Source organism: Eubalaena glacialis, chromosome 7 (assembly GCF_028564815.1).
Source record: "Eubalaena glacialis isolate mEubGla1 chromosome 7, mEubGla1.1.hap2.+ XY, whole genome shotgun sequence".
Classification (NCBI taxonomy): Eukaryota; Metazoa; Chordata; class Mammalia; order Artiodactyla; family Balaenidae; genus Eubalaena; species Eubalaena glacialis.
This window is the reverse complement of record NC_083722.1, coordinates 110,111,241-110,250,608: the sequence shown is the minus strand read 5'-3', so window position 1 is coordinate 110,250,608 and position 139,368 is coordinate 110,111,241. Positions and strand designations below refer to the sequence as shown.

The 139,368-nt window shown below is 57.0% G+C and overlaps 2 protein-coding genes across 5 annotated transcripts in view; both read left to right on the top strand.

The window, feature by feature from the left end:
• HDAC11 (histone deacetylase 11) overlaps positions 1-8,511 on the top strand; it is a 14,698-nt gene extending 6,187 nt beyond the window's left edge. For both annotated transcript variants that reach the window (XM_061197331.1, XM_061197330.1), the window contains 7 exons: positions 2,628-2,744; positions 3,726-3,768; positions 4,025-4,101; positions 5,144-5,206; positions 5,450-5,546; positions 6,404-6,582; positions 6,786-8,511. In XM_061197331.1, the coding sequence (XP_061053314.1) occupies positions 2,628-2,744; positions 3,726-3,768; positions 4,025-4,101; positions 5,144-5,206; positions 5,450-5,546; positions 6,404-6,582; positions 6,786-7,001 (792 nt within the window). In that variant the 3' untranslated portion in view covers positions 7,002-8,511. The remainder of the gene's footprint in view (positions 1-2,627; positions 2,745-3,725; positions 3,769-4,024; positions 4,102-5,143; positions 5,207-5,449; positions 5,547-6,403; positions 6,583-6,785) is intronic.
• A 30,960-nt stretch (positions 8,512-39,471) lies between these two features.
• On the top strand, positions 39,472-114,121 carry FBLN2 (fibulin 2). Of its 3 annotated transcripts, XM_061197327.1 has the most exons (18): positions 39,472-39,581; positions 64,464-65,788; positions 91,312-91,423; positions 92,763-92,892; positions 95,139-95,319; positions 96,157-96,366; positions 96,955-97,068; positions 97,585-97,686; positions 99,638-99,778; positions 103,766-103,900; positions 105,739-105,876; positions 106,380-106,523; positions 106,635-106,763; positions 107,144-107,269; positions 109,411-109,527; positions 110,183-110,311; positions 111,176-111,299; positions 113,284-114,121. In XM_061197327.1, exons 2-18 carry the CDS (start codon positions 64,519-64,521, stop codon positions 113,639-113,641), a joined length of 3,660 nt encoding a protein of 1,219 aa, XP_061053310.1. In that variant the 5' UTR covers positions 39,472-39,581; positions 64,464-64,518; the 3' UTR covers positions 113,642-114,121. The 3 variants fall into 3 exon arrangements, with proteins under 3 accessions (XP_061053310.1, XP_061053311.1, XP_061053312.1); XM_061197328.1 differs by lacking the exon at positions 107,144-107,269; XM_061197329.1 differs by lacking the exon at positions 99,638-99,778 and having other exon boundaries at positions 39,473-39,581.
• Positions 114,122-139,368: the final 25,247 nt, after the last annotated feature.

Below are 139,368 nucleotides of genomic sequence, written 5' to 3'. Positions count from 1 at the left end.
CCTGATGTTTGCCAGATGATGTCCATTCAGGGAAACAAGTGTTTATTGAGTGCCTGCTGTGTGCAAGGCCCAGAGTCGGCCCCACTGAGGGTGGGGTTTGGGTCGGCCCAGGGCCAGGCTCCTGCCTTGTGCTGACCCTGTGACAGTTTGCCGTGGGGCGCCGGGTGGTGGGACGCAGACCCGACATGTAGTCCCTGTGTACCCTGCGCTGGGCAGTGCTCGGGACACCTTTATGTAGCGAGTGGTTAGAGCACCAGGCTCTGCTCTGGGTGCAGGGTGACGGCAGAACAGAAAAGACTGAGTCCCTCTCTTGATGGGACGGAGTTGGTGTGTTAAAAGGCGCTCAGTGCCTTGCGGAAAGGGCAGAGGGAAAGGGGGTGGGGAGGACCGCCCTTCAAAATAGGAGGCCGGGGGTCTCACTGCCATGTGACCGTGGACTGAGGGCCCTGAGGGAGTGGGCTCGGTGGGCGTCTGGGGGGTAGGGCATTCTGAGCAGAAGTATCAGCGAGTGCAAAGGCCCTGAGGCAGGAGTGTCTCCAGTGTGTTCCAGTAGCAGCGAGGAAGAAGCGACTGGATCGGAGGGATGGGAGGGAGACGGTAAGAGGTGGGGTCGGAAAATGATCAGGGCCAGACCACGGAGGGCCTGTGGTCGCTGTGGCTTTGCTCTGAAGGAGGTGGGAGCCCAGGAGTGTTTCAAGCAGTGGGACGTGATCTGACCTAGGTTTTAACAGGATTGCTTGGCAGCTGTGATGGGAATGGTTGAGACCAGTCTGTCAGAACAAAAGCAGGGAGCCTGGGGGGGAGCAGGTGGTGACAATGATCCTGGTGAGAGAGCCCGGCCTCTCAGATGAGGCTGGAAGCAGCTGTGGCCTGGGGGGGACGTGGCAGAACTTGGGATTTATTATGAAGTTGGAACAATAGGATTTTCTTTTGTTCAGATTGGGTGTGGGGTCTGCAAGCCAAGGAAGCCAAGGATGTCCCAGAAATTGTGGCTGGAGCCCCAGGGAGTCTGGGCACAACTTGGGCCTCGTTGTTGCCCTCACGGCGCCCGGCGTCTGTGGGAGAAGAGACACAGGCCCCCGTGTGTGCCACGGAGCACCCGGGGGGCGAGTCTCAGAGAGTCCCAGGGAAATGGGATGCCCGGGCTTACAGGATCAGCTTCTCCATTTCTGCAGAGAAAAAAAAAAGGCCATTGGGATTTTGGCAGGGATTGTGCATCTGTAGATGAATTAGGAGAGAACTGACATCTTCACAATGTTAGGTCTTCCAGCCATGAACAAAAGATGTCTTTCCACTTATTTAGATCTTCTTTAAGTTCTTTCCGTGGCGTTTTGTAGTTTTCCGTGTATGAGTCTTATACCTCCTTGGTAAATTTATTCTTTTTGAAGATGTAAATGAAATTGCTTTCTTAATTTCTGTCTGGGGCTATGGCTTCCTTTTCTTTCATTCTCTGTCCCCTGCTGGCTTGCTGAGGGTGGGAGCGGGGCAGCGACTCGGTATTTTCCTTCAGGGGCTCGTTGCTCACTTACTCGTAGCGAACAGTGGTTCCCTGCCTCACGTGTGCCGGACCGGTGCTGCGTGATGGGCTTGGCGGGACAGACGGGTGGAGCTGGCCGTCTTCCCCTCTCTGGGTCTGCCCCCTACCACACACGCATACACATGAATGCATGTGCATATGCACACCTATGCACGCGTGCGTGAACACACACACACACAGACACACACACACACACACACACGGGTCTTGCATCTGTCCAGCCAGACCATGTTCTCCCTCTCCCCAGCAAGGCTGTCCCATTGCATATCAACGCCTCCCCGCTAGGCTGCTATGTGTCCGTGAGGCCAGGAGTAGTGCCATCTTGGGACCTGCAGCCTAGCACGCGCTTGGTAAATATCTACCAAGTGCCGGGGCCCCTCCAGGGCTCTGCTTGGGGTCAGTGGAGAGCAGGTCCTGGACCTCGGGCGTTCCCAGGCAGGCAGGAGATGGTCTAGGAACGGGGTGCATGGATGCTTGCCCAGGGCTCGGGAGGTTATAGGGAAGGCTGTGTCCTTATCTTGGTGCAGACGCATTCTGGGTGCCCCAGACCCTCCTGCCTCAGCAGTGGAGGATGAGGACATCCAGCCCCATTTGAAGGGATGACTGATTCCCAGTGGCTGGAGAGGCTGCGCTGTGCCTGGGGAGCAGGAGCCCTGGGCGTCCAGTCCTGGCTCTGTCAGTGACTCCCTGTGACCTTGGAAAGAAAGATCCTCCCCCCAGCCCCCCGCCTCTCCGGGGCCTCGGTGCCCCTCTGTGCAGTGGGCGGGCTGGGCCAGTTCTGGGTGGGCTCTGTGGTGACCTGGAGTCCCCTGCAGCTCTCCTTCTGAGCACAAGAGGGCAGCCGAGGGCCTTGGAGCACGAGGACCGAGGGCTGACTAAGCTTTAAGGAGAGTGCGGTTGTGAGCATCTCTGTACTGAGCCCAAAGCTCAGCCACGGTGGGAGCTCCCATTTCTCACCCAAGGAGCTGCGCTCGCCCGGAGTCCCCCCACCTGCCACCCCGAAGCTGGCCCAGGGGGAATCTGCTTCCCCGCTGCTGCCTCTGGGCTCACCGGGCAGAGGGAGGCCAATGGCCCGCATCTCTTTCCACAGTGGTCCTTTGCTGTCGCAACCATCACAGAAATCCCCCCTGTCATCTTCCTGCCCAACTTCCTGGTACAGAGGAAGGTGCTGAAGCCCCTCCGGACCCAGACGGGAGGAACCATAATGGTAGGTGGGGAGCTGGCGGGGGGAGCAGCGGCTGGGCTGGGCCCTCCACCCCAGGCTCCTTCCCACCCTGGGTCTTTGCCCACCCTGGGCTCTCCATCTAGAATGCCTTGTGCTGCTGAGTAGTTGAGCAAAATCCTAAATATTCCTCAAGGCAGCAACAAGAACTCTTTCTTCCAAAGCCTCTCCTGTCTGGCTGGGACATTAGAATTCACTGTTCTGCCCCCAAGACCACCTGTTAGAGTTACCGTATTTGCTGGTGTATAAGATGTATCCTCACCCCCCAGAGAGTATGTCCTAAAATTGTGACTCCGAGCTACTCAAATTTCAGATGTAAACAAACCCCTATGTCAGCGATGGATGGTGCCCCTCCCCCCCATCGTGGGTGTGCCAATCAGAAACACTTGCAGCAAAACTGGGTTTCACATTCTGTGTGTAGTTTTCCCTAAAATTAGCCACAGACTGCTGAGTTGATTGGAGGTAGAGGAGCTGAAATGATTTAAATGTACAATGATCTAACCCAGACATGGATCAATACCTGTTGACCCCTATAGTTTTCTTTTTAGCTTTGCAAATTTGTGCATTTTGAAAGTTTATTAGAATATTACTGCCCACCCCAAAATTATGATTTCCTACAGGATTTCAGTATTAAGGCGACAGTATTTCCAGGAACAAAAATTTGTCCATTTTCCCTTTAAAAGCTGCCTGAGCATCCTTGTCAGCTCACGTTCCATCCTAAGAACTGAACTTTGATTTCCTCCAGTTTCCTCACCAAATTGCACAGGGGCTTACGCACTGCATGTCTCATAAGCCAGCCACTTCGGGGTTTGCTGGGGGTGGGTGAGTGCTTCCTGTATCCCACCTCCCAGCTCATCCCCACCTTGGAGCTGGCTGGAAATGGTGTTTATGGGGTGAGTGATTCAATGAATATGTAAGTGAAGGAATTGGCCGCCCGCACCCCTCATCCTGTGCTTGTTTCCAAAGGCGGGGAAGCTGGCCATGGAGCGAGGCTGGGCCATCAACATAGGTGAGTGCCCCGTGGCCTGGCCTGGGTCCTGGGGGCAGCAGCTCTGGTGCCACTGTGGACAGGGGTGGCCATGATGGCAAAGCTGCCTCCTGACCCAGGGATGGTGACGTGCCCAGGCGGGGTCAGCTGACTTAGGCAACCTGGAGTCCGGAGCCGTCCCTGGGAGCTGAGCGGGGAGGGGGCACCGGGAGGAAGGTGGGAGGGGGGTGTCTGGGCCTCGAGCCTGGCCCTGGCAACACCTCGGCTGTCCTCGCAGGCGGCGGCTTCCACCACTGCTCCAGCGACCGGGGCGGGGGCTTCTGCGCCTACGCAGACATCACGCTCGCCATCAAGGTGTGCCCGAGAGCATGTGGGGGGGTCGCCTCCGAGAGCCTCCCTAGAATCCCCCAATCTGGTGTGCTCACCCCGCATTGTAGAGAAGGGAGCTGAGGCCCAGAAGGGGCGGGAGCTCGCCCGGGTCCCTCAGCCGGGCTGGGACCCAAACCCAGATCTGACACTTGCTTTTTCGTGTTGCCTGAGATGGTCCAGAGGTGACAGCCTTCAACAGTGGCAGGGGACCGGAGGGGAACAACTTCCACGTCAATATTAAATTATGAGAAGAGTGAGGCCGAGATAGAAATAATGACCCTGATGGTGGTGACAACGGCTGGCATTTACCGCGGGCCCAGCCCTGTGGCCGCCTCCGTCCTCCAGGGCTCGCCCCTGCATCCTCACGTTTTACAGATGAGGAGACGGGGAAACGGGCCCAGAGGGGCGAGGGCACAGCCGGAAGGGGCAGAGCCGGCAGCGGTCTCCACCTCTGTCAGACCGCAGTGCTGCCTCAGCACCCGCGCCTGGCCTCGTGCTGGGGGTCGCCATGGGCCCCGTGGCTCCTGTCCCCACGGGGCACGGGGACTAATGGGGAGGAGGGACAAGTCAGCAGACCCTGGTCATTCGGAGAGGGGGACGCAAGGAGACCTTCTTGGAGGGTGGGGGAGGGGAAGGAGGGCTTCTCAGAGGAGGAGGCTTTAGGGCTGGGCCTTGTAGGAAGGCAGAGATGGCAGAATGAAGTTCCAGGCACAGCCTTGGGGGGGTTCCCCGCTCTGCACCACACGCATTTCCCCAGGAATCCTGAGCTGTCGCTGAGGGCCAGCCCTCTTAACGTCCTCACCTCTGGCCCTTCAGGGCACAGCACGTGCCCCTCCAGGGAGCCTTCCCTGAATACGCACACAGGCTTCTACGGAGCCACACAGCTCCCCAGGGCTCTGCCCGGTGGCCTGTTCTCCCATCAGCATGTACAGGCTTCGGCCCACCCCCTCGCTAACTGGGAGCCCCTGCAGGGCTGTGTCCTCTGGCCTGTGTGGTCCTTACCTCTCCCCTCTCCCGCCCTGGGCAGTTTCTGTTTGAGCGAGTGGAGGGTGTCTCCAGAGCCACCATCGTTGATCTCGATGCCCATCAGGTGAGTGCCTGGTGGGGCCTGGGGTCCCACAGGCCCGCCCCCCAGGCCACCTCCCCGCACCCCCTAGCTGCCTCTGATGCGCAACACCATGCTGTGGGCTCCCCTCCCCCAGGAACATTCCCCGAGCCCCAGGCTGGGCCTCTGCCGCCCGCACCCAGGCACGTGGGGTGTTTCCTGGGGTGTGGTTGGGGGTGCCTTGCCCAGGGCACCTGCCTGTGAGTGGCTTCCGTGTGTTCCCCACAGGGCAACGGGCACGAGCGGGACTTCATGGGCGACAAGCGCGTGTACATCATGGACGTCTACAACCGCCACATCTACCCCGGGGACCGCTTTGCCAAGCGTAAGCTGCCCTGTCCCTCAGCCCCAGGGCCTCTTGCTTGGATGGGGCTCTCTCCGGGGCATTTCCTACATGCTGGGGCCTGCAGAGGTCCGTTCATTTATTTATCCTCAGCATCCCTGTGAGGGGGAGACTGACGAGGAAACGGAGACCTAAAAAGGTCACTTGACCCACCCAAGACCACATAAACCTGCCCAATAAACACTGTGAGTCCTTCTATTGGGGTAACCACCAGAAGACTAAAGTAGACTTTTCTCTTAGGTATGCAGCTGTCTGGTCAAAAACAGGGAAGGACAAAAAAGAAAAAAGAAGGAAAAATACATAAATAGAAAATATAAAATAAGACGGCAGAAATCAGTTAAAATATAATAGTTACTAAGTAAATGCAGGTGGATTAAACTCATTAATTAAAAGGCAGAGACTCTCAGATGAGCTTTGGAAACACAGGGACCTGCCCACCCTGTGGGAAGGGGACATTTATGCAGTAAGTGCCGGCGGGTCTGCTGTGGGTACATCAGCCACTTTGCGGCCCCAGGGACCCGTTTCTGAACTGAATGTCAAATGTTCTGGATTTGGACCTGAGGGCACATGGGGTGTCCGTGCATCCAGGCAAGGGCTTACGGAGACAGTGGGCTCAGACATCCGACATGGGTCCCTGAATCCCCAGGGCAGTGTTTCATCTGTGATCCCCCTTCTTTCCTTTGGGTCCCCCTTGCAGCTCGTGTGCTCTTTTTAGCTTAGTTTTGGGTGAATGAGAGGTCGAGCACTGGGGAGTCAGATGGGGAAATGGGCCGTCCTCGCCCTCCCCAGCCTCAGTTTCCCATCTCTGCACATTGGGGCTATTGCTGTCTCCCTCGCAGAGGCCATCAGGCGGAAGGTGGAGCTGGAGTGGGGCACGGAGGATGATGAGTACCTGAGGAAGGTGGAGAGGAACCTGGAGAAAGCCCTCCAGGAGCATCAGCCCGACGTGGTGGTGTACAACGCAGGCACTGACGTCCTTGAGGGGGACCGCCTCGGGGGGCTGTCCATCAGTCCGCAGGTACCTCCTGACCCTGGGGCAGGGGAGGGTCCAGGGACACAGCAGCAGCAGGGAAGGTGGGCAGCACTGGTGCTTCTCTTGAAGCCAGAGGGGAAGGGCAAAAGCAGCAGCAGTCTGGAACAGGGATAGACCTGCAGCAGGAGTTTCCGGTACCCTGAGGATCTGGGCCTGCCTGAGCCAGCCTTCCCCATCCCCCACACCAGGGTGTCGTGAAGCGGGATGAGCTGGTGTTCCGGATGGTCCGAGGCCACCAGGTGCCCATCCTCATGGTGACCTCGGGCGGGTACCAGAAGCGTACAGCCCGCATCATTGCCGACTCCATCCTTAATTTGTATGGCCAGGGGCTCATCGGGCCCCAGTCAGCCAACGTCTCAGCACAGAACTCAGACACACCCCTGCTGTCCCTGGAGGTGCCCTGACCACACTGCCCTCTGAGTGGCTCCCTGCCTGCCGCCCACCCACCCGCCCGCCCACCTGCCCCTCAGTGCTTCTCCTTTTCCAAGTGAGGGGGGGGGAACCTCGCGCGCAACTGCACTCTCCCCACTGGGTGTCGCGGTCTCCGGGCCCTTCTGTGGGTGGGGGCAGAGGGCAGGGCCTGAGTCCCAGCAAGACCCACACGGTCACGGTCACGGCCTGACCAGGCCCTGAGGAGGCGGCAGTTCTCCCAGGAGGGAGGAGGGCAGTTGAAGCTCCCAGGTGCAGGGCGGGCCCCCAGGGGTGTGGTGTTCTGGTTTTCAAAACAGTGTGACCGTTTCGGACCAAGGAAGCTTCCATCTCTTCCACAGTTGGGCCCCCTCCCTCCTCTTCTGCACCCTCTCTTCCTCCCTTCAGGGGTGGGAGACCTGAGAGGGGGCTGGAGCCAGGCCTCTGGGGTCCCTGGATTCCCAGCCAGCAGGCAGGGGCCCTGGTCCTGGATGTGAGGGGGCGGCAGGGAAGGGGATGCAGGTGGGTTTTCCCATCTGGCTTCTCCTTCAATAAAGCGAGGGCTGGACCTGCTGTCCCAGAGCCCCTCCCTGGTGGGGAGGGGAGGGGAGGCCTGAGGAGCCCCAGACCTGCTTCAGCAGCATCTTGCCCGTCCAGGGAGAGCACCGGCTTTGGGGGAAAGAACACTTGGCTCAGGGACAGGCCTTAGCTCTGGAGGCTTGAGGGACAGAGGAAGGTGAGGCCTGGACCAGGCAATTGGGGAGGGACAGGTGGCCAAGCTGGGTCCCGCAGGCCCCGAGGCCCAGGTGGGGACTGAGGCGCTGGCGAGGCCAGGCTGGCATTGCTGGAGGGGAGCAGAGGGTCTCCATCCTGGCCTGCAGGTTGTACGGGTAGGGGGCTGGGGCGGGGCCCTGGCGGGGGCTACAGCCTCCGCTGGGCTCATCCAAAATGCCAGCCCCTGACGTGCTCTGCCCAGGTGGGCCTTGACCTTGTCGTCAGCTCTACTCTGAAGGGGATGCTCAGGACCCCCCAGGAAGCTGGGGGTTGGGGGGAGCGTCCACTGCTCCATTGCCTGGGTGTGTTCTTAGTGGTCAAAGCGGGTGGGGAGGGAAAGAGGGCCGTCCCTGATCAACCCCCCCACGGGACTTGTGCTCATTGCCATCTGGGGGTCTCCTGAATTCTCCCACCTTCTCCCTCACACCCCCCTCGCCGCTCCCTCTGCTGGAGGGGGCGGGGCAGGAGGGGTTCCAAGATCACCAAGTGTCAAAGACGCTGAACTCCTGGCCCGAGGCACTAATTACGGCTTGGACGCCCCACCCGCCCCGCCCCCGCCCCGCCCCCGGCCCCGCCCCCGCCCCGCCCCTGCCCTTGGTCTCTGCATCGGACTCGAGGCACCTAACTCCCCTTCACCTCCGACACAGCCTGCAGCCTTGGGGGGCAGGTGGCGACGGGCTTGTCCCCACGGAGCCTCTGCTCCAGAGAACCATAAAGGCTCTTTTGATCCGACCTGGCTGCCGTGTGTTTTTTTTTATTTTAATTAATTAATTTTATTTTTGGCTGCGTTGGGTCTTCGTTGCTGCGCGTGGGCTTTCTCTACTTGCAGCGAGCGAGGGCTACTCTTCATTGCGGTGCACGGGCTTCTCATTGCGGTGGCTTCTCTTGTTGCGGATCACGGGCTGTAGACGTGCGGGCTTCAGTAGTTGTGGCACGCGGGCTCAGTAGTTGTGGCTCGTGGACTCTAGAGTGCAGGCTCAGTAGTTGTGGCTCGTGGGCTCTAGACCGCAGGCTCAGTAGTTGTGGCGCACGGGCTTAGTTGCTCCGCAGCATGTGGGATCTTCCCGGACCAGGGCTCGAACCCGTGTTCCCTGCATTGGCAGGTGGATTCTTAACCACTGCGCCACCAGGGAAGCCTTGCCGTGTGTTCTTGAGATGAAGAATCCATACCTCCTAAGGATTAAAGGAAATAAAGATCGAAAGTTCACACAGCAAGAGACCTGGCGTGGGGTAGCTGCCTGATAAACGCTAGTGTTTTAGTCCATGCACAGAGTCCCATGGAGAAGGTCATTATTCCCATTTTACAGATGAGGGCGCTGAGACTCGGCGAGGAGTTTGCTTCAGGCCACACGTCTCGTGGATGGTAGAGCCAAGTTTGACCTCAGCTCTGCCAGGTTCCAAAGTATGTGTTCTCAGCTGCCTCAGGTTTGGCAAGGGTGAAGGGGGGGTGGGTGCTCTCCAGACAGAGAGGGGTTCAGGGGCGGGGAAGGGTGGGGATGGGAGGGCAGGCTGGGCTGGGTTCTGCCCAGTGTAGGAGGCAGCTGGGGGCCCTGGCGGGGTGGTGGGTGTGTGTGTGGGGGGGTCTTCCAGCCCTGGGCTGGGAGCACAGGTGGGGATGGGCTGGGTGGGGGCAGGGTTGGGGCAGGTGGGGAGCAGGACCTTGTCCTCAGCCTGGCAGGGTGACCAGGGCACCCCCAGGGTTAGTGGCACAGCCTGGGTGGGGAATGGGCCGTTCCACGAGGGTCAGTGCCGGGGCAAGGGCAGGAGATGAAGACATCGGGGTGGTGGGCGGGTGTCCAGGTGGGCCCTGTGCTAGGTGTGAGGGGGGTGAAGGCTGGCACGGCCCCGTCGTCTCTGTTTTCCAGAGGCAGACACCGAGGTACAGGGGGTTGGTTCCTTGCTCAGAGCACACAGCTGGGAGTGGAGGAGCAGGATTCCAACCAAGGTCTTGGTTCCAGAACCCGCAGCTCTTTCCTCCTCTGTAATATGGGCCTTTAAGGATACCGTAGTCACCTGGAGGGTGGGCCCAGGAGTAAACACCTAGGACGCGGCGAGTGCCCAGGGCGTGTTAGCAATGAGGGTGATTCTCCTGTAGGGCAGAGAGAAGAGGCAAGGCGAGTTCCGGTGAGGTGTTCAGGATCTGTTCTTAAGGTCTGTGCACTTTGTTCTCTTTGCAAATTATTCTCCAAGTTATCAAAACCCAGGGCGCACACTCCAAGCCCTGGCCGTCCAGGCGGGTGCTGCAGCCCAGGGTGAGACTGGGGCCAGGCTGGGAGCTCTGCGGTCAGACACATGCTCCGGGGAGAACCTCCAAAAAGGAGCCCACGTGGGCCAGCCCGATCCTGGCGGGTGTGGGGTTTCTGCAACAGGCAGCTCCAGAGCCTCCTGAACGTCTGAGCTCAGATGAGGCCCCTTCCCCCCACCATGTGCTGGGGAGCATGCTGGGGAGTGGGCAGACCTGGGACCCCAAGCCCGCCACGTGGGGAGCCCTGCAGGGCCTGGGCCTGGGTGTGGGGCCTTGGGCAAGTGACAGCCTCTCAGAGCCTCCTTCCTCAGCCCTCCTGGCGGGTCACATCCTGAGCCTGCAAGGCTGAGCAGGGGTGTCGGGTGACCCTGGAGGCAGCTCAGAACCTGGCACCGCGTGAGTGCTGTGTGATCGCGGCCGTCCCCCTCCTCCTCCAGACCCCGCACCGTGCCTGGCGGGAGCCTGCTAGGCCTAGGGGAAGGGGGTGCCCTCGCGGAGTCATAGCCCTATTCTCTGCCGGGGGGCCGGTGGCAGGCTGTCAGGCAGCACTGGGGCAGCAGTGTCCCCCCACCTACCCCCTCCTGAGGCTGGTGGGGGCAGAGGCAGGAACGAATGTACCCAGCCTGATGCCTGGGGCATAAACAAAGGCGGGGGCGTTGCCAGGGCTCCCCAGCCTAGCAGGACTCCTGGGCAGAGCTGAAGGAGACGTAGGACGCCTCCCTGGCTCCTCGGCCAAATGCTTGGGGTTTAGGGCGAGGAAATCCTCCAAGGCCGCCTGCCCTTGAGTTGGTTTCATTTAGCTCAGCCAACACTGGCTGGGGACGCTCCTCTCTGAGCCCAGGGCCAACACGGGGAAGCTCGGTGCCACCCTGGGAGCGATGTTGTCCCGTGATTGTTAGCCAGGCTGCAGGGGGCAGTGGTTAATCCATGCCTCACTGGACTGGCCTTGAGTCCTACCTCCTGCCGTTTCTAGCTGGGTGACTTTACCTCTCTGTGCCTTAATATACTCATCTGTAAAGTGGGATGATACCCCAAATGGGGATGACTGTCATGAGAATTAAATGAGTTAATATTTCTAAAGTGCTTAGAGCAGTCCCAGCATGGAGCATACACTCAGTACAAGTTACCCATCATCGTCATCATTACCATTTTACAGATGATGAGATCGAGACTCAGAGACGTCAAGTGACTTGCCCAAGGTCACACAGGCAATGGAAAAGCCAGGGAAGGGACCCAAGGCCACCTGACTGTAGAACGAGTGCCCTTTTCCCACAACCAGACCTTCTGGGAAAGGTTTGGAATGAGAGTATCTTGGGGGGCATGGCGTCCCCCTACCCACCTGGACCTCTCAGCCGTTCCCTGGTTCACACCCTTACCAGCAATCCTGGGAGAGGCAGGTGTCAGACCCCGATGTCCAGATGAGACGGGACCCCAAAGGGAAGGCAGCCCTCCTGGGTCCTGCAGTGTGGTGTCAGGGCCAGGCTGAGGTACATGTGACGGTTTTAAGTGGCTGTCTGCTCAGGTGGCTTCCGCGTCCTGCCCCGGGGCCGCCTGTTCACCTCTCGTGCAGATGGCACCCGGAGGCCACCTCGTGCATGGCAGCTGGACAGTGGGTGGGGCGCACTGCAGGAGAGGGAAGGCTGTCCTCGCGGAGGGCCCGCTGGGATCCTGGCTCGGTGCTGGTGGTCACCACCGTCAATTTATCAATGGGGAAAGTGAGGCCCAGGGAGGGCTATTAAGGAGCCTGACACCCGTGGCGGCCAACTGGTACCAGAGCCCGGCCTCCTGGCTTCCTCCCATGGGGGGGGCCAAGCATCGCTTCCGCCACCACCCCGGGCGTTTTCCTCTGCACCCCTTGTTGCCACCAGGGTCAAGGCACGGTTGACAGGGCAAGTGGGAGTCCTGAGCTCTGCCGGGACGGCGGGGGGCCTCTGGAGAAAGGACGTGGACTTTGGGGTTGGCCAGCCTTGGTTTGAACCTGCTCTGCCACTGGCCTGCGAGTGACCCTGGGCAGGTGTGTCCCCGCTCGGAAGCTGGCCCTCCCTCTGCAGAGGCCTGTGTGAGGTGACGGAAGTGGGCTGGCCTATACTTTCTGGGTCACTTGAGGGCAGAATTAGGGTCCAGAGGGTGAGTGTGGGATGCATCCTTCTGGCTTGCTCCTCACCCTCTTGCTACACAGACAGAAACGGAGACCCGGAGAGACGGGGACCTCGCTGCATGTGGGAGCTCACCCATCGGGAGGCGGTGTACATGGTGGTCGGATCCTGGCTTTTCCGCCACCTGTGCGGCCCTGAGGAAGGCTGTCACCTCCTTGAGCCCTGATCTTCCCCCCATAAGGTGCCCTGGCATCAGCAGGTGCTTAGTTAACATTAGCTAATGATGTCATTCAGGTGGGAACGAGGCAGGATGTTCTCAGAGCCAGGGCATCCGAAGATCATCTCATGGCCGGGACACAATGCAGCTTCTGGGTTCACGGCACGATTCTTGCACAGGCGTGTTTTCAACCGCTTTGTTCTCAACACAACTGTGTCTGTGGAGGAGGAAAGGGGCGCAGGGAGGGTGGGTCTCCAGCCGGATACGGCCCCTGCCCACCCCAGAGCCTGGGCCCAGCATGCTGCAGGTACCCCACCTTTGGGTGCCCCATGGCCATGACCTCCCCTCCCAGGGGGTGTGCTAGCGAGGGCTGGTCGGGGATCCAGCTAGGCGGCTGCTGGGACTTCCCACCCCTTTCTGACTCTGAGCGTGAGATTCTCGGCAGGTTCCCTGGCCTTGGAGGTGCGGGGAAGGGTCACATCCGAGGGGCGCTCCCGTGGGGCCGGGAGGAGTGGGCAGGGCCCAGCCAGAGACTCCTCCCTGCGGGGACCCCCGAGCCAGTGCTTGCAGCCCGCCGGTCGTCGTGGTAACCGATACCCAGGCGGCCAGACGGAGTTATGGTGTGTGGCTGGGAGGCTATTTTGTCTAATATGTTAAAAGGCCTTTGGAAATTCCTGGAGCCCATCTGGTCCTAGTTACACCACAATATTGCTGTCTCTTCAGCTCGCAGACAAGGCAACACTTTTATTTCTCCTTTCGGAGCTCAGGAATGTGCCGAAAACACAGGCCGGCAAACGCCCATCTGGTTCCCGAGGTCCTCAATCACGTGAGGACCCATCATCCTTTTAAAGGCTGCGGCTCCTTCCCCAGGAGTCCTGAGATGCCTTGGAGGGGGGTGCCTGGCTGGGTGATGTGCCCCCGGCCTCTGTGCTTCCTCGCCCGTGCAGCAGAGACAGGAGCTCCTGGAGGGGGGCACACTAGCCTGGCATGTGGTGGGTACCTAGTCAGCACCGGTTTCCCAATCAGCTCCATGAACCTGAGAAAGTTCCTTAACCCATCCAAGCGCCAGTAGCCTCTGTCGAACGGGGTCTGCAGCTCTGAGGGATGTCGATACTCATTCCTGACTCACCTGGCACCTCCGCCCACCCACAGCCATCCCCAGAACCAGAGGAGAAACAAATGCAGAGCCTCCGCATCTAAAACATCCGCGTGGAGTCCAGGCCGGGCCACTCGTGCTCTTCTTCCCGGGGTGCTGGTCCCTGTGGGTCCGTCGGGGCTCCTGCTGCGGCAGCGTCCGGAGGCTGGTGTGGCCGCGCGGCGCCCTCTCTCACACACGGCCCTCCCGCCTGGCCTGGCTCACGCTTAGCTGCTGCCCCGGACAATTGTTTAGAGCCGCTGGCACCCTCCTCCCTTCCTGGAGGAACTCCCACCCCTCAGTCCCAGCCTGTAACAGGCACGGTCCCCTGCCCACCCTCAGCCCAGCCCCCGCTGCCCCAAGAGTAGAATGTGATTCAAGGTCAATCATCCTAGAGGGCTGCGCCTCCCCGCCCTCAGAACTTGGATGTGTCCACGGACTTGCTTCATGAACTCTGAGCTCAGTGGCTTGTGTGTCTCCCGGGGGGAAGCTTTCCCAGCCAGTGGGCGAGTCTCCAAGTGCCTCCCCTTGGCTGCAGCAATGGCGCGAGCACATTCTGAGCCGTGGCATCTGTTAGTCTGGGTTTCTGAAAGCCCCCCGGTGAGCAGAGCCCCCAGGCAGACGGGGGCAGACATTCAGTGTGAGCGAGAAATGAACTGAGGTTTTACATGGCGTGTTGCACAGCACAACCTTGACGGTTCCGACTGATACCCGTCCCCTTCCCCTAACCATGGGGATGGTTCAGGGATGCAGTGTGACTCAAGCTGGACCAGAGTCTTTACCTAGATTTTTAAATTTGGGGGCAGGAAGGGAAGGGACCTTGTCTCACGAGTTACAGAGCAGCCCTGCTTCAATCACAAAGATAAAGCCTGTCTAAGGTACAAGAGAGTGAAATGGAGGGAGAAAAAGACAAAACATGATGGAGAAAGAGGGAATCCTGGTGGCGTCAAGACAGGGCTGCCATGGACAGCTGTGCAAGTTGTGCACTGCACAACTCTGAAGTGTCCTGTTCCCACGGTAATCAGGGTAGATGTGTGTATTTATCAGGACAGTTTTCCAGCAGGTGGGAGTAGAGTGTCTCAAGGAAGTGGAACCGTGCTGTACTTGGCACAGAACTGTTGTCCAGGATGGCAGCCTTGCAGTGTCATGTCCCCAAGTTCAGTCCTGGAGTCACCAGAGCATCTGGAGCTCGAGCAGGACTTGGTGGCATTTGTTCTCGTGATGAACTCCCTTTGTCATTAAGAGTCTTTGTCCAGTCGTTGACCAATAAGATGCATCAAGTTGTTAGCCGCTTTCCAAGCAAACCCTAGGTGCTTCTAGAAGTAATAGTCCAACAATAAGAGAGGAGACAGAACAATCATTAAAAGCAGACACAAGAACAGCATCAACAAAATATCAGTTTGGGGCCTTTTGTGTGGGCGTGAGTAACCATCCCTCTCTCCACAAGCACCCAGTTTCTTGCTCTGCTGTGCTGAGGCCTGAACACGGTTGGCGTGGTCGTTTTTCTTTAGGAGCACAGAGGAGACATTGTGTGGGCTTCACTTCCTCTTGGATGGTTAAGTATAACTGTGTTGTTGCTTAAAAGGATAGACCAAAATTATCTGGAGAGGGCACATGTGTGTGTGGCTTAAGCTAGATAAATAATGTATCATTGTGAAAGGATGGTGTTGGCCGAGGTCCAGCCCCCCAGCTGTCCCCTGCACTGGAGGGTCTGCCCAGCGGCCAGCGCCCTGACCCCACTCTGCCCGGCTCAGGAGAGCTCACGACTCGAAATGCCGGGAGTTTCCAGGAAAGGTTTGGGGAAGGCTGGGGGCTCTGACGTCGGACCATCTGGGGTGGCATCTTGGCGTGGCCTTTTCCAGCTAGATGACTCCAGGCAAGCGCTCCCCGCTTCGGAGCCGCAGTTGCCACTTCTCAAGAGACGGGAAGCTGACACCCACCTGCCGGTTCATCGAGAGGGCCAGGTGGGCATGGGAGCACCCTGGCACCTAGAGGGTGCTCAGCGCACAGACTGGCACAGGGCATGGTGGCAAGTCGCTTCACTGCTTGGAGCCTCGGTTTCCTTATCCGTCAAATGCAACTTCGCAGGGTGTGAGGAGCAATCGGGCCCTTTCTGTTTCCATTCTCTGTGCTCCCTGCCGGACAGTAAGCGGTCAGGGATGGGGTCTGCCCCCCAGCACCATCCCCAGAACAGGGCCAGCTGACACGTAGTAGGTGCTCCATAAGCACTCCATCTGTGTTCCGGTGGCGAGGGCAACTGGCTGGTGCCCGTCAGGGTGGTCTGCGCCCTGCAGGCTGGGGGTGTGGACAGGCCAGGAGCAGTCTCTGCCAGGCAAGCCTAGAGACCACCTCCCCATCCCACGTCTGCGGGGGGAGCCCAACACCCCCTCTGAATCCTGAGCAAGCGCCCCATCACTTGCCCATCCCCAGCCCCTGCCCAGGCCCTTCCCAGGTCTCTCCGTCAGGGCAGCTTGGCATCTGTGGGACATGGAGGAGGGAGCCCTGGGCCCCTCCGGCAGCCCCGGGCCAACACCACAATTGTTTTTCCACCTGGAGCTTCCAAGGAGCTGCTGGCAGCCAAGGTGGGGGGCTCAGGGTGAGATGCTGGTGGGCGTGGGAGGAGCCAAGCTTCACCCTCTCCATCCACAGGGGTAAAGTGGATGGTGCTGGTTGGCACTTTCCTTTGACCTTGGGTGAGTGACTTAACCTCCCTGGTCTCAATTTCATCCGTAAAATGGGGATAACATCAGTGCCTACCTCTCAGCCTTGCTGTCGGCCCACGCAAAGCACTTAGAATAATGGCTGGCACAGAATGAATACTCCAGAAATGCGTTGCCTTGATTATTATGATTGTAAGTCATCATTCTTGCAGGTTCTAGTTTTACGGTGAAGCAGTTCTGTCCGGCCTCGAGCCTCAGTGGACCTGGTGCGTAGGGAAGCTGTGAGCCAGTAGACACGGGGTAGGTGGAAGCCCCTTCCCCCCTCCTGCTCCCCTTCCCCTTCTGTCTTCCTTCTTCCTTCTTTTAGCCTGGGAGCTGCCCCGAGAGGCAGGGGACAGCTCTGTTGGCCGTAGAAACGGTGGACCTATGGCCCCGGATATTGCCATGTCCCGTCCCCCTTTGTGCAGAATTAAAAACTGAGGCTGCGGTGGGGACAGGGCCGCCGCCGAGCAGATGTGAGGTCCAGCATAGCTGAGGTGTGGTCAGTCAGGTCCCTTGGGCCCGGCTGTGAGAACAAGCTGTCCCTACCCGCCTGGCCACCATCCCTCGCTGTTGTTTGGAGGAGACGGCAGTCATCAGCCCCCGGCGGCCCCCTGTCCCTTGGCTCCCCCGGCTCCTTGGCCTGGGACAGCCCCTGGCTGACAGAGTCGTGCCCTGGGTGGCCAGCGGTAGGCCTGGTGCTCTCTGGCCCTCCATTCCCTGCTTCCATCCGAAAACTAGGGGATGGAGCTGTCGGTCTCCGCGTGCCCTTCCCACTCCAGGCCTGGGGGACAGCGGACGGGGGCGCAGCGGGGCGGGGCGCGGCCCCGGGGGGCCACCTCCTGGTGGCATGTGAGAGGCAGAAATGGCCGTTGCCCTTTTAGGGAAGAAGATGCCCAGGTGCGCATCCGGGGGTGGGGACACCTCCCCCAGAGTCCCTGCCTGCCCTCCTCCTCCACCCCCTCCTCCCACCCTGACCCGTCTGGGTCTGGGCTGAGCCGCAGCTCCTGGGCTGTGGAAGGACCATGTAGCCCAGAATGGGACCGGGGCCCTCGGGAAGCGGAGGGGAGGGGAGATTTATAACATTGGCCTGGGGAGCTTGTCCCGGGCCAGATGGATCCTGGGGACGGGCTGGGCCCACGTGGGGCCTTGTTACTGTCTGCTGGAACCAGCAGGGGCAGCAGGGCCCAGCCTTCGGGGCAGCAGGAAAATGGAGGCAGGAGCCCAGTTATAGGACCTGATGAACATGACCCAGCAGGGAGACAGCTACTAAGTGGGCACTCAGGCCCCAGGGTTATGGTCAGGGCAGGGCCCACAGCCCTACCTGCTGATGGGAGAGAGGCTGCTGTCCCCTCCCTCCCTGGTCAGGAAGGCCCGGGCCCCAGGCAGGGAGAGGCCGGCTTGAGGAGCGTTGAGGAGACAGGGTCCTGGTGCTAATCCTGCCTGGGCTGCTTCCCGGCCGTGTGACCTTGGCCAGGGCCCTTCTCCTCTCTGAGTCCCCACTCCTCTTCCACAAAGCGGGGAAGTAATGCCCCCAACGTGTGCAACTTGGCCCTCGTGTGTACCAACAGCCCGCGAGCAATTGGTGCTCTGTGCCTCTGGCCACCTCTATCCCGCTTCCCTGTCCGGGGGGCTGAGGATGCAGGTGTGGGTAGCGTGGGCACCGGCTCTGGTTCCCAAGGCCCTGGGAACCTCCAGGCCAGCCCTCGGCTGCCTCTCCCGGACGACACCAGCCCAGAGACAGATCCTCTGCCCGTGGGAACTTGGGTCCATCCCAGGAACGGGAGGGCAGGGGTCTGCCAAGCTCTCTCGGGCCTGGGACAGAGAGTGGGCACTGCCCGCCAGGTCCAGCGCCAGGGGCTGCCGGCCAGGGTCTAGAGCAAACAGCGGTGCTCCCCACTGAGGGCTGGAAAGGGGAGCCGGGGAAGCCTGCAGGCTGTGAGCAAATATCTCCCCAAAGGATGCTTGGAACAGGGCTGACTCGGGGAGCTCCCTGTGGCAGCTGGACACGTGGCCTGGGGGGGCGGGAAGGGGAGCAGCTGCTGAGAGTGAGGGGAGGACGTCTAGCCGGGCTTGGCAGATGGGGTGCGGAGCCAGGGAGCCGGGACCAGGCTTCCAGGCCTGGGGCCAGGACTCCTGGGGTCAGATCTCTGTCCCTGGGAGGGCTGGCAGGGCCCAGCGGGCCCAGCCTGTGTGGCCCCGCAGAGCAGCTGCAGACCTCAGCATGCCTATGAGTGTGTTGCAAGAAGGTGGCCCTTCAGCAGACACCGCAGGCATGCTCAGGCTTGGGGGGGGGGCACGGCTCCCCATGCCCCGGTGTCCTAGCATCACTAGACACAGCAGCCCTGGTCGTCCTCAGAGCTGGTGCTTCCCTTCCCCAAGGCTGGTCCCGGAGGGGCAGCCTCCTTGGTGGGGAAGCTGGATCACGGTGCCCCCACTGAACTTGACCTCGAGTCCCTTCCCCCCTCACCCATGACTCCAGGCCTTGGGGTGGGCTGGGGGTGACCTTTCTCTGACGCCCTGACCCCAGTGTGCTGGGGTCCTTCCCCAGGGTCCTGCACCAGGGCTGGACCGTTTAGAAAACCCTGTGAAGACTTAGGCACCACCAGAGGGAAGTGAGTCCCCAGAGTGAGACCACGGTGGTCACCGTGTGTGACCAAAGGGATGCCCGGCTGCCCCCGCAGATACCCGCAGGCTCAGGCTGAGGCTGGCTCCCTCCTGCAGGTGCGTCTTCACCCCACGCCCCGGGGCGCTGCGGAAGGCCCGTCGCACCTGACCCGCAGCTCCCCTCCCCACCCCGGGCAGCGCCAGGCTGAGACAGGGCGGCCCTCCCTCCGCAGGACCCCAGGGAGGAGGTCTCTGAGGAGTGTGCCCCCTTCGCAGCCGGAGTACCCCAGAGATGTGGGGAGATCTCCCTGACCCTTCTGGGCCTCTGTTTCCCCAAGTCCAGCTCCAGCCAGGCTGTCCTTGGATGGATGGTGGGGATTCCGAGGTCAGGGGCAGGGAAAGATGAGGCAGGGGACGGTGGCCAGCTGCCCAGGTGGGGACAGTGCTGGGCCCCCCTCAGGGAGGCCCCCGCCCTCTGAGCATTCCGTCCTGCCCAGACGGCTCCACAGGGAAGGTATCCACCCAGAGATAACGCTGCCTGAGCCCAGCCAAAATCTTTAATGGGGGAAGCTGGCAGCGTGACCAGGGACACCTGGGCGGCCACCAGTTGGACGATCCCCTAGCAGACCCGGTGCCGGCACCCCTTCCTGACAGCCCCACAGGACCCTGGGCTGTGGTGGCCTCGGGGTGAGGGCAGACTCGTCCTGGAGTCGGAAACTCAGGGAGCCTCGCGGTGGGCACCTGGGGTGGTTGTTATACCGTGCTCTCTACTTCTGCTGGAAATTTGAGGTAGTAAAAAGTCATGAAGCAAATTCCTAAAGAATAGCAAAGTGCTTTGTCCATTGTGGTGTGAAATTTCTCACTTTGAATCTTCAGCCCCGGACTATTTTATTTATGACAATGTAGGGAAGTATTCTGCCTTCACATGGGTGTAGACGGGCACTATGGTTTACAGTTTCATGCAAATAAATGTGTGCCCCAAAGTGGAAACAGCTCAAATGTCCATCCATGGATGAATGCTTACACTAAACGTGGTCTGTCCACACAGCGGAATGTTATTTGGCCATAACAAGGCCCAGAGCGCTGGCCCCTGTTACACTGTGGCCGGACCTGGAATGGCATATGGGAATACGCCAGTATTAAACAATGAAGTGTTTTGTATTGAAAATTGTAAAAAAAAAAAAAAAAAAAAATCATGGTTTCAGAGTCAGTGTGCCTGTAGCCCCAAGTGTGAGATGTCTTCTCTGAGCCTCAGTTTCCTCGCCTATAAAATGTGGGTAATAGCGCTTTCTCACTGGGTGCTTGTGAAGTGATTGGGGCAGTGTGAGCCTGTTAGTGAGAGCTGCCCGGCCCCCCTGCAGCCCCACCCTGAGTTCTGGGCCCTGCTGGCTTGAGACAGCAAGAGGGGGCTCTGCTCTGGGACGCCTGGGTCCCCTCCTGCCTCCTTCTTGTACAGCTGCGTGCCCTTGGGTGGTTGTGCCTCTGGAAAGTCAGTTTACCTGTCTGTGAAATGGGAATGAAGCCAGCAAGGCTCTCCTCTTCTTCCTCATGTCACGTCCTCGGGGAGGCCCTCCCTAGCTTCTGTTTTAAAAACAGCAACCCGTCTGTCCTTGTCCTTCTTCCCTGATGGATTTTCTTTTTACCTACCACTTTTGGACGTTTTACCTATTTATTTGTTCATGTATTCTTTTTTACTGTCTCTCTCCTCTCTCTGTGTCTGGCTCCATGAGGGTCTAGAACAGTGCCTGGCAGTCTGCTTAGTAAATATCTCAGGGGTGTTGAATGAACCCCGTGTACTGTTGGCTAATACAGGAAGCCGGCATATTCCCGCCTCAGGGCCTTTGCACGTGCATTCTTTCCCTAAATATGCACGCAGCTTACTCCATCATTTTGTTTGGTTTTTTGCTTAAATGTTACCTTCTCAGAGGAACCTGACTCCCTGCTAAATATTCACCCTCCAGCAGGTGCCAGCTCTTCCTGCATTTCTCCTACTGCCCGAGTCACCATCGGACACACTGTCCTGTCCAGTGGTCTCTTCCACTAAGCCGTCAGCTCCATGATAGCGGAGAATCTGACTTGTCGATTGCTGGGTCCCCAGTGCCTGGAGCAGTGACGGGCACAGAGTCAGTGCTCAGGAAGTATGTGTTGAATTAATATTACTTATTTCCTAGGGGGGTGTGTTATACATGTATGGAAACCCATAGAAAAATGTCTGAATGTCTATGCAGCAGAGTCGTGGCCATGGGTCCCTCTGGGCAGTGAGGAGAAGCCGTGATGGTCAATCCTGCGTCTTAAGGAGACATCAGCCTCCTCTGTGGTATGTTAGGGAGCACTGCCTAAGTGCCAGGCACTGGTGGAGGGGCTAAGAGTCCATGCTAACGCAGAGGTTCTCAAAGTGTGGTCCGCACAGCCCTGGCCATCCCCACGACTCTCTTAGAAGATCCACAAGGTCAAAACTACCTTCCTAATAATCCTAAGATATTATTTACCCTTTTCTCTTGCTGATATTTGCACTGATGATGCAAAAGATGGCGGGTCCAGCATGGATCAGGGCCACAGCACAGCTGCAGTAGTGGTCTTTGCTCTTCACCACCGTGCCCTTGCGCTATGTCCTTGTGAAAGCGAGGACGTAACTAACTGTATTGCTCTTGAGTACGCATCTTTTTCCTATTCTGTGTGAAGACATGGGAAGCACACAGAAAGCATCCCCAAGTATGATGGTTGTCTCAGGGAAAAGCACGTGTATGACTATTTGAGTTGCCAGCTCAACCACTTGCCTTTTTATGGAAAGGAAAACTGAAAGAAAAACACGGGTTATTCAGACTTGGGCATCTGACAGACATATTCTTGAAAGTGAAGTGAGCTGTCACTTCAAGGGAAGCAGCTGACAGTAATCGTTGCCAGTGATAAAATTTGAGCTAGAAAATTAGAATATGGGAAAACTTACATGTGCACTAGAAACCAAAACTTTAAGCCTTTTCTGATGAGATAGGCAGCATTATCAACAAATGTGAAGTTTAGTAGCTAGTGAATGAAATATGTAAACATTAGGAAGACCAGGAAACCTGTATTTCTCAAATGACCAATGCAGGTTGTTATTAATACAAAATCTTGTGTAAATAAAAGACCCATTCAAAGTGCAAGGTAGACCAATGGATTTTTGTGTAACCAAGTATGAAAAGTTCATTCATATGTTTTCAGATTCCATGTAGCAACTGAAGTTTAAGAAATTACCATTTGTTGAGTTTTGGTGTGAAAGCAAAGACAATTATTCACAGCAATCTGAAAAGGCTATTAGAATACTCCTCCCTTTGCTGACTACATTATCTGTGTGAGATCAGGTATTCCTCACGTTGTCCAACCAGAATCACATGTCACAGTAAACTGAATGCAGAAACAGATAACAGAACCCAGCTATCTTCAATTAAGCCAAACATTAAAGAGATTTGCAAAAGTGCAAAACAATGCCACTTTTCTTATTAATTTCTTTTGTTTTGCAAAATGGAGCTCTTTTTCATAAAAATATGTTATTTCTTGTTTTTTAAAAATAAATATTTTAGCAATTTTTCCATTTTAGTTTCTAATCCAGTAAATATCAGTGTTTATAATCCCATAAACATAAGCTCTTTGAGGTTTTCAATAATTGTTAAGAGTGTTAAGGAGAGGGTTGCCAGATAAAATGCAAGTATGTCCAATATTTGAGACGCACTTATGCTAAAAAAGTTGCTTGTCATTTATCTGAAATTCAAATTGAACTGGGCATTCTGTATTTTTATTTCTGTACTAAACCTGGCAACCCTAGTAAAGGATCCAGAGAGGAAACTATTTGAGGCCCACTGGGTTACACACCTGTAGGTGTTACACCGGGTAAGAATGCAGAGAGAGAGGGAGAGCCCGCTTGCTCAGCGTGACCAGGGCCACGGTGACACCAGGGCCCAGATACAGGGCTCCACGGACGCCAGGGCCCGGGGTCCAGGCGGGCTGGGGGGTGGGAGACACAGTGAGGAGCAGGGGACACATGGGGACAACGGGGACTCCCACTGCCCTGAGATCTGTTTCGGGAGTTAGAACATCTCTTTGTCCGGGAAGTGGGGCTCAGACTTGTGCAGCTGGTGTGTGGCCATCAGGAGCGGCCCCCTTGGGTGTGACACCAAAGCCCACATTTGACCTTTCTAGCATTTTCCGCAGCTGCAACACAAGGGCTGGCCTGCACAGGGACTGGCGGTGGTAGATGCTAGGCAGGAAACCTCCTTCCTCCCTGGCCTCAGGGAAGGCTGAGATGGGGGGCCAGGGGCCAGGGCAGCAGAACAAAGGCCTTTTGTGTGTAGGAGGGATTCTGGCCGGCCCCCATCTGCACGTGGGATTAGGGTCATCAGTCTGGCAGAGCAGGCATGGGTTGACCCAGGCTGCCTGCTGGGCGCGGCATCCCTGCTGGTATGGGGCTTGGCTGCTGGGTCACGTCTCTGCAGCGGTGGGCTCGCGGCCATCTGGGCTGGGAAAACGAGAGCCAGAGAGAGAGAGCCTGACAAGTATCTTTCTGGGGTAACAGGGCAGAGCCGGAAATGTCCGCATCCTCAGAGATTCCCCCCTGGGCCAGCTCTGCCACTACTCAGATCAGAGGCCTGGTGGTCGCTCCAGGTGGGACACAGTCAGGGTGAGGACCCTGTTGATCTGATGCCCACCGGGTGGGCCCAGCAAACAAGACAAAGGCTCCAGCCACAGGGCCCGCGTGGTGGCCCCAGGGCAAGGCCTGGGGAGCAGGACCCTTTCTCACAGCTGACGACTTCCCGGGGCCGTGTGGACCGGGGGGAACAGCCCCCCATGCCCCTGACAGCGAACATGGGGGCCTCGCCTGTACATGATTTGAATCAATAATAAAGGCAGTCTGCTTTTTATTATCACCATGCGCCAAAACGTCGAAAAAGAGGTCAAGGATAAAATACTTCACTGTGCTCAACCATTGCTGTGATACGGTTGTTTTAATAACATAGATGCGTGCTTCAGATGTGCGAATGTTGACGACGTATCTTTTCATAAGCATTATGTCCTATGTGGAATTTAATTGAAGTCCCCGTGATCCAGTCGCCCCAGCACCTGTGGATTCAGCTCTAGTCATGTGTTTGGAGGGTGAATTGGTGACGGCTCAGAGTACTCAGGTCACTTACGGTGCATTTGGTGTCTCTACTGCCTGTGGTGCCACCTACTCCTGTGTTTAAGCAGTGATTGGAAATAATCGGTGACTGCACAGTGAGTATAAAGATGGAAAAGCAGAACTTGAGTTACTTTTGTTCTTTCTATGTGACCACATGGAGCTTTTACTTGGGTTTAAAATCTAAAAACAGTGGGGGAAAAAATGCAAACTCAGAGAAATGCTTTCCCTTGGTGGGTGCATGTTTTTGTCGAGACATAAATATTGCCATTTCATGATTAAAAGTGGGGTCTTGAACAGATATCTGCACATCCATGTTCACAGCAGTAGTCTTCACAATAGCCAAAGGTGGACTGGCTTGGACACCCCAGGGTTGATTCATTTATTCATATGAATGGATAAACAAAATGTGGTCTGTACATATAATGGAATATTATTTGGGCATAAAAAGGAAGAAATTCTGGCACCTGCTGCAACATGGATGACCCTTGAGGACATTATGCTCAGTGAAGTAAGCCAGACACAAAAGGACAAATAGTGTATGATTCCACTTATATGAGGCCCCTAGAGCAGTCAAATCCATAGAGACAGAAAGGAGGATGGGGGGGTGTATGTGTGTGTGGGCCAGGGAGTGGGGGAGGGAGAGTTAGTGTTTAATGGGGACAGAGTTTCAGTTTGAGAAGAAAGTTCTGGAGATGGATGGTGGTGATGGCTGCACCACAATGTGAATGTACTTAATGCCACTGAACTGTACTCTTAACAATAGTTTAGATGGTAAATTCTATGTTATGTGTATTTTACTACAATTATGTGTTATGTATAAATGACTACGATTTAAAGACGGTGGCCGTGATATTCACATGGGGAGGGGAAAGGCAGGCCAGGGAGGCTGGCATGGTGGCACCAGGGCCAGTGCTGACTGTTCCCAAAGCCCCGGGGCAGCTAGCTCTGCACCAAGGCAAGGGCTCTGCACGGCCCACGGGGTATTTAGTCCACCAGGTGGGGACCCAGTGCTGTTGTACGACGTCAGCACAGCGATGGGCCCGGCCCGGGAGGTGCTGAGGGACGCTGTCTGGAAGAGCAATCGGTGTTGAGATGAGACTGGACACTAGGCATGGGCTCGTCCAGCCCTGCCTTCAGTCTTCTGCAGAAGTGGAATTGATATATTTACACACTTTATCAGGTTACTCGCCACCCCAGTCTGTGCGAAGACGTTGACTTCATTAAGCACTTTTTCCTGTACCCATTGAGACGATGGAAAGGCCTTTTGCGTCTCTGGTGACCCGGCCCACCTGCCCTCCAGGTGAAGCCAGGCTCCCGAATGGGCCGTGCTTGCACGTGATGCCTTCCCTCTGTAGAGGCGGCTGGATTTGGTTTGTTCATCTTTGTTCAGGATTTTTGCATCTGTGTCTCTGGATGAGACTGGCCTGTGCTTGTCCTTCCTTGTACTTGGGGGAGTCTTCTATTTCTCAGCTCCCCCTGCCCCGCTATGCTCTCACCACCTCAGCCGTCTAAGCTGGACGGGGCCCCAAGACCGAGGGCCAGGTCTTCATTGGGGGTGCAGCTTCCTGGGTCTGCGTAGACCTGAGCCCATCTGTACAGCCTGGGGGGGTTCTGGGGGGGGGTCCTGATGTGTGAGACTGGTGGCCGCTGGCAAAGTCATCAAGCGGGCGGAGACCCCCTTAGTCTGTGTGGCAGGTGGGGGCCTGACTTGGTGGATGGGGGGCTCCTGCAGCTGGGCCGCAGCCTGGTGCCCCGTGAAGCCCCCGTCTCTTCCTTCACAAGGCCCAGCTTCCTAATTCACTGCCACCGGTTCACTGAGCAGCCTGCACTCCTGGGGGGACAAAGCAGAAGGTTCTTTTCCTTCCATCCGTGCTGCCCCCAGCTCTGCTGGCCGGCTGTTCCATGATCTCTACCTCCGGCAGATCCCAGAGGGCTCAGCTAGGGAAAGTCGGGTTCCAGCCACTGCAAATCTCCTCCCCTTTTTCCCCTCCCGGGTTGGATGTGGTCTGTGGCCCGGGACATGGTGGGAGGGTGCGGCCGGCCTTCCACTGCTCCCCGCCCTCCTCTGCATCCAGCCTGCGGAGGTGGGGGGTTGCAGGGAGGAGGCCGGCGTCCAAGTCTGCTGTCCTCTCTCTGCTGGTCTCTGTAGCCTCCTGGGCTGCACTGAGCGGCTGTCAGTGTCCCCAGTGTGGCCTCCATCCCCACCATCACATTCACGGCACATGTGATTCTTCCAAAAGCGGTTAGGGAGAGGCCTCCTCTGCGGAGAGCCCTGACCTGGGGCACCTGGGCCCAGCTGGACTCTTTCCTATCTGCTCGGTTCCTGCCCCAGCGGGGCCCCCTGCTGCTGTAGTCCCCCCATTGCCAGGCGTCCCTCTAGGGTGGGAAACAGACAAGACAGCCCACGCCAGGCCCCTTTATAGTGGTGACCGTCGGGCACCAGCGGACAGTCCCTGCAGCCGCTCTCTGCCCTCCTCTCCCCTGCACACACAGGCGCGGGATACAGGGCCGCCGGGCCTCTGCAGGACGTGACATCCAAACTGAGAGTGAGGGGCCTGTGTCCTTGCACATCCACCTGATCTCCCGGAGATTTGGCTTCTGGGGGAGGGGAAGTTCGGCTTATGTCCTGTAAGAACAGTGCACAGCCCTGATGGTTGTTGAATGCCCCCCCAGCGCCCCAGGTCCTCCTGGTCGGCTACAGATTCAGATGGGTGGCTGGGGCGTGAGGGGTTCCTGGGGGGATGGCTGGAGCTGCAGGCTTCTGACTCTCTTTACAACGTGGGCTTTGGGACTTCCCTGGGGGTCCAGTGGTTAGGACTCAGAGCTCTCACTGCCGAGGGCCTGGGTGCGATCCCTGGTCGGGGAAGGAAGATCCCACAAGCCGTGTGGTGCAGCGCCCCCCAGAAAAGAAAATATGTAAGAAAACCATAACCTGAAACTCTCATAGAATGTGGGCTTCGGGGGGCTTCTTTGTCCTTAGCTTTGGGTCCTGGCCACTAGTTCCTGGAAAAGCAAAAGTCTCTCTCAACACCCTGGGCTACTGACAGGCTCAGATAAGGCGGTGACTCAGCCCCGACCCCACAGGGTGTCCTGATTAGATCTGAGGCTGCCTTCCCTCCTCTAGATCCCCAGATAGGGATAATCCCTCCATCACTCCCTCTTGCTCTGACATCTAAGGACACAAGGAGCAAGGATTCGGGTACAAGTAGTGACCCCAGAAAGCACAGTGAGGGTGGAGGCAAGAGAAGGAGGAAAGTCACCAGCAGGGGGCGTGTTCATTAGCGAGTCACCACCGGGGCAACTGGGGCCCAAGCCAGCTGGGGACCCTGAAGGGCCTGTGCAGTGCACCCCTCAGAACTGCCCTGGCGGGGGCCGAGGAAACCAGGCGTTTGCCCAGCCATCCTGCCCCTCGCTGGCCGAGGTTAACTCCGTGTCACTCGGGTGGCCCTGCACACGTGGGCCAGGTGCACCCCTGCGACCAGAAGCCATGTGTGCGCAGGGCTGACCACGGGGGCTGCGGTGGCCTCCCACATGGGCTGAAGGGCGGCGGGCAGGGCATGGACGTTGTCTGCCACTGGACCACTCTGCTACCCTCTGGAGACGTAATCAAAACACACATAAACAGACCTGGGGGGACATCACAGCTCACCGCAGTCCCGTCTTTGGGTAACTTCTCATGCCCCCGGCATAAGTGTGTGCGTGCTGGATGTTCACAGATCACCCAGCCTCATGCAACTGGCCCCCAGATCAAGAATCAGAAACTGAGCAGACCCCCGAAAGTCCCCTCTGTGCCCCCTCCCAGTCCCAACCACCCTGAGGGTACCCGCTCCCAACTTCTAGCCACACAGATTAGCTTTGCCTGTTGCAGAAGTTGGTAAAAACCGGCCGCCTCTGTGCGTGATCGTTCGCGCCTGACTTCTTGGGCTGAGTTAGTGAGCGATGTCCGTGTTGTCGTGCGTGCCCGGGAATTGTTCGTTTTCACTGCGATACCATCTGCAGCTGTGTGGACACACCCTGACTCGCTTGTCCATCCCCTCTGTGGTGGGCATTCGAGTGACTTCCAGTTTGGGGAACTACGGGCAGTGCTGCTGGGGATCTTCTTGTCGGGCTGCTGGAGGACGCCCGCTCACCTCCTCTGGAGGAGAGTTTCCGGGTTATCCAAGTTCAAGTGTTCAGCTTTAGCCAATTCTAGCAAACAGTTTTCTGAGATGATCGTACTGTGTGAAGCTCCCAGCAGCGGCGGACACGAATTCCAGCTGCTGTTCCTCCCTGCCCACACTGGAGACTTCCATCCTCTTCCTTCCACAGACCTAGTGGGCGTGGGGCTCGTTCGCACGCACCGTGCCCTTCTGCTCCCCCACGAGCCTCTAGCACACTTCACAGATGACAGGACAGAGGCCCAGAGAGGGAGTCCCTTGCCCCATGTCACACAGCGTGCGGGAGGCGGGATGGGACTTGAGCCAGGCTCTCCGCGGGAGGCCTTCTGCTGGCAGGCGGCGGGTGGAGGGGACGTGGGTGGATGCTCCGCAGATTTCCTGACACCAAGTGGTGAGTGGGACTGAGATGCGCTCCTCCCCTTGAAGCTGTGCAGCAGGCCGGGTGACGACAGCCGCCCCTGCCTGTCCTCTGATCTGCCGAGGGGAGGCTGTGCTGCACCCCGTCTTCTCAGGGCAGGGTCAGGGGAGGTTGGGTGGAGGACGCCCCCACCCTGGCTGCTGAGAGCACTGGAGGGCACCATGCTGTGACCCCGGGCAGGGAGCCTCTGGGCAGTGCAGCGACGCTCGGTCCAGCCTCTGCCCCTGCTGGCAGAGTCTGAGGGCCCGTGACCGTGACCTCCAAGCCTCTCAAGTTCCTCATCTGTTAAACGGGACTGGTGGCGACGCCTGCCTGGAGGGCTGGTGTGAGCCTTGCATGAGCCAAGGGAGGAACATGTCTCGGGCCCACGGGAGACTCAGATGGCAGGGCCTGGAGGCTGAGAGGGATGCTGGGATGCTGCCTGCCCGCCACCCCCTTCTCCCACATGTTGGCATGTGGCTTTGTTCAGCTGCAGCCAAGCTGTTGAAAGAGTCCAGAACACGGCCCCTTTGTTCGGTCCCACATCTGCCCACTCCCTTGGCCTGAAATGGTGGGTCAGACCTCAGGCTGGCCACCCAGGGCATGATCTCTGATGGGAAGAAGGCCAGGGCTCCCCTCTGTGAGACGGGGAAACAGAGAGGGCTTAGTCCGGCAGGACCAGAACCCAGCTCCCGGACTCCCAGTCCAGTGCTCTCCCCTCCCCCACCCTAACGTCGGCTCCTAGTGGTCCCTGGGTCCCTCCCAGGGTCTGTGTCGGGGCCGCCACTTTTCTTAAACAAGCCCATGCTGCCCCTGTCCATCCCCGTCTTCCACAGAGAGTTGTGTTGATCTGGCTCTGTGCAGCCACATTCCCACTTACGAGGAACGTAAGTGTGAGCGAAACAGTCATACTCTTGACCGTCAGGGAGTTTGCAGTCCAGTGGCAAAGACTGATGAGGCTGCTGACAATTATGGCACAGGAGCAGTGCCCGGAGACAGAGCACACAGGCACTGTGGCCCCACAGTCTGGGTTGGGGTGGGGAGAAGCCAGGAGGGCTCCCTGGAGGAAGTGATGTTTCAGCTGAGACCTGAAGGCTGAGAAAGAAGCAGGCAGGCAAGGATGTGGGGCCAGTGGGGAGAGGGAGGGTGTTTCTGGCAGGTGCCACAGCACGAGCAGGAGCTGGGAGGTTGTAGAGAGCAGGGTGTGGGCAAGCAAGTGGAAGAAGCCCCGTAGGCGTGGAGGGGAAGGGACACTGTGAGAGGAGAATCAGAAACACTCTGCTTCTATTGAGGGTAGACGCAGATCAGAGCCCAACCACTGTAGGGCCTTGCCGGCCTGGCCTCCGGGCGTGGGCTTTGCTCCATGGCCCCTGGGAAGCCACAGAAGGGCTTAAAGGCAGGGAGTCACATGGCCAGACTGTGCTTTAGAAATCAGTGATTGCCAAGAAGAAAACAATATCTTCGGGGGCAAAAGACATGAGCAGAAATTTCACTGAAGAGGAAATGCAGATGGCTGGCAAACACACATCAAGACGCTCATCCTCAGTAGTAACAAGGGACATGTAAATTAAAACCACACTGAGATACCATTTCACACCTACTACATGGGCTAACGTTAACAGGGTTGGCATGGAGGTACAGCATCAGCAGCAGCTGGCGGGAGTGCATGTTGGTACAAACACGCGGAAACAGCAGTTTGGCTTGAGCTGGTGAACTTGAAAATGTGCACACCCGTGACCCAGTGCTGCCTCTCCTGGACCCTGGCCCTAGAGGACTAGGACAAATGTCACGGGAAGACTGGTGCGAGAGCAGTCAGATTAGCATCACTTGTAATAGGGAAAATCAGACAGCAGCCTAAATATCGATAGACAGGAGATTCACCCAGTGTGTTAGGGGCAGTGGAATATTACACAGCACTGAAAGGAAATGCAGACCAGCTGCAGACTGACATGGGTGCGCTCATCAATGCAAATAGGAACATTTACAGGGTGTTTGTTTAGGTCAAGTTCAAATACAGCCCAAACGACATAACAGTTTAGGGATGTACCCAGAGGTAGTCACCCTTTTAAGGAAAACTGGGGAGATGCTGCAACTGGGGAGGGGCCTGGGAGAGGACTTCTGGATCTGGAAGGCCCTGTCTTTCACAATCACCCCTTCTGGCATTTTCACAAAATGGGAATCAGCCACTGGGCTCATGTCACATTCTCTCCTGCTGGCTTAACATTTTTGCAATGGGTGTAACCTGCTTGTTTTATCATTAGTCACCAGCCACAGGCGACAGCATTCCTATCAGGCCCACGTTGCTTCCACGGTGGTGCCGTGGCCTCTGGTACCCAGCCCAGCAGGAGTCAATGACTGTGTGCGATCCGGGAATCTCTGGGCTCTCATTGGCTGGACTGGCTCAGGGCTTCCTCGGCTGAGAGCCAATCACTGATGAGCTTGATGAAGTCCCCTTATGTCTGTTGGGGCTTTTACAGAGAACATGCTTTAAGAATGTGTGCTGTTATCTGACAGTATCTGAGTTGAAAGTAGAAAAAATCAACTTCAAATCCAAGAATGCAAATTTACCCGCCCTGTCGGGGCCATTCATGGATTCCTCTCCAGCATCTGGCAATGGACCCCAGTTTCCAATTAGAGGTTCACCACCCCCAGCCAGGCTTTTGGGAGAGCATATGACCTGGGCTGAGCCAATCAGCACAGCCCATTCCTCTGGCTGCAGTGATTGGTCCAGGCCTGAGCATCTGACTTAAACCCCTCCAACTGGAGAGAACCTTATGACCAGTGGAGTATTGCTTCATTTTGTCTGGACTTGAAGGGTTGTGAGCCAGAGCTGCTGGGAATTTTGGTCACCAGGAGAGGTGCTTTTGGTGGAAAATGGAGGAGGGGGGAGGAGAGCTCAGAGACAAGGGGGGAGAAACTTGTTCCTGGAGACATTTGAGTACCTGGATCCAGCTATGCTTGAAGTCCTCCCTTTTTTGGCTTACGCCTCTTTGAGTCAAGTGTTCTGTGCCTTGCAGCAGGAAGTCCAGACCGGCACCCCTCCCCAGCTCATCAGTGACACCTCCCGAGCCAGAAACCCAGGAGTCACCCCTGCCCCTCTCTCTCCCCGGCTCCCAGCACCACACCAGCCTGTGTGGTCTCTCTCCTCAGTATCTGTCCAGTCCTACCACGTCCTCATGTCACCACCCTCACCCGAACTCCATCATCTCCCACCTGGACTCTAGTACCAGCCTCCTCAGCACTTCCCACTAAAATCCTCCAGCAGCTCCCCACAGCTCTCAGGATAAACACCGAATGCTTCCGATAGCCCACCGGGCCTCGTCAAATCCTGTCCTTCCACAGCCCTTCCTTCAAAGGAGTCCTCAGCTTTGTGTGCTCAGCCGGCAGCCGAGGGGCACTGCGGTCCGTGTGTATGGGCGGTTCAGTAGTCACCCGAAATAACTACTTCCAGCCTGGATCACTTCGCCTGAGGTCTAAAGGTTGGAACGTGGAAGGTGAAACTTCTCTCTAGGCTGCACAGAGAGCCCTGGGGTGCTGAGCTCAGCCTCTGGCCCAGCCTTGGGAGAGGGACAGGCTGAGTGGGCCACAGGGTGCTGGCCTTGGTCGGTGTGGAAAATAGTCGCCTTGGGGCTCTGACTGAGGGGGAGCAGGGAGGTCTGCAGTTACCAGAGGGCAGGGCCGGAACCCAAGAAGGAGTCGCCTCTCTGTGCGAGGAAGACTTTTCTCTCCACACCTAATAGCCCAGTTTCTGGCTCCTTCTTCCAGGTTCAGCTGGGGCAGGAGGATCCAGGCTCGTCCACTCAGGGAAGGGTGTTCTGGGCCCTGTCCCCTGGCATCGCTATGGCCAAGTGCGGCCCAGGGGTCTCAGAGTTGGATCAGGAAACACAGAGCCTGCTGGGCCGTGGCTGCGGACTGGGAGGCCTAGACTGAAGGGCTTGGGACCCTGGGGTGGGAGTGGGCACGGGGCTCACACAAGCTGCCTGGTGGGACAGAGACAGCCTGGATTTGGACCCAAGCTCAGCTCTGAGTCTTAGCGGTGTGGTGGAGAGGGCTGCAAGAGACATGGTCGTACCAGAGCTTCATAAAGTGTATGACACCATGACTATTTTAGTTACTGTCTTTACCAATATTCCAGAAAGCTTCAGCCAGGACGAGGGGGCCCCCAGCCACTTTGCTGCTGGGGGGATACTGGGTCTTGCTGGAGTGATCCTGCATTTGTAGCCACTGTGCTCCGTTGCTGGCTGGGGGGCAGCTCAGATGGAGGGGGTGGGTAGTCACCCGCTCTGCTTGGAGCGGGAGATCTGAGTGATGCGTTCCCATGGCTGCCACGAGCATCATTACCCTAAACTCCTTGGCACCCAAGGACTGGTTGGGTGGAGCCCTGTCAGGTAACTGGAGGTCATTTGGAGCCTCAGAGGCCAAGGTTCATTATTTAGAGATGTGTTTCCCCTCCCCACATTCCTAGAAGGGGAGGCTTCCAGGAATTACCGGAAATTCCTGTCCCTCAGCAAGGCATTGTGCTAAGGGTCCAGCCACCAGCTCTGTGGACCCGGGTAGCCAGAGGACTTGGGGTTAGATTAAAGGGTAACAATGAATGAAGGATGGATGAATGAATGAACAAAAAAAGAGCTGGAAGAAAACATAGGTAGCTTACTACGTCTATCTTAGAATGGAGAAAGCCTTTCTAAGCACAAAGGAAAATACTGGAAAGTTTTTCTACATCAAACTTTACAAGTTCTACATGTAAAAAAAATATATATATACAGAAACAAAGTTAAAACAGAGGTGTCTGCTGTATGTACTTGGCAGACAAAGGGCCAGTACTACTACTATACACAGAAGTCTTAAAAATTATTAAGATGAACGCCTCAAGAATGAAAGTGAATGAAGGACATGTACATGGAGTTCTCAGAAGACACACAAATGGCTGGTAAACATTTACAAAGGCAATCAGCTTCAAACAACGGGACAACATCTTCCCCTGGCAGACATATCACAAGCATTTACAAATGTACACGCCCTTCGCCCTTGCAACTTCTGTGAGGTGGACAAATGTCCCAAAATACAGATTCAAGAATATTCTTCAAATCATTTTTCATGATAAAAAAATTGGAAATGATCAGTGGAGGATCAGATCAACTGTGGTTATAGCAGATAGTGGAATACTGGGCAGCTCTTGACAGTGATTGTGTAGATACATGTTTTGTTGTAGAAAATGGCCACAATATATCACATAAAAATGCAGCAGAAAAAGTGTTCATTAGAGTTTGATCGTGGGTATACATATATACATTCATTCGTGCAACTACTTATATGTATAAAACAAAAGGGGTTGGAAGAGGTTCTCTTGTGAAGGTGGATTTGCTGGTGTTGAATGTTTTATTATGTGTGTTTCCTAACTTGTTTATTAAAATCAGAGTCAGCCTCTCCCATTTCACAGATGGGAAAACTGAGGCTTGGAGTGAGCAAGAAACCTGCTGGGACCAGGCCTCCCGTCTCTGGGCTGCTCCAGTAGGGAAACGGCTCTGAGACCCTTCAGCCTAGTTTTCCAGTCCGCTAGGGAGGTCCCAGCCCCTGAACGGAGTGCCCCTGGCCTCCTTGCTCTCCCCCCCTGCCAGGAGAGCTGGCCTGATTGCAAGGCTGGGCCAAGTCTTGCTAGGGTGGCCAGAACTTTTCAGAAGTGCCAGAAATTTCATCACACCAGGCGGAGGGATGGGCGGGGGTGAGTCACGAATGAGCTAGGCCACAGGAGGTAGGGGCTGACCATTCCCAGATGGGAGGCGTTAGGCTGGGCAGCTTTCCTGGAATGAGCAGACAGCTTGGGAAAGTGTGAGTGAGAGAAAAATTGTAATGGCTTCCCCCACCTCTTCTCTCTGCATACCCAACTCCACGTGCATCAGCCCCTCCAGCCACTCTGCCAGGGGGGTGCCCGGTCCCTGTTCATACCCTGGGGATGGGGAACCCACTGCCTGACTGCAAGGTGCTTCCCTCCTGCCTCGGGAAGGGCAGAGAGAGCGTGTGAACTCGAGTCAGACTGCTCTGGGCTGGGGCCCTAGCTATGCCACCGAGCCTCAGTTTCTTTGTCTGTGAGATGGGGGTAATAATATCTAGTCCCTCTAGGATTGTTTTGCGGATCGAATGAATTAATCAGTGTAGGGTGCCTATTAAAGTGTATGATGAACAGATATGAGTTTATTTTTCATTTATTTAAGGCAGAGCATCCTTGGGGATCATAAAAAACTGATCCCTGATGGCTCAGGGATCCAAAGCGATCCTGATGGCTAACTAACCCAGTGTCCAAAGTGGGCCTGGGAAATGCCGGTAGGTAATGTCGCCACAGTGAAACTCAGGCTATTAGCCAAGGCTCTTGGGTGCAAGTAATAAAAGCCCAATTTAGATTGGCTGAAGCCCCAAAGGGAATTTAGTGGCCCCTGGAACTGAAAGGGGTGGGCTGGCTTCAGGCCTTACAGACTCACAGCTTACTGCATTTGAGAGCTCATTTCTCTTTTAGGTGAAGGTCCGGGCCAGGTACAGTGGCTCCATGATGCTCAGGGATGCCTTCCACCCAAGTGTGACTTCCACCTGGTAGTCGAGGCGGTGCTGCAGCTCCGTGCCTACCCCAGGCCGTCGCTTCAGCCAGCAGGAAGGAGAAAGGGAGGGAGGGGCCACACCACTTTTGCTCCCATTCAATGGCCTCAAATTTTCACTGTCCTACCTGGGTGCCGGAGAGGCTGGGAATGTAGTCTTTAGCCAGGCAGCCGTGGGTCTGTGTCAAGTTTCTATAGGTCTGTTTCTTACATGAAGAGTGGGGGATGGCTGGTCATGTCTGCCCCAGGTGGCCCAGCATCCACAGGGGATGGGAAGGCCAGGAGGTGGGGAAGTTTTCAGTGCACGATCAGCTTTTCATTGGGTTGAAGAGTAGGAGGCCCGGGCTACGGACAGGAGTGTGCGTGGGGTGGGCGAAGAGGCTGGAGAGGTGTGTGGAGTCCAGACCAGAGAGGACCTGAATTGCGTTCCCAGGACTGCCTGTGTGCCCACAGATCTGAGCTCCATTCACGCCACCTGCCAGCTGCTGCCCTCGGCCACCCCTTGGGCCTGGGGTGTGTCTACTGCAGCCCACACCTGGGGGCAGGGCCAGCACAGACCCTGGGACTCAGGGCCGTCTGAGCAGGGGATGCCGGGGCCTGGCACGAGGCATCGTGGGCTCCAGGTGGGAGGGACACAATTGGAAGAAGGGTAGAGGGAGGCTGTGCTTTCCACACTTGGCAGCATCTGCAGGCAACTGGGGCTTAAAAAGTACTGATGCTCAGCTGCATCCTCCGGAGACTCAGCTTGACCTGTTCTGGAGTCGGGTGTAGACGCCCCCGGGTGATTCTAGAGGATGGACTTGTCCTACAGCTGAAGTCTGGGTGGTGCTGCCCTGGTGCTTGTTGGGCAGAAGTCTGACAGGCAGTGCCACCCCTGGGTGAGGAGCGCCTCTGTCTGAAAATCACTGCCCATCCACTCTGAATATCTGTCCCGTAGTTATGGAATATTCTCGAGTCTGGCTGGGCCCAGACACTCACCTTCCGTGCTGCCCAGTCATGGTGGCTACATGGGATGCTGAATGTGTGGCCAGAGTGATGATGGAGCCGGCCCAGTGCAGAGCTCACCCCTGGACAAAGGGGGGCCCCTTGGCCCCCAGAAGCAGCAGTAGGCCAAGTCCTGGCAGGGAGGTCAGGCCCACCATTCAAGGAGCTAGCTGCCCCCATGCTGCCGGCACCCAGGTGTGCAGGGAGATGGGGGCACCATGCTGGCTCAAGTTGGTCTAGGTCGTGTGCCGTTAGGAACAACAGACATTTAACTGAGGGCTCATCACCTGCCAGACCTGCTCTAAGCATCTCCAAAACAATCATAGGAGACAGGAAATATTTTATAGACGAGTCCACTGAGGGCAGAGGGCTAAAGCCACTGTGAACATCACACAGGGGCACGTGGCTTTAAACCAACCATTTGGCTACAGAGCCCATGCGTCTAAACCCTACGCTACTGTCGTGTGGGTTATTATTATTGTCACTCTCATTTCTCAGATGCCAGAAGAGGCACAGTGACCTCCTCCTGGCTACCCAGCGAGGATGCAGACCCAGGAAGCCCGGCGGGCCTCCTCCGCTCCACCTGGGCTGGCCGGGGGTGCAGGTGGGCCCCGCACCCGCCAGCCCTGGCGCCTCGATGCCCGGGAGGCTGCCGAGATGTCACCGATGTAACCCGGCTGCCTACTCTGAGCATTCTGTCTTGGCCTTATCGGCCCGGAACTCCCTCCAACCGCGTCTTGGCCGGGCCCGGGCCCCAAATTCCTGGTGGGTGATGTGCACTCCATCTGCGATAGCAGCTCTGGCAGGGCTCCGAGGGGGCGGCTGCCTTGGTGCATCTCCAGCTCAGATAACAGGGAAGTATCTCCACTTTCTCTCCTGGAAAGCTGGCCAGGCCTTGGGGGCGGGCTGGAAGGTGAGGCCAAATCTCGGCCCGGACACCTGGGGCAGGAAGGGAGCGCACTGGAGGGCAGAGAGTTGCCCAGGCTCACGTGAGGCAAGGCCTGGTGCCTTCCACAAGTCATGACAGAAGGAAGGATTCAATCTGCCACTCACTCACTCATCAGCTGCTTACTGAGCTCGCCCCTGGGGCCAAGCCCCGTTCAAAGTACTCTTGGATTTCAGTTCAGTTCATCTTCCCAACAATCCCACCAGATTGGCCCTGATGTCATTCAGCTCATTTTACAGTTGAGGCAATCAAGACCCAGAGAAGTCAAGCAACTTGCCCAAGGTCACACAGCTGGTGGGTGGTGGTGGAGTTCTTACCAGGCTATCTTACCTACAGTCACTTATAAATGAATTTTAAAAAGGCCGCTAGTGACAAGTACTCTGACGAGTAGAGAGGGGAGAGAGTGACCGAGGGAGGGGCAGTTGCTATCTCTGCTGGGGTCTCAGGGAGGGCTCTCTGGGGTGGTGACATTGCACCTGTATCTAATCAAGGATGAGCCAGCCATGGGGACCTGGGGGAAGGGCATGCCAGGCAGAGGGAACAGCAAGTGCAGAGGCCCCGAGGGAGAACAAGCTCCAGTGGGGAAAAGGGCCCGGAGAGGAAGGGCCTGGCACGGTTACACAGAAAGCCGGGGTAGCCTGGCCCCAGGCTCTCAGTGCAGGCTTTGCCCCTCCGTCTCATCGTGGCTCCTCCGCGGCCAGCCCTGTCTGAGCCCCTGGGCACTTTCTGGCTTCACCGCCTCCCAGCTGTGTGACCCCAGGCAGGTGGCTTCCCCTCTCTTTGCTTTTGCTCTTCGCTGCCTCACCCCAGTCCTGGGCTCCGGAGGCCCCTGGCATGGGGGTGGGGCACACTCTGGGCCCACGGCTGCTGCTCTGATGTGAGGTGGCAGCCGCTGGGCCATGTGTCTCCTGGCAGGGATGGAAGGGGCTCCCAGAGGTCCTGGGCTAGGCCTCAGGTCCTGGAGAATGTGGCCCCAGGACTGCGGGAGACACAGAGACTAAGGACAGAGTCGGAGGGAAATCCAGAGACCAAGGACAGAGTAAGACAGAGAGACAGACTGCCGTTAAAACTGAGATGGAGACCCAGAGGGAGACACAGAGCAGGAGAGACAGGGTGAGTGAAGAGTGAGACGCTCCAGAGAGACAGGGAGACATGGGCCATCTGAAGCGGACACCGAGAGCTACAGAGAGACGTCGATTCACAGCAGCAAAGAGAGATCAAGATGGAGTGGCTAAGAGATAACAAGAGAAAAAGTTGTGAGTGCTCTAAATGCCCCTGAATTGTACACTTTCAATGATGAATTTTACACTATGTGAATTTTACTACATTAAGAAGACAGAGACAGAAGGTGGCGAAGAGAGAGACAGGAGGTGGCAAAGAGAGAGACAGAGATGGAAGGACAGAGTCCTGGGATCCCGACTCTCTTGGGACCCTAAGATGGTGGTGGGGAAGGGACCAGCGTGTGGGTCCCTGTGCCAGAGTCCAGGCCTGCAGGACCCAGTGGGTTTGGGGCCAGTCCCCCTTTCACCGGGTCTGCTCTGGTGCCAAATGTTTGCCCTGGTCTGGCAGTGCCTGATTTTGCTTGTGTGGGTTTTGGGATGGGGTTTTGAGCCCTTGGCCTGCAGAAAGCATCTGGGAGGTAGCCTGTTCCCTGTAGGTCCTCTTACCAGGCACAGGCTTCAAGGCTGCCAAACCTGGTGAGTGGGGACCCGACGATGACCCATCCTGCCTCTGCTCTGGGGGTGAGAGTTACGGTACTTAACGTTTTGAGCTGAGAGCCTGGACTGTTCACTGCCTGTTGGGCCCTGTGCTGAGGGCACAACATGGGGTTCTCCATGGCTCCCCACCAACAGCCCAGGGTTAATCTGCCCAAGAGATGAGGAGGCTGGGCTCAGAGAGGTCAAGGGCCTTGGTTGAGGTCACACAGTGGCCACAGGCAGATGTGGAGGTTAAGGAAAGGACAAACCTAGGCTGGAGGCTGGGACCCGGTGCCAGCAGGCCGGGGTTGCGGGGGAGGGGTGTGGGAGCCCCCCGGGCAGGCAGCAAGGGGATGGGAGGCGGCCAAGCTGGGCTTCCCTCCGGCCAGTGTTACTCCTAAGCCCCTCAGGCCCTCCCAACGTGGCCGGGGTGGCCGGGCCCATCTTCCCGGCGGGGACACTGAGGCCCAGGCTGGCTGAGGTTCCGGGCCAAAGACCGCTGAGGGCAGCAGGGCGGGGGCTGGGACTCCGCGTTCAGACGGGGCGACGAGAGGGTGCGGCGAGGGGGGCGCGCCACGGGGGCGCGGGGCTCGGGGCGCACGCGCGGCGCGGCCACGTCCGGCCCCGGGTGCGCGGCTGGGCGAGGAGCGTCGGCGCCAGCTCGGCCCCCTCCCCGGCCGCGGCTGAGACCCCGCCCCGGAGGTGGAGGGGGCAGGGCGGGCAGGGGGCCCGGCGCCGGCTCAGCCCGCCCCTCGACCCGCCCCGCCCCGCCTCGCGCCGCCCCGCGCCGCCGCGGGACTCCCGAGCTCTAGACGCGCCGACGGCGGGGCGGACGGACTAGCGGACAGACGCGCCCGCGGCGGGACGAGCGGAGCGCAGCGCGGTGAGTGCACGCGGACCTCGGCCCGCGCCGCGGGCTCCACGCCCCCGGGCCGGCCGAGGGGACGGCGCCCCGGCCGGCAGATGCGACACCCTGGCCGGCGCCCGGCGGGGCACGAGGTGGCGGAGGGCCCCCACCCGCCTGGGTCCCGCCGCCCACTCCCTCTTTCGCGCCCCCCGCCCCACGGCAAGTCCCGAGCCCGGGTCACCGTCCCGGGAGGGAACTGGGCCCTCGGTCGGGCACCGCCGCCGCCGCGCGCTCTCCTCCCCCTCGCGTCCGCCCATCGCAGGCGGCAGAAGTTCCTCAGGCTCCGCGGGGCGGCCCCGCGTCTCCGTCCCGCATCCCCCCTCCAGACCCTTTCGCTCTCACGCACGCCCGGCCCCTCACACTCATCTCTCACACGTCGCTGTTGCGCACGCAGGCTTCACACACACGTGCCTGGCACACGGGCGTCTCCCAGGCACGCACGCCTCTATCAGCCCGCCGTCTATGAAACGCGTGTGCCTCGTTAACACACACGCGTGTCTGTCACACACACACATATGTCTCACATGTGTCACACACGTGTCTCTCACATCACTGGGGCGGCAGACAGACCCCCTCCCCCCCCCCACCGTGAATCTTGCACACAGAGTCGTACACGCCAACAACTTAAGAGTCCAGCGGACCCCGGCCCTCCCCCCTGGGCGGGCACAGTCCTCCGTGCCGTCCTGAGCCGGGTGGGCCCCGAGTCGGGCTGGGGGAGGCTCTGGGCTGAGGCTCCCTTAGGGTGTGGGGAGCACAGGCAGGGGGGTCAGTAGGCAGGGGTGGGCCCGACTTCGGGGACCTCCCCATTCCTCCTCACCCCCTGCCCCCCTGCATCCTCTCCCCCTTCCCACTCTCCCTGCAGGGGTGCCCTCCCTCCGTTTGCTGTCACAAGGTCTCACCCCACTTCGGTTTGTGACCACCACTTGGGCGGGTCCGAGCCAGCAGGTGTCGCAGTGACAGGCCAGAAATGGAAAGAAAATTTGGGTGGTGGTCATCATCCAGAGCCCCTTGAGTAAGGGTGCCGGTCCAGGGCCCTGCCCAGGCAAGCCCTGATGCCTGGTCCTGGCACGTGTTTGTGGCCGAATCACTGGGGCTCTGAGCCTCACCTTCCCCACGTGCAAATGGGGGTGACGATCCCCGCCAGGAGGAAGGGAGGGCCTGGGAACTACTGCCCCCCCCCCCTCCCCTCTTGCGTCCAGTGCCCGCCCGTGTTAAGAGGAGTGGGCAGGGGAGGGATGAAGTCAAAGGCTGTTACCTCCTGCAGGCGCAAACTTGCCAGCCCCTACCGCAGCTGGCTGTGCATGTTTTGTTTGGCTCTTACCGTGTTATTATTTTTAAAAAGTTAATTAGCTGCCAGCATTTACAAATTGGCAGCTTTCACATAAAAGTCCGGATTTCCGTCTTCTGAAAAATCACAAGGTCTGGAGCTCAGGGCCCACATCCCTGTGAGGTGCCCTTGGCTAGTGGTGCTTTTCTGCTGCCCCTGGGCTGGGGCAGGAGACCATTTGGCCACATTTCCCACCCGGCCTGCGTAGACCTCTGTGTTGGCTGTGCCTGCTGTGTAAACTGGGCTGTTTTTGCAGCAGTGCCCACTCCAAAGTGGACCTAGGGTAGTCTCCTCGCGCATGGCTGGGGAAGCCTTGAGTGAGCCTTGTATGGCCTTAGTGGTGGGAGCCATGAGGGGACCTGGACCACGGGGCCTCTTTGTGACAGTGGCCGGCACTTTCTGCTGGGCTCTGGGGCTGGGGGCTGGGGTCCCTGTGGGAGGGAGGCAGGGATCTCAGAGCCAGGCCTCGTCCTTCACTTTTCTCCCCAGATCCCATCCATGATCCTGCAAGGTCGCAGTCTTACCCCTTTTGAAAGATGGGGAGACTGAGGCCCAGGAAGGGTCTCCCAGCAAACAAAGGGCGCAGCTGGGATTTCAACCTAGGTTTTTCTGACTCTAAAACCAAGCTCTTTGCCAGCCTTTCAGTGAGTCCACGAGGGGAGGGACTTGGTCTCATTGACCCTGGGCAAATTCCCCAAACCACGTTCACACCTGACAGGCAGTAGGTGCTTAATAAACGCTTGTGGAAGGACTGAGAGCAGTGAAGCTGCCTTCTCAGCAAGGGTCAAGGTGGAGCTCAATTCAGGGCCTAAGGTGACAGTCTTACATGACCTAGAGGACCACTACGGTTCCATTTGATCGGCCCGAAAGCCCAGCACACTTTCCTGCTCTGCTTTCGAGTGACTGTGACCCCAAGACCACTGTGGTGAAGACCCCAGGTCCCTGCAGGGCCTCAGGAGGACCACGGTGTGTCCTGTTGGGCGTCAGAATTCTGTGTTTGCCTTGCACGTGGGGCTGTGGGTGGGAGCATTTTTTCCTTCACTCCCTGGCTGGCCTTGGTGGAGGAGGTGCTCTGCAGGGTGGGACTCGGGCCGAGGGACAGGCCCAGCTCCCGCTCGTGCTCCTTGGTGGCCTCTTGCTGGGTGGCGTGGGGTGGGGCAGCTGCTGAATTATTTTAAGTCCTGGTTCCTGTGACTCTCTGCTCTCTGTTTACCACGTGTATGCGGCTAAATTCATGGGATCTGACTGTCCCTGTGATGTGTGGCCTCCTGGAAGTTTGTTGACTGACTGAACGAGGACCAACCCTATCGGCGGCACACGGGACTTGGGGATGGTGGGCAGCCCCTGGCCTCACCCGTGTACCTCCTGGAGGTTTTCGTTTCTGCTGGGGAGGAAGGTGCTGGGCCTGGCCGCACAGGTGGTGCAGAGGGCCTCTCCCTCCGTCAGTGAGCCTCAGTCTTCCCTTCTGTGAAGTGGGTGCTGTCTGACTGCTTTCTGGGGCTCACAGTACTGACGTGGGTGTTGGGGATAGGAGCCGGGGGTCTGTTGCCTAGGAGGTAGGTGGTGTATCCCCTCTCTGGCTTCTTGAGCTCTGAGCACCCGCCTCCCCACCAACTGAAGGCCCTGCCCTGGGATGTAGTTCCAGCTCGAAGTGGGCAACCCAATCCAGGCGGGAGGGCAGGGCCCTCTGGGAAGGGGATCTCTGAGCTGAGATGGGAGGGTGTGGGCAGAGGGTACAGCTGGTGCAAAGAAAGGACTTACGGTGGGGCCTGGCTTGGTGTGTGCGAGGGACAGGAAGGGAGGGGGCTGGAGCGGGTGGGGGAGGGGAGGGGGGAGGAGGAGAGGGGCGGGGCAGGACATTTGAAAGCTAAGAGAAGTTTCTCTCCAGGGAGCAATGAGATCTGATTCCCATTTTAAGACAGCCTCCCTAGCTGCAAGATCTAGAGGTTGTGGGCCTCCGCGGTGAGGATGTTGGCAGGAGTGTGGAGGCCCTGTCCCGGGCCCTGTGCCGGAGGGCAGGTCTCACCCTTGAGAAGCCACAGGTAGGTGGGGAAGCAGGGCTGTGGACAGACACTTGAGATCCAGGGTGATATGTGCTGGTCAGATAGATGTTGGTGCAGCCATACAGTGGGATATTATGCAGCTGTAAAAAATGAGGAGGCTCTGATCTTCAGGATCTGTTGAGAGAGGAGAACAAGGTGCTCAATGGTATGTAAAACACGCTGCCTCTTGTCCAATAAGACGTAAATCCACATTTGCTTATAGGCTCATAGGCAAGCACTGAGAGGAAGCACTGGGGCAAGTTGCAGTGGTTACCTGCGGTTACCTGGAGGGCGTGTGCAGGTGGGGACAAGGGTACAAGGTGAGGCGACACTCCCGTTGTGTGCCTTCTTGTATTTTCTGGATTTTGAGCCGTACCACTATATTGCCTGTTCAAATATTACATTAAATTCAAAAGCAGTTGGGCAGTTGGTGGGTGACTGTTCATTTGTGAGTTTTAAGTGCAGTGTTTAAGGATGGGTTTTAAGTTCCCTTTACCGACCTTGTTGTCGAACAGACTGACTTCTTCCTGGCGTGGTATACAAAGGTTTCCACTGTGATTAAAATTAGATGGGAACAAAGTCACATTTTGCAAAGTTTGGCAATCGGACAAAAGAAAAAATGCCCCCTTTTTGTCTTCCCCCTTTTCCTGTGGGCGTTTCCTTCTGCTGATTTGACTGCTGGCTTTTCCTGGGGTGGGCACCACAGCACTTAGCATCCCATCCTCAGCCTGTTTCCACAGTCTGCCTGCCAGCCGGACCAGAGCTTAGCGACAGATCCAGACCCCCGGGGGTCTGTGCAGGTGGCAGCTGGGCACAGGGAAGTCCCCGCTTTGGACGCCTGCCAGGCTCAGATCCCACCTCTGCCACTCACAGGCCATGCTTCCTTCGGGCCAGTGACCTTTTCTGAGCCTCAGTTTCCTCATCTGTCAAATGAGTGTCGTAACCCCTCTCTTAGGGTTGTTGGAAGGAGGAAGTAAGTGATACCTACAGGGTGCTGGTCACCGTTCTTGGGATAAAGCAATACCAATACGACCTCCACTGCCCCCACAGAGCTTGCTTTCTGTGGGGAGATGCAGACGGATGCTCACCGTAACGTCAGAGCTGGCCGTGCGCTCCTGGGCTAAAAAGCAGACGGAGCTGGCTGAGACCAGGGTGCGGGTGGGGCTGCTTTAGGTAGGGCGTCAGAGGAGGCCCGTGGAGTACGGACACTCAGGCAGAGGGCACAGCACGTGCAAATGACCTGGAGCAGCTGGAGGACAGGACCCCTGTGAGCAAGGAAGGTGGTCAGATCTGGGGGTACAGGAGGCCTTTCAGTTTTATCTTCGGTGTGGTGAGGATTCAGTTCGGGGAGGGGTGAGGTCTTCCTGGGATTTCCGGGCTCCCCCCACTCCCCACCCCAGCTGCTGGGAGGGGAGCAGGCTGGAGGGTGGCAGCAGCCTGGGGCCTCGATCCGGGCCTTGTGGGGCAGTGGGAGTGGAGTTGCAGCCTCCCTCCTCGAGGGTGGGCAACCCTGGGCAGGGGTTGTGTGGGAGCAGCTGGGAGAGGCTGGCTGGACTCGGGGTTCCTTCCACATCAGGGGCCTTGGGCCCTCTCCTTGCACACAGCACTCACAATAGCCTCTGGTGTGGGCCGGCCCATGGTCCCTCCCTGGCCATCCCCAGGGCCCCTGAGACCTATGTAGGCAGTTCTGAAATGCTTCAGTCACGGCTGTCCTGGAGGAGAGCACAGAGGCTCTGGGAGCCTAGGCATGGTCAGGGAGGGCTCCCTGGAGGGGGTGATACTGGCGCTGTGATGTGAAGGTTGAGGGGTGGACAGTGGAAGGATTGGAGGAGGCGGGAAGTAAGGCTGGCCTCGTGCACTGGACCAGATGTGGAGGACCTCATGTCCTGCCCTGAGGGTGGCAGATGGGCAGCCTCGGGGTGTTTCTGAGCAGGGGAGGGGCATGGCCAGAGTGCTGGAGGGGCCCTCTGGCAGCCCAGGTGTGGGGGTGGGGAGTGGAGGGGCAAGCTGGCAGGCAGGAGGCCTGAGCGGGTGACGGCAGGGAAACAGGCTCAGAGGGGTGGGCCTGGCGGCAGCTGCACAGCAAGTGAGGAGGAGGGGCTGGGCAGGAGCTAGGTCTGTCCACCTCGAGGTCCTGCCCCGGGCTGGCCGCCCCTGGATTACGGGGTACTGTGGCACGCACGCACCACTAATTCCTCTCCTTTGGGCCGGTCCCTTCCTGGGGCCCATCTGGGGTCAAGCCATGCGTCATTTTGCCCCATTGTCCTCAGGGTTGTTGGAATTTGGAAACATTGCAAAAACGCCTCTGTCTTCTCATATATGGAGATTATTGCAAAGAAAGTGCTGGTTTGGGGAAAGGTTATTTCCTTCCTCGAGGGTGGGGAGCCTGGCTTTTCGGCGGGGGGGGGGGGGGGGCTATAATGTGGGCGGCCACGGCGACCCCGCCCGGGTCAGTGTTGGTGAGGAAGTGGTGCCGCCTGCCTGCTGGGGGCGCGGGTGCGGCCGGGGGGGTGGGGGGAGCGTCGAGAGCCTCCGCATGGCCAAGAGGGTGGGGGCCGCAGGCACCCATGTGCCCGGGAGTGGATGGCCGCCTGCGGCCACGGGAGGCTTTTGTCTTCAAGCAGACCCTGCTGGCCTCAGGCCATCTCACCTCCCAGGGCCTCAGTTTCCTCATCTGCGCATTGGGGACAGTCCTCCTGGTTCTGCTGTCATTTGGTGCCCAGGAATGGCCTGAAGCGTGGGAAGAGGGTTCTGAGGGGCTGGGTGATGGTGGGGTGAGGACCCCACCAGGCCAGGGAAGCACCTGCCTGGGCCCAGATGATGGGGGCCTTGGCTTCTCCATCTGTAACATGGGCCTGGTGGTGGTGCCGGCCTAGGAGGGGCCTGTGGAAAGCCCCCAGCACGGCTCTTGGCACGTATGCAGTGCTTAGTTAACACGTGTTAGCTCGGTTCTGTCGAGGGTCATGCCCCCCTTCTCCGTGATCACTGAGATGCCATCGTCTGCATCAGGGCTGGCCCTGGGCCTTGCGCTCCGGGCTCACCCATTGTTGATAAGCCTCCCAGAGTTCTTCCTGCCTCAGCCTGGGTCTCTCATCCAGCTGTGTCTGTGATCACCAAGTGAGCTTTTGGCGCTGCAGAAAATTCTGTTCTTAGAGTCTCCCCACAATGGTCTTGACACACGTGCACAACCACACAGTACCCTCCTTGACCTGAAACACGCACAGGCGCCTGTAAACACGCACACGCACACATATGTTCTCTTTCAAGACCACCACGCTTCACTCTGGTTTCCACGTCAACTTTCCGAGTCCTCATGAGCTGAGAGATCAGCCATCCTCCTGGGGGTTCAGTGCTGGCCGAGCTCCTAGGTCCCTCATCTGATCCCCTGCATATCCTCAGAGCAGATGAATTCAAATGTTGTCCGAACATGGGCACTGCATAGGGGGTCTTGTGCCCTTTCTTGGCAAAAATAAAAAAGCCAGGGCATGTTGGCTTCCGCTTGTGCTCAAGTGATCGTTAGCACAATGCCATCACCCCACCTCCTGTGCCTTTACATTATAGTTAATAGATTTTAAAAAGTTCCTCCCCTGTTTTGCTTACACTTATACTAAAAGGAGGCCGTTTTTCACAACTGTAGATAGACTCAGGATCGCTCGCTCTAAATCAGCAATACCCGTGAGAACAAAGATGACAGCCCCAGTGCAGGACTGAATCCCAGCCCCTGCTGTTCCCTGCCTTTGTCGGCCTTAAGCCCGGTGCTCCTGCCCACTCTGTGCTGTGAAGGCAGGTTGGCAAGGGTCAGGGAGACGTTCGCTCCACACAGAGTTCTCTGCCATCCTGACTGCGTAAGAGGATAAAGGGGGATGATTACTCACCACGGGGCCGCTGGTACTTCTGCCTTCTCCCTGAGGTCTCACCTCACCCCGAGAGGTCATCTCTAGCCCGACTGGGGGAGGACCCTCTAGCTGGTCATTACACACCTTGCATCTTCTGGGGATCCCTTCCTGCTTTCTGGGCCCCCCTTGGCACGTTTCCTGCTGGCGGGGCCACGAGAGGAGACTGCTGTCCCTCCAACAGAGATGTCTTCTCTGAGACCAAGTTCCTGGTTCTCAGGCGGCAGCTGGTCCCCATTCCCACGTGGGGGCGGGGGTGTCCCCTACCCCCCAGCTCTGTGCCCTTCTGGCTGCCTGGGCAGAGCCCTGGAGGGTGAAGGTAGCTTAGCCCGGGCCGTCCTGCGGCCTGGGGTCCATGCTAGTGGGGGACAGGCTGGAGCTCAGGGCCAGGGCTCCAGTGCCGAGAAAAGGGGGCGATGGCGCCTGGCAGGGTGAGGCTGGGCCCAGTCCAGGGAGGAGGTGGGGAACTAGGCCTGCCCAGATGGCAGGGTGCCTTGTAAACTGTAAAGTTCGGCACCCAGCTGAGCAGTCATTAATGTTACTTTTTGCGGGTCACACCACTGACACCACAGTAATGGCCGGTCAGGCCCTACTTAGCCACGGGACCTAGCGTGGAGGAAAGTTTGCCCCAGTCCTCGTACCACCCCCGCACCTAACATGTTTTCTTTTCTTTTTTAAAATTTTATTTATTTATTTATTTATTTTTGGCTGCGTTGGGTCTTCGTTGCTGCGTGTGGGCTTTCTCTGGTTGCGGCGAGCGGGGGCTACTCTTCGTTGTGGTGCACGGGCTTGTCCTTGTGGTGGCTTCTCGTTGCGGAGCACAGGCTCTAGGCACGCGGGCTCCAGTAGTTGTGGCACGTGGGCTCAGTAGTTGTGGCTCACGGGCTCTAGGGTGCAGGCTCAGTAGTTGTGGTGCACGGGCTTAGTTGCTCCGCAGCATGTGGGGTCTTCCCGGACCAGGGCTCAAACCTGTGTCCCCTGCATTGGCAGGCGGACTCCCAACCACTGCGCCACTAGTCCCCTAACGTGTTTTCTGAGTGCCCGACCTTACACTCTCACAAGTGAGAGAGAATCGTTTAAGGGACTGCTGGGGATGGAAAGGTGGTGGTGACATCACCTGCCTGTCCCCAAGGCAGGACATGCCTGACCCAGGTACACCCCCTTGGCGTGGCTGTGGCTTCCCATGCGTGGGGTGGGAGGAGTGACCCTTCCTTGGCCCCAGACCCCGGGGGGTCCCACAGGGATGGTGGAGCCTGAGCACATGGCCAGGTAGCCCACCACGACCTGGGCTCAGACCCCTATAGTGCTCTCCCTGCTCCTGGCGTCAGGAGGGGCCTTCCCATCGCTGTGGGGGAGGGTCTCCCTCATGTGGGCTTATCTGTGTCTGAGGGGGTCCCCGCATGGTCAGTGCAGGGCTGGGGACCCCATGCCACCAAGGCTGCCTCATGCCCCATCTTTTTTTGTCTCTGCTTTTCTCTGTGAGTCTGGGTGATTCTCTCAAAATGACTTAAATGTGCCCACCCTCAACTCACAGTTTCTTCCCACCAGAGATGGTCTGTGTTTTCTTCTAGTTCCAGTTCAAAATCCTGGGGAAGAGCTCTGATTGGCCCAGTTTGGGGTGGGGGAGCTCTGATTGGCTGAGCTGAGGGTGAAGAACTCTGATTGGCCCAGTTTGTTGGGGGAGAGCTCTGATTGGCCCAGCTTGGGCAAACCTCCACTCTGGGCCAGTCAGTCGGCTGTGGCTAGGGGTGGGGTCACTTAGTCCTGACAGTGACTGTAGCTCCAGCTGGTCCCTAAGGATGGGCATTGAATGAAGCCAGCTGCCACCCCAGGAGGTGTCCACTGCAGGGACAAAGTTCAGTAACTCCAGAGACTCAGATGTTCTAGGAATCTAGTCAGTGACACATACAACACAGTTGCTACTCTCGCTTCCTCATCACAGCTGTCAGGAGTGTTCTGGTTGCAGGTGATAGAAAGTATGACTTAAGCAAAAATGTCATGGGACTAAAATGTACAATGGCTGGCTTCAGGCTTGGCTGTATCAGTGGGCTCTAGAGATGCCGTGAGGACTCTGTCTCCATCCTCCATGTTGGTTATTCTCAGGTGGGCTCTGCCATGTGGCAGTCGGGTGGCCCAGCAGCTCCAGGCTCCCTCCCTTCGGCCCAGGGGCTTCACCGTGGGCCCGCGTAACTGGGTTATGGGACCATCCCTCACCAGTCATTGTGAAGGAGGAAGGAACCTCTGATTGGCCATTCTGTGGGCCACGTAGCCTTAAGAGTGGGAAAATTGGGGTTCTCTTACCAGGAGGAGGGGGCGGCAGAGAGCCACACAGCATCACCAGCCTGCTTTCCATAAATGGCCCCCACGTTTCCTTCCCCGTCCCTATCTCACATGGCAGACCCAGCCCGAGGGAACATGAGGATGTCCTAGTGTGAGTAAAGGCAGCTCTTCACCACCTGGGGTAGTTCCTGTTAGAATGGGGAGTTGGAGATTGGGGTTGGGACTGCGGGGTGCTGGCCTCCAGCCCAGCCGCACTTAAGTCCAAGTGGTCGGGAACTCCATGTACAGAGCGCAGGGAAGTCAAAAAAGGCAGCCATGAACTCTGAGGAAAGGTTTCCCTGAAGAGGAAATAGTGAGCTGGGTTTTTAGGGATGAACAGGAGTTTGCTCAGGGGCAGAAGGGTGTCCCTGGCACAGGGAACAAAGGAATGGGCAGACTTGAGGAGCTGTGAAAGATTTAGAGGAGCTAGGGCAGGTCATTTATTTTTTATATTGACTGTGTATTGAATGCCTGTTGTTTGCCCGGTGAGGTGCTGGGGTCTTTACGTCCCCTCCTTGAGTCCTCCCCGTGTTGCTGGGAGGCCATTGTGATTGGGCCCATGAGCAGACGGGAGCGTGTCTGTTCCGGGGTCACGTGCTCTGAGCCGCCTGGCAGCCTGGGGGGAGCTGGGTTCACATTTGAACCCTGACCTCTGGGGCCCAGGGCTTGATCCCACTTGCTGCCCATCTCTGCTCCGGCTGGGGCGGCTGACGGCCTCGGGGGCCCTACGGTCATGCCACAGCCTGGGCTAGACCCCGCGGTTGGCTGCACACCAGCTGCCCTGCTGGCAGCCTTGAGAAATTCCTAAATTTCAGGGCCATGCAAATGAATAGGGGCGCTGGCCTGGCAAAGGCGCGAGAGAGTTGCAGAGCTTCCCTGGCTGAGCAGCATCCCACGCCTCTGTGAGGCTCAGAGGAGGACACACGAGATGGGGCTTCTGTCTGAAGGGTGGACAGTGGTGGTTACGGTGTGAGGCTCCCAGCTCAGCCCCTGACTTGCCAGAGGGCCTTAGGCAAGTTTTTCTCCGTCTTTGAAGGCCCTACGGGGATGAGCGTTGGTGACACTCACATTTATAACTCATCTCATGTCCTGTGTCAGCCCTGTGCTGGGGCCGTACAAGTTAATCAATCCACCCATCCCCACCCTGCCACCCACCAAAAGCATCTGAGTGCCCACGTGGGCCAGACCCCGGGTCAGGGCTGAGCAGGAGAGCAGGGTCCCTGCCTCAGTCTCATCCGTGTGAGATGTCAGGTCCTAGCGTGGGGAGGGAACCTGCCAGCCTCAGCCCCAGTGAGCATCCCGTCTGGTTAGAGAGGAGGTGGTAGCAGATGCGCCTCCCAGGGCGCTGTGTGAGCCTCGCTGAGGGGATGTTGGCAGGGCTGCCTGCGCTGAGGCCGGGCAGGACACGTGATGCCTTAGGCGCTGGCGGGCTCCAGTGCAGCTGTGCACCCGGCGGGAGCAGGAAGCAAGTCCTGGGTTCTAGGAAGCAGCGTGGTCCGGGCAGAAGGTCAGGGTCAGGGGCTTCGGGGACTAGGGACCCCCTGCCCCCTGCTGGGGCTGGAGAAGGGACAGGACCCACCAGGTAAGGGCGGCCCAGCATGCATGTGAATGCACACGCAGGCTCACTCTCACACACACACACATACGTGCCTAAACACGCCTCACGTGCACACACCTGCCCACACTCACACAGACTTAGATTTCACATGCGCACAGATGCACTTACACACCCAAACTCCCCCCCGCCCCCTCGGCCCCCCAGCACTCACACGGACCCGCGTGTACACGCACCTCTCCTGCAGGGACCCTTGGTCTTTCAGCTTCCCTTGAAAACACATCTTGTATCCAAAGGAGAAGGAAAAGAGAAAGCAGGAGACAGTCTGCGTGAGCTCAGAGGTAGGGTGAGGACGGGGTCCGGGCCCCGCTCTGGGGACTCCCTCACCTCCTGGAGTGGTTTCTTAGTGTAGATGGACCCCTGGACTCAACTCCAGGATTTGGAGAAGGAGTGAGAAGGGGCCGTGCCATGGTTTGGGAGGCTCTGGAGGAGGGATGGACCCCAAAGTTTATCTCCCACCTTTGTCTTCCTTTCAGGGGAGGAATTAAATCCCCCAAAGGCCAGTTTATTCTGTGAGAGGGGTGATGGGTAAACCCATTCTTGGTGCCTGGTACGGAGGGGCCCCTCCCGTAGGGACCTAGTAGATGATCCCCTTTACCGGGAGAAGCTTACTTTTCTCAGAGCTTTCAATCACAAAATGTTGAAGTTTATTGACTAGCATCTACTGAACTGATCACGTAGCTTTGTCTTTTAGTGAATTGCGTTGATTTGTTGGTATTGCACTACATTTGCATTCCTGAGGTAGACCCTATTTGGACACAATATATTATTATCCCTGTGATATGCTGCCGGGTTCAATTTTCTGCTATTTTACTTAGGGCTTGGCAGCTAGATTCATAAGTGAGCCTGGCCTATACCTTCCTCTTGTAGTATCCACATCTGCTTTTGGTATCAGGACTATCCTAGTCTCATAAAATGGGAGGAGGAGCCACATTCCTTCTTCTAGGTGTTGGAACAATTTTTTAATAGGGTGGGAATTATTGTCAGCGCTGACTGTACCATGTCTTGGGTTGGCCTCGCCTCTGTAGATACTTGTAAATTTCATCCCACAGCACCCTGTGAGGGGAACGTGATGCTTCTCGTTGAACAGACGGGGAAGATGGGGCTCAGAGAGCCGGAGCCTCTGTTCCGTGGTCAGACAGCAGGTGGCGGCTCCGCTGGGCTGTGAGCGCGGGCCAGTCTGACTCTCTCCCTGGGCCTGTGCTTTTCACGCTGCTCGCCACGGCGCAAGGATCGTCTGAGATGCTGGCCTGCAGGAGAGCCGTTGCCCTTGCTCTGGGTGTTCCGGGGAGGCTGGGAAGAGCCCTGATGGAGGATCAGGAGAACTTGCCTCGCCCTGCTCCCCATCCGCTGGCCCACCCGCCATCCATGCGTCCGGTTGTCCGCGCGTCCATTACCTGCCCGGTCGGCCAGCCGTCCTTCAGCCATGTGTCCCCATGCCGATGCACCCACCATTAACCCACCTTCCCATCCTCGCCTCCTCCATCTCCTCACCCACCTTTCCACCCACCCACCTGCCCATCTGTTAGATATTTATCCACAGGCTGGTTACTCATCCAGCCACTTTTCCACCTTCCCGTCCATCTGTCCTCCATCTGTCCTCCATCTGCCATCCATTCACTCACCCATTTATCCATGATGGGACCACCACCCATCTGACACCCAACCATCTCTTCATCAACGATCCATCCACGTACCAGTTCACTTAACCATCCGCTGGTCCACCTTCTCCTGCATCTGTCTTCCATGTGATACCCACCCACTCATCTGTCCACTCATCCATGCATCCATCTATGCATCGATTCATCCATCCACCCATCATCCATCCGTCCATCCATCCATGCATCCATCTATGCATCCATTCATCCATCCACCCATCATCCATCCATCCATCCATCCACCCATCATCCATCCATCCATCCATCCATCCATCGCATCCAGTCACCCATTCATCCATCTACCTGCCCTTGGGGCTTGGCCTTAAGGTAGGGCGTAGGGTTTGGGTGTGGAGAGATTCAGGAGGGAGGGCACCCTGGTTTGGGATAATGGTACAAACCAAGATCAGGAGTTGGGAACCAGAGTCTTCGAGTTTAGCAGGAATTGGGTGTATGGAGGGCGACCGAGGGAAATGGAAAGAAAAGGTGGGAGGGAAAGATAGGTGGGAGCTAGATGGTGAAGGACTTAGAATGCCACCCTTAGGAGTTTTCACTTTATCCTTGGTCCAAGGGTATTCAACCCGGGGTCCATGAGTGAGTTCCAGGGAGTCTGTAAGACCCCTAAAATGATAGGCAACAATTTTTTTTTTTTTTATATAAGCCCATATATCTGTTAAGACTCTTGGTTGCAAGTGACAGAAAACCTGGTCCAAGTCAGCTTGAGCAAAATGGTTGCTTGAGCAAAAAGTTGCTTGAGCAACTTTGTCATTGCAAAGTTCAGCTTTTCAGTTAGCTTCAGGTATGGCTGGATCTAGGTACTCAGCAGCTGTCACTGTGGCTCTGTTATCGTGGCTTTTCCTTTTCCCTTTTTTTTTTTTTGAGTTGACTCCAGCCTCAGACAGTCTCCACCTGACAACAAGATGGCTTCAGGGACCCTCAAGGTTAAATCATCTCTTGTCTGATACAGTGGGAACAAGAGGCCATTTGCCTGATGTCTCACTTGAATTGGGTCTCATGGGCTCAGGTTGGCCTGGTGTCCATCCCTGAGTTAGGCATTGTTGCGAGAGGAATGAGAAACACTGATTGGCCTGACAGTTGAGTGGTGTGGACCCCAGAACGAAATCCAGGGGCCCTTCTTGGAAGGAGGGTGAATGTACGATGGGTGATGAGAAACCACCCCATGTCCACTACTAAGCTTTGTTCACATTTTCCTTTTTTGGTGGACGTGGGTGGATTATCCAAGGGCCAAACGTGGTAGGGAAACATCAGGATTTCGAGCAGGGTGGGAGGACATCAGACGAGAAGTCCTCGGCAGGCAGGACCACGGGCAAGCTGGATGCCTGTCTGGGGCCGGGTGGAGGGTACTGGGGACGCAGGTGGGGAGAGCGGTGAACTCAGCCTTGGCCACGGGCAGGACCATTTCTCATCACTCTGCCCAAAGAGTGTTTCCTCTCTCCAGAGTCATGACTTGTGGGGAAGGAAAATATCAGCTCCCTCCTGTGCCAAAAGCAACATTTTCTTTTCTCAAAGGTTGATTATAAGTCACGGACATTCATCTGTGTAATTTTTCACCTGTTTATGTTGATAATGAGATCAGTGATTATATATGCAGGGTCACCTCTCAGCCGGGGTTTAAGGAGCTTTTTATTCATTTTACTTATTTTTTCTTTATTAGCTAAGAGAGGGAAGGGAAGGGAACAAGACCTGGCTGTTGTACTGGAAGTACGATTTTCCCAGTGTTTTCATGAGCTCACCCAGGGAGGGGCCCCAGGGGCCCATGAGCATGAGGACACGGGCCCCCAGCACCCTCTGTGCATTCCACCTGGGCCTGACTGCTGTCAGCACTTTGCAGCCAGGGTTGGCCTGAGACCCGGTGTCCCTGTGCTCTGGACCCAGCCCCCCACCCCCGCCTCGGGGGTCTCAGACCAGCCCCCTGTGCCCTCAGCCTTGCCCGCTCTCCCCGGGCCAGACTTGTCCTTTTGCAAACGATGGCATCAATTATTGAGATTTTTGCCCATGAGGAAATGAAGGAAAATAAGTGTTTAACGGTGGAAGCCAGGCTTGATCATTTTTCTTTCGGTGATTTGTGATTGTTTTTCATATCCCTCCCCTCCTATCCATTTCTTCTGCCAAAAAGTCTCTGGCCTCTGCTCTGTTTCCTTTTTCTGGACTATTATAATAGGCTCTTTTCTTTTAAAAGTCTCTGCTCTTGTGAAAAAATACATATAAAAACATACAAAAAGTACATGGAAGTCAGCGTACACCCGCCCCCCCCCCCATTGCCCTAACCCCAGCACCCTCCCCGCTCCGCTGGTCTTTTCCCCATCTCCCCCCGCAGGTGCCCTACTCCCTCCGTGATGTTAAGGTGTTACCCAGCTCTGCGCTTCCTGTGGCTGGAATCTTCCTCCGCCTTCCTGAGGACTTCCCAGCGTGCTGTGGCCCATTGGTGCACCGCCCCCGCCCCGTTGGAACAGTGTCTACTAAGTCAAGACACTTTGCTACGTTCCCTGGGGCCCTGGGCGTGGGTGACTGACTGACCGGTGTCCTCTTCTGACCTTGTCTCCTTCCTTAATTTTCACGCCCCGCGCCCCTTTCCCTCTTGCTGCCCACCTCACCTCCTCCCGCTCCCTTCTTTGTTCCTTGCATGCCGGCCACAGTGGGTCCAGCTGGTTCCTGCCTCAGGGCCTTTGCCCATGCTATTACCTCTGCCTGGGATGCCTTTCCCAGATCTTTGCATGGCTGCCGCATCTGCGCCAGGCAAGTCTCAGCCGAAGCGTCACCTCCTCGATGAGGGCTTCTCTGCCCGCTCTTGCCAGGGGAGAGCCCTAGGCCCTGTCCTTCACAACCTCCTTACTATCTTCTTACTTACTTGTTATTTGTCTCTTCTCTTCACCAGGATGTTGGCCACACGGGAGTAGGGCCTCTGTGGGTCTTGTTCACCGCCACATCGCAGTACCTGTTGTGGGAACTGGCAGGTAGCAGGTGCGCAGTGAATATCGACAAACTGAAGGACTCTGGCTGTGCTCCCCTGGCCAGGCAGACCTGGCTTCATGTCCGCGCACCACCTTTTACTGATGGTGTGACCGGAGGCAGGTCATTTATCCTGTCTGGGCCTGAGTTTCCTTATCTGCAGAGCGTGGTTAAATGAAATCAACATCCCTAGAAGCTCTCAGGCCAGTGCTTGGCATCGTGTCGGTGCCGAGGAAGTGATAGTTAATGTGAACCTGATCAACAGCTAAAATCCCTCCTAAGTTTCTGTGCCAAGAACACGTTTATTATTTTTCCCAGTGAATTAGATGACTTCCTCTTATCATACAAGGAGCACCAGGTCATCCTCTAATTTCCCTTTTGGCCTTGGGTGCCAGGAAGCTTACCATGATGGGGAGGTCTCAGGGGCAGCTCTTGTTTCCTGTTGGGTCTTCAGTGCAGCACTGTTTTTCCTTTCCTCTCTCTGCTCTTTGATTATTCACTTTTGGCTCCACAGTGCACGTTTTATTACTTTTTACTGTAGTAAAATACATATAAAACTGACCCTCTTAGCCATTTTTTAGAAATTTTAATTTATTTTTGACTGCGTTGGGTCTTCGTTGCTGTGAGTGGGCTTTCTCTAGTTTCGGCGAGCGGGGGCTGCTCTTTGTTGCGGTGCGTGGGCTTCTCATTGTGGTGGCTTCTCGTTGCGGAGCACGGGCTCTAGGCGTGCACGCTTCAGTAGTTGTGGCACACGGGCTCAGCAGTTGTGGCTTGCGGGCTCTGGATCACAGGCTCAGTAGTTGTGGCGCACGGGCTTCATTGCTCCACAGCATGTGGGATCTTCCTGGACCGGGGCTCGAACCCGTGTCCCCTGCATTGGCAGGCGGATTCTTAACCACTGCGCCACCAGGGAAGTCCCAGAACGTCCTTTTTAAGGCTGAGTAATATTCCATTGTGTAGAGAGACCACATTTTGTTTATCCATTCATCTGTTGATGGACACCTGGGTTACCTCTGCCTTTTGGCCACTGCGAATAATGCTGCTATGAACATCGGTGTGCAAATACTATTTTTAGTACATTACTTTCTTACCTTTCTGAGCCTGGGGTGATCTCAGCCCAGATTAGAAATTAAAGGTGGGTTTGGGGATCGTTTCTAGGAGCAGACTCTCTGACCTGCTCTTGCGGGGGTGTGTGCGTGTGTGTGTGGCAGAGCCTGTGCCCCCGCTGGTACCTGGGCTGGTTCCTCCTCCTGGTGCACTCGTCCCCCAGCTGCTGCTAGTGGCTCACACCTGCGCGCTTCTCCAGACGCCCTTGGCCAGCAGGTGTTGGTTCCCCGCATGGGCCCAGGAGGTGATCCCCCCCTTCGTCCCACTGCCATCCTTGGCCAATGACCCACTGATGTCCCTGAGTGGGATGAGCCCTGGGGTGCCAGTCACACTGCAGAGCTCCCTGTGGGATCAGGCTGGTGTCGGACTTCAGCTGAGACCACATCTTTGCCATCCTGTTTCCCGTTTCCTTCTCCCAGGGGTTCTCCCAATAAACCACATGCTCAGAACCCCATCTCAGGCTCTGCTTCTGGGAGGTCCCGGCTTCAGACAGTGTGTAATTAACTCGAGCGTTCCCTCCCGTGGTTGTGCGGCTGTGGGGATGCCACTGGATTCTGATACCATTGACCTTCGAGCCTACCTGGGTAGGAGCGTGCTCCTGGGAGGGGGCACAATTCCCAGTATCTGCCACTTACAGAAGAGACAGGTCCTAACCCAGGAAACCAGGCCGTTCAGGCAGTGGCTTTGGGCCAGGGGGAGCAGGAACTCCTACCTCCCCTGGGCCTCCCTCCTTTGTGTGTAGACAGGGGAGGCCCAGGAGGGTTCCGGAGGATAGAGGGGAACGGGGGAGCCCGGTGATGCCGATGGAGAGTGAGCGTGGACCAGTTGCCGTGGACCACTGACACCCCGCCATCAGGCCCAGCTTCTGATTTTCCTAGAGAAGTTGGGAATCCAACTTTGGTGTAAAATGTTCTGATTTTAAGTGTTATGACATTAAATCGATTATAAATTAATAACATTGCAATGTTTTATTAACAGCAACTAATTTCAAAAGCGCCGTGTGGGCCCCCGAACACACTCCATAGACAGACGGCCAGGCGGCTGGTTGGTGACCACCCTCTGGCTGGACTTGGGGGCAGCGGGCAGCCGTCTGGGCAGGCTTCTGGGAGAAGCTGGGAGCGGCACTGCCCTCAGAGGTGGTGGCCGGCGGGCCAGGTGGTCCTGATTACTCGCGTGCTTGTAACTGGTGTGTCTCCAGGGTCCTGAGTGTCTGTTTCCCTTCTGTCATCCCCAGCTGCTTGAGAATCTGTGTTTGGCTGTAGCTGCCTCTTGTTTCAAAGAAAGATCCCCTGCAAACATTTTTAAAGTTTTGAAACCACATCAGCACCAACCTGAGACTTTGTTCTTGTCTGGGGTTGCCCAGTAAAGATGTAGGATGCCCAGTTAAATTGGAATTTCAGAGAAGTGGTGAATAAGTATCTCCCAAATATTGCACAGGACATACTTAATACTAAACCATGTTGCACTGTTTATCTGAAATTCCTCTGTAACTGCATGTCTTGTATTTTTATTTGCTAGCTCTGGCAAGCCTATTCTTGTCAGAATCAGAAGGCTCAGAGAACTGGAGAAAGGAAGAATTTCCTTACCTTGTGATTCGGTGTCACATGAGGCCAGACCCCACTTTTGGTAGTGGTGGTGCTGGTGATCAGTCAGTACCCCAGGGCCATGAGGGGGGGCACCAGGGTGGCCTTGCCCACTCGGAGAGTTTGCATCTGGGGCCTTCTCTTGATGGCCACTGAGGTTCATTTATCAGGACGGGGTCACTTACTGTAGGGACGTGTATCTGTGTTTGCGGGCGGGTAACAGTGAGGGCGGCAGAGAGAGGAGCTCACAGCCAAGCAAGTGAGGGCGGCAGAGGCGTCGTCAGCTCTGATCGCCAGCCCCCCTTGCCCGGGTGCCCTGGGGTGGGGGAGGGAGGATACGGGACAGTGGGCGTGTCTTCCACAGAGCCCTCAGCCTCCCGTCTCCCTGGACGCTCCCGGGAAGAGACCCTTGCTGAGTGTGCCCCTGCCCCGTCCCCCCACATCCCGGTTGTGAGAAGCTGACCCCGGGCTACGTGAGAAGCCCGCTGCCCCCGCCCTAGCAGGGGTCTGGCCAGCCAGGGCCTCCGCCGCCTCCCCGCTCCTGCCTTGAGCCTGCTCCAGCCCCGCAGAGCTGGACGCACCCCGGCGTGGTGTTGGGGGCTCCCATCTTCCTTCCCGTCTAAGGCTTGTTGTCTCCATCTCTTGGTTATGGAGCGTGAAGCCCGGAGAGGATGCCCAGAGGCCCATCACTGGCTTTCACTGCTGGGCACAGTTGGCTGCGTGGCCTTTGTTTCACGCTGAGTGTGTGAGGGCACGTCGCAGGCTTGGTGGTACTCACAGTGTCAGTCTTTCAGAAACACCACCGTCTGCAGCTGTCAGAGCTCACGGAATGATGCTGTTCCTTCATGTCCCATAGCCCGTGGTCCATCTCGGAGCCCCGGGGAGCCCGGTGTCTCTCAGCTGTCTGTTCGCTCCAGGTCCGAGCAGGAATCCCGCACGCGGTGGCTGTCACGTCTCAGGCCAGTGTGAACCCAGCACAGCATCTCCTCTGCCCACGTTTGCTGTGTGCCGAGGACTCGGGGCCTTTGTCCTTTAGAAGGTCCCCCCTGGACTCTCTGCTGGGGCTGCTGACTTGGGTCCCAGTGCTTGCGGGTCCAGCTGCCGCGTGACCGGTGGCCCGACACCTGGTGGTAGCGGTGTATTTGCTCAGGAGTTTAGGCAGGTGTGGCTGGTCCTTCTCTCAGCTCCATGTGGCATCTTTGGGGACACTGGTGGTATTTATACTAGTCTCCGGGCTGATGCGGGTGTCCGAAATGGCCTCACTCACATGCCAGTATGTGAACAGCAGGAGTGGACACTGGGCTTGCAGGGTCTCCCGGGCAGGGTCCTCACCCGTTTTCCTGGTGGCTCAGGACTCCAGAGACCAGGGCGGAAGCTGCCAGCTCCTGGGGGAGCGAGGTCAGCGTCCCTCTGCGTCCCCTGTGGGAGTGGTCACCATTCTGAGTCTCACTGGTTCGTGGTTACAGCCCCCCGCCACCAGTCGCAGCAAAGGGGGGATGGGCTTGTGGGTTGGCTGGATGTGTTCATGCCCTCACCTGAGCCCTCCTGCAGGCTAGTGGGGTTCCAGCGGGAGCTGTGGCCATGGGGGAGGGGGAGGAGCCACCACCAAACCCCTGCTCTGGAGGGAAGGAGCAAGGGAGGTGGGGAACCAATACCCCAACCCCTCTCCTGCCCTCTGATCCCCTGTCAGTGGTGACCCCTGGCACTGCAGGAGCCCGGGAACGCAGTCTGAGGAGGGCAGTGCCCCCGTCCCTGCCGGTGCAGAGCCAGGTGGAGAAGGGCAGGGCAAGGAGTGGGTCTGGGGGCAGGTCACCAGCCTAGTGGCCTGCACCCGTGTCCTGTGTCCCCTCCACCACTGGACAAATACCCAGTGGCCACATGGTGCAGGGTTCTCAGGGAAATGCATGGGGCAGGAGAGCTCGGCACTCACCCCGCACGCACGTGTAGCCTGCTTGTGTGCGTGCCCCTCTCCTGGTGTCCGCTCCAGGGCTCACGGAGGCCAGCTGGCACTGTGACAATCGTAGTCTTGTTAACGTGCGTGCGTTACCCAGCTTCGTTCATCTGGGGGTGTCGGGCGATCCTGGGGGTCTTTCTCTGCGTCTGCCTGGTCCCCCATGAGCCCCTACCTCGGAGCGTGCGCCCCATGACCCAGCCTCAGGCCCAGCCGCAGGGGTCTTTGTCACCACAGTCTGCCTGCCAGGGCTCCCCACTTCAGGGAGGTCAGGTCCCCTTTTTCAGCCCCTCCCCTCATGACTCCTCTTTTCAGATTGGAGGGGGGCCCATTTGCAGAAGCCACACATTCAGGGGGCCACTTCCTGCAGGGGCCGTGGGAAACACAGCTGAAGCCCCCCAGGAAGGGCGTGTTTGAATCTGAGAACCAGCAATGTAGAGATTGTGCCCTCCTACTTCTCACTCGTATGCGTGTTCCCAGCCCCGCTAGCTTATCTCCAGGGACAGGGAGCTCCCTCCGCACTTGCAGCCTGGTCTGACTCTGACCTGGCGAAAGCTTTCCCCACGTGGAGCTGAGGTCTCTTGCCCTCCACCCTCCGTACACACCTGAGGGGCCGTAACCCGTCCTGAGCAGCTGTGGAGATGTGCCAGGCGCCCCTGAGGCTGCTCTTCCCCAGGGCAGCCACCCCAAGGGGCCCAGCCCCTCGCCACTGGGCCACCTCCTGCGGACACATCCCAGCCGGCCCCATCCCTCTCAAAGGTGGGCACACCCTCTTCAGACTGACGGGGGTTCTGAGCAGCATGCAGGGGCCTGGACTTCCATTCTCCCAGCTGGAGACCACAGTGGGAATGACCATGGGGCTCCCAGTTCAGAGGTGAGCCTGGGGGGACCCTGAGCTCAAGCACGTCCAGCCACGTGTGAATGAGCAGAGAGTCCATGGCGTAGGCTTCGTGGGGAACTGGGAGCCCACACCCTGTGTGACACCTCAGGGTGGCTGGGGCTCAGGAATTTTCCAGAGAAGTAAGAAGCTGGAATTTTCACATGAGCATTTCCAATCTGTAAGTGCTGGTTACTAATTGAAAGCTAAAAGCTCACTGCGTGGGGGACTTCCCTGGTGGCGCGGTGGTTGAGAATCCGCCTGCCAATGCAGGGGACACGGGTTCGAGCCTTGGTTGGGGAAGATCCCACGTGCCGCAGAGCAACTAAGCCCGTGTGCCACAACTACTGAATCTGCGCTCTAGAGCCCACGAGCCACAACTACTGAGCCCGTGCGCCACAACTACTGAAGCCCGCGCGCCTAGAGCCCATGCTCTGCAACAAGAGAAGCCACCGCAATGAGAAGCCCGCGCACTGCAACGAAGAGTAGCCTCCGCTCACGGCAACTAGAGAAAGCCCGCGCACAGCAACGGAGACCCAACGCAGCCAAAAATAAATAAAAGTAAATAAATTAAAAAAAAAAAGCTCACTGCGAGCCGAGACTTAGAGGGGGCAAGGGCCTTGCTTAGGGTTGCACAGCAAATGAAAACACCAAGACGGGGGCTGATGTTCTTTGTCTTTCCTCCGGGCCTGGGGTGAACCCAAGATCTGGATTCACATGGTTGTGGGCAGTATGTGACGGTAGGGGGTCCAAGGGCCAGGCCCCGCTGGGAGCCGTGCGTGGGCTGTGGCGGGAATACTGCCTCCTGGATGCAGGGTTCCTGTGAGTGTGTGATGAGGAGGGGTGGGGGTGGGCTGGGGTGGGGGGGACGGGGGGAGGAAGCTTCTTTCTTAAATGACACTGTTGAGGGCAGACTGGAGGGAGGGCCTTCGTCCTTCCCATTTCTGTGGTTTGTCATGGGGATCTTGGGCCCCTGTCCTATGGGGCCCTCCACCCTCCTGAGGCGGCCGTTCAGCTTGGGGGGACGTGCGTGTCAGCTCGTGTCCAGAGACCCCCCCCCCCACCCCCCCGGCCTCTTTTCGCGCCCAGCACAGGCTCTTGTCCCTGGAGGCACCCTTACCATCCTCACCTGGACCATCTCTGGGCTTCTCCAACTCGACAAGGCGCAAACCAGGCTGCCCATGTCCCCTGCAGGCCTGTGGCCCTCCTCCGTGGCTTTCCCTGCCTCAAGAAGCCCCAGCTCTATCCTTCCAGGTGCTCAGGCCCAAACCTCTGCTCATCCTGTACTCCCTTCCTCACCCCAACCCAGGCCATCAGCACATCCCGCCACGCCCTATCCCGCTGCCCATCTCTTCCCCACCTTCTCACTCTCAGCACGGCAGCAGACGAACCCTTTAAGTAGAGCGTCCCATCAGGTCATTCCAGGCTCCAGGGCTTATCTTGGCGTTACCACCCTGGCCCTTGCCCATTGGTTCCGCTGTAGTGGCCCCTGCTGCTCCCCACCTCCCTCGTGCAGTCCTGCCTCAGGCCCTTTGCACTTGCTGCTCCTGCCACCTGACATGCTTTGCCTCCAGACATTCATGGGGCTGTGTCCACCGATTGCCTCAGGCCTCAGCTCAGATGCCACTTCCTTAGAGAAGCCTTGGTTGACCACCCTGGCTAAAATAGGCTCTCCCCCACCCCGGCCTCTTCCTGTCCCATTTCCTGGCTTTCATTCATTTATGTCCTCATTGTCCTCATGACTGCCTGGCGTTCAGTAACCTCTGGAATTGCTCCCCGCACTCGAGTGCCAGTGCTGGCAGAATGTCCACGGGGCCTGCCTCACTTGCTGATAAGCCCCAGTTCTGGAGGGTGCCGGCTTGCAGGGCCTGTGCACTCAATCCTGGCTGACTGGCCTCGGAGGCAGACCTCCTCTCCTGCTACGTGGCAACTGAGTCACTCCGTCACTGCCCCGCCCGACAGGGTCCTTGCGCTGCTGTCAGGCTCTCCCCAGCTCAGCCAGGAGGCGGGCAGCACGAGGGCTGCTTCTTTCTCCTCTCTGTTAAAGACTTTTAAGAAGTTCCTATTATTCTATTTTTTAGGTTTGAAATTTACAAACTTAAAACAGTAGAGATCTCACTTTATTGTCTTTTTTTCTAAATCAGACAATCGTTGCAGTGACTGCAAACGATAGCACAGCTTCGGGGCTGGGAGTGGGTGGAGAGGGAGCCCTTGTCTGTGACTGAGGAGCATGCAGCCCGGGGGTGCAGGCCTGGCCCCGAGTCACGCGGGTCCCAGGGCTATGGGACCGGCGACTTTTGCGAGGATGGAGGTGGGGGGAGGAGCGAGGACAGTGAGAAGGTGACATTCGAGTGGCTTGTAGAGGGTGACAAGGAGGGGCTGTGGGAGTGTCATGGCAGGGCCCCTGGAGGGAGGGTTAGGGTGGCTCACACAAGGGAACCCAGACTGTTGCTTCCTGGTTGGGAAGCCAGGAAGCCATGCACATCGGGGTCAGCTGCTTTCAGATCACAGCGGCTTTGCAGAGAAAGGGCAGGAGTGGATGGCGGGGAGGGAGGTAGCAGGCGTGTTCCAGGGCAGATGGGGGTGCAGCTCGAGCCGGGATGGGGCTGCGGTGGTGGAGAGAAGCGGGCAGAGGGCGGAGAGCTGTTCACGCAGCCCAGTGGATGGACGGGACTTGGGGGGTGTGTGTGTGTGTGCGTGCGCGCACGTGCGGGGGACAACGGGTGTCCAGGGTAATTCTGGGAACGGTGGTATTGTTTCCTGAGGCTGAGGAGGTTGGCAGGAGGCTCCCCTGCAGCGTAACTTGCAGTGCAAGGGGATCTGTTGGGGGGTGTTCCTGGGCCCTGGGGTGCGAGGGCCATGGCAGGGGGCTTGGCTGTGTGCCGAGGCCTGGGAGGGCCTGGTTCCTGCCCAGCGTCCCCCTGGCCATGCCCTCTGGCTGGCAGCCACGGGACTCTGGGTGCACGGCTGGGGATCAAGCTGGGTTTCAGGGGGAGATAAACTGTTTGGCTGCCAGTGACTGTGTGTCTGAGACCACCCGTGGTGTCCCGGCACATGGGTGAGGCTGTGGGTGAGACGGCGCATGTAACTGTGCCTGGAGGGCTGTAACCGGGCCTCTCCGTGCCTGCCACGGAGGGTGTGAGACCCCGATGCCCCAGGCGTGCCAGCCATGTGCCTGGAGAATGCATGTGACAGTGTGTGTGTGTGCGGGACTGTCGGCTGAGGGTCCCACCCAGGGACACGTGTCAGGTGGCAGGTGAGAGTAGGGGTCAGCGGCCCTGGGCAGGGCCACGCTGGCTACTCTGTCGACACATGAGCGACGGCAGTGCCTGTCTGTGCATCTGAGCAGGTGTGAGTGGGAGCGTGTGCGTAGGGATGTGAGGACGAGTGCATGCGTGTGAGTGAAGGTGGGGAGGCCGCCCAGCCGTGCACACGTGCCGGTGTGCGTGCCAGGTGTGCACACGTGTCCCCCTGGGGCCGCCACGTGGTGCTGATCCCCGTCCTTTCCGATTCCCCCAGGACCTCGTGAGAGAGAACGGTTGATCTGGAGGCGACGTGTGGCCGGCCGCGGGGCATGGCACCGCTCGGGGAGCCCGTGGGCGCCTGGCTGGCCCTGGCCCTGGCCCTGGCCCTGGCCCTGGGCCCAAGCCCCAGCACGGCGGTCCCGGGGCAGGACTGCACGGGCGTCGAGTGCCCCCCGCTGGAGAACTGCATCGAGGAGGCGCTGGAGCCGGGTGCCTGCTGCGCCACGTGCGTGCAGCAGGGCTGCGCCTGCGAGGGCTACCAGTACTACGACTGCCTGCAGGGCGGCTTCGTGCGCGGCCGCGTGCCCGCCGGCCAGTCCTATTTCGTGGACTTCGGCAGCACCGAGTGCTCCTGCCCGCCGGGTGGCGGCAAGATCAGCTGCCAGTTCATGCCGTGCCCGGAGCTGCCGCCCAACTGCATCGAGGCCGTGGTGGCGGCCGACAGCTGCCCGCAGTGCGGCCAGGTGGGCTGCGTCCACTCTGGCCGCAAGTACGCCGCCGGACACACCGTCCACCTGTCGCCCTGCCGGGCCTGCCACTGTCCCGACGCCGGCGGCGAGCTCATCTGCTACCGGCTCCCCGACTGCCACGGAGACGCCGCCCCCGGAAACTTCTCAGACGCCGAGGAGGGTGACCCTGAGCGACACTACGAAGACCCCTACAGCTACGACCAGGAGGTGGCCGAGGCGGAGGCCGCGGCGGCCCTGGAGGGCGAGCTCCAGGCGGGCGCCGGGGGCCCGGCTGCTCTGGGAGCTGGGGGTCAGCCACCTTCAGCCATCCAGGCCACCCGCTGGCCGGCCGCCCTCCCCAGGCCCACGGCAGCTGCCGCCCTGGGTCCCCCAGCCCCCGTGCAGGCCAAGGCCAGGAGAGTGACGGAGGACAGACAGGAGGAGAGAGAGGAATTGACGGTCAGGGAGCAGCCGGCAGCAGGAGGCCCCAGGGGGCTGGATGGACGGCCCACAGCAGGTCCAGCCCCTGGTCTCCCTGTCCAGGAGGAGGCGGCAGAGGCCAGGGCACGGCCCGAAGAGAACCTCATCCCGGACGCCCAGGCCACCCCCCGCAGCGCCGGGCAGGAGGGAGCTGGGCCCATTCCAGCGTCAAGCACGGCCAGTGTCCTCCCATCACAGGCCACGCAGAGCGCTCCCAAGGGCCCAGCAGAGCCCAGCACCCACGCCATCCTGACCACACCTCACCAGGAGGCGGCCCGCGTCCCACCCACCCAGGAAGTGCCCAAGCAGCCACCGGTTCTGCCCCGTTCTCGGCCAGAGGAAGACACAGACCCCAACTCTGTCCATTCTGTCCCCAGAGGTGACCCTGAAGGTAAGACTCTTTCCTGGTTCCTCCAGGGACACTCATCCCAGGGAAGGGCAGCCTCGGGGCTCTGTAGCCTGGCCCAGGTCTGTGCACAGACCAGCTGCCTGGAGCAGGGGAAGCTGGGTCTGTGGGGCCAGGCCAGGGACAGCCAGCGCCATCCCCAGAGCTCCGGGCTGGAGGCTCTGAGATGGAGCTTTCTCCTGGCTCAGCTTCTCGGGGTGGCGTGGTGGGTGGATGGGTGGGGTCCCTGTCACGGTCGGTGCTGGGCTACCTGAGGGGGCTGTGGCCGAGGGCCTCTTACATGTACCTTATCAGGGCTGGGGGGCCCCTGCGGAGGGGTCCACGGGTGCCCGGCAGGAAGTGGGAGCTCACAACCCTGATACAGCTGCCTGCTCGCACCTCCCTGACAGTAGCCTCTGGGCATGGCTGCTGTGCTCTTGGCCTCTGCGGTGGCAGCAGAAGGGATGCAGGCTCTCGTGGGGACTCCTTGCAAGCGCCCAGTACCGGGTCCGTCACCCCTTCCTGCCAGGGGTCCTGTTAACATACAGGTGGTTTCTGTCCCTCCTCTGTCTGCTCAGTACCTGCTGTGGCTCCCACCTGCTCAGAGTAGATACTGAAGTCCTCTCAGGGGCCTCAGGCCCTGCACAGCCTGCCCCCGGGGCCTCCCGGGCCTTCTCTTCTTCACCCTTTTCTTGTCCCTTCTGGCTGCTGTAACAAAAATACATAGACTGGGTGGCTGAACAGCAGACGTTGATGTCCCGTAGCCCTGGAGTCGGGAAGTCTAAGATCGGTTGTCCGATGAGAGCCTGCTTCCTGGCTTGCAGAGCTGTCTGCTTGTTGTGCCCTTGCCTGGCAGAGCAGATGAGGCCACATCTCATCTGGGTTACATCAGAGGTGGAGCAAGCTCTCCAGCATCTCTTCTTAGAAGGGCACTAATCCCATCACGAGGCTTCCACCCTCAAGACCTAAGTTGTCTCCCCAAAGCTCCGTCTCCAGATACCTTCCCACCGGGGATTAGGGTTTTAACGCATGAGTTTGGAGGTGGGAGCATAAACGCTCAGTGCCTGGCAACCCTCTCCCTCCGCACTGTGCTTAGCTGCACGGGCCTCCTGGCCCCTTCCTGTACTTTCCAGCCCCAGGGCCTTTGCACTTGCCACTGCCTCTTCCTGAAGTGCTCTTCCAGCTGTCCATGAAGTTCGCTTCTTCCCTCCATTTGCTCTCTGTTCAAGGTTACCTGCCTAGAGAGGCCTGCCCTGACCACCCCAGTCAAAGAGCACCCCACCTTTCTCTTACACTGCTTTAATTCCTCCCAGTAATACCTGGCATTGTAGCACGTCGTTACTTGTTTAGTTTTGTCTCCCCCGGTGGAATGTTAGGGCCATGAGTGGAGGGACCCCGTCTGCCATCTTCTCTGCTGTGCACACAGTGGGTGCTCTGTAAACACTGGGTGAATTAATGAGGGAATGGGGGGCGCTCTCTGGCCACCCCTTTGCCGGTCATCCCCCCTCGTGCTAGTTCCCTGCCACCCCATGAGCACCCTACACTGTCATCTCCCCTCTGTCCCACCCCTTTGCTCACACTCTTCCCAGGGAGCTCAGGCAGCACCGCTGCCAGGAATCCTTCGCTGGGTCTTTGTGTCTTGTATGACCCTTCCTCCATGCCCCCTCTGCGGCTCCCTGCCCCCCCTCTGAGGGAGCCCGAGGAGTTGTCTGGGTGTCCTGATATCTCTCTCCACAGCTGCAAGTCCATGTCTTGTTCAGTCCTGTGTCATTCACTCTGTAGACCCTCATTAGGTACCAACTGTGGACAGGCCCTAGTGGGCCCCTGGGAGGCAGGAACTGGACAGTGTGGTCCGCAGGCTGTGAGCAGGGGATGCCCGGGTGGCGTCTGGGACGGTTTCCTGGGAGAGGGGGCCCGTGTGTCCAGAGCTATGGCCCTTGCTGGGCGTCCGCTGTGGGCTGAGGCCGAGACTGCAGGCTCCCCCAGCCCCCAGGCCCCCGCCCTGACGGCTCTTTCCATCCTGCTTTCGGTGGATGGGCACAGAACTTGCCCTTGCTGAGCACCTACTAGGTGCCCGGCCCCGTCTGTGACTCGATCCTCCCACAAGCTGGGAGCTGGGCTTCTTCTCATTTTTAGCTGACCAGGTTGAGGGTGGAGAGGTGTGGCTCGTGGCAGCAGGTCGCGCTGTGAGAGGTGGCGGCTGGGACCAGGGCAGGGGGCTTCCGGGGGCTCCTCCCCATCCAGCCCCGGCTCCTCCCCACCCAGCCCCGAGCCTGCAGGGGGCGGGGCGTGTGCGTTGGGCGGGGGTGTAATGAAGTCCACGTGTGCCCGGGCGGGCTTGCAGGCCTGGCGCCGGGGATGGTGCGTGCAGCCTCCAGGGTTTCCAGAATAGACCCGGCCCCGTCCCCATCACCCGCCCCCTTGCTGCCAGAGGCCTCTCTGTGGTGTCGGCCTTGGAACCCTGGAGAGCTGCTTCGTTCTCAGGAGCCCCGGGTTCTTTCCTCTGCCCCAGGCTTTCTCAAATGGATTTTGGGGTGTGGCTGTTGGTGAAGGCCGCCTGGGGGTGGGGCCCCTGACTGAGTGCCCCTCATCCCATCAGAGGCCCAGCACGTGCAAAGCCTGGAGCAGGGCACGGACAGGCTGTGCTTCTTGGAGCTCGGGGAAAGGGAGGTGTAGGAGGTCGGGAGTGGTGGGCCGGTGGGGTGAATTTAAATGGGACCCAGGAGTTGGCCCAGGCCGTGCAAGCAGAGGCTGGCTGCCGTCCACCACCCCCATCCATCTTCCCTGCTGCTGCTTAGCCGATGTCCACCTGACACCCATCAGGGCACGTGCTCTGTAATTCAGGCGAGCGGCTCTCCGCCTTGTGCCTCATTTTCTCCATCGGGAAGCGGCAGAGAAGGCCCTACTTCTTGGGGGTGTTTTGAGGATTAGATGAGCTAACTCATTCAAGCTCGGCATGGGGCCTAGTACTGCCGAGTAATTAAAAACGTGAACCGTCATTATTCACCATCTGTTCCTCGATCCACCCACTTAATTTCTTCAGCAGATAGGTGCGGAGCACCCTCTCTGCACCAGGGGCCGTCCAGTGAACCGGGGGGGCACAGCCTCTCCCCTTTGGGGTCTCATGGGGGCGGAGGGCGGTAATGGATGAGCCCACACAGATTTGTCCGTGGTCACAGCCTTGCACATGGAGTGGGGAGGGTGGCCGGGGGATGCCTGGTGGGTGGGGGTCAGGGGCCCGATGAGCATCCTTGGGGCAGTGAGGGCCTTAGAGCCTTGTGGCTGCTGTTGTACGGGGAGCCCTGGGGGTTCCCAAGGGATGGAGGGGTCCTCGGTGGGGAGAACTGGGGAGGTGGTAGCTTTGTCCTGCTTGCCCGTGGGGCCAGCTGAGAGGCGGGCCGTGGGGCAGAAATGACCCCTGGCCACGTTGCCATGGCAGCCCTGGGGCCTGGAGAAGGAGGTTTCCAGCCATTGCCCCAGGCCCGGCTGCAGCAGGGGTCCTGTCTTTGAGCCGGAGCTGTGCCAGGGATCCAGGCTGCCTCTGAGCATGTCCAGATGGAGCCTAATGGAAGCCACATGCCCGGCTCCCTGCCGGGGAGAAGGGCTCTGACGTCTGTCATCCCTCAGGGGGCTTGTGAGGGCGCCTTCTACCACGGGGCTGGCACGATGGAGGGAGCCGGGGACCACCCCCCGCCCTCCTGGGCCACAAGGGTGGGAACCCGGGTCAGGGTGGCCCTCAGAAGCTGGAGGTTCCCGTAGCAGCAGCCCCTCTCCTGGAAAAGGGCTCCAGCAAAACCTGCAGGCCCCAGGACCCCGTGGCAGGAAAGGAGCCCCTTCCTCGGGGCCTCACGTTACCGGATCCTGTGGGGCAGCGGTCCTCAAACGGTTTGACGTTCCAGTTAATAGAGAAGCTTTAAAATTCAAATAACTGTATATTAATTGCAGACACCGTATCGGCTTATGACCTGTGCCTGCACCATCGTAAGCCCTCTGAGATCACTGGCCCCTTTAATCATCACAGCCGCCCCCTTGGTGCACAGCAGAGGAATAGGGCCACTTGCCCACGGACACACGTGCAGGAAGCGGTGGACCCAGGTGCCCCCGCCATTTCTTCACGTCTTCACCCCTGATAGTCATCTCTGGTGCCCGGCGTGTGCAGGGGCTGTGACAGATGCCAGATGGACCGTGTTGCCCCTGCGCTCGGGACCTTATGGTTTAGTGGGGGAGAAAACGTGGTAGTCATAGGCCGAGGGCCGAGGAATGGGGTGGTTGTGCTCTGTGAGCCTGTCCGGGGGATCGGAGTCCCCTGGGGGTCAGGGAGGTCTTCCTGGGAAGTGCTGTTTGAGCACGAGGAGTTGCTGACTGGGTGAGAGGTGGGGAGCAGAGAGAAGAGAGTGCGTCAGGCAGAGGACGTAGCACGTGCAAAGGCCCTGCGGCTGGAGGGAAGGAGTTGGATTGAAAGGAGGCTGTGTAGCTGGTGTGAGAAGAGGCTGGGGAGTGGTCAGGGGCCAGGCCCAGGGCGATGGTGTTTACCCTCAGGATGAAGATTTGGGCCTTTCCCCAGGGGCAGTGGGGAGCCACTGCAGGTGTCAGGCAGGAGCTGGCAGGATCTTCTTTGTGTCGTGCAGCACTTCCTCTGGGTGAAGGGAGGAGAGCACAGGAGGAGGCTCTCCCCACCTCACCCTGCAGCCCCAGGAGCCAGCCCTGGGCCTTCAGTGTCTGGGGGTCTCCAGGGTCCCCCGGAATCACTGGGCTGTGGCTCCAGGGGGCAGAGGGAGACCCGCCCAGCCTCTCCCTATTCCCTAGAGGATTCCTACAGACCCTCCCCTCTCCTCTCCAGGCTCAGCTGTGGGAGACTTAAGCTTGTGTGGGGTCTGAGTGGTCCCTGCACACAGCCTGGGGACCAGAGGGAGCCAAGCTGGGAGTCTGGACACCTGAGCTCATGTTCTGTGTGCCAGAATCAGCCACAGGAGCTCCTGGCTCCCCAAGCAGCCTGGGGAGGGGGCGCCCTGCGAGGAGAGCTTGCAGGTGGGCCAGCCGGCCCTTCCCCTCCCCACCCCCAGCCCACGGGCCTTGACCTGGGACGTCTGACTCTTCCAGGGCAGCGTAGGGTCTGCCGAGGGCAGCGGGACCCGCAAACGATGGGCCTGGGCTTCCCGCAGCCCCTGCTCCTCCGTGGTGAGTCCCGGGCCGAAGCTCACGCGCGCTCGTCGTGTGACCTGGGACCTGGGCCGCGATGCCTCTGAGCCCCGGTTTCCTCACTGACCCCACGTAGCCGGGGTTGGTCCCACCTCTGTCTGCTGTTCTGCTAATGGTGCACGCCCCTGTCACCTTTCAGCTTCTTTCTGCAGAGCATCTTTGTAAGCACTAGAATTTTGTTGCAAACATTTAGAAGCTGGAAGACTTCACGTAAATTCCAGCTTTCTGGCTTTTGTTGAAAATTGGTAGCTGCGGGCACACCAGGCCCATGTGCCCTGGGCCAGCCACTGGGGGAGCTGAGAAGGGGCTGCCTGCCCGTCAGACTTGGGGGGAGGTGGGGGGGCTCTGAAGGTAATGAGGGTGATAAAACCGAGGAGAGCTGGGTCGTCTGCATCTGTCAGGCACTGAGTTTCACCATGTGGCGACCTTGAGAGAGTCTGTTTGGTCATTCTGTTCTATGGAAGAGAAAATGGCACCCTGAGAGGGGAGGGGGCTTTTCTGGGGGTCATAGTAGAGCTGGGCAGGGGGCCCTAGTCTCCCAGGGGAGGGGCTGGGCTCGTGGCTCCCATGGAGGACTTGGGGCAGGAGTGGGTCTGAGTGGCTTGTAGCTGGGCCCCCTGGGTTTGGCTGCCCCAGAGCTTATGGCACTTGGAGGGAATGGGTGCATTTCACAGCTGCGCCCCATAGTGAGGGTCTGGGGCCAAGGCTCGGCCTGTGGTGGGGTTCTTTAATTTTTAAAAACTGTGTTTCCTTTCTTCCTTCCTAGACAGCTTTATTGAGATATTGTTCATGTACCGTAAAGTCCTCCCATTTAAAGTGTACAGTTCAGTAGTTTTTGTCAGGGTCGTGAGAACATCATCAGAATCTAATTCTAGGTCATTCTTGTCACCCTACTGCTATGCCGGTAGCAGGCACCTCCCACTCCCTCCTCCCAGCCCCCAGCAGCCTCCAGTCTGCTCCCTGTCGCTGTGGATTTGCATACTCTGGACATTCCTGGACATGGAATCATACAATATATGGTCTTTGTGGACGGTCCTCCGTTACTAAGCATAACGCTTTTAAAGGCCCCTGCGCGTTGTAGCATGAATAAGTGCTTCATTCCTTTCCGTGGCGGACATTCCAGTGTGTGGATGGGCCCCATTTTGTTTATTCATTCACCAGGTGGTAGACACTGTGTTGGCACCTTTTAGCTATTGCGAGCACTGCTGCTGTTAATATTCATGACATATTTTTGTGTGGACGTATGTTTTCATTTCTTTTGGGAATGTACCCAGGAGCAGAATTGCTGGGTCATCTGGGAACTCTGTGTGTGACCATAAGATGAAACACCGAACTGTTATCCTCAGCGGCTGCACCATGTTACATCCCCAGCCACAGCGCACAAGGGCTCCAGCTTCACTACGTCTTCACCAACACTTGTTATCGTCTGTCATTTTGAATGTAGCCGTCCTAGCGTGTGAAGTGTGAAGTGGTATCTCACTGAAGGTTTAATTTGCACTTCCCTGGCGGCTAATGATGTTGAGCATCTTTTCATGAGTTTACTTTAGAAAATTCTAGAAAACACAGAATACACAAGTACACATTCCATTGGCCATCAAAGTGATGACATCATCACTAAGTCACGTAGTGTCTGGAAGACTCCACTGTATGCCCGTAGGAGAAAGGGCGTGAAGGAGGCAACCAGTGTTGCAGTGTTGTTCTGAAAATAACGTTGATCCCGTGGGTCCCTGATTAGGTCCCAGGGACCCTCAGGGCCTATAGGACCACACTTGGGAACCACAGGTCCTACGACGGCAAGCGTGTGTGCACTGGTTTTCTCACGTATAGCATATTGTGCACACCTTTCTGTCCTGTGCTTTCCTCCGTGAACAGCCCCCCTTGGGACTCTCCCTGTCGGCACGTGGGGAGCTCCCTTTACCAGCCAGGGCTCCGCTGTGTGCACGTCCCAGCTGTTACTGACCATCCTGGCGGACGGATGCTGCGTTATGTCCATTGCCGCAGTGAATGGCTTCCTGCTGCGCCCGGTGTGGAATCGCTGGGTCCGTGTGCACATGCGTTTCTTTATTTTCTCTTTGTAAGCCATTTATCCAAGTATAACCAGGAGAACCTATTAGAAGCACGCAAATCAGTAATATATTTCACAAAGGAACACCCCGTGTGCTCAGCACTCAGATCATGAAACATCCCGAGACAACCCAGGTCCCCTCATCCGTGCCCGTCCCGGGAACCGCTTCCCTGACTGTGGCTAGCTCTCGGACTTCCGTAAATGGGGCCATGCAGTCTGCTCTCATGTGTGGCTTCTTGTGCTCAGCACAGCATTTCTAGGTCCACATGCTGTGGGCTCCGTGGTTGGTCCTTTTCGTGGCTGAGAGCTGCTCCATGGTATGGTCAGACCCCAGTTTGGTGGCTCCTTCTCCTGACAAGGGCTGTGGGGTTGTTTCCAGCTTGGACCTTTAGGAAGAGGGTTGCTGTGCACCTGCTGTGCCAATCTTTTGATGATCGTCTGCACGCTTTTCTCTGGGGAGGTGCTGGCTGCCATGGGCTCCACTGTAGAGGCCACAGGATGCCTACTTAAAACCCGGTACTTGCCAGTTTACCTCCATTGATGGTGTACCAGATTTTGCTCACACCTGCCATGTATGGGAAGGCCTGTTTCCCCAGTTTATTTATTCAACAAATATTTATTGAGTGCCTACCGTATAGTTCTAGGTGCCAGGGATACAGCCGTAATCAAAATGGATGAAGTTGGTACCCCTCACGAGGCTTGTGTTCCGTGGGATCGGGGCGGGGGCAGGGGGCACACAGTCATTCATTACGTAAAATCTGCGTTGGATGGTGAAAAGCGCTAGGGAGAAAACTGAGCAGGGGCAGCCAAACGTTCCCACCTTGGCTGGTGGGAGCTGTCTTGCAGGGGCGTTAGTTTGTGAGTGTGCCCTGCTCCCGCCTTGGCCGAGGGCTCCCCAGCCAGTCTGGCCACACCCCCGCCAGCACCACGTGGGCGTGTGGGGTGGTGTTTCTGCCATCTCGCCAAACCCGTGCCAGTCCTTCCTGCCGGGGACACGCCTCGGTCATGGAATGAGTAGTCTCTTGCCTCAATAGTGCGCGTCGCAGGCGGCTGCACAACCTCTGTGGCGCACAGTAGGCGTTTCTTGTTGATCCCAAGTCCCCAGGTCAGCCGGGCTTGCTGCCCCAGGCTGGAAGTGCCTGCCGGGAGTGGCTGGTCTGGGACAGCCTCTGCCAGGGCGGCTGCCTCTGCTGCACGAGCTCGTTCCCGTCGCAGAAACAGGGCTCCGAGTGAAAGATGAGACGCGCACAGGAACTCTTGGGCCCGGGCTTAGAACCGGCTCAGCCACTGCTTTCTCCACGTTCTGCTGCCTGCCGGTCAGGAGGCCGGCCCGGGGTCGAGGGCTCCTCTTGATGGGCATTGCCGGGGGTGTGGGAAAGGCAGGGAGGAGGATGGGGTGGTCAGGACAGTGAAGCTACCCCAGGCCCCGGCCGGTGCTCCTCGTGCCTCATCTCAGTCCCCACACGACCTTACCGCGAGTCCCTTTCCCTTCCCAGGGGAACATGGGCCCACAGGCCAGCAGCGAGTAAGTGGTGGGCCCGGCTCCGGATCCAGGTCCTTCGGTGCTTCAGGCGTCTCTGGCCTGGTCCAAGGCTCCCCCGGGGTGAGGCTGCTCTGCCCCTCACTATCTGTGAGACTTTAGGCAAATCACTTCACTGCCCCGGGCCTCAGTTTTCTCGTCTGTAAAGTGGGCTTACCGAGGGCTCCCTCCTAGAGCGTGTTCTCACTGGGAGAAAGCTGGTGTCGGGCATCAGGCGCTGGGGTCTGCCGCGTAGCAGGGCTCCACTTACACTGGTGTCCTGGTTGCTGAGGTTTCAGCCCTGGGGACTCTGCTGGGAGGGCGGCGGCCTCTGAGCTCCGGCCTGCTTCCTATTCACATGCCGAGCGGCTCTCCTGAGGCTGAGCCAAGCCGCCCCACCCCAGCCTCCTGCACCCTGAGCCTTCCGGAATCCCGGGTGCCTCCGTGAACTGGAAGTCAGAAGTCTGGGCTGTGAGCTTCCCTGGGGGAGGGTCAATGTCGTCTGCCTGACAGCACCTCCTCCGCGCCGGGCCAGGGGCTGTGTGGCCTCGGGGTCCCTTGTCCTGCAGCATCTGGAGCTTTCAGGAGGAACTTGCGTCTAGCCAAGGTCAGCTTTGCATGGACTGGGGCCCTGCTGGGCCCTCCTTGTGTACTCCGGGGTCTCCACACAGGGAAAGCGGGCTTGGGGCCGAGAAATGCTGGGGACGAACCAGCTTGGTCCTCAGAGGGTGAATCCGTGGGTGTGAACCCTGCCTCTGCTGCCCTGGCTGTGTGACCTCGGGTGATGGACTCACGCTCTCTGAGCCTCAGTGTCTGCAAGATGGAAGAGTAATCTCTGTCCCCCCAGGATTACTGACAGGAGTAGGGAGAGGACGTCAGCTGGCTCAGAGCAGATGCTGTGACTGTGAGCCCCTTCCTTTCCCTGCCCGAGGGCCCTGCACTCTGGGTGGTGGGGCACGGATTTGTTTTTGCTTAAGTGAACAGATGTGGGTCTTTTCTGGTGGCCAGGAGCTGGCCCGCTGTTGAAAAGGCAAAGGGGCCAGGTCTCGTGCGGTTGGGTTGAGGGTGTTCAACTGCCCACTGGCTGCTCCCACCCCGCCGGTCACTCCATCTGCCTCCAGATGTGCAGGGGGTGCTGCCCCCCCCCCGCTATTCCGTCCCTGCCCTGCGCCTTTGTTCCAGCGTCTGCCCACGGAGTCAGCAAACCCCCGTCCTGAGGTCTCGCCTTCAGTGGCACAGCCTAGCTGTGGGGCTGACGTCCCAGAAACGGGGAGGGTCTCCTCCTTCACCCTCGCAGGGGCAGCGTTTATCACGTGGCTGTGGGCATCCCCGGATGTGAATCGATCGGTGCGTTAAAGCCTCGTGACACCCATGTGCGGGGGGACGGTCATTATGCCCGTTTCAGAGCTGAGGTGACTGAGGCACAAGGAGGTTATGTGAATGTCCAGGGTCACTGAAGGCAGCGAAGCAGATGTTTGTCGACCACTGACTCTCGGCCTTTGCCCCAGCACCTCCCAGGGTTTGCCCAGCTGCCTGGCACAAGAAGGTATTTTCCTGGTGTCAGCAGATCGAGGCTGCAGGGCTGCCCCGTGTCCCCAGCCCAGGAGGGGCAAAGCAGGGCCCAGGGCGGGGCTGGCAGGCCCCCAGCCCCAGAGTCTGAGATTCTGGGGTTCTCTGGGGTCCATATGGTGGAGGGTAGGGGGTGCAGAACGAGGCAGTCTGGCTGGGGGGAGCCTGCCTGCCTGGGCCCAGTGCCCCCAGAAGCTGACGGGGTGGGCGGGGAGAGAAGGAGACAAGCTGTCTTGTCTCCCTTCCAGCCCCCCACTCCCTGCCCCACTCGAGTACTCGTTCATGATAGTTCATGGGCCCCGTGCTCTGGACCAGACTGTATCGGGTGCTGGGGATGCAGTGGGAACCAGAACGGTGGAGACCTCCCCGCCCAGCACACTCCTGCCCGGGGTGGGGGTGCCTGCCGTGACGCGCAGGGCTGGGACGGACGCGATGAGGGAGCAAAGCCAGGTGCCCCCGGTGAGGCAGCTGGTGGAGGGGAGCCGCTGGCCATGGGGACGAGGACACAGCTGCAGCCACTCCCCGGCTCCAGTTGTCGCCCTGGAGTGGGGGGCCCAGCGTGGCCCATCACTAAGTTTTCCGAAAGAAGCCTAGGATCTGGAATTTTATATAAAATCTCCCCATTTGTAAATGTTGGCAACTAATTCACATATATCAAAGCCTCGGTAAAGCATGAAGTGGGCACCGGTTTGCTGCCACAGTTGAGACTCACAGAGCGCCAGCTGCTTCTCATTATACGTCTGGGTCGCAGAGGCCCAGAGGCGGGCAGGGGGCCGGCAGAGACTCACAGCGAGCTCCGAGGGTGGGGTCCCCGAAGTTCCGACTCCTAGGCCAGTGTGCTCCCCCGCAGACCTCCCTGCCCAGCAGAGTCAAAGCCCGGGAAACAGGTGGCACAGGCTCAAAGCCCCTGGAGAGAGTCACAGAGGGGACTGCAGGGTGAGGACACAGCAGCAGTGGGAGCTGTCACCCCAGGCCCAGAGGGGAGCTGTGGCCTTAGGTAGAGGTGGCCATGCCTGAGTGGGGGCCAGGCTCCATCAGCAGCGGGCAGGGCGGAAGGTGGATCTGGGACGGCAGGTTTGGTGGCTGCGGAGGCACCGGGATCTACAGGACTCCACCTCCCAGGTCCAGGTGCGGCAGCATGCTTCCTGAGATGGGCGACCCCAGGTCAGTGGCCGAGGGCGGCTTGTGGTCGGTCCCATCCTGGAAGTGTTGGAGCCACTCGCTGACCCCCAGGGGAGGGGAGGTGCCTCAGGAGTCGGGGCAGAGGTCCGGGCCGGAGGCGGAAAACGATCGGCCAGGCTTCTGTTTTTTCCCCGCTGGTTGGCCTCACTTGGCAGGTGGGCAGCCGGTGGGTGGTGGGTGATCACCTGGGGAAGGTCTCATTATTCCTCGTCCGTCACCGCTTGGCCCCTGAAGCCCGGATGCAGGAACAGAGAGGCCGAGGGTGTTGCCTGAGATGGCTCAGCCAGTGGGAAGCAGAGCAGGGTTCTGGCTTCCTAGCTCTGCTTCCACCTACACCCAGTTTAGGGTCCTCAGTGTGGGGGGGTCTCCTGGGCCCCTTGATTGGGGCTCATTGCTTCACTTTGAATATTCACCAGTCACTCTGCAGGCTGCAGGGGGAGTGGGACAAAGGATGGAGATATTTGGGGCGGGGAGGGGAAGAGATCTGGTCAAGGTCTAGTTGGGGCCGTGGCCCAGGTATGTGGGTTAAGAGAAATGGAAAGTTGCTGGGTGGGGTCACTGGGAATTTGGTCTATAAGAGCCCCAACCTGGCCCCATGGCATCCCACTTGGGAACGCTAGGAGCCTGAGGTCACAGACTTGCCGCCCCCAGACCCCTGGCCAGTACAGCCCTCCCACCCAACCCCCCGCCTCATCTGATGCCTGACCCCAGGGTGCCCACTGCCTGTTCCCCAGGCAGGATTTCCATGTTGCCACTGCCCGGCCCAATACTGCCACCTGGGGCTTCGCAGGAAGCCACGCTGGTGACCTGCTTCCTGTTTGCCTCTAAGAGGAGAAAAAAAACATGTCCAGTTTTTTATGTGATATTTTCAATTTTTGTATTTTTTTAACCAATCACTTTCATTAAGGTGGGAAATAAGGTTATGTTTACATTTCTCTTATAGTAAATACTGGCTCGGGAAAACCAAAATTGCCTGAAGGTTAAAGATCATCTCTTATTAAACTGTGTGCATGTACGATGGACTGGTAATTAAATTAAACTATCTGGAAAGAACAGTAAAATAGAATTAAGTCGTTTACAAGATTCATCTATAAAACAAAGCGCTATCCCAAGAAGCGAAATGCCATCAAACTCTGGTTTGAGCCATAGCATAGTCTGGAGTAGCTGTGGTTTCTTCAACTAATAATGAAAGAGAGAAAATTCGCAGTTCTTTTTGAGGAGGAACTGAATGCGTCCCAGGTGTCTTGGCGAAGTTCTGGAAGTCCACACGTTTGGTTTGTGTGAAGTGTGAGTTACATTGGAAGGCTGTGCTGGGTGGGGCTGGGGGTCCGTGGAGGCCTCCGGGAGCACAGCAGGGGGTGGACATGGCTGACGGCGGAGGTGAGCCTGTCGGAGGGAGGGACGGCTGTCCTTTTAGGTGAAGGCCAGCCTGATGGGCATCCAGCCTCGGTCACACGCTCTGTGCTAGAAGGATGCTTGCAATGGTGTGATTCTAGACTGATCTCCCGGTGACTCGTTCATTCTTAGGACGTGAGCTGTCCACTCCCGTGTCCAAGTGCTTGGATCTCTTTGTTCTGTCCTTGTGCTGGGAAAGTTATTTTCTCAGGAAATGAGGCTGGTCCCATTCAGTTTTTCAGCATTTGCCTGCAGGTTCCATGTGGCCGGTGACTCTTTCTGGGGCAGCATCCTGTAACCCAGATGCCAGGGCCGCATAGTTCTCTTGAACAGAGCTGAGCTTGTCAAAAGTCTTTGCACTGCTCCCGATCAGGGCAGCCTGTTTTTGTACAAGAGGCTTTTCTCATTGATTGTGAAAGTACCAACAGACGTAGCCCATTAAAATGCCCATGACAGACACACACCCCCCGCTCCCTGGGAGGCCATGGAGGGAGGGTAGGGCCTGTGCACGGGTCATCCAACCCTCACCGCCCCACCTCCCAGAGCTTCCCGGGGACCAGCCTGAAGTCAAGCACCGTGGGGCCTCAGGGCCCCTCCACATGAGCAAAGCCCACCGTCGAGTCCCCTCGTAACTGTGGCTTCACCAGCCGCAGTGCACCAGCATCCCAGAGTCCCACCTGGGACCCCAGCCGCCACCTGGCAGCTGGGACAGACCCTCTAAGGGCAAGGGGCTCAGGGAAGAAGTCTCAGCCCCATAATGGTCCAGTGCTTGCTCTTCTTTCTTTCTGGTTTGAAATACAGTGTGTGCGCGGGCATGTGCGCATGTGTGCGTGATGGAAACATTTCAGCCTTGACAGTGTGTTGCAACGGAGAAATAAAGACATCTCCTGTATTACTACACACTGTGACCCTACACCTGCCACAGTTACCAGTTCCCTTGTGCCATATTTGTATTCTCCACTTGCCCCCGAAGTGTAACGTATAGCCCGTTTAGTAAAGTAATATTTTATCAGGGGTGGTGAGATCTTTTTTGGTTCATATTTGGTTGTTTTATCTCTTGAATTTCCTTCTTTCTGAAAGTATTTATTAAAGTATACTATAGATACTCTTGAATATCTTTTAATCTAGATGAATATAATAGTCCTCCCTTAAAATTTTTTTTTTATGTCTGATTATGTAGTTTTATAAAGTATTATGTATGTAAAGCACACGCATCTTCATAAAGTAGCTCAGTGGGTTCCAGGCAGCTCCACTCAAGTCAAGATATAAAACATCTCAAGCACTCCAGAATTTTCCTGGTGTCCCTTCTCAGCCAATTCTACTCTCCCTCCCCCCACTGCCCCCCACCCCTCACGGAAACCATGAGGCTGACTTTTATCACCATCGGTGACTCCTGCCTATTCTTGAATTCATTTTGTGTAGCGGGAACCATATGGTATGATTTTGCTTGCGTTTAACTTCTTTAGCTCAAGATCCTGTGTTTGAGACTCATCCAGACTCTTGCATGTAGCAGTAATTCACTTTAAAAAGTTGCTCTTTATTTTTCCATCGTAGGAATAAATCATAGTTTATTGATCTGTCCTAAGTGTGGATGGAGGTTTGGGCTGTTTTCAATGTGGGGCTGTGATGAATACAGTGGCTGTGGACATTCTGTGTGAATTTCTGTCGGGTATTTACCCAGAAGTTGAATTGCTGTATCGGAGGGTTTGGCAGCTTTAGCTGACACTGCCAGACAGTTTTCCGAAGCATCACCAATTTCTGTCCCCCCCAGCCATGAGTGAAAGTCTTTGCCGACACGGGATGTGGTCTGTCTTTTTCATTGTCGCCAACCTGATGGCTGTGTAGTGGGATCTCATTGTGGTTTTAATTTGCATTCCCTCATAACTTACTACGTTGAACACACTCTCGTGTTACTGTTGGAATCCTGTTGTTCTTTGCCCGTTTCTAAATTAGGTTTCTTTGTCTTGCCGATTTCTAGGAGCTCTTGATAGATTCTGATGATGCGTCTTTTGTTGGATCGCAAGTGCCTTATCTTGCTCTCTGACGTTTCTTTCCACTCTCGTGAGGACATTTTCTGATGAGCACCTTGCATATGCTGTCTTCTGAGGAACACAGATTCCTAGGTTTAAGGAAATACAATTTACTGATCTTTTCTGTTATTGTGTTTTGTGTCCTTTTCAAGAAATCTTTGTCTACCCCAGAGTCATGAAGATATTTTCCTGTGTTACAGTCTAGATATTTTGACTTGTTTCACCTTTCACATTAGATCACATTTAGATTTGTTTCTCTGGACGGTGTGAGTAGGAGTCAGAACCCATTCTTTTTTCAGGTGGATGTTCAATTGCCCCCATGCTGGGTGTGTAAAGACCTTCTTCCCTCACTGCACTGTTACCTTAGGAACCAAGTGCAGACGAGTAGGTCTTTTCTGGCCTCTCTGTTCTGTTCTGTTGTCAAGCTGTCTTTGCACACTGCCTCGATTTACTGGAGTCCTCCAGTCATTTTTGATATCTGGTCATGTGGCTGCCCCTGGCTGGGGAGTGTGATCTGGGCTGCTGCCTGCTCACCTGTAAAACCGTGGTGGGGATAGGACCCCTTCCTAGAGCTGGAGGGAAGGTGCCGTGGCTGCAGGTTGGGGCCCGCCAGGCGGCTCGGCCAGGCCAGAGATCCAGCTAGTCAGCCAGGGTGGCCCAGCGCCTCCCAGGCCGGGCTGGGGTGGTGAACAGGTGGGCGGGGTGCTGACTTGGGCGGGGGGAGGGAGCTAGGCTGGGGGAGGTGCTGCAAAGGGCAGGGGGGGCTGGGGGCTGTCCTGCCCCGGGTGATGGATGAAGACATCTCTAAGGGGCTAGGTTGGGTGGGCCCAGCAGGTGGGCTCAGCCCAGCAGCTCCTGCTGGTTCTCGGCCGTTGTGTCTGGGATCCCGGGGCAGGAAGGCAACGCTCAGGATCCTTCTTGTTTGTCCATCTTCTAGTCATCGTAAAAGGACTCCCGGCACCACCAGGGCCTGCCGGGGACAACCCTGCCCCCCACCCCAAGAATACAGAACATCAGAGCTGCAGCACTCCCTGGGCTGTTTGCTCAGGCCCCGCAAACATCCTGTCCAAACAGGGTGCTGGTGGAGGTAGCCGCTCATCACCCCGCAGGTGTAGCATTTTTTGCAGCATTTCCGAAGCCACCATTCTTTCGGGCTCTGATGTCCGGGAGAGGGGCCTGTCTAGAGGGGTCATGACCTCCAGGTCGGATTGTTCTGGGCACCCACTGCCTGTGATCAAAGGAGGTTAGATTCCCTGGAATCTCAGGATCTTTTTATAACAGCATGTTTCTTGAATAGGTAATACCTGCCCACGATAAGGAAAACACATAAAAGATACAAAAGAGGTAAACAGTGGATGTCAGCTTGCTCCCTCCCTCCCCAGGGCCAGGTCCCTCCCTGAGACACCCCCTGCTACCCGTTTCTGGGACCTCCTTCCAGAAATCCTTCACATGTGTCCACGTATTACTTTAAAAAAGATCAACGGTGACTTATTATACATACTGTTCAGCATTGAGCCTGTCTTCTTCATTCTTTGTGATATATTTGGAAACTGTTCCACAGAAGTGAGTGAAGATCTAACGCGTTCTTTTTAACACTTGTATGAGATTGGGCGGATATAACACCAATCATTTAATCACTGCCCTGTCGATGGGGGCTGGTTGTTTCTGGATCTTTGCTGTCACAGATTCGGACGCAGCCAGGATCCGTGACTTGCATGTCTGTGCCCGCGGCACGTCTGTCAGCCGTTAGATTTCTAGAAGGGGAAGTGCTGGGTCACTTTTTTGTTTTTACACTGCAATGCATTATGTTCTCTTTATTGTGGTAAAATACACATAACATAGATTTGGCCATTTTAACTATTTTTAAGTGTACTAATCCGTGGCCTTAAGAACACTCACACTGTGGTGCAGCCATCACCACCATCATCTCCAGAACTTTCTCATCTTCCCCAAACTGACACTCTGTCTCCTTTAAACACTAACTCCCCATCCCCCTCTCCCTGTCCCTGGTAACCTCTATTTTGCTTTCTGTCTCTGTGAATTGGCCTATTCTAGGGCCCTTATATAAGTAGAATCATATAATTGTTGTCCTTTTGTGTCTGGCTTGTATCACTTTTTGGGTCACATTTTTAAAAGACTCTTTGCCTCTTCAGTCTTAGAATTTTCTAATCATACTACATTTTCCAGTACTATTTTTGTCATGGAGTATCTGTGAATAGAAGAGCGTAAGGGACTGTCTCCACATTTAAAGAAGGGCACCCACCAAGGCACCAGCCGTGGGGACAGAAGCCATGGCTGCCCTGACCTCCTCCCTGGCTACCACTGTCCTGGCTTCTGTGAGCACGAGTTCCTTCCTTTTCTTTACAGTTTTACCACCTCAACAGGTGTTTTGCTTTCCTCTGGGTTTGAACTTCACGTGAAAGGCAGTGCGCAGTGTCGTCCTGTGACTGCTTCTCCCCTGAGGCCGTGTCCCCGTGATTCACCGTGGGGTCACCGGGCGCCCACTTGCACAGCGTGGTCATGCCCTAGTATCCACCTTCTCCTGTCCTTGGGTGCTCGGGTTGTTTCCAGTTTGGAGCTACTGTTTGTGGGTCCCCAGGTGGAGACCACGGGCGCCCGTTTCTCCTGGGCGTGGACCTGGGGGTGAAATCACCACGTCATTGGGTTTGCGTGTCTCCGCTTTCCTGGATGATGGTAGATCATTTTCCAAAGTGGATTTATCCTCCCTCCGCTCCTCAGGGGTGTCAGAGGCGGGACTCCTGCCAGAGTCAAGGTCGTGCTCTCTGGCTGGCAGGGCCTGGTGTCCTGACTCTGAGGGGCAGCCCGTGGGGACGCATCTGGGAGCCAGGCTGATCCCGGCCCCGGTCACCCACGAGGCTGGTGAGAGCCTGCCAGCCAGCCTGCAGCTGTCACAGTGGGAGGTGGCCTTCACCTCTCTGGCCATGGTGCTCGTGCCTAACCGGCAAGCAAGGAAGGCCATGTTCCCTCTGGCCGAGCGCAGGCAAAGTGAACAGAAATGGGGGAGTCCATGAAAACCCAGAGCAGAGCAGGGAGGGATTGCTGGACTCCCCTCCTGCCTCTTCTGCTGGAGGGATTACTGTCCTGTCCATCCTTTTATCAGCCTGTTCCTCTGTGATTAATTAACTGAAGAGTAGTCACCAAACACCTTCTGTGTGCCAGGGGCGGGGAGGTACTGCCTACTGAGCTCCTGTCCTTTGCCAGACACTGGCTTCTCCCCTCCCCACCCCACTTTGTGAAATGCGGGCGGGAGGGGTGATTTGCCCATTTCACCGGCAAGGACACAGAGGCTTGAGGATGAGTGAGTTGGCTACGTCCCCCAGGCAGGGAGGGGTGCCCTGGCTGAACGCCAGTGCTCACGGTGATGGGACAGACACGCCCAGGCTCACCTCTGAGACTCGGTAGAAACTGCTACGTGGAGGTGATGTGTGTGAGTGTCAAGTTCTTCTCCCTCCTTTTCCTAAGTCTGTGCCATTGGGCTGTGTATCTTAAACCCTTAGATCGCTATTTATACATCTGGGAGATCAAGGTAATTGTCCGATTTCACATTGTCAGTGTGAGCTTTGCATGAGATGGTATACACCACGGGCCTGGGGTGCTCCACCTAGCCCCAGGTTTTATCAAGTACTAGGTCTGTGCCGGGCACTGGGGACCCTGAAATGACTGCGACCCGTTCTTGGCCCCTGAGACCCTCTCCCTCCGCTGTCTGAGGCTGGCATGTCCCTGGCAGTGACGTTGTGTATGTACCAAGTGCTGCTGTGAATGAGGCTAGAGGAGGGGCTGTTTGTTCTGCCCGGGACGGAGGTGGATGCTGGCGGGACCACAGAGGATGGAGAGGCAGGGAGTGGTGTGCAGACTGGCTTGTTAAGGCTGGGTAGTTGGCCAGGGTAGAGGGAGGGCGTTCCCAGCTTGGCGCGGCATGTGCAAAGATACGGTGGCACAGAGAAGCCTGCTAGCTGGTGAAATAAGAGCTGAGACGTGAGTCTGGGCTGTGCTGTGAGGGCCCCGATTGTCGCTCCAGGCAAGGGTGCTTTATCCTGCAGGGCAGTGGCCTTCCAGTGGGGTCCGTGGACCACAGGGCTCCCCAAGATGACTCTGAGCTGGCGAAGGCCAGGGCGTTATGAGCAAAACTAAGTAGGGTGCTGCAGTGAGGGTTGGGGTGCAGGTTAGTTTAGATTCAAAAGTCAGGGAGATCCTGCCTGAGGAGATGAGAGCCCCAAACAAGGACAGCCTTGTAGAGAGTGGGGGTGGGGCAGGGCTCAGGGAAAGGGCAGAGGGTTCCAGGCAGAAAGTACAGTGCGTGCAAAGGCCCTGGGGCAGGAAGAGCCTGAGGGGTTCAAGTGGAGAGAGTGAGTGAGAAAGGAGACGCGGTGGGGAGGTCGCAGGGCCATACCAGGTAGGTCTTGGTAAAGAAAGCGGGGACTCGGAGGGGGGCGCCTGTAGGCCGTGGAGAGACACAGTCTGATTCATACTTGTGAATGGTCATTCTGACGCCATCTGGAATATGGACCAGAGGAGGACACAGGGGAGCAGGGTACCTCTCGGGCCCAAGAGATGGTGGCAGAGTGAGGGGCGAGGTGGTGACGGGGGTGACTTTGGAGGTGGCCCTGCGGGTGACGGATGGGAGGAGGGAGGTGAGGAGGAAGGAACGGGCCCAGGAGGGTCCTGAGGTTGGCACAGGGAAGACCAGGGGAGAGGTGGTCCAGGGAAAATCGGCTGCTGAACAGATTCTGGCCGTGGGATTGCCGGGGATGCCCGCTGGTGGTCGCTTAGCCAGTTGTGTGTTTGCAGGAGACGGACATGAATGAGGGCACCCAGGTGAGGTCAGCCAGGCTGGGGCGTGGACGGGGAGGAGAAGAGGCCCTGGGGCTCAAACTCTGAGGGGTTAGAGAGAGACAGAGGCTGGGGCCTCGGAGTGGGTGGTCAGGGAGGGGGCCTAGGGGTGGGCCTCTGGACGAGCAGCAGGGGTACACACCTTGTGGGCTTTGCCCGGCCCCCTCTCCCACGCCTTGGACGGTACTGGGCAGCGCCGCGCTTGGCGCCTATGCTGATTCCCCCTCCCGCTCCAAGTGGGTGGCCTCCCCAGCATAAGGGGTCACGCCCCTGAGTTCCTTTGTCTGGAAAGAGGGGAAGCCAGGATGGGAAAGGCCAGGAGAGAATGGAGGGCAGGCCGCCAAGTGCAGGCTGAAACCTGCATCTGCTCGGGAGGGGCAGGAAGGGAGCCCCATTCAGTCCACAGGGAAATAGAACCTCCTCAGGCTGGTGCTTAGATTCTCAGAGAGGGCTTCCAGGATCGGCTGCATCAAGCTGCCCATGCACAGACAGGAAGCTGAGGCCGGAGAGGAGAAATTAAGGCTTGGGACTTCTAACTCCCCGCCTGATCTAGAGTGAGCCTAGCAGCGGTACTCACCATAATACCTGTGGGGATGAAAGTGCCTGGACTCACGCCTGGCTCGTGGCAAGCACCAGTGCATTCCAACCGTTACTGTTCCCCTGATAGGGCACCCATCTCGTGTCATCTGGCTGAGACCCAGGGGTCTGTTGGAATCTCCTAATCTCTGTAAGACAATCTTGGAGAAGGCTTAGGGAGAAAAAGTCCAGTCCAGTAAAAGAAAGGACGTTCTGAGCTGAGCTATGCAGAAAGGGACAAGCTGCCTGGGTGGAGCGAGATCCCCACCACCAGAGGTATTCAAACAAGGTGAGACCCCCACGTGCGCGGAGTGTGATGAGAGAGGATTAAGCGTGGCATGGTGGCGTCACTCTCAGGGGCCACAGAGACTCAAGTCGCAACTCTGACATTGTAGGGGAAGAAACAGACAAATGAAAAAGTAAGCTCATAAATAAACACGAGGGTTTCACTTAGTGATAAATGCTGTGTGGAGACTGGAAAGTGAGTGATGGGATCAGACTGGGGCTGTCTTTTGCCGTACAGGTATTTTAGACTTTTATCCAGTCGGTTGTATTAAGGTTTTCCTTTTTGCTTGTGGATTTTATTTCTTTTTTTCCCCCCAGCATTATTGAGATGTAATTGACCTATAGTATTGTGTAAGTTTAAGGTGTACAATGTGATGCTTTGATATACACATGTGTAGTGAAATGATTATTACAATAAAGTTAGTTCACACACCTGTCACCCCACACAGTTACCATTTTCTCTTGTTCTTGTTTGTGGTGAGAACATTTAAGACCTACTCTCATTGGAACTCTCATGTTGTTAGCTATAAGCACTGTGCAGTGCATTAGATCCCGGAACTGACTCGTGTTGTAACTGGAAGTGTGTGCCCTTTGACCAACATCTGTCCATTCCTCCAACCTGCTCTCCCCCAGTTCTTGGCAAACATTCTAATCTGTTTCTATGAGTTTGGCTTTTTTACATTTCACATATAAGTGATATTACAGAATTTGTCTTTCTCTGTCTGAGTTATTTCACTTAGCATAATGACCTCAAGGTCCATCCATGTTGTTACAAAAGGCAAGATTTCCTTCCTTTTTATGGCTGAATAATATTCCATTGTGTGTATGTGTGTGTACACCACATTTTCCTTATCTGTTCATCCACTGATGGATACTTAGGTTGTTTCCATGTCTTGGCTATTGGCTATTGTGAATAATTTGATGAACATGGGGATGCAGATATCTTTTTAAGATAGTATTTTCATTTTCTTCAGATAAATACCCAGAAGTGGGATTGCTGGATCGTATGATAGTTCTAGTTTTAATTTTTTTGAGGAGCCTCCGTAATGTTTTCTATAGTGGCTGCACCAATTTACATTCCCATCAACAGTGCACAAGGGTTCCCTTTTTTCTACATCTTCACCAACGCTTGCTATCTCTCGTCTTTTAGTAGCCATTCTAACAGGTGTGAGGTGATATCTCTTTGTGGTTTTGATTTACATTTCTCTGATGATTAGTGATGTTGAGCACCTTTTCACATACCTATTGGCCATTTATGTCTTGGGAAAAATGTCTCTTTTGGTCCTTTGCCCATTTTTTAATATATATATGTATTTTTTTTTGCTATTGAGTTTTATGAGTTCCTTATATATTTTGTATGTTAACCCCCTTATCAGATACATGGTTTGAAAATATTTTCTCCCATTCTGTAAATTGTTGTTTAATTTTATTGTTTCTTTTGCCGTACAGAAGCTTTTAAGTTTGATGTAGTCCCACCTGTTGATTTTTGCTTTCACTGCTTGTGTTTTTGGTGTCATTACCAAAAATTTGTTGTGAAGACCAATGTTAAGGATCTTTCCCCCCTATGATTTCTTCTAGGAGTTGTATGGTTTCAGTAATTCATTTTTTTTTTAATTTATTTATTTATTTATTTTTGGCTGTGTTGGGTCTTCGTTTCTGTGCGAGGGCTTTCTCTAGTTGCGGCAAGTGGAGGCCACTCTTCATTGCGGTGCGCGGGCCTCTCACTATCACGGCCTCTCTTGTTGCGGAGCACAGGCTCCAGACGCGCAGGCTCAGTAATTGTGGCTCACGGGCCCATTTGCTCCGTGGCATGTGGGATCTTCCCAGACCAGGGCTCGAACCCATGTCCCCTGCATTGGCAGGCAGATTCTCAACCACTGCGCCACCAGGGAAGCCCAGTAATTCATTTTGAGTTGATATTTGTATATGGTGTGAGACAAGAGTACAACATCATTCTTTGGTGGATTTTATTTCTGAAGAAGTCTCTCTTTATCCTAAAATTATATTCCTTGGTTTTCTTCTAATATTGACTTTATAGATTTGGAATTTATTTTTGTGTGTGATGTGTGGTAGAGCCCAACATCAGATAGTCAATCCTTTCCCCATTGAGTGTGAATGCCACTTTTATTATATACTAAATTCCCATATGCACATCATCCTGTTTCTGAATTTTATTCTGTTCCGTTGATCTTGTCTTTTTAATTATTAAAACTTTAAAGTATGCTCTCTTCTTTTCTTTTTGGAAATTTTCTCAGGTATTTTTAGACATTTCCTAGTTGGGATGAATTTTAGAATCAACTTGACAAATTTCATGACGAATTATTTTGGGACTCTGGGATTCCCCTTAAGTTGTAGTTTAAATAAAGGAAAATTGACATCTTTATGGTATTGAATCTTCCCATCTAGACACATGGTATATATTTCTAACAAAGTAAACTGTTATATATCTATGAGACAATTTTTTTTCTTCATGTAGATTTAGTGTGTTTACATAGATTGATTTCCAGGTTTATTTCTTTTTTCAGTGGGATTTTTTTGTCTTACCTTTTCTATTTAATTGTTGCTGGTGTAGAGGACAGCCACTAATTTCTGTATGTTGATTTTGTTTTTGGCCACCATATGATAATAATAATAATAAATTAGTATTCATTTAAGTACAGTGTTAATATTGATTCCTTTGGATTTTCTAGAAAGATTAACTCGTAACATCTGCAAATAATGACTGTCGTCTCTTCTAATACTCCTGCTGCTGCTTTTTTTCTTGCTTTATTGCATCTGCTAGCATCTCTAGGGCACTGTTAAACAGTAGTGTCAGTAGGTACTTTTGTCGTATTTCTGACTTCAGTGTGGTGTGTGTCTAATGTTTCTCCAGTGGGGTGTGATGTTGCTACTTGTTTCTGGTAGACATTGGTTATCAAGAATTTTTTTTTTCCTCCTGGTGCCTCAGAACAGCCCTCAGGTTGATACTGAAGCTTATTTCCCCGGTTTTCAGAAGGAAAATTGAAACTCAGAAGAGCTCAATGACTTGAAACGCCCCCTAAGACAGTGAAGAGGATGATTCTTAGTGAGCTCTTTCTGTTCCTAGAATCTTGCAGGCTGCTGACATTTCTTGGTGCATTTCTTCCTCAGCCCTGCCAGGTTATGTGAACTGCTCGAGGACATTTAGAGATCCTTGTAGGCTTCAGCAGCTGTGCAGCTGTAGGTCCTCGTAACAGAGCAGGACACTGAGTCTCTAGGGAGGAGAAATGGCTATACATGGTAGTACTAAGATGTGAACCCAGGTTCAAAGTTATTCTGTGACACCCTGGTGCTCCTCAGCACGTATGTAGGTGTCCGAGATGGGCTTCATCTTTGAATGTCGTTTATTTTCAGACCTCAGAGGCAAATGGCTGCATTAATTGCATTCCTTATTTCCTGGTTCCTTATCATCTTAGCAAGACTCTCTTTTTTTTAATTGATGTATTTATTCCCTTTTATTCCCTTTCCCCATTGCCATTTCTCCCTCCGCCTACCCTAGGCAACCGTTCTCTTCAATCTTTGTGGGTTTCTTTTATTTTTTGCTTTTATGTGTTCATGCAGATGTGTATTGTAATTTTGCATGCAATCTTTTCAATTCATGTAATGGATCTCACTTGGTTTTATCCTGTTTCCCCTCAGCGCTCTGTCCTTTGCTGCTCTGTGTTGCTGTGTGTACATGTGTCCAGCTTCGTGATGTTGTGTGTACGTCTCGTCTGCCATTTCTGACGTCTGTGGAGTCCTCCGTGGAGGACGTCCCCATGTTCTATTCATACTCCTCCAGTGATGGACATCCAGGCTCCCTCCAACCCACTTCCATAAATCACACTGAAGTGAGCATCCTTGTACTGGTTACATATGGGTCCAGGTAACAACTTCCCTGCAATACACACCCAGGAGCAGAACCACTGGGTCCTGGACGATGCCTGTGTTTAACTGTGTAAGATGTGCTGGGTCTCCCTCCAGACTGGCTGCTCCAGTCACCACTCCCACACCCCAGGGCACGAGGGTTCACACTTGTGCCTGGCATTTACCACTCTTTCTCGTTTTTCCAGTTTCAGAGGTATTTTACTTTGGGGTTGGTTTTTTTCATGTTAATTTTCAGGAGGTTACTGTATTTCTCAATAACAATTCTTTGTCAGTTTTAGAACATTCCAGAAACATCTCTTGACCTGTCAGCAGTCTGTTATATTTCTCCACAGAGTTCTTTGTTATACAGAGAATTTTAACTTTGAGGTAGGAAAATTCATCCATTTTTTAACTTATGGTCTGTGCCTTTGAGTTTTAAGACATTCTCCCAACCCCCGACTCCTGCCCTCCCCGGTCACAGATATTTTCCCCAGGAGCTTTCCTCGATGCTGTTGCTATTTCTTATGTCTTGTCCTGTCTTGGTGTCTTCTCTGGTCCCTTGGAAGCAGAGCCTGAGTTGGGGGTTCTTGTGCACGTGGTTCATTTGGAGGAACTGCCCAGGGAGGGGGGCAGGGAGGGAGCTGGTGATGCTCCTGGTCGCACGGGGAGCTCTGGAGCGGGAGTGGCCGCACAGGGCTGTCCCCTTTGAGACGGGGCTTGGCCCTTGAAGCCCCACTACTCAGTGATTGGCCACCCTCCTCCCAGCCCTCTCCCCCTGGGTGGACTTGCCCTCCCAGGCAGCTCTGCGGAGAAGGCTGTGCTTGTGAGCTGCTGGGGGCAACGGGCGCAGGCAGCGGGTGAGTGAGTTCCCGGTCCAGTAGTGCGTGGGGATCTGGCCCAGCGCTAGCAGCGTCTACTACACCCGCTGGGCCCAGACACCTGGGAGCCGTGCACCTCCTCCAGCTGGTGACGCTGCCTGTCTTACCACCCGCAGTGTCCACGAAGGACCTGATCGAGACGTGCTGTGCGGCCGGGCAGCAGTGGGCCATTGACAACGACGAGTGCCTGGACATCCCCGAGAGCGGCGCTGAGAGCGATGTGTGCAGGTAGGGTGGGCGCCAGGTGAGCACCACTCCACCTGCGTTCAGGTGCCCGCAGGTGGCTGGATGTGGCTGCCTGGCCGGCTGGCCGGGCTCTCTCCGGGCGTGGGGAGCCCGAGACGGGCCCCAAGAGTAAACTAACCGTGCAGACTTGTCGCCGGCCTGGTGAGCATGGTTGGAAGAGCACACGTTGGGACCGCTGTCACCTGGGGACAGCCAGGTGCTTCTCTTACCAGGTGCTGCGTTGCTGCTGGGCGGTGCTCAGCCCACTCGAATTTCCCACCTGAGCCTTGAGCCGGGGCCGTCAGCCCTCTTTCTTTCCCCACTTTGCTACCCTGGGGTCTCAGGAAGGCTGGCCTCTCCCCGTGCTCTGCTGTCTGTGCTGGCAGCTTCTTCTGACAACAGTGTTCTCCGCAAAGGAAGCAGTTATACCCACGCCCTCCCTGTGCCAGGCGCGGGCGACATCCTGCTCAGCCGTTCACCCCTTCTTTATTCCAGGGATGCCATCTTGTCCAGCCTACTCCTCTTTCCAGATAAGGAAGATAAGGTTCAGAGAGGTGATATGATTCACCCAAAGCCACACAGCTCGTTGGGAGCTTGGCCAGGATTAGACTCCATGTTTCCTCTTGTCCAGCCCACAATGCCTCCGTTAGAAACATTTAAATTCTAACCTTGTCCCTTTCCTTTCCCTTTGGTCATCCCACCAGTTTGGGCTGCCTAGGAGTTAGAGCATGCCGCATTCAGGAGGCTTGAACTAGTGCGTGCTTGTATCCCTCTTGTGATGGGAGACTCAATACTTCATAGCCAGCCAGTTCCATCACCGGATGGCCCTTGCTGGGACACGCCCTTCCTCAAGTGAGGCTGAAGCCCTTCCTCAAGTGGGACTGAAGCCCACCTTTTCACCTCCCTGTTTTGTGTGCTGGCCCAACAGCTGTCTCTGCCCGGGGCAGCCCTACAGTTACTGGAGGCATGACCAGGGACCCTGGTGGTCCCAGGACGACCGCCCAGCCCTTCCTGAGATTGGGTCCCCCTTTCCTTCTCAGCCCTGTCGGGGGGCTTGGAGTACTGACCCCCTCCCTCATCGGTCAGGGACACAGAGCCTAGTGGGACCCAGGCCTGAGTCGTCCTAGTTAAGCTGAGAACAAACCGCATGTCACTTGGTGAGGATGTGCTGGCCTTGCCGATGCCCTGGCGCCAGCAGGGGCCCCACCCGCGGTGGACCTTGGCGGGGGCTTCGCTTCCCTGAGCTGCAGCCTCCTGTGTGAAACGGGGCCTGCGTTCCCTCCTGGCGGGGTCCCTGGGAGGACGGGGCGCTTGGTGGGGCTGAGGCGCACCTCTGTTGCAGGACGGCCCAGAAGCACTGCTGTGTGTCCTACTTGAAGGAGAAGAGCTGCATGGCCGGCGTCATGGGGGCCAAGGAGGGCGAGGCATGCGGGGACGAGGACAACGACACCTGCGGCGTCTCCCTGTACAAGGCAAGCCTGCCCTGGGGCGTTTGTGGCCTGAGCCTGAAGGTCCTTGAGGGCCGAGGGGGTGGGCCGCCCTGTGGGGCTCCTCTGAGGGGAGGATGCTCACGCCTGGGGGCGGGGGAGCTCTGCATCTGCATAGAAAACATCACCAGTTACCATATGGACCAATTGATTCGGGAAATATTGTTTGAACACCAGTCTGTGCTGGCCCTGTTTTAGGCATTAAGAATGCAGAAATGAATAACACAAAAATCCCTTCCCTCACGGGGCTTTCTTTTTCTTTGGTTTTTTTGTAACTGGCATTTCAACTGAGTGTAAGTAATGTCCCCAAGGTTCATCCATGTTGTTGCATGTGGGAGAACTTCCTTCCTTTGTAAGGCTGGTAATATTCTGTGTATGGAGGGACCACATTTTGTTTATCCATCATCTGTCGATGGGCACGTGGGTTGATTCTTCCTCTTGGCTACTGTGAATATGGCTGCTGTGAACGTGGGTGTAAGAAAGCCCCTCTCTAGAGGACAGACAGTACGTCCACTTACATCACGTTGGCTAGAACTTAGTCTGGTGGCTGCCTAGCTGCAAGGAAGGCTGGGAAATGTAGTCCTTATTCTGGAGAGGTCGTGTGCCCACTGCAAATCTGGAAGGAGGGAAAATGGACTTTGGGGGCTAACAGCTGGCTGTATGTGCTGTAGAGGATGAGGGCAAACTTGGAACAGTTTCGGGAAGTATCACAGAAGGATATTGTGTTTGGGGGAGAGAAAGGGACGGAGTTGAAGAAACCACAAGCCTGGATGACGGTCAAGGGACCTCTGGAGGAGGGCACCATTTGGCAGCGGATTTTGACATCGAATTTTGTCTCATTGGGGTCAATTTTTCCTAAAAACAACTGATATTAGCGAAAGGACCTTGGTGACCGGCGAGTTTGGAATTCCATTTGTGTTTATATGTTTGACCCTGGACCAGTCCTTTTTCCTCCATCTATAAAATCCTCCATCTATAAAATGGGGATAATAGTTCATGTCTTTTGGGGTGGTTGTGAGGATCAGAGGTAATGCAAACTGTTTACCAAGTATGTGGTGGGTCTTCACTAAGTGGATATGTTCACCATTGGGAGATGCAGTCTGGAGTATCAGTGACCTACTGCTGTGTAACAAACCACCCCAAACCTAGTGGCTGATGACCAGCTCAGGTCATGGGTCAGGGTAGTTGTGCTGACCTGGGCCATGCCCAGCTGACCTTGGCTGCCACCAGCTAATGGTTATGCTGGCACTAGATCTAGGATGGCCGTAGCTGGGATGACACTTCCCTGTTCCATGTGGTCTCAACCTCCAGCAGGCTAGCCTGGGCTTGTTTAGGTAGTGGCTGAGCAGGGTTCCAACATGGGGGATAGATGTGTGCAAGGCCTTTTGAGGCCTGGGCTCAGAAGAGGCACACTGTCACTTCTGTCTCCTCCTGTTGGCCGAAACAAGTCATGAGGCACAATCAAGAGGTTGGGAAATGCACCCTCTCTTTCGACAGGAGGAACTGTACTATCAGACTGCAAAGACGGAGGACACGGTGAAGAGTGAACAACCGGGGCTGTTACTGTAATCAGTCTACCACAGTAGTTTAAACGAATCAAAGACTTTATTTTTGGAGGCATGCAGTCTGGGACAGGGGTGAATCTATGTAATATCTTCAGGCACCCAGGCTTTTATATTTCTGCTCGATCATCTTTAGCTTGTAGTTTCCATCTTTAAGGTCACCTCATGACCCAAAATAGCTGCTAGAGCTCCAGCCATCACATCTGTTCCAAAAAGGAGGAAGGGGAAGAGCAAAAAAGATGTACTTTCAAGTTGAGTCAGCCCCAGTTAAAAGCTCTCCTGAAAGCTTCACCCAGTGTCTCTTATCTCTAACTTTAAGGGAAGTGCTGCCTTTTAGGTAGCCTGAATAGATTTGCAGTCTGCTGGTAAATATGGGAGCAGTTAATGGGTGTGGCTGTGGGTTAACTTGTAGTTCTTTTCATAAGAGGCCATTTATGAATTATTGCAAAAAACTTGCACTAGCTGAGCCAGACACGGGAAATGGGGACAGATGACACCTTTGCCCCTGGAGAGCACATCCCAGGCACAATGTGAAGACGAGGGTGAATTCGCTCCCATTTTTCAGCCCCTCCCCAGAGCCTGGGGTCCAGAGTGAGTTCCACAGGCTCACAGGCTATGCGGAAGGCCCTGAGTGGCCGGGCTGGGCAGTGACGGCACGTCTCTCTCCAGCAATGCTGTGACTGCTGCGGCCTGGGGCTCCGTGTGCGGGCCGAGGGCCAGTCGTGTGAGTCCAACCCCAACCTCGGCTACCCCTGCAACCACGTCATGCTCTCCTGCTGTGAGGGCGAAGACCCCCTCATCGTGCCCGAGGTCCGCCGGCCTCCGGAGCCTGAGGCTGTACCACGGAGAGGTGGGTGCTGCTCCCCAGGCCAGGCATGTGGGCCAGCTGGGCGACGGGGGAGAGCTGCTGGGGCTTCTAGGCAAGGCTGGGTGTCCTCTGGCCTTCTGTGGGGACCTTGGTCACCTTCGTCTGTGGTTCAAGGCACAAGTTCCGCTCTGGACAGAGTTCTTCTGTGGCCTCCGATGATGGACTCCTGTTATTTTCGAGATGGTGATCTCATTCAGTTTTCTACTTATCATCTGCTCTGCCCAACTAGTACCACCCATCTCCCTCCACTCTCCACCCACCCACCCTCCTGTTTCTTTGTTCGCCTACACATCCATACTTCTTCCTCCCCATCCACCCATCCATTTCACCCATCCCCCTCCCATCCTCTGGTCCATCTCTCCACCACTCCTTCCCCCATCCTGTCATCCATCTATTCACACATCCGTCCACCCTTCCATCCACCACCCACACCCACCCCTCCATCCCGTCCATCCATCCACCTGCCCACGCACGCCCCGCTGTCCACCCCTCCGTCCACCCACCCCTCTATCCACCTCTCTGTCCACCCTCCATCCATCCACCCATCCATCCACCCACCCCTCCATCCATCCATCCATCCATCCATCCATCCATCTATTCTTCCTTCCATCCACCCACCCCTCCATTCATCCATCATCCATCCTTCATCCATCCATCCATCCAGCCATCCACCCACCCATCTGTCCTTCATCGTGCTGTCTCAGCAGAGCACACAGAAGGTTCTGGCGAGGACCTGATCTGACTTCCTGAGGGCCTTTGGTCCCAACCACTTGCTGAGACCAGCCTGGGTCTCATCATGAGCATGGACCCCTGCCCCAGTTTCAGAGGCGGAGTTGACGAGCCGGGAGGCCCTGTCACTGGGCACGGAGACTGAGCTGCCCAACAGCCTGCCCGGTGACGACCAGGATGAGTGCCTGCTCCTCCCGGGGGAGCTGTGCCAACACCTGTGCATCAACACCGTGGGCTCCTACCACTGTGCCTGCTTTCCTGGCTTCTCGCTGCAGGACGATGGCCGTACCTGCCGCCCAGGTGAGGGCCCGGACGGTCGGGGCAGGAGCTGGGGCGGGGCTGATCTTGCCCGCAGAGCGTGGTGTTCCTCTGGTGGGGACCGTGGGGGACTTAGCCTCCCGCCACCCCACACTGTGGAACCTGCCGGCGCCGAGGGTCCCCAGCGATGGGTTTGTGAGGCCAGGCAGACGGGCTCCCTCCTGGGGCTCCATCTGCAGGGCTGCCCCAGCGGCCCACCCTGGATTCAAGTGCAGGGCCAGGACCTGGGCCATGGAGGCCCCCACCTACCCAGCCGCGTCCCAGTACCGGGCCCGCGGTGGTCAGGCTCCGGCACCTGGTCTGGGAGGACTCTCTCCCTGCCAGCTTCCAGGGGTGGATTCATTGGAGTCCACAAACTGGTCCTCCCCCACGCTCCCTGCCCCTATTAGCTGTGAGACGGATCTGGCCTGAGGTGCGTCCCTCCCTGAGCCTCAGTTTCCTCTCCCGTGGGGAGGATGGGGGTGGGTAAAATGAGCCGCCCCCCAACCTCGAGAGCCCGCATGGCGCCTGTTAGGGCCTGAGGCTGCCTGAAGACGCGAGACCCCCGCCTGTCTGCTCTGTCTGTAACAGACGGTGACCGCCCCAAGCCGGAGGCCGCCGAGGAGTCCGCGCTGAGGCCCGAATCCTCCCAGGTGGCCCCCAACACCATCGTGCTGCCCGTGCCGCAACCCAACACCTGCAAAGGTAAGCTGGCTGTGGGCAGGCGGGGAGCCCTCGGGGCTGGGCGTGTGCGGGGTGGCCCCCCCAGGGCATGCTGCTGCTCGGGGTCGGGGGTCGGTTGGTCTCGCCGTCGGAGATTGGGTGAGGAGCTGCGAGAGGTGAGAATGGGGGGCGCAGCCTGGGCCAGGCGTGTGTGACCCCAGGATGGCCCATGAGCCGCTTTCAGTCTCGCTTTCTGTAAAACTGAGAGTACAATCCTTGCTCGCCCGGGCATCACGGAGCCTGCGTTCAGACACGTGCGGGACGTTCTCTGCGCCCTTCCTCTCCTCCCCTCCGTCTTCCTTCTGCCTCCTCCTCACCCGCATCGCTGTTACTTGAGGGAGGGGTGTGTTGGGGGAGGTCCCAGACCCCAGCCGGTGTGTGAGCGGGTGGAAGGGGTGACCTTGTGAAAGGGGCAGGAGCGGGGTTCCCTGGCTCCCAGCCCCTCTGCCTGTACGCTGGAGCCGCGTGGTCTCTGACTTCCGTGCGGTTTCCTCGCAGACAACGGGCCCTGCAAGCAGGTGTGCAGCGTGGTCGGGGACACCGCCATGTGCTCCTGCTTCCCCGGCTATGCCATCATGGCGGACGGCGTGTCCTGTGAAGGTGAGTCCCCCCCGCCGTGGGCCCTGCACACCTGAGTGGGCCCGGAGCCGGGGAGGTGTTCCAGGGCCAAACCTCGCTGTGCTGGTGAGCGGGGAGCAGGTGTGGCTGCCATAACGACCAGCTGCAAATTGAGCAGCTGAAACAGCCGCGTCCGCCCACATCACGTGCCAGGTGTGCGTGTAGCCCAGGTGGGCACACGGGCTGGCCGCGGCCCCGCCGCTCCCTGGAACACGGCTCCGCAAACTTCAGTGTGCAACAGGGTCACCTGGGGGCCTGGGACCACAGGATCCTGAGAAGTCCACATGGCCCCAGGGGTCTGACCTAGTAGGTCTTGGGGTGGGGGGGAGGCCCGAGACTCCCTGGGTCACACTCTGACTAGCTCTGTCCTCGAGGGTCACCCCATCTGAGTGGCCTGACTTGGTTTGTGACCGCCTTGCCCCCGTTCCAGCCACGGGTGGAGCCGACAGAGGGCAGTGCCTGCCCTATTGTCCTGCGGCAGGACATCGTTCCGGCTGGCTTCCATGGGGAACAAGGCTGGGGAGAGGCAGCCCCAGCTGGAGGGCACATTCTCAGTTCTGAAATCAAGGAGGGACGGTGGATGTTGGTGACTCTGCCTTCACAGAAGGGCCGAAGAGGGTTTAAAAGCACGGGCCTCCCTTACTTACGAACCCACTCAGTCTGGGTCTTGTCCCGGTCGGGTCTCTGCGGGCTGGGACCTCCCCCTGTGAATTGGGGGGCATCGGATCCGACACCTGCTGGGGTGGTTCCCACAGTGAATGGGAATCCGACACCTGCTGGGGTGGTTCCCACAGTGAATGACGCCTTGAGCACCTCCTCGTGTGTGGAGGCAGGGCAGGCAGAGAGCGTGCAGATGGTCTAGGAAATGCTTTAGTTCAGGTTCAAGTTCAGGAGGCATGAACCTGGTTTGGGTCCATGGGTAACAGGGTTAAGTCTGGCTGGGAAGAGACCCACATCCCTGTCAGAAGCCGAAACCCACCTCTAGCCGATTGCCCAGGACTGTTCTGGTGTGGATGAAAACCATCCTCATGCCCAGAGAGGAAAGGACACTTTCCCAGAGCACACAGCATGGTGGTAACTGACAGGCCTTTCTCTCAGATGGTGGGGGCAGATCTGGCTTTGCTCCTCATCTCCCAGGGCCCTGAAGACATGAGGACTGTATCTCTTCTGGGTTGGGACTCCTTCAGGCCATGGGCCCGTGTCCCTATCCCTCCAGGCCTCCCTTTCTCTCTGCAGCGCCCCCAGTGGTAGAGGCTATGGGGTCCAGGCCAGAGGATGCAGAGGGCGTTTTGTGGGTGTAGCCTGCCCTGCAGGGGAGTCCTGCAGATATTTAAACAGATGATATTTTATCATCTGTTTAAAATAATCAAACAAGTTACCAACAATGACAGCTCAAGAATTTTTTTTAAATGTCCAAATTTCAGGTTTTTCTTGAAACTTTGTAACATCTGTCCACAAGGAGCCCAGAGCCTTGGTCTCCCTTTCGACAGAGCACAGGCTCTGCAGTGCCCTAGAGCCCCCTTGGCCCCTTCTCCTGTTTATGTCTCCAGCCTGGCCCCCTAAGCACTTAGGTTTGCAACTCGTGCCATTGTGTGGCTCCCGTGGCTGCCCGTGGAGGTGGAGGGTCTCCAGAGCATGGGTGGGAGACGGCCCCTGGTCCCGCCCGCTGTGTGACCCTGGACAGGCTGTCTACCCTCTCTGAGCTTCACTTTGCCACCTGTCTCTGCTAGGGCTCCTGCTCTGACATGTTTCAACTGGACCAACTCAGACTTGGGCCCAAAGCCCAGAGGGACCACTGATGGGCTGGGAGGTCCTGGGCAGGTCCCTGCCCGTCTGGGTCTCAGTTTCCCCATCTGTCACTGGAGGCTCCATGTCACTGGAGGCCACGCCTCTCTAACAGCCCTTCTGTTTTTCCTCCCGCGGCCGTCACTAGACCAAGACGAGTGCCTGCTGGGCACTCACGATTGTAGCTGGCGACAGTTCTGTGTGAACACCCTGGGATCCTTCTACTGTGTCAACCACACAGTGGTCTGTGCCGAGGGCTTTATCCTCAACGCACACAGGAAGTGCGTGGGTAAGCCAGAGCCCCGCTTGCCGCCACCGTCACGGCTCCCCGCTCCGCTCCACGCCAAGCCCGCCACACTGCAGCCACATGCTAAAGGGCCTGCCCTTTGCATGGGAGCTCTCAGCACGACCCCCCACCCCATGCTCCGTGTCATGCCCCTCGTGTCCTGGTTCCTGTCCTGCTTCTCCACCCACGCCACCGGGAAGCTGCTTTCCCCAGGGACGTGCCTGAGTCAGAACTTCATCTGAGGTGTGACCTGGCTGGTCATTGAAATGAGGTCATTGAGACACGTGGGCAGCAGGATAGGGAGGCCTGGGTTCGAAGCAGGACCCCCTAGTATCTCTGTGGGCTTGAACTTCCTCCCAAGCCTCTGTTTTATCATCTGTAAAAAGGGGGCACTGAGGGCACTGCTCCCCGTTTGGAGATTATGTGACATGTGTATGGCGTAGCCAGAGCCCGGGGCACAGTGTGCATGTGACCTCAGCTGCTGAGATTGTCCTTAGATGTGGCCAGAGCCCCTTCAGAGGCAAATACCCCAGCTAGGCGTCCATTTGCTGTGTGACCCTGAGCAGTAGTGCTCGCCTCTCTGAGCCTGTTTCCTCACCTCTAACCTCGGGGCTCGGAGGCCTGGCAAGGGCTGGTACCCAGGTCCCGGCCTGTGCATGGATGGGCTGGTGCTCAGTAATGCGTCTGCCCTCCTGCCTCTCGGTGCCCTTGTGGGCCAGGGCTGGGGCTCCAGGCCTGCTCTGTGGGCAGCAAGGACTTGCTGTTCTCCCATGGCTGGGGGTCTGATGTTTTCATGGAGGAAACATCGTGGACCTGAACAGAGATAGACCCAGGGTAGCGGGGGCTCGGGGCAGACTGGGAAATGCTGTGGCAGGGACACAAGGAGAGGCCAAGGGAGAGGCCATTCCAGCTGGCAGCGTCTGGACACACTCCCTGGAGAAGGTGGCGTGTGCACGTGTCTCCAAAGACGATGGGGATTTGGGAGTTGGGAGGGGCATGAGGGAGGAAGGAACGGCTGCAACAAACATGTGGAGGTGGGAACTGCACCGCACGTGCCCAGACCCCCGTGTGTCGTCCTTGTGCTTGGGGACCATGCCCAACCTGGACATGTCCTCTTCCTCACCCTCCGCCGCCAGGCAGCGGAGTGGCCGCTGCAGACATGTGTGCCCCTGGCCTCCAGCCGCCGGCCCAACATGCGCCCTCTGGAGCCTGCTTGTCAGTGGCGGGGCAGCTCCTCCCGTCTGGGTTGTGTCTGTGTGTGTCTGGGAAAAGGCGGTCCACCTTGTGAGCACCCTCCCAGGACGCGGGTGTGCAGGCTTCCCTGGCGGCCTGGAGAGAAGACCTTGTCCTAAAAGGGGTCGCCGGGCAGCTGGAAAACGGGTTCTGGGATGAAAGAGCAGAGGTGCATTCCATTCAGCTAAGTTTATGGTCATTCTTTCAGCCTTTCCCTCCTTATCGTCCGGCACGGACCCCAGTCTCCTCTTCGTCCTTGTGTTCCACTTATGTGTTCATCTCATCTGTGAGCACTCGTTCTTTCCATCACTTGCTCATCCACAGACGTGTCTTCTGCGGTGCGTTTGTGAGCTCCAGGCGTGTTCTATTAACCCTGGCTGGTGAGATGGGAGACGGGTGCCCGGGTTGAGTGTGGCCTCTGCAGCCAGACTGCCTGGGTTCAAATCCTGGCTCTGCCGCTTTCTAGTTGTAGGACCTGAGACCAGTCATTTGATCTCTCTGAACCTCAGTTTCCTCACCTGTGAAAAGAGAGGACTAATGTCTACCTCAGAGGGTCACTGTGGCGATTACATGAGTCCATGTAAAGAATTTGCTAGTGTTTGATGCCGTAATTGTGATTCAACAAATGTGTTATACTGAGGCAGCCTGCAGAGATAGTGAGCTCCCCATCACTGGAGGTATGTAAGCTGAAGTGGGACAGTATTGGGCAGTGCCGAATCCACAGGACTTCTAACAGACAGGTGACCTCTGTGCGGAATCACCTGTGCTTTGCTGTTGGCCTTTTGTGCCCTGTCCTTTGAGGAACATCTTGGGTCCTGGGAACAGTGTTCCAGGTGGGCTTGGCTTTGAGATGATGGGAGCCCCGTCTCTGGGGCCCACTCTGCAGCAGTGGGGAAAGGGCTGGGCGCTCTGGGTTCTGTTCTTGCTGTGGTCCCGTGCAGGCTGGGAGACTTCAGTCACATCCCCTCTGTGAGACCTAGTTCCTTATCTGTGAAGCAGTATCTCTGGGGGATCGAGGGCAGTTCCTGTAAGCCGCCCGATCCCTAAGTGAGCCACACAATCAGTGGTGTCTGCTGTCATCTCTCACCATGATTCCTCCCAGGCTAGGGGGGGCTCCTGGCCCATGACATTTCTGGGCTCCTGAGAATGTGTCTCTCTCTGTCAATCCAGCTTATAAATCAGAAGTCTCTATCTGGCCCAGCCAACCCTTCCTTGGAAACCACGGGCTAGAACTCTCCCTTTTCCTCCTCCTCATCCCCACCCAACCAGCCTTGGCCGGGCCTGTACACCAGTTGGTTCACCTGTGAGTTTGGGACAGTCTCTTGCCCCACAGCCCTGTACCCCTCCTCTCCACCTGGTCCTTGTCATCCTGGTAGGCTCAGCTCAGACATTGCTGTCCTTGAGAGCAGCTCTGACAGCGCAGGACCCAGAGCGGGCAGTGCTCTGGCCTGAGCCCAGGACTGTGCAGCTTTCTTCCCCAGCGTCTCCACCCGACCTGTCCTCTCTCCCTGCCTGCCGACTGGCAGTTCCTTGGCAGAGGCTGTGACACACCGCTGGGCCACCTGGGCTTAGCACAGAATAGGTGCTCGTTAAGGTGTGTCCAGTGAATGAACGAATCCGCACGACTGCTGAACCTCCCCTGCCAGGTGGAGCGTGGCGGAGACATGGGGTGTCCTCTGCCCACCTGCAGGGACGTCGGACTTGGCCACCTCTCTGGGTCTCCTCCGCCCTCCCTGATGCTACTTCTTTCCCTCCTTTGCTGGCTTCTCCCCTCCCCACCTGCGCGTCCCAGGAGTCAGTACTCGGCCCCCAGGTGACCTCAGCAGTGACCACTCCCAAGTTAATGTCTCCCCTCAGCCCCCTTCCATGAACTCCGAGGCAGGTGTCTGGCTGCCCTTGATCCTCAAGCTCAGTGTGACGTCGAGGGCTCCCAACCTTCCCCTGTCAGCCTGCTCCTCCCAGCTGGCCGCAGCCCAGGTGCTGGGCCCCCACCTGCAGGGCTGCTCGTCCAGAAAGCTTTGCCAAGACCAGTGGGCTCCTCTTTTTCTCTCTGCTTCGTCGCATCCATCATAGATGCTGTCGGTTTGACCTTCACAGTACTTCCAGAACCCGACTGCTTCTCCTCGCCTCCATGGGTGGCAGCCTAAGCCCCATCATCTCCTCTTCTAACATACCCTCACCCCTGGAGTATTTGCACTCAGCCAGGAGACCCTGTTACCGATAAGTCAGCCCACTTCCCTCGTCTGCTGGAGCCCTCGATGGCTCCCGCCTGCCCCGCATCTCCTAGCACTCTCCTCTCCCCGCAGTCACACCCCTCTGGGCCAGACCCTGCACCTGCCTGGCAGCCTGCCCCTCTGCCTGAGATACGAGCTCGGCTCGTTCTGGCACCTCCTCAGATGCTTTGCTCAAGTGTCCTCTGCCCTGAGGATCCTTCGTGCCTCCACCCCCTGCACCTCCCACTCCTGGTCTCCTTCACTCTCTCTTCCACAAGACTCAGGACCACCCTCCCTCTTAGGTTTGTCTGTCTGTTGGTCCTCCTGCTCTTGAGTGTCCCGCGCCATGGCAGACTTTCTGTCTGTCTTGTTCACCATGTACCCCTGGGGCCATGGCACGTGCTCCATAAATCTTTGTTGAATGGGTGGTTGCACAGACCGTGCTGCTCTCTGGGAAGTGAGCACCTTGAGGGCAGGGCTGGCTGGCCGGCGGCGGCGTGCCGGGAGCGCCCCGCAGCCTCTGAGGGCCTCACCCTCCCCGCAGACATCAACGAGTGCGTGACGGACCTGCACACGTGCAGCCGGGGTGAGCACTGCATGAACACGGTGGGCTCCTTCCGCTGCTACAAGGCTCTCACCTGTGAGTCCGGCTACATGCTCAAGGACGGCGAGTGCACAGGTGAGGCGAGCCGGCTGGAGGCCCCGCCCACCTCCCCACCCCCGCCCCGCCTTCTGATCCGCCCCCAGCCCACCTCCTGGCCCGCCCAGAGCCTTCTCCCTTCTGGCAAGCTCCCAGCCCTGGGGTTTCCTGCCTGTGGGAAGACCCCACAGATGATGGTTTGGGGGCAGAGGTGGGGGGGGGCCCGAGGTAAGTGTGTCTGGGTCAGTTATTCCCCTCCCTATGCCTCAGTTCCCACAGAAGGGTCACTTCTGTCCTTTTTACCAGAAAATTCTAGCCGCCTCAGAGGAGAGAGAGGGTCCATTGAACCGTTTCAGCAGATGCTTCCCCAGCGTCGTTTGTGGGCCTGGCAGGGTTCTGGGTGGCAGGGGTACCGGTGGGGGCGTGTTCTTGTCTCTGGCCTCCTGATGGGGGGTCGGGGGGCCCACAGGCGCACGGGGCTGGGTGTTGCTTTTAGGTGGGGTCCAAAGAGGCCGGCCCCCTGTGGCCTGTGTGATGTCCGGGCGGAGACCTGCAGCATGAGAGGCCCCTGGGAAGGGTGTTCCAGGCAGAGGGAACAGTAGGTGCCATGCCCTTAGCGAGGGGAGGAGTCTTGGCGCAAAGAACAGAAAGGGCGTCTCGGGTGGGAGCACGCTGCCGGTGGAAGGAGGCTGCGGGGTTGGCAGGCCCAGGTAGGCAAGCAGTTGGGAGTTTGTTTCACCCGTGACGGGAAGCGTTGTATTTGAACTGAACATGTCTAGAAGAAAGTCACCCAGGAGGTGAGACCCAGAGCAGCGCTCCATTGTTGCAATCCCTGAAAATGGCAGTGGGAAGCGGCTCTGAGGTCGGCGGGAGCTCAGGCAGGTGCTGTACGCACTCCATGCCGGGCCCTGAGCTGGGCGCGGAGCAGGGGTGGGATGAGCTGGGAGGAGATGAGCCCAGGCCCCTCGGCGCACACCTGTGTGCACCACGCATGCCCACAGGGCTCACACAGATCCAGGGTGAGCCCCCTTTAGAGAACCCTGGCACCTGGGGAGGGGGGCCGTCTCCCTGGACGCCCCAGCAGCCCCGCCCCTCTCATCCCAGGGCCTCCTTCCTAGACCAGAGTGGCTGGGCAGGGGCTGTGTTCTCAGCCTCCCGGGGGTCCTTGGAGGGGGTTCTAGAACCCAGCACAGGGCTGCCTAGAGGCTGGGTTCCTGTGGGAAAGTGGTGGAAACCTTGGAAACTGGAGGGGGTGGATGGATGAACAACAGACATACACACATGGTTGGTCAGGCCGTCAGGAGGCCGAGGGAGTCTCGGCTGTGCCACTAGCCCTCTGTGTCCCCTTTCTTCTCCGTGCCTCGGTTTCCTCGTCTGTGGGAAGAGCCCGATATGCCTGCTGTGCAGGAAGCACAGGGGAAGCATGGGGCCGGCACTTTGTAAACTGGGTGCTGCACAGCGGGGAGGGGCCCCTGTGACCTGCTGGTGCCACACCGCAGGTGGGGACAGCGGTGCCATCCAGGTCTGGCAGTTCCATCGTTGGAAGCTCCAAGCCTGGCTGCCCAGAAGCAGTGCCCCAGCTATGGAACCCTGCCTGTGCCTCAGTGTCCCCTGTGAAGGAGGGGGCTCGTCATAGCCTGCTTCTGGGTACATGCGAGCACTGAGTAAATAAGTACGTCTCAGAGCCCTTGGGACAACGCCTGGTAGCACGGCAGAGTTCAGTGAGAGGGGTGACGTTGTTGTTACTGCTGGCGTGGGCCACGGCAGCTCCCTGTGACGCAGAAGACCTTTGTAACCGTCAAGGTCACTGTGGGGATGTGCGGGCAGGGGCCTGCCAGCCCGCCGGCCCCTGACCCCCGTCCTGGTCTGTGTGGCAGACGTGGACGAGTGTGAGCTGGGCACACACAACTGCCAGGCGGGCTCCGCGTGCCATAACACCAAGGGCTCCTTCTACTGCCAGGCGCGGCAGCGCTGCATGGAGGGCTTCCTGCAGGACCCCGAGGGCAACTGCGTGGGTGAGTGGGGCTTGGAGGGGCTGTGTCTGCCTGGCCCTGGGGGTCTTTAGGAGGGGTCTTTGGGGGAATAGGCTCTGAGGGCTTTACAGATCAGGGAGGCCTGGCTTGCTGCACTTGCCCTCTCCCGGCCTCAGTGTCCCCCTGTGAATGGATGCGTCAGTGCCTGGGCCCCACGAGGCACTTGCAAAATGGAAGCTCTTATTATCCTGAACTGTCTGATCGCGGCTGAGTTACTTCTCTTGTGGCCTCAGTTTACCCATCTGTGGGATTGGACTGGATGAAGGTGTATCACGTTTTTCTAACCTACCCAACAGCGCTTGGGTTCTGGGAGGGAAAGCCCTCGGGTCCTGGCACGCAGGGACCGGACAGTCTGACCTGCCAGCCCGACCTGGGCTGGTCTGGGGCCCAGGACCGGCCGCCTCCCAGTGCAGCCCTGGACTCAGATGCTGGGGCTCGGGGAGGGGCTACAGCAGGCTCCCTGTCACCCGCACCCCCCTCCGCAGACATCAACGAGTGCACGTCACTCTCCGAGCCATGTCGGCCAGGCTTCAGCTGCATCAACACGGTGGGCTCCTACACGTGCCAGAGGAACCCAGTGATCTGCGGGCGTGGCTACCACGCCAGCCAGGACGGGACCAAGTGTGTGGGTAAGGCCCGCCTCCCCCCTAGCCTCTGGCTTCCCGGGTGCCCTGGGCCTGGGCGGCTGGTGCAGGGGGAGAGTCCGGGCCTCAGGGTGCCCTGCTCGCCTCCCCCTGCAGACGTGAACGAGTGTGAGTCGGGCGTGCACCGCTGCGGCGAGGGGCAGGTATGCCACAACCTCCCCGGCTCCTACCGCTGTGACTGCAAGCCTGGCTTCCAGCGGGACGCCTTCGGCCGCGCCTGCGTCGGTAGGTGGGACTGGTGGCCGGGACCCCGTCCGGCTCCCCTGAGAGGTGCCCGCCTGCCCCAGGCCCTCCCCCCGGCCAGCCTTGCTCTGACCACGTGCCCGGCCCTCTCTGGGCTGGACTGCCTTCCTGCCGTCCTGGCCAGCTGAGACTCTGCTCTCCGTCCCCATCGCGCTCTTCTCTTGCCCTTTGCTGTGCCGTCTGTCTCTCCACGTCTGCCTCTGGTCTCCGTCCAACACCTCCTCTGCCTTCTTCCCCTGCTCCCTCTTCCGCCTCGTTCCTTCTGGGTTCCTGGGTCCCACTCCTCCCCGGGGGTGGAGGGGGCTGGCGTCCAGGCCACCTCCGCCCTCCCTGAGGCCCTGCGCCTGCCGCCCGCCCCACAGACGTGAACGAGTGCTGGACCTCGCCCAGCCGCCTGTGCCAGCACACGTGCGAGAACACGCTCGGCTCCTACCGCTGCTCCTGCGCCTCCGGCTTCCTGCTGGCGGCCGACGGCAAGCGTTGCGAAGGTATGGCCGACCCGGCCTCTGACCCGTGGCCCACTGTGCAGGGCCCCAGGCCTCAGCTGCAGGCTGTTTCCTGCCAGGGCCCCCCACTGCCATCTCAGACCCAAGGGCTGGGTGTTTGTGTTGTCTGCACCCCTGGGCGGGAGCTCCCTGCAGGCAGGGGGGGCAGCCCAGCCTCTGCCCCTGGGTAGGTGCTGGTCCTGGTCATGACTGCGGTGCCTTGGGGTCCAGGCAGGAAGCAGAGGGAGTGAGACGAGAGGTAGGCCCGTGGCCAGGCGGACGGCCCGGCGGCCACACAGCACCTGGCAGTGCCATGCAGAGTGACCCCATCTTGGTTTTCCAGATCCCAGAAATCTAGATATTTAAGCAAAGTCTGCTGGTTTTTACACGTCGCTGGTGGATCTAAACTTAAACACACTGTGTGTTAAACCAAGCACGTGAACTGGACCTGCGGCCCAGTCGTCACCCATGTGGGATGCTCCTGGGGCTGACGGAGGGGACGCGTGAGGGACCGTCACACTGTTCCCACCTGTGTTCATGGTGTGGTTGGGCCAGGTCTGGTGGGGTTGGTGTGGAGGGGTGCGGGGGTCCCAGGCTGCTCGGTGAAGTGGGGAGGGGTCCCGTGAGTAAAGGGGATGTGGGGTCTCTGGCCCCATTTAGCTGGCACCGTCTTTCCCAGCACCTCCCCTGGAGGTGCTTTCCTCATTTCCCTCCTGGGGAGGTGAGTCTGCTGAGGCCCCTGGGAAGGCCATGCACCTCTCTCTGATCACCTGGCCTGGCCAAAGAGCTGGCCTCCTGTGGGACGGGACCAGCCCAGGGACAGGGGAGCGACCCCAGGCCTGGCTGTGTCAGATGGCACTTGGATGGGCTCCCCAAACAGACCCTGGCACTCCCTTTCACTCACGGGGGTTACAGCCACCTGTGAGCCTCCCCCCGGCCAGGCTGGGTGCAGACAGCCGTGGGGATGGAGCATCCTTCCCACCCTAGTTGTAGTTCATTCGTTCACTTCTTGGCCCTTCTGCCTTCCCCCCCACCACCCCTACTTCAGGCCACTTCTCTCCAGCTCTGTCTGTGGCTGGACGGTAGAGACTCAGAGATGGAACCAGCGTGGCCCCTGGCCCCCGGGAGCTCAGAGCCTGGTAGAGGAGAGAAGCCACTCATTCATTCATTCATGCCGTCCATCATTTTGTGTGAACGCTGTGTATGTTGTGAGGTCCCGAGGGTCATGCGGCAGACGGTGGCCTCAAGGCCATGTGTGAGCTGACTCCCTCCCCCGCACTCTGCTCTGACCACGCCGGCCTCCTTGCTCTTCTGTGCATGCACAGGGCACACCCTCACCTCAGGGCCTGCGCTCTCACCATGCCTTCTGCCTGGAACGCTTCCCCAGATGCCCGCACGACTCCAACACTGCAGCCCTCCCAGACACACCCCTGCCCCTTCTCTGCTCTTTTCCCATAGCATGCGCCACCTTCTGACGTACTAGGTATTCCACTTGTTTAATCCCCCCGCTTCCTCCTTAGCACACACGTGAACGTCACCTCCACGACAGGGAGGTGGCTGTCCGTCTTGCTCGTGGCCGTGTCCCCACGCTCACACAGGCCTGGCGCTTGTCGGAGCCCGGCAGGTCTTGCTTGGTTGGATGAATGAGAGACAAGTCCCTGCCCACAGGGAGCTCAGAGTCCAGCAGATGCCCCATCTCACCCGTCCTCCACGCACACCGCTCACCCGCTGCCTCGCAGGCCTGCTCTCACCCCTCCCCCACCCCCATGCAGGGCCAGCCCTGGGGGTCAAGGGCAGGTCCTTGTTAGCACCTAGGTGACATCTCCCAGAGCCATCTCTACCCAGTGCTGTGCACCCTCAGTAGGGCAGCATCTAGCTCCCCGTGCGGGGATCTGAGCCCCACCTGTGGCTGCTTCCTCTAGGCAGGAGGCCGGGACTGCACCAGCAAGCTATAATACATTGCTGCCCCTGCCTCACTGCATGTCTCAGGCAGGCTCCTTGCCTTTTTCTGGGCCTCTGGTTCCCCATCGCCCGAAGGGGAGGCTGGAACTGATGGTCTCTCAAGATAAGGCTCCAGGTGAGCCGGACCTTGGCCCTCTGGGCTGGGAGGACACCTCGGTGACCTCCGGCTGGTCTGTCTGCAGACGTGAACGAGTGTGAGGCCCAGCCCTGCAGCCAGGAGTGCGCCAACATCTATGGCTCCTATCAATGCTACTGCCGCCAGGGCTACCAGCTGGCCGAGGACGGGCACACCTGCACAGGTACCTCTCCTCTGCCCAGGGCCCCCTTCCTGAGAGACGCCGCTTCCCGTGTGCCAGGCTCCTAGAGTCCCCACCGGGCCGGGACACAGGGCACACGGAGGCCTTAGCGTCGTATCAGAGTTTGAGTCCCAGCCGTGCGTTTCCTGGCTGTGCCACCTTGGACAAATGCTTCCCACGTCTGACCTCAGTGGGATGAAGGATTAAGTTAATTACAGCTGACCCTTGAACGACACGGGGGTCAGGGCCTCCCCTCCCCGATAGTCAAAAATCCACATATAACTTTACAGTCGGCCCTCTGTATCCGCGGTTCCGCATCTGTGGTTGAACCAAGGACAGATTGCGTAGTACTGTAGTATTTATTGAAAAAAGTCCTCGTGTAAGTGGGCCTGTGCAGTTCAAACCTGTGTTGTTCAGGGGTCGGCTGTACCTTGTCCACGGCCTGTCTGGTGCCTGATTGGCCCTCAGCTGGCAGTAGCAAGTATGGAGTGGCCCCGGGAAGCAAGCCCTGGGATGCGGGTCCTGTGTGCTCTGTGGCCTCGGGCAGCTCTCTTCCCCTCTCAGCCCTGCCGTCCTCATCTGTAAAACGGGCCCCCAGGCTCCACGGCTGTGGCAGGATGACCCAGGGTTCACGAGGGGCTGAAACTCTCTCTGGCAGACATTGACGAGTGCGCTCAGGGCGCCGGCATCCTCTGCACCTTCCGCTGCATCAACGTGCCAGGGAGCTACCAGTGCGCGTGCCCAGAGCGCGGCTACACCATGACGGCCAACGGGAGGTCCTGCAAAGGTGAGTGAGGGGTCCGCCCCACCGGGGCCTCAGGCAGCCTCCAAGCAGGCGCAGAAAGCCTCATGCAGCTGGCTGTGCTCCCAGAGCTCTGACACCAAGTGCATAGGCAGAGAATGGCCGATGCCACTGGTGGCCACGTTCACCGAGGTCTACGCCTGGGATGAGGAAGGTGGCAGTCTTTCTGCTGCTGGACCCAGCTTAGAGTCTTCAAGGCTTGGACTCTGCTCTGGGCCCTGCCCTGCGAGCGGGACGGGGGTCCTGTGGGATGATTCTAAAGACAGGAGACCTACCCAGTGAGGAGCCTATACAAGAGGAGCCTCAGGGGTCCCAGAAGCTGGCCAGGGTTTCCTGGCTGCAGAGCTATCTGCTTTTTAATTTAAAAAATCAGTCTGGACTCCCTAAGAGGTGAGGATCTTATCTGCCGTAAACAGCTGTGCGGGAATGATGACTTTATGTGCCTAGAGCGTGATTTCAGTTTTGAGCCTGAGGCCCTGTTCTGCTTGATGGTGGCAACACAGCGTGGGCTTCTTGGACAGTTAGATGCCGCAGTGATTTTGGCTCTTGAAGGCGCTTCAGCCCGGAAACCTGTTCGCGTTCAGGACATCTCCCCCGAACCCTCCTCCCTGGCCATCCTGGCGCGGGGGCTGGGGAATGGCCTGTGCTGGCAGCACAGAGGCTCCCAGGCCCTTGGCTACTGTACAGAGTGGAAGAGACGGGAGTATGTGACGCTTGGGTGGCATGTGAGCTGTGTGCCCACAGGACGAGCTGCCCTGAGACTCAGGCCCCCGGGGCGGGCTGGGGTGGCTCGGACGAGGGTCTCCAGCTCTGGGCATCCCTCCCATCGCCCTCCTCTGCTCCCCCCAGACCTGGACGAGTGTGCACTGGGCACCCACAACTGCTCTGAGGCTGAGACTTGCCATAACATCCAGGGCGGCTTCCGCTGCCTGCGTTTCGAGTGTCCTCCAAACTACGTCCGAGTCTCTGAAACGTGAGTGCCCCCACCCCGGCCTCGGGCCCGGGGACCCTGCACCGATCCACACTGCCCTGGGCGGAGGCCAGGTGACCGGTGGCGCATGCCTTCACCACCCCCTGCTCTTCACAGGCCCCACTGCCAGGTCTGTGGTCTGATGACCATAAATGGTATAAAACAGCACCTTGCAGAAAGCTTAGTGCATAGAGTATGAAAGGAAGAAGACTCACAAAAAAAAATATTCTCTTTCTCTCTCTCAAACACACACACTAGTTATCTTTTGCTGTGTAATGAGTTTTTTGCAATACTTCGCATCTTAATGTGACAAGTAGTTATCATCTCACACAGTTTTGGAGGGTCACGAGCCAAGGAGCCGCTTAGCTGGGTGGTCCTGGCTAAGGGTCGCATAGGGCTGGGTCCTCTGAAGCCTTGACCGCGGCTGCAGGATCCCGCTGCCCACTCATGGCTCTGGGCGGGAGGCCTCAGCGCCTCACCATGTGGCCTCTCCATGGGGCCGGAGCTCCCCCAGCACGGGTCATCAAGAAGGCAAGTGATGGTCCTTTGTAACCTAACCTAATCCTAAAAGTGACATATCATCACTTCTGCCACTGGCCACACGGTCCAGCACTGCACGGGGAACCCTGGGAGGCAACATTCAAAGTGTGACTGACAGGAGGGGAGACACCGGGACCATCTCGCAGGCTGGTGACCACACTCCCTAGTGATGCCTCTTGGTGTTTCGCCGTATTTCCTATCCTTTCCTTACTAAACATACATTTCCGTAGAGTACTTGCTGGGGTGTCCATCTTTTCTCTGCGTGGTGCTGTCACGTGGGTGTGCTCCGTTGTTCGAAGCTTGCTGTCTCTGCTTGGTCGCCGTCCTTTGCGTCTGTGCGTGCAGCCCGCCTGGGGTGGCACTTCCTAGCATGTATGCGCTCGTGATTTACTTGCCGGCTGCCCTGCTGACTCTGTGACATGCTTGCTAATACACACAGTGCCGGGGAGTGTCTATGTGCAGGTGTGTTGGGACGCTTGGGTGAGTGTGTCTGGGTGACCCTGGGCAGGTGACCTCCTTTCCCTGGGTCTCAGCTGCTCCGCCTGCAACATGGGTGACGGTAGCGCCAGCCCCAGGGTGGGTGTGAGCACGGCATGAGTGAAAACACGTCATGAGTTTACACAGCATATGGCATGGCCTGGTGCTGCATTAGTGCCATGTGTTGGCGACGTCATACCCCAACCCTGCGTGGCTGTGCACTGTGGTCCCCCAGTTGGGGAACTCTGCTCACAACATCCTCTAGACCTGCTGAGCCCTGGTGCCCATTTTGGAAGCACTGAGCTTTGACACAGGGATTTAGTGATGGAGGTGACAGTGTCTCATTGCACCCAGAAGAGACCAGGTTGTTGCTGGGCTTAGAAATCGAGGCCTTGGGCCCCGTGGGGTTTGGTGCAGGTTCTGTCATCATGGTCCTGTAGCGTGGCCGAGTTCCCCGGCGTCCTCTGGAGCAGGTGTGACTCAGAGCTCTGTGATACTCGGAGAGGGGAAAGGGCAGGCCATCCCAGGTCAGAAGAGGAAATGGCTCCGAAGGAGAGTCAATTATGGAAGAAAAGGGAATCTGAGAAAAGATTGCAAAAATAAAAACACCATGGCCAGGGAATCCATGCAAATAGGCAGTGTGCGAGGGAAACAATGCAGGCAGGGAGGTAAGAATGAAGGAAGGTAGGAAGGTGCACCGGGACGAGAGAGAGCTGCTAACAAGCTACCTGGCGCTGTGCTGAGAGCCGCATGTTTATAAACTCACCCCTTCCCATCAATGAAACCGCGAGGCCGTTAACCCGTCCTACGGACAAGGAAGCTGAGGTCCAGGGAGGTCAGGTGACCCGGCAGAGGCTGCGAGGCTGCCGAGGGCGGAGCTGGGCTGGGGGCCTGCGCCCGGTCGGTCGGGCAGGGTGAGTGTCGGGTGGGGGCGAGCCCGCCGCTGACGCCCCCGCCGTGCGCCCCGCAGGAAGTGCGAGCGCGCGCTGTGCCACGACTTCATGGAGTGCCAGAACGCGCCGGCGCGCATCACGTACTACCGGCTCAACTTCCAGACCGGGCTGCTGGTGCCGGCGCACATCTTCCGCATCAGCCCGGTGCCCGCCTTCGCCGGCGACACCATCGCGCTGACCATCACCAAGGGCAACGAGGAGGGCTACTTCGGCACGCGCCGCCTCAACGCCTACACGGGCGTCGTCTTCCTGCAGCGGTCCGTGCGCGAGCCGCGGGACTTCGCCCTGGACGTGGAGATGAAGCTCTGGCGGCAGGGCTCCGTCACCACCTTCCTGGCCAAGATGCACATCTTCTTCACCACCTTTGCCCTGTGAGGTGTGGCCGCGGACGAGCGCGCGGAGCCCCGGGTCCCCCGCTGGTCCGGCGCCCCGGCCGCACGCCTCTTTCTGCGCTCCCTGCCGGCCGCGTGGGGGGCGGGCGCTGTGGCCAGTTTACTCTGACCCTGTAAATTAACTTAATTTTGCTGACTTGTTCCTCGCGTTTCGGCCTCTCCTGTGCCCCTGGAGGGAGCTTTGCGCAGGCCAGTGCTGGTGCCCCGTGGATGGGGTCGGAGGATCCGAGGCTGGACGTGACCAAGACTGGAATCAGCGACCACGTTGGAGATTTTGGACTCAGCTGGGTGACCTGTCCCCAATGATGATATTCTGTTTCATGTTCCACTGTGATTAGCTCTTCACTTTTCTTTTTTAAATCGTTTTTAAGTGTTCTTGTTTAATTATAAAAGTAGTACATGTATATTGCAAATATATATATATTCAAATAGTACAAAAGGGTTATAAAGTAAAAAAGTGAACACAGAAACCCGCTTCCTTTTGTGCAGTGTTTGCGCGTGCCAGCGGTGCCTGAGTGTCTTGCGGCCCCGCCTTGGGCCTCACCTTGGGTTGCTGAAAGGGCGGAAGTGGGAGCGTGCTCGCTTCTGATGCTACTTCTCCTCCTCCTGCGTTTCCCTCTTCCCTCCTCTCCTTCTCCAAATGTGGGCCTCACCTGGCTTGTCACTGTGGACATTGTCCAGAAACTGGACATCTACGTTTAGTGTTACTTTTGTCACCTCCTGACCGACTGCTGTTCGCACCTAATGACGAACGTGTGTGAGACTGTTTAGCATAGAAATGAGCTAATGGTTAGCTAAATCCAGTTCTCTCTCGGGCCAGCCGTTTTCCATTGGTGTTCCGTCCTGCGGAGGCTGTAACTCCGTGTCCCAGTGTACTTGGCCGTTGTCGGTATTATAGCTTCACCAATGGTGCCAGGGCTGTGGGGACACATCAGGGTAGGTAGGAGTAACCTGCAAAATGAGACTGGAGTGCCAGCCAGTCATTAGCAATTCATCCAGCGAAACGTCTTTCATGTGACTACATGTCTTCCAGGACAAGGCCACTCAGGTTTGCAGCGTCCATTTCACTTTGTCAGGTTCCAAAGGCAGGAGTGAGCTCGGCTTCACCCTTTCAGCTGTCTGGTATAATGGAGCTGAGAGATGGTATTGCCTGTTTCTCCAAGCCTCGTGAGACATGAACGTACTGGACAAACGTAGTCGTTGCGTAAGCCATTCATCCTTTCCCCTCAGCTACGGTTCCCTTTCTCTCCATTTGTACCCCAGTTCTTCCACGTTGGGAACGGACGTTAGGTTTGGCCATCGTGCTGGTCTAGATGAAAGGCAGCAATGCTCTTCCGGTGAGCTCCTCCCCTCCGTCCCCCGGCCCACTCCGTTCCTGTAGGTAGAGTTAACCAGGGGGCCATCTCAACCAGCAGACGACACAGCTGCAACCCTGAGTTTGCCAGATGGGGTGAAGGCATCGTCCACCCCATCAGGCCCTTAGGAATTCTGACACAAAGGTTTAAAAGTCTAGTTAAGGTTTCTTGCTTAGGAATCAGCCCTGCTTCCTGCATGCACAGTTGCAGCCTTGCTCCTGGGACAGCTGCATCAGATACAAAAAAAGAAAGTTGAGATGATGCCATGCCAACATCCTCCCCCTGTGTGAAGAATTGTGCAGTCACAACAGAATCCTACCCCCACCCCCATCCCAGATCACCTAGAAAAGCAGAGGAATCTTTCTAGTGGGGACCTGCCTTGGCTCCCTGGTGTTGAGGGTGAACATATACTCAGGAAGGCTTGAAAGCCAGCCCTTCGCGCCTTTATCTTCCCCGCCGCATGTTAGACGACTGGTGTCTCAGATGCCATCCTAGCTCTCTGCCTAAACGTCATTCCAAGGAGGAGGTCTCTCTGCCCACTGTTGACGCGGTGGGGTGTAACGTGTGATCCTTGGGTTGAAGCAATGTGATTTGATGGTCCAGACTGGCACACTGTCTCTCGTGCCCACACTCTTACAGTATTTTGAGCATTTGCATCTACCGCTGGGCTGGATGTGCAAAGCCCCTTCCAGAGTAGATGTCTCTTCCTGTCAGGACCCGTTTGTAGCCTCCTGGGGCCTCCCTAATCAGTCCATCCGGCCAGCTATGGGCAGGCTTCCCCCCGGGGATTCTATCCCATAGCTGTCCATGGTGTCCATATCTCTAGTTGGTACAACAATTCTGTTGACATATTGTGCCTCAGAGGGTGTGAGGGGAGTTTGTCTAGGTCCAGCCCGTCCCTGTGTTGCTGCGGCCCCCGGATGTCCACTTACTCCATGGACCCAGGTGGCCACCTCTGAGGAGCGCCCCAGGGTACCTCCTTGCCGATTCCAATCCCCTTCTGATCCTGGAAGGGGGTTCTTCTGAAGGGCGTCAGCGTGTCCCACTTTAAGGCACCTCTCCAGTCCCCATAGTGATTTCCATAGGGTGTGCCCATATGGACATCCCTGTAATAGGCCAGGTTTTCATTGCCCTCTGCCTGACTGTAGGGCCAGGCCATTGGCCACCACCTGTAAGTCAATGAAAAACCAAACGTAGGGGCAAACAGCATGCAGTTCAGCCCCCCAAGCTCGTTTGTTTTTACCTTCTTCCAGCCGAGGGGCAGCCTTCCAAAGAGGATGTTGTCCGTACACCTTGGTCAGTCAAGAGCTTTCATAGGGCCCCATGCAAGTGACTGTAGAATCTGGCAGCTCCTCGGTTAGAACCTCACGTGATTCCAGAGTCAGCTGTAGGGGAGAAATCTACCTGCTTGTGATTCTACTGAGTACCTCATTGCATTCCCCTTGGAGCCTCTTCCTGCACAAACCATTTCCATTTTATTGTGGAGCTCTTCCGGACACTGCCCTCCCTTTTAGTGTTTCTCTAACATCACCCAAGACATTATGGGTATTTCAGGTTTCAAGATTATTTTATGGTCTTCAGTCACGAGGGCAGTCTCAATCAAAGTAGCCAGCCAGTAATTGTCTCTCAAATGGAAAGCTTCTGGTCCCAAATCCACGTTTGGCAAATTGTACAGTTTGAGGAAATAATCCTCTCACAGCTGCCCTTATGTATCAGTCAGTGTTCTCTAGAGAAACAGAACTAATAGTGTATATATGTGCATACGTGTGTGTGTGTGTAGTTAGATAGATAGGTAGATAGATAGGTAGATAAAATAAGGAATTGGCTTGCACAGTTATGGAAGCCGAGAAGTCCCACGATCTGACCCAGGAAAGCTGGTGCAGTGACTCAGTGCAAGTCTGAAGGCCTGAGAACCAGCAGCACCGAGGACAGAAGATCAGTGTCCCAGCTCAAACCATCAGGCAGGAGAGGCTGAATTCTTCCTTCCTCCGTCACTTAGTCCTATTCAGACCCTCAACAGATTGGGTGATGCCCATCCACACTGAAGAGGGCAGGCTACTTTACTGAATCCACCAATTCAAACTCTAATTTCTTCCAGAAACACCCTCACAGATACACTCAGAAATAACGTTTAACCAAATATCTGGGCACCCCATGATCCAGTCAAGTTGGTACATGAAGTTAACCATCACGTCTTACTTCAGACCACCTACAATTTCCAAGGACCGCGCTCACTTCAGATCAGCTGGCTGCTGATTCCATGACCACCCTCAGGTTCAGTAATTCACTAGAATGACTCACGGAACTCAGAAAAGTGCTATACTTATTTTTACAGTTTTATTATAGCAAAAGGATACACATCAAAATCAGCCGAGGGAAGAGACACGTAGGGCAGGGTCCAGGAGGCGTCCCAACACGGTTTCTCGTTATGCCCTCCCCATGGAGTCCCAGGTGGCGTCACCTCCTCCCAGCCTTCATGTGTGAGCATTGCCCACCAGGGAAGCTCCCCTGAGCCTTTGGTATCCAGAGTTTTTATTGGAGCTGGTTGGTAGTTGGGGCAACCTATTCCCTGACACAAGGGAGCAGCACAATTGCTAATGATTTTACCAGTGGTGACCCGGGAGCATGTCCTGGTGGAGGGGATGCTGCAGCGGATGCAACGATGCAAGCATCTGAAAAATGTAACAGCAAAATTGGCTGGTTGCCGCTAAGCTGTATTGCCCTGCAGAGGGACAGTGAGAAAGTTGGAGCTGTTAATAGGCAGGTATTGGCTAAGGGTGAGAGGCAGGGGCCCTCGGTGGCAGCTCCCAAAGACGCACCTGGCTCCTGCAGTGGAAGGGCAGACCGAGCTGTGTGGCAGGCTGAAGACCTGCGTGTGAGAGTCACAGAGATCCAGGGACGTTTGACTGCTCAGCCAAGGTCTGCCACGGGACGTTAAGGGCTGGTATGGAAACCTGGGGTCCTCAAAATGGAGGAGACCCTCTGGAGGTGCAGAGGAGGCCGGCCCTTTGAGTAAGAGCCAGCGCTGTTGTGCCTGAAGAGACTGCTGTTAGCCACCTTCCCTCACCACCACCCACGCAGGAGCTGCCCTCGCCTCCTCTGCTGGCTGCCAGGCTGATAACAGATTCAATCTCTTTGGGAATTTTCCCTCCTGCACAGTGGAGTTCATATGTGATGGGCCTGAGCCGATGACACCCGTGTTTCCCGACACTGTGATTGGCTCCAGGATGGGCCCTGGATGTACCCGAGGTCTTTGCGGGGATACTGAGATGGAGGTGGTTCTCTTGACCCCTGCCCTTGAACCTGAGGGGCTGTCGGGCCTGGAGCGGCCACCCCCATGTGGCAGCGGGTGAAAGCCGAGACTGAAGGCTGGGTGGAGCCCCCGAGGTGGCAGTGCGGACCGCAGAGCCTGAGCTCTGAAACCTACCAGGCCTGAGGCCACCCGACCTTTGAATTTTCTGCCTTTACCTTCTCTTTTGTGTAAGCTAGCTTGATTGTTTTCTGTCAAATGCAACAGGCAAAGTCCAACAGAATGCAGTAACAAGTGAGGAAGGGTGTGCCAGGCAAAGGGAATGGCATGTGCAAAGCTTCTGAGCTGGGGAAGAAGGCTGGTGTGCTGGAGACTTGAGGAGTGAGGGGCGTGGTTGGAGGGTGGGGGGCGGGTGGGCGGAGTCACAGCAGACCTCAGATGTGACCCTGATTCTCAGGGCAGTGGGGGTCTGTTGAAGCACTGGGGGACCACCTTTGCAGTTTACAAACGTCCCTCTGGCTGCAGTCTGGAGGGTAGATGGTAGACGTGAGGGCAAGCCCTGTAGGGGGCTTTTTTTTTTTTTTTGGTAGTATTTTTCGTTCTGTAATGGTCTTGTTATAGGTGTCATTCAGTCTCCTAATTGCTTTGCACCGCTTTAAACTTGGTCGTTGTCACTGTGGGTCTGGTCTGTTGCTGCAGAGCCCTCCGTGGGGTGCCCCCCTACAGTAAACCCTGTGATGCCTCCCAGGCTGCCCTCCAGAAAGGCAGCACCAGTCAGCCTCCTGTGCCCTGTGGCCCATGGGTGGTCTCACTTGCTGACACGTGCCAAGCGGAGGAGCGGGCAGGGCCATTGGCCTGTGTGTGGGGAAGGGGATGGTGGTGGTCCTGAGCATGGTACGTGGGTGCCCAGGCTTGCTTCATCCAAGTCACTGAGCTCCCCCAACATCAGGGCCCTTCCCGGCGAGCTGAGGGCCCGCGGGCTCCATTGCATGGCTGGCACAGTGTTTAGAAAAGTTTTGAGCCAATATTAAACATGGAGAATTTTCACCCAAACTTGTAGGTTTTCAGCTTTTCTGGAAACCCTAGGCCTCTTCCTTCCTGTGGTTTCCCAAGGTAAAGCTATTCTTTTAAAATGTGTCGATTTGGTAGCCCCCGTGGCCCCTTAGAACCTCACAGCCCCTGCGAAACAGACCATGGCAAAGCGATGACAGCCTGGCTGGAGATGGTGAGCGTCCCGTCGCGGGAGGTGTGCAAGTTGGGCCCGGAAGGTCTGCTGGACATGGGATGGGGCCCTGGAGTTTCTGCCTTGTCCACGTTCCGTGATTTTGTGAGGCAGGCGTTGTCCCCTCCTGCTCTTCTGCGAGCCAGTGGGATGGAGGAGGTTCTTTCCAGCAGGCTGGACTTTCCAGGCACACGAGCCGGGCAATGGTGCCCCCTCGTGGCTGCAGCCCAGCCCGGGAGCTCTACCTGTGACCAATGCAGAGGGATGGATTTGGACAGGTGGGATGGGGGAAGGTGTTCCTGGTGGCAAGGAGGGCCGTGGTACCTCATGGCGGCGCACGAGAGACCCTGACCATGGCCCAGTGTGGCTGGAGGGAAGGCTGTAGTGGGAGCAGAGGCTGGAGGTCTGGGGGAGGCCAGATGGGGAGGGCACCAGATGCGGAGCGAGGAGTGGTCCTCGAGGGGGACATGGGCCTGAGTGGCGCCCTGACTTTGGCAGTGTGATCACCCCTCCCTTGAACAGCAGGTGTGTCCGTGGCCCCAGTGCTGAGGTCTCCCGGGCTCTGCTCCTCTGCCCTATCTGTGGGACCAAGAATTCCCACCCATAAGAATCTTCCTGGCAAGTGGATTTACTGACCTGGCCTGGCTTGCCCTACCATGGATGGGACCACCATTGACGGCCAGGTGCTTTAATGGTGGAACTGGGGGCAAATGGTGCCACCCAGAGAACTGACATGCCTGGGCTCCACCACCATCTACCGGGAGACACCACAGGGGTTCAGCCGCTGTGCTTGGGGCTCTGCATCGCTAAGATTGCTTTTCATCCTGCTGTGACCTGTGAGGGAGGGCTTCTGTTCCCATTCTACAGAAGTGGAAACTGAGGCTCAGAGCATGTGACTTGCCCAAGGTCATACAGAGACCCAAACCCAGATGTGCCTGACTGCAAAAGCTCATGGCTCAAGGGAATGGGAGGACAAGGGACAAAACACTTGCAAAAGACACAGCTGATAAAGGGCAGTTAGCTAAAAAACACAAAGAACTCAAAATTCAACAATAAGAAAATGAATAACCTAATTTTAAAATGGGCGAAAGATCTGAACACACACTTCACCAGAGAAGATCTACAGATGGCAAACAAGCAGGTGCAAAGATGCTCCACATCATATGTCATTAGGGAATTATAGATTAAAACAGGGAAATATCACCACACACCTCTTAGAATGGCCAAAATCTTGAATGCTGATAACACCAAATTCTGGTGAGGATGTGGATCAGCAGGGCTTCTCATTCACTGCTGGTGAGAACACAGAATTGTACGGCTACTCTAGAAGATACTTGGCAGTTTCTTACAAAATTAAAAATACTCTTTTTTTTTAAATAAATTTATTTATTTATTTTTGGCTGTGTTGGGTCTTCGTTGTGGTGCGTGGGCTTCTCACCGCGATGGCTTCTGCTGTGGAGCACTGACACCCGGTGTGTGGGCTTCAGTAGTTGTGGCACGCAGGCTTCAGTAGTTGTGGCCCACGGGCTCCAGAGCGCAGGCTCAGCGGTTGTGGCACACGGGCTCAGTTGCTCCGCGGCATGTGGGATCCACCCAGATCAGGGCTCGAACCCATGTCCCCCTCATTGGCAAGCTGACTCTTAACCACTGCACCACCAGGGAAGCCCTAAAAATACTCTTTAACATACAATTCAGCAGTTGCCATCGTTGGTATTTACCCAAGTGAGCTGAAAACTTATGTGCACCCAAAAACGAGAACATGGATGTTTATAGCAGCTTTATTCATATTCGCCAAAACTAGGAAGCAACCAAGCTGTCCTTCAGTAGGTGAATGGATAAATAAACTGTGGTACCTCCAGACAATGGGATATTATTCAGCACTAAGAAGAAATGAGCTATCAAGTCATGAAAAGACAGGAGGAACCTTAAATGCATATTATTAAGTGAAAGAAGCCAATCTGAAAAGGCTGAAACTGTATGATTCCAACTTTTATGACATTCTAGAAAAGCCAGAACTATGGAGACAGTAAAAAGATGAGTAGTCGCCAGGAGTTTGGGGGGAGGGAGGGATGAATAGATGGAGACCACAGGCTGTTTAAGGGAGTGAAACTATTCTTTATGTATTATAATAGTGGACGGATGTCATTATACGTTTTCTAAACCCATAGGATGTGCACCACCAAGAGTGAACCCTCGTATAAATGATGGACTTTTGTTACTAACAGTGCAACAGGGCTCATCAGTTGTAACAAATGCAGCACTGTGATGGGGGATGCTGATGGTCAGGCAGACTGTACCTGTGTGCAAGTAGCGGGTACGTGGGAACTCTGCACTTCCCACACAATGTTGCTGTGAACCTAAAACTGCTCAGAAAAATAAAAAATCACTGAGTTGCCCTAACCAGCCTCTGGAAACTCACAGTCTGGTGGGGTTTGGACAGAAACAGGTACAACTATTTGGACAGTCACTGCAATGATGAGGAAGCCACGGGGGCTGTGGACACTCAGAGGAGCTATTACACTGGCATCAGGGAAGGCTCCCTGGAGGAAGTGTTGTCTCCAGTGGGCTTTCACGGCCCAGGTGGAGTAGCAGGGCAGGCATTACAGGCAGAGGAACCAGCACGAAGAAAGGCACGGAGGTGTGAGGCTCTGGGGGAACAGCGGAAGTTCGACGTGCAGAGTGGGGTTTCGAGGGCAGAGATGAGTCGCAGGAGGTCGGCTAGGCTGGAGGCGAGGTCTGGGTTTGCGCGGGCTCCTCTGGGCGTGGGGTGGAGGTGGGGGTCCGCGGCGACACCTGGCGGTAGCGCGTGGAACTGCGGGCGGCCGCGCAGGCGCAGACCGGGGAGAAGCTGTGCTCGCCTGGGCGGGCAGGGCTGGGCAGAGTGCCGGCCCGGTCCTGGAGCAGAAATCAGGGGGTCCGTGAATATAGATGCGCAAAATATGACATCTTTTGTTTGTCACTAACCTCTAATGGAAATGAAGCGTTTCCTTTCATTATGAGCGCAGGCAGCAAACCGCAGTAGCATTAGCTGTGTTCCCATCACATCTCAGGAATCTCAAAACAGCGCTTAGGCTCGTCAGTACTTTGAAATTACCACCTGCCGCTGGATCGTGTTAGGAAGCATGGTGTTAGGAAGCAGACCCACATTGTGCCGTAGTATAGACTTCTTTTTAGTATTTTGATAACTATAATTTCAATCTAATTGGCAGTTAAAAACCTACAGTGTCCTCCAGACTGCCAAAGGTGCCTCTGGCACACACACGTGCACACAGATATGCACACGCAGACATGCACATGCACACACACACACACACAGTGTTTGCGACCCCCTCCCAGGAGGAATGACGACACCAGCGAGTGCCCCGTGTAAGGTGCTGACCATATAATTTATCGTCTGCATCTGCACACTTGGGTGCAAAAGGGGCAGCAGGTGTGCACAGACTCTCCCTCGCATTGGGGGCCTATGGGGCGTCAGTGGTTGTGTCTGTGGGTGAGTGAGCCTGAGTGTGGAGGAACCAGTGGAGTACATCTGATGTGGGGGGTGCTGTGTGTGTGTGCGTGTGTGTGTGTGTGTGTGTGTGTAGGGGGTCTGTCTCTGGTGTTTGGGTTCTGGCAGCTGCCTGACCTACAGCCCCGTGTTCAGCCTGGTCATTCTGGCCCTCAGAGGAGATTTTGCTCAGGTGTTTCCAGGGGTGGCACGTGGTATTGGGGGGGGTCTGCCCTGCCTTGTCTGAGGGAGACAGGTGGGCTCCGTGTCGCCTTCTTGCGTCACCAAACTCATCCTCCCTCCCGTGATCACCCCCATTTTACAGATGCAGAAACTGAGGCCCAGAGAGGTTGAGTATTTTGCCCAGGCCACACAGGGAGTGCAGCCATGGATGATGAGGGGCAGGATTCCTGGTCTTTCTGAACCTCGGCGTCCTTGCCTGTCATTTCAGGAGAGGAAGATGCCTGAGGCCGAGGTAGAAGGGGGGTCTCAGCGTTGGCCCCTCTCCTGTGCAATTCCCATCCCGACTCCTCATCCTTCCCGGCTTCAAATCCAAGTTCCACGGCCTGGTATCACTCCCAATCCATCCTGGTGCTCCAGCCACCCCAGCACTAGCCCTTCCTGGCTCCCTTGAGCGCCTTCACACCTCCAGGCCTCTGCCCATTCTGTTCCCTGTGCTGGGAGTGCCTGGCAGACTCACTCATCCTGCAAACCTCTGCTCTGACCACCCCACATAGAGTTGGTACGTCCCGCTCTGCTCCCCACCGCCTTCACACAGCCCTGGGGGCAGCCCTTCTCAGGATTTACCCAGATAAACATCATCTCTGTTTCCCCAGCACTTAGCACCAGGCACAGCATAAAGTAGGCACTAATAAATGTTTATTGAATGAATAAACAAACATGTTTGCACACCCCCCGCACCTACCCGTGAGCTGCTCGAGAGAAAGGTTGGGTCCTTTCCAGCTATTCAGGTGGTAATCAGAGTTTGTTCAACTGTCTAGGCTGGGCCCAGAGCTGCAGGAGGAGCAGGCTGGCTGGTGGTGACGGCAGCGTTGGGCGGGGTCGCAGGCTGGGGTCTGGGAGCTGCACATCCGCCGCGTGCTCCTTGGGGTGTCCCCCCGAGGGTCCCCCATGGGCTCAGCCCTTTGTGGTTCTTTCACTCTCGGCCCTAAAAGGTCAGTGCTGGGCCACACCTTATCCTCTCCTCTGTCCATTTATCAGGTCGGAAGCTCAAGGCTGGTCCGGCCCAGCTGGGGCCAAGGTTTATGTGCTTGTCCTCCCTACCCCAGCCACTGTGACCCTGTGAAACACACCAGGAAGGGCGGGGACAGGAAGGGGACAGTGGGTCTCTGCGCTGGCCCCGGGACACTGTCAGCCACGTCAGGATTTATGCTTCGATGCCCCCACCCTGAGAGCTGGCCACCGGGCTGACGCCCTTGGGCTGACGCCGGGCCATCCCTTCAGGGGACCTGGCCAGGCCTGAGGACCCGGAGCTGGCCAGGAGGCGGCAGGAAGAGCAGAGGCATTCTGAGATCCCGGCTGCCCTCACAGATCGGGCCCAGAGTGAACACAGGTCCCCCTGTCACTGATGGGGGACGGAAACTCCCGTGGTGAGGGAGAGCATCTGAGTGAGGGCCTGAGCTGAGCCCAGCCTGGTCCAGCTGAGACACTGGCTAGGACATTGGCTAGGGCTTCAGTTTCCTCAACTGTCAATGGGCATAAATCTTAGTAGCCACCCCTTGGGCCCCTCGGACAGTGTACGTCCACATTGGTTAACCTGGGGACACCGGCTGTTTGTGTCTGTCTGGGGGGCTCTTCCCTACTTGTTGTACCAGCCACCCCAACCCCATATTCTTTTGGGGAGCTCCCCTCCCCCATCCACGTGGTCTTAGCCGAACACCTTCCCATCCATCCCTCCAGGCATCGGGGTTGAAGCGGGAGCCTCCTCAGGCACTGGCCGTGGCTCAGATGTTCAAGAAGTCAAGGGAGAGGTGGTGTTAGGGGGGTTGCTGGCTGCAAACTGAGTTCCAGAAGTTACAGTGGACAGGGTTGGGGGAAAGGGGCAGGTGAGCCAGAGTTGGATCAGGGGGTGCACGGAGGTGGCGTCTAAGGTCACCAGTTGCTCAGTTAGAAATCTGGAGTGGCTGGACTCCTCTCAGTCCCCACATCCAAACCATCAGTGAGCCCTGCCTGCTGGACCCTCAGAACATTCCAGAACCTGACCTCTTCCCCACCTCTCCGCCTCCCTAACCCTCAGAACACTTCAGAACCCAGCCAGCTCCTCTTCCTCTCCCGTCAGCAGCCCGGCTCCAGCCGCCAGCATCTCTCACCTGGGTCCTGGCAGTGGCCTCAGCCTCATCCCTGAGCCACAGCCCTCCCGTCTGCACAACCCCTTCTCCTCACTGCCTGAGCAGTTATGTTAAGTAACTTGCCTATTCTCAATCTCTCCCGCACCACCCACCCTCCCCGGCCCCATGGTTTGCCATCACACCCAGGATAAATGTCAGTTCCTTACTGCAGCCTGTTAAGACCCTCCTAGTTCTGGCTCCTGCCCACCCCCTGACCTGACCTCACATCCTTCACTCCCACGTCCACCGACAGCGGCTCGCTGTTCCTGATCCCGCCTAGTGCGTCATGGCCTTTGCACTGCTGTTTCCTCTGACTGGAACGCTTGATTCCCAGGTACTCATAAGACTCCTGTCCTCCCTTCATGCGGGTCTTTCCTCAATTGTCACCTCCCCACAGAGGTCTTCCCTGACCCCACATCTACAATAAACCCCCGACCCACTGCCTAGCATTCCTGGTCTTCTTAGCCGTTTTTATTTACCTTTAAAGCACATGCACTGATAATATTTTGTATATTTAGTTGTGTGATTACCGTCTGGGGTCCCTGCTAGACCGACCCAGTGGTGTGATGAGTGCTACGATGGGGGCGACTCGGGGCTCTGGGGGGGGGGACTCGGAGCATGGCGCTGCCCCTCTCTCGGCCTCAGTTTCTCCTCTGTACCCTAAGGCCTGGGCCCTCCCTCTGGCACCGCCTGCTAATGTGATGTGGGTAATTCTGAGTCTTCGCTTTGTCCTGGAAGAGAGGTTGCCATGGAAACAGAAGCTGAGGCTCCAGCGGAGGGAGCATCCACCTCCCTTTGTTAGATCCAGGGAAGGCTGCCTTCTGGGGGCCCCGCTGCCTGGTTTTGGGGAAGAATGCTGCCTGAGGTCTGTGCTTGTTGAGGGGCAAGGCCGGCCATCCTCCTCACCCTCCAGCCTGCCATTCGCTCCATCAGTTTGTGAGACACTTGTTGGAAGGGCAGAAGTCACCGGGTGAGGTGGAGGATCAGGGGCCCAGGGACCCAAGGCATCTGGACCCAACCCTGTGTTTAGGCAAGTCCCCCGCCCTTCTCTGCACCCCCAGCCCTGGCATTTCCATCAGCTCACAGCTCTGCTTTGAGAAGATCGATGCTGGGCCCCCTCCCAGTGCCCAGGCCTACGGGGCAGTATGCAGCTCTGCTGGGTGTGTGTGGGGGTCCCCGCTAGGTTCCACCAAAGAAAGACACGCCCTGAGAGGTCAGGGCGCTGGCGCTGCAGGAAGCCCTGCTCTGCCTCCCGGCCAATCGCGGCCGGAAGGTCCCTGACCCCGGGCTGGGGTGTGGCCGCTCTCTTCCTGTCCTGTTGCTGCCCGGTCTGGAGGGGTAGGAAGCCCGGGCCCCCTGGAGGGGCCGCCCTTCGCACAGGTGGCAGGGCCCGGCCGTGCGGAGTCGCTCCCTCCCGCCGCCCCGTGCCCCATCCCCGCTCCCCTGCCACCTGGCGCCCCGTTGGGCTCCCCGCTGGGCTCCCCGCTGGGCTCCCCGGGTACCGCAGGAAGGTCCGAGCCGCACCGCCAGACGCCGCCAGGGGGCGCTGCGGCGCTGCGGGTCTCCCGGCTGCTCCCCAGGCCCAGGCGATGGACCGCCCACCTCACCCCTCGGACTGGCTGCTCATCGCTTCCCGGGGAGGCGGGCCGGCGGCTCAGACCCCGACACCGCCGCGGCTCCCTCTTGATCGCCCACTGACAGGTGCCCCTGGCGGAAGCCGCCCCCTCAGGGCATCCTGGGCCACTTCTCCGAAGGGCACGGGTGCGCAGAGATCCCTGGGCACCGATGTTTTCTGGAGAGCCGAAGGCTGAGTTCTCGAAAACGTTCCATGAAGGAGCTTGCAGTCTCTTCGGTGTCTGTAATACTGCGTTTTCCAAATTCCAGCACCAGAATTCTGGGCTCCATGCGCTCTAAATTTTAGCACAGAGCCTGGAGCCGGATGTCTTGGCTTCAAATCCCCCCTCTGCCACTAAGCAGCTAGTGCCCGTGGGCAAGCCCTTAACTTCTCTGTGCCTTGTTTCCTCACCCGAGAGATGACTGCACATCACCATCTTTGTGAAGTGGGGATTATTATCACTAATCGCAGCGTGTTTGACTCATGGGCTCGGAAACCCAGAGACACAATTGGAGGTGCAGAGTCAGGAAGCTGAGAGACGCAGTTTGTGTGAACCCTGTTGGCTGGGGGCGTCCACGAGACATTTGGCCCAGACTTTTCTGTTGCTGGGAAGAAAAGGACCAGAGGCCCTAGGAGGTTGAGCCGTAGAAGATGAAGTCTGTGTGGGGTCCAGACCATGGCCTGGGAGACGCCGGCCAGCTGGGTGCTGTGTGCACGTCGTGGGGTGCTCCGAAACTGTCTCCCCACCCGTAAACGGGATGCAGACGCCTCTCACGTAGGGCTGAGGAGGTGCATCCAGGATGCCTCTTGGCACACAGTAGATGCTCAGTAAACGTGGGTGGCTGCCTCCTCTAGTTCTGTCACACAGCAGGAGAGGGGCTTGTATGGGGAGGCCTGGGACAGGCCAGCCCATTCACCCAGAAGAGGGCAATGGCAGCTGCTGTCGGGCCATCTTGGAAGGGTGCTGGGCAGGTGGATGGCAGCCCTCACTTCCACTGGCTGTCCCCCTGGCCTGGGCCCAGCCCCCTGCTGAGGCTGCCATCCCCTGAGCAGCAGGGCACCATGGGCAGTCGCTGCAGGACCAGGAAAGCACATCAGGGGCAGGTTCTTGTGAAAGGCACAGATTCAGCATGGGGACAGGATCATTGGCAATGAGGTGGGGGCTGCCAGGGTCCTAGGGAACTTCGTGACCATCTCACTAGCCCCACACTGTTCCTAAGAGGAGCTGAAGCCAGCGAGGATAAAGGACTTGCCCAGGGTCACGTGGCTAGACAGAGGAGGGTGGGATGAAGGGGGGCTGAGCCCGTATGCCTCTCCTGCAAACAATATCCAGGCCAGCTTCACTTCTGCAGGCCTTTCGGCTTGAAGATTTGCTTGTTGAGTGAATGACTGTGTCTGTCAGGCCACATTACCAAAGGCCTATGCTTGTAATGAGGGAGGGGATGTCCAGTTCTGCTTTGCTCTTCTCTGGGCTCCTTCGTTCCTGTGCTCAGCTCCAGATCCTTCAGTGGACTCTGAGATGGAGAGCAACTCCTGGAGACTCCTTCCTGTGAACAGGTGGAGTGGCTCGGCCAGGAGAAGCACAGCCTCAGGGGTTCCAGCTGCTGTCCCTAATTCTCTGCAGGGTTGTCCTGGGGCAGGAGGGCCTGGGAGGCCTCTGGGTTGGCACCCTTGGGCTGGGACCCTTGGGAAGATAGGGCCCAAACCTGTGAGGAAGTGCCCCCATTTTACTCATAGCTGCCCCATAATGGGGGTTAGCAGGTTGGGATGGTCATTTGACAGGAATGCTCATGCAGCTGTTTGTTCAAAAGTCATTATTGAGCACCTACTGTATGCCAGACACTGGAGCTGACATTATTTTGCTGGAGAAAAGGACAGTGAACAAATAAAATTAGAATGTGATGGCAGGTGGTGACAAGTATGAAGAGGGACAACAGAGCAGAGTCTGGGGCAGAGAGAACACGGGGGCCTGGGTTGGAGAGCAGAGGTTTCACAGGAGCAGACACCTGGATGATGGGAAGGTGGCTGCCATGTGAAAGGCCGGAAGGGTCCCAGGCAGAGGGATCTGCAAGGGCAAAAGCCGGGAAGTAAGAATGTGCCGGTATGCCTGGAGTGGGGTGGGTGAGACTCCAGAGAAGGGCTGTGCCCCATGCGCCAGGGCCCCCTTGCCTCCTGCCCAGTGCAGTCACCCCTTCCTCACTCAAGCTGGCTCCAAGACCCCAAAGCCATCTCCACGAGGCTGTGTCGACTCCTTTGGCCACATGGGGGCAACAGAGAACACCACTGGGAAGGACTGGGGAGGCTGGGCTGGATCTGAGCGCCTTGTGGGCTCTCGGGACCCCCATCGGGAACCAGGGCTGAATACTGGACCCCTCCCTCTCCGCTTCTCTGCATCCATCCCGCTACTCTCTTCTCAAGCGCCTCCCTCCTAACCAGCAGGGACACATGCTACAGTCCTGGCTCCAGCTCTTGAGGTAAGGTGGGTCCCCTTGGAGACTGGAATCTGCATCTATGAGGTGGGAACAGAGTTCCATCTCGAGGAGCGCGTAGGTCCCAGTAACAGTGTCTGTTTGCCGTCCTGTGTGCCTCGGCCAATGAGCTATGTGGCCTGGGGCCACCTGCTTACACTCTTTGAGCCTCAGTTTCCCGCCTGTAAAATGGGGATGATGGGAGAACAATGGCGGGGAATCTTGTGCAAGAAAACTGACAAGAAAGCATCATGCGCACCAGGGACTCAGCACAGAACGTGGCTCTTAGTAAATGCTCCACGGTGATGCTCGGTCACGGCAAGCGCGTTCATGACGGGGGCGCAGAGCCGAGACAGACCTGCAGTTCAGATGAGAAGCTGGAGCTTATGAAGAGGGAGGGTGGTTTGCCCAACTTTACTCGCCAGGAACGAGGCGGAGAGGCCCGCCAAGACGGCCATCCTGCAGCTGACCCAGGACTGGAATCCAGGACGCCCGCTTTGTGGCCGCAGCTTATCCTGCCCTTCCAGAGAGCCTCCGCCTTCAAGGCCCCTGTCCCCAGCCTATCACCCAGCTCTGGACACTCCTCCCCGCGGTGGCTGTGCAGGCCCTGCTTGCACACCCCCAGGGAGGTCACCTCTGTCCCTGACAGGCCGGTGCTGGGCCTCTGTAGAACTCCAGGAAGGAGCTTGCGAGGGTGGGCACTTTTCAGGCTGTGGCGCCTGGGTTCCTTTTTCTCCCCAGCTTCCCCTGTGCCAGACTGTGAAGGACTAGAGACCTGGAAATCTTGGAATGCCACATTCTTGGAAACCTGGTCCCTTCCCGCCTTTGAATTCTTAGAGCTTCCTCTTGGAGCTGGGGTCTCTCATTTCCGATGGAGCCTGTGGGAGCGCCCCTTGATTTTGATGTCCTTTGGGGTGAAGGAGGTGTTTCTGGAGGGTGGGCCGTCGGGGGGGGCAGCTGGAGGTGATGGCGGGGGCGGGAGTTGGGACAAGAGAAGGAGGGGGTTTGGGGGAGCAGCGTGTGGACCCCCGTGGGGTAAACCCTTCTCCCAGTGGGTGCACCTCTCCCTGTGGTATTTTGTGGGCAGTCTTCCGAGCCCCTTTTTCTCCACGTCCTTGTGAAACACTACAGCCCTCTTGGAGTAATTCCTCCGAAACCTCGAATACCCCCAGCGTCTCCCAGGGTATTTTTCTTGTGGTTAAGGTGGTATTTACAGTGAAAACAGCTATTGAAGCGAATCGCGAAAATAATGTCAGTGTTTCCACTTTTGACAAAAATGGGAAGGCAGGTGGTTTCTTGTCTGCGATAAGTGCATCTGCTCCTGCAATAATTACTATTTGAGATAATTATGAAAAAGAATTTAAATACTTAAGGCATGCACAGGGGCCAGGACAACTTTCTTTCACCTTATTCATAATTTCTCCTGCAAGTCGGAGTCTTGTCCCGACGTGGGCCAAGGGAGGGGCCCTGGGAGGCCGTGGGCCAGCGCCCAGACCCCACCGCTGGGGCTGGGTCAGGAAGAGCATGGGTCTTGGAGTAGGACACACCTGGGTTGCATCTGGATTTGTCAGGGGAGTGACTGTGGACAGTTTCCTCCACGCCTCAGTTTCCTTATCTATGAAATGGGGTTAATACTTGAGGGTGCCTTAGAGGATTGTGATGAAGCAGCGCTCTGTACAGTGCACAGCGGGGCTCAGTATGGGCCGGGTCCCGTCACATGCCGTGCGAGGCCTGGGCCAGCTCCTGCAGCTCCCTTGCCCATGGAGATAGACACCCAGTCCTCGAGAAGCCCAGTGAGTTTGCGTTCCCTCCCTCCAATCTCCTGCAGGACGTCTTCCTGGGATGCAGACTTCAGAAACTGCAGGTCAGCAAATACCCATGAGCTTGGAGAGGAGTAGCCTCAGGGAGTCCTGGTCCCCATCCCCAGGTGAGCCCAGAGAGTGCCTCAGGTGTCCCAGTCAGAGCTCAGCAGGGCTGGGCTGAGCTAGGATGTCGGGAAAGAAGTGTTTTTTCTGTCACCTGAGGTGTCTCAGCTGGACCTGAGTGACCATGTGCCAGGGATGCCAGGGGAGGGACAGGGTTTGGGTCAGAGGACTCCTGAGGACCTCTGGTCTTAAGGTTTAAGGGCAAATCAGAACCCAGGAATCCTGGGTCCTGGGGGAGGCTAGGGAAAGCAGATGTGGAGGGTAGTGCCAGGGCTGATGAAGCACACACACGGCCCAGAGAGGGGAAGGGCCTTGCCCGGGCTCACGTAGACGCCCTGGCAGAGTCCAGGCCTCCAGTGCCTCCACCCGGGGCTGCCTCTAGGGACCTTGGGATCACCGTGGGTGAGAATGAGGCAGCGGGCTGGCCTGGGCGACCTTGGGAGAAGAAGGTCCTGTGACCCACTGGAGCAGAAATCAGAGGAGCTGGCCCAAGCCTCACAAGAAGACAAGGCAGGTGCCTCAGTTCCACGCTGGCCCTGCCCTGACTCATCATCTGGCCTTGCACAGGTCCATGCCTCACTCCATTCCACTTGCCCCGTCTAGGTAGTAAGAGGGTCGGACTGTAAATGAAAACCCCAAAGAGCAATGGCTTAAACAAGAGAGAAATTTCTCTCTCTTTCATATCTAAACCTAGGGGTATGTGGTACAGGTCGTGTGAGGACCAGCCTCCCTCTAGTTCCTGGCCCTACCAAACAGAGGTGGAGATCTGGTCCTTGGGGTCCAAGATGGCTGCCAGAGTTCCAGCTATCACATCTGACTTCTAAGCAGCAGAAAGGAGGAAGGAGGAAAGAAGAAAAGGGGGCAAAGTGTGGGTATCAGATGTCTTTTAAGAAAGGCTCATGGAAGTTGATGCTGGACGCTGTTTCTTACATCCCGCTGGTCAGAGCTGAGTCACATGACCAGTCCTAGATGTGCAGAGGCTGGGAATGAGGTCTTCATACTGGGAGCCCAGCTGAAAATCAGAGAAAGAAGGGGAGGGTGGTGCTGGGGGCCACCAGCTGACTCTGCCATAGCGTGATCTCGTGGGGCCTTTCTGCTTTGACTCTTGAGGGGACTGAGGGTCTGGAATTGTGCAATCTGCCATGTCCAGACTTTCAAGAAAAGAACGTGGGCTAAATTGAAATAAGCTTTCAAAATTCTGAGATTCTAGCATTTCCAAATGGAGTGCCTGTGTGTGTGTGTGTGTGCCCAGGTGCTGAGGAGCAGTGCTCAGGTAGCAGATTCGGGGAGCTTGGGGACGGGGGCTGGTGGTGCCCCACGGCGGGCTGCTCCCTCGGCTCCTGGAATCCCCTCGTGCCGGCCTGTCTGCACATGTGCCTCGTGCACCGGAGGCCCGGGGCAGGGGCGGCAGGAGGGGGCCGCCCAGGAATGCCTGCTCTTTTTAAGGCAGAGTTGTCCGTGCAGACTCCGGAGGTCTGGTGCCATGGCCGGCTCGGGCACTAGGGGGCGCCCGAGAGCGGGCTCCAGGCGCTGGGTGGGGTGGGGGTGGGGTCAGAGCCAGAGCTCCTACCTGGAGCCCTCCTGGTTTTGATTCAGGTATGTTTTGCAGCTATTCCGAGTAAGATTCTGTTCTAGGCACTGGGCACTCAGCAGAGAAGCTCCCGGCACCCGGGGAGCTGCCATCAGTTAACAAAAGATATAAGTGAATAAACGGGAGCAAAAACAAGCAGGAAAGGGGGTTGGGGTGATGGCAGGGATTGCAGTTTTAGATCTGGGTGGTCAAGGAAGGACTTGCTGGGAGGGTGACACTTGGGCAAAAAGACTTGAAATACAGGAGGGAGTGAGCCAAGTAAGCATCTGCAGAAGGCGTGCTGGGCAGAGGGCACAGCCCAAGTAAAGGCCCTGAGGCAGGTGTGTGCCTGGTGCATCTGAGTTACAGAGCAGGGCCAGGGTGGAGCGGGCTGGGCAGAGGGGAAGGCGGCAGGAGGCAAGGTCAGGGAGGTCACGGAGCCAGGTCGTGTGGGCCTTGCAACCATTGTAAGGACTTTGGCTCTTACTGGGCGTGAGGCGGGAGCCGGCGGTCTGAGCAGTGGAGGGTCACAATCTGACCTAGGTCTTCATGGGGTGCCCCTTGCTGCTGTGGGCAGAACGTAGCTGAGATGCTGGCGGCTGGTTTCCTGCAGGCTGTCCCCCTGCCCCAGCAGCATGGAGCTCCAGCTTCCCATCCCGCCTCCTGAGTCTTCCTCCTTCTGGCCCCTCTGCCTTCTCCACAGCCACTGTTCCAGCTCAGGCCTCAGCTTCTCTCACTGTGATTCTCTTGCTTCTGCTGCCTCTGGTTTTTCACCCCCTCAGGACGGCAAAGTGGCTGCAGAGGTTCCAGGCCTCACGTGTGGGATTTTTAGCAGAGCCAGCAGAGGCTCTGGCCTTTGCAGGGATTTGGTCATTTCTGTGCCAATTCCTGGGGCAGGAGGATGCCATGCTCTGATTGTTCTGGGTTATCTGGACCGATTGTTGAGGCAACTGCCTGTGACTCTGACCTATCTCTTCTTTCTGCCTTTTAAGGACCCTTGTGATTATGTGGGGCCTACTTGGATAGCCTGGGTCATCTCCCCATCTCAACATCCTTAATTTAACCACATCTGCAAAGTCTCTTTTGCTGTGTGTGGTAACACATTCAGGGGTCCCAGGGTTGGGACGTGGACATCTCGGGGTGGGGGGCATGATTTGCCTCTTGCAGCGGCCATGCCCTCTCAAGGCCAACATGCGGCCCCTGCCCACCGCCAGGTGTGGCCCTCGGGGGAGTCAGGGCTAGTGGGAGTGAGGTGTGTGGTGAGGGGTGTGCCCTGACCAGAATGCACAGGACCGGACCTGGGACTTGCTCTGTGACCTTCGGCGCTCCCTTGACCTTGCTGGGCCTTGGTTGGTTTTCCCACCTGTGAATGAGGAGGGGGCTGGTGACATGTTCTTTCACAGGCTTTCCAGCCCGGGCACTTAAATGCAGCCTTGAGCTGCAGTTTGAAGTCATAAAGTGCTGGATTCCAAATCTGTTTCCATATGTCCCTCCCTGAACCTCCACTTTCCCATCTGTAAAGTGGAGTCCTTTGTCCCCACCCTGCCTCCTTCTCATGGTTGCTGCCAAGAGTGATAATGGCCCTGAACATGCTTTATTAAGCTCCAGGCTGAAGGGAGCATTTATTGAGCACCTGCTGTTTGCCAGGCACTGTAAGCCACTCTGTAAGCTGGATTCATCACCGGCTTTCACGTACGAAGAAACTGAGCCCCAAGCGGCCGTGTGAGCTGCCTGATGGGGCGGCAAGTGTGGGAGGGATCTGGATTTGAACAGACAGCGCAGCCTGGGGGAGCTGCTGGGCAGGAGGATCAGTTGGAACCCCTTGAAGATCTCCGGGTCACCTCCAACCTGCGGTGAGCGGTGGCAGCTCCGACCTGACTCCCTGCCTGGGAGCAGGAGGTGGGCGGAAGGCTGATGTGCTTCTGGGTAGGGCCGCCCGGGAGGGGCCGGCGGGAAGACAAGGGGGCCTCAGGCCCTGCCAAGGGGTATTGATTCCAGGCACCAGGCGCTGCGCTGGGGCCCAGCCAAGAGATGAGGTCATGAAGGATGGGGACGGAGACTCCGGGGCTGGCGTCCCGGCCGATGACGTGATCGCCAGACGTGAGGAATCTCTCTCTGCCTGGAAGACGCAGCCCCTCTCCTTCCTTCTCCTTGACAACCCCCTTATTCCAGCCTGTGGTGCCCGGGGAGGGGGCCCACCTTGCTGTTGTGCTTTGTGACCTTGGGCAAGTCACTGCCCCCTCTGGGCTTCCTCCTGGGACCCCATGGCTCTGAGAGCACCTCCAATGGATACTTTGATCAGTTCCCTGATCCTCAGGCTCTGGAGGGTCAGGCAGGGAGGCTGGCATGCCCAAGAAGGGGGTCATCAGCAGCTCCCAAGACTCACTCACAACTGCCTCAGTTTCCCCACCAAGTCCTTAGGGACAGGAGGTGGCTGTCTTGCCAGCTCCCTCTGGCCTGTTCCCATTGTGGAAGCCGAAGTGTGCAGTGGGGGTTGGAGCCCCAGGTTCTGCCACTTACAGGCTGTGTGGCCTCTGGTAAGTTGCTTAACCTCTCTCTGCCTGGTCTCCCATCGTGAGGCTGTGGCAGTCGCTGAGAGATGGTGAATGGGCAGGTGGACACCGGCTGTAAGTTGACCCTCTCATCCAATCACACGTCCTCACAGCTTGAGTTTGGGTCCTGGCTTTGGTGCTGCTGAGCTGTGAGACCCAGGGTAGTTTGGTGCCTTTCTCTGAACCTCAGTTTCCCCATCTGTAAAGTGGGGACCACAGTATCCCCCAGATTGGGTTGCTGGGGACGTGAAGGAAGGCTGTGTGGGGCAAGCTCTGACACAGGGCTGGGCACCCAAGGTCACCACCCCACGGATGCTCACCACGGATGTCCTGGCTGCCTGGCAGGCCCAGCACTGCCGCCACACTTCCCCTCCCCTTGGGCTGGCCCAGGGTCGTGTAGGCCCCCCCGGGTCCCCCAAGAGTGTCCTGTTTGAGAACTCAGCTGGGGGTCAGCACATCACCAGCCAGGGCTGAGGATGGCAGACTTACGCATGGAGGTGACAACCATATCTGTCACATCTCCCAGAGCCACGGCCCAGCACCCACCAGCTATAGAACCACAAAGCCATGCAGCTCTTTGAAGTTCCCATTTTAACTCAGGGGAATTGAAGTAACTTTTGAGGGAAAACCCCCAGATAAACAAAAGGAAAACAAGAAAACTTGCCTGCAGTTTCCTCCCCCAGAGATGGCCGCTGGCATTTCCAGTCTCTTCTGCTATGCCTGTGTGTATCTATATTTAGATAAAAGGGACCACGCCATTTTTCCTTTTAATGGAACATCGTGCACGTCTTTCCGTGCTGGGAATCATTTCTCCACAGCATCATTTCACACGGCCACCACTTAACGTTGAGGCCTTGATACAGTGTAATGATCCACCCAGCCAAACCCTCCATTGACACAAAGTGTTTACTAGATTCCATACGCTTCCCCCCACCACCACCTCGCGCCCGCTGTAATTAAATGCATCTGATCACTCTTTTTTTTTTTTTTTTTTATTTATTTTTGGCTGAGTTGGGTCTTCCTTGCTGTGTGCGTGCTTTCTCCAGTTGCAGTGAGCGGGGGCTACTCTTCGTTGCGGTGCGTGGGCTTCTCATTGCGGTGGCTTCTCTTGTTGTGGAGCACGGGCTGTAGGCGTGCGGGCTTCAGTAGTTGGGGCACGAGGACTCAGTAGTTGTGGCACACGGGCTCTAGAGCGCAGACTCAGTAGTTGTGGCGCACGGGCTTCATTGCTCCGCAGCATGTGGGAACTTCCCGGACCAGGGCTCGAACCCGTGTCCCCTGCATTGGCAGGCGGGTTCTTAACCACTGCGCCACCAGGGAAGCCCCATCTGATCACTCTTGCAGCTAAAATTGCCTGGTCAAAGTATGTGCATTTTTCAAAAAATAAATAAATATTTAAAAAATTTATTGAGCTGCACCGGCTCTTAGTTGTGGCACGCGGGAGCTTCGTTGCCGCACGTGGGATCTTTAGTTGTGGCATGTGAACTATTAGTTGTGGCATGTGGACTCTTAGTTGCGGCGTGCATGCGGGATCTAGTTCCCTGACCAGGGATCGAACCCGGGCCCCCTGCATTGGGAGCGTGGAGTCTGACCCACTGGACCACCAGGGGAGTCCCAGGATGTGCATTTTTAATGTTTGATTCTTGATACCTGTTCATATTCCCAGCAGCTGTGTGTTAGTTTTTATGCAAAATGTCCTGGGATCAAAAGTGATTGTGTCTTGTTTGTTTCCTCCTTCAAACGCGATCTCCCCTGCTCTGGGAGAATTGATACCTCCTGAGAGGCAGACTTCATTCCTAGGGATGCTTCGTGTCAGCCTCACACTGTCTGCCTCTTCTAGTTCATTCTATCCGGGCTGGCCACCTCACTGTTCCTCCAACTTGCCAAACACATGCCTGCCTCGGGGCCTTTGCACCTGCTGTTTCCTCTTTCTGGAATCCTTCCCTCAGACAGCCAATTTGAGTTGTTGTTTCCTCAACAACTCAAATTGTATTTCCTGAGAGGTCTTTCTTGGCTGTCCTAGCTAATAAATACCTGCCCACCCTCATCTCTTTATTCTTCTATTTATTCTCATCATAGCACTTTCACTTTTGGAATTTGTCTTTTTTAGGTATTTGTTTACTTGCATAAGGGGTACCGGGGGCACTAAAGGAAGGCAGTGGACTGGCTGAAGGTCAGCCCAGGTCTCTGCACGACAGACGAAGCAGGGCCTCCCCTGTGTCCTTCCCTGCAGTCTCCCGAGAGCCCAGTGCCTGGAAATGAGAATGAGAATGACCATGAGCTGGGAGGCAGGTGGGCAGTGACCTGAGAGTGGACACTCTGGCCTCTTGTTCAACAGAACACATGGGGCAGTTTGAGGGGCAGGGAGGGCAGCAGGCCTGGTTCCTTCTCCGAATCTCAATTTCCTCAGCTGTAAAATGGGAATAATGCTTTCTAACTAGCATGTGCGTTGTGAGGAAGAAAGGTGATGATGTATGTCAGGTGCCCGGTGCCATGTCTGGTACCCAGTAGTGGAAATATGCAGAGTTTCATCTTGGCCGTTTCCATGTCTGGGGCTCTGTTCTTTGCACCTGCATAAGGTATCTCATTTAATCCTCATAGCACCTGGGTGGTATGTGCTAAGTCCTATAATACAGCGGCGGTCCCCAGCCTTTTTGACATCAGGGACCAGTTTCACTGAAGACAGTTTTTCCACGGACAGAGGAAGGGGATGGTTTAGGTGGTAATGTGAGCGATGGTTCAGGCGGTAACGTGAGCAATGGGGAGCGGTAGATGAAGCTTCGCTTGCTCGCCCACCGCTCACCTCCTGCTGTGCGGCCCGGTTCCTAACAGAATAAACATCCCTGTTTTACAACCAGGTGGACTGAACCCAGAGAGGTCATTGGCCAAGGTCATGGAGGCTGGAGCTAGGTTTCCACTGCAGAAGCTCACCCCCTTGTATAACCACTGTGTGGCCCTGCCTGTTTTGTTTGTTTGTTTGTTTTATATTCAATTTTTAATTTAAATTTTTAAATTTTTATTAATTATTTTACTTTTATTTTTATTTATTTATTTATTTAAACAATTTTTATTGAAGTATAGTTGATTTCCAATGTTGTGTCAACTTCTGCTGTACAGCAAAGAGATTCAGTTATACCTATGTATACATTCTTTTTTTTAATATTCTTTTTCATTATGGTTTATCATAGGGTATTGAATATAGTTCCCTGTGCTATACAGTAGGACCTTGTTGTTTATCTATTCTATATATAATAGCTTACATCTGCTAACCCCAAGCTCCCAATCCATCCCTCCTCCAATCTCCTCCCCCTTGGCAACCACCAGTCTGTTCTCTATGTCCGTGATTCTGTTTCCATTTCATAAATAGGTTCATTTGTGTCATATTTTAGATTCCACATATAAGTGATACCATATGGTATTTGTCTTTCTCTTTCTGACTTAATTCACTTAGTATGATAATCTCTAGTTGCATCCACGTTGCTGCAAACGGCATTATTTTGTTCTTTTTTATGGCCGAGTAGCATTCCATTGTATATATGTACCACATCTTCTTTATCCATTCATCTGTTGGTGGACCTTCAGGTTGTTTCCATATCTTGGCTATTGTAAATAGTGCTGCTATGAACATAGGGGTCCATGTTTCTTTTTTAATTATAGTTTTGTCTGGATATATGCCCAGGAGTGGGATTGCTAGATCATATGGTAGTTCTATTTTTAGTTTTTTTGAGGAACCTCCATACTGTTTTCCATAGTGGCTGCACCAATCTACATTCCCACCAACAGTGTAGGAGGGTTCCCTTTTCTCCACACGCTCTCCAGCATTTGTTATTTGTAGGCTTTTTAATGATGGCCGTTCTGACCAGTGTGAGGTGGTGCCTCATTATAGTTTTGATTTGCATTTCTCTAATAATTAGCGAT

Bases quoted from the DNA above. Each gene is read 5' to 3' on its own strand.
- FBLN2 (XM_061197327.1), top strand. From the start codon at position 64,519: ATGGCACCGCTCGGGGAGCCCGTGGGCGCCTGGCTGGCCCTGGCCCTG. The intron at 107,270-109,410 runs GTATGGCCGACC...GTCTGTCTGCAG, and splicing joins CGACGGCAAGCGTTGCGAAG to ACGTGAACGAGTGTGAGGCC. The intron at 110,312-111,175 runs GTGAGTGAGGGG...TGCTCCCCCCAG, and splicing joins CAACGGGAGGTCCTGCAAAG to ACCTGGACGAGTGTGCACTG.